Source organism: Pipistrellus hanaki, assembly GCF_964339955.1.
Source record: "Pipistrellus hanaki genome assembly, chromosome: 3".
Taxonomy (NCBI): Eukaryota; Metazoa; Chordata; class Mammalia; order Chiroptera; family Vespertilionidae; genus Pipistrellus; species Pipistrellus hanaki.
In genome coordinates this window covers 149,454,968-149,576,863 of record NC_140505.1, presented here as the reverse complement: position 1 = coordinate 149,576,863, position 121,896 = coordinate 149,454,968, and the positions used below count along the sequence as shown (strand labels likewise).

The following is a 121,896-nucleotide window of genomic DNA, read 5'->3' as shown; positions in this document are numbered from 1 at the left end:
CCAACCAATTAGCTGGAAGGGAGGGATGAAAAGGAATAACCTCTCTTCAAATAATAAATCTACAAAGTCCTCTGCCACAAAAAAGCAGGTCCTTGTAGTTTTGGTCTCTTCCCATGAGATAATCACCACCTTGCTAAAAATGGGACCTCCCTCCCCCCAACCTCCCCACATACACCATCCCCAAGCCGGGGAAAAAACATCCACCCAAACAGTTTCTACTTGTTTTTACCATATATTCCAGGGGTCTATATGGGGTTTTTGTTTGTTTTTACATTTATACAGTTTACATTGCTTGACCCATAAATAACACTTGGAAGATTAATAGGGCCATAGTTTTAAAGACTATTTACATAGCCCCACCATGCATACAGAGCCTTTTTAATATTGGGGGTGGGGGGGGGGGGAAGAGGGAAAATAAAAAAAAATGGAGCTCTCCATCACTAGGCAATATAAATTTGACCATCTAAACTTATAAACCCTGACTAAAATACAAGCAATCGTTTCATCCATAAATGCTGTTTCTGGTTCCCTAAGAAATCTAGCACTGCAGTGTAACAAACGTCTTGCAATTCAGGGATATAAAAATATCAGCTTTAAAATCTGAACTGTACATTATGTACATTAATATTTGCACCGTTAAATTAGGAATACACTTAAGTCTATGAAATACTACATTATAAATAGCAAAGTTTTTTTTTTGTTTCGTTTTGTTTTTCAATCTGTAGCTGGAGCTAATACAATGATACAAAGTTTACCTGGCTAAAGAGGACGGCAAGGGGACGAGGCGGCCCCGTGCGAGGGGGCGCACAGTGTTGGCTGGGTCAGTGTGACTCCGTGCGGGCCGCACAGTAAGACAGACCGATCAGGCCCTGGGCCAACCTGGCGTGGACAACGACAAACACTATTGCTTCACGAAGGCGGCTGGCGTTCTCCGTCATCTAAAATCGGTACCCCCCCCCCCCCTCCAATCACCTCACCCTCATGACAGTTTTCTAGAAGATTCTCTCGCAGACTGCAGACCAAAGCAGCAATACAACAGACACCCTAATGCACCTGACTGGCACCATCCGAGGGAGGGTCACTGGGAGCCATCACACCTTCTGAGTGTTAACCGGACACTGTAAACAGCAGTGGGGGGGGGGGGGGGGCGCTCGTGTACATGGGCAAAGCACTTTCAACTATGTTAGCAACTTTTCCTACGAAAGAAAGAGGATCTGAGTCAAGAGGGTTCATGGCTAAGCTGAGACGGGGCCTCCACGGCTACACCGGGTTAAGAAATAATACAGTTTTTGCCCTTGTGTCCCTTTTTCTTCTTGGACTTGGTCATGCCCGGGCCAAACTGCGGCGCGGGGAGGACGGACGTGGGGCTGGACAGGCCGTCCGTGTAGTAGGCGTACCGCTGTGGCCGGGGCTGCGGGATGGGCTGTCCGAGGAAGTAGCCTTCTTCCTCCGAGTCGGAGGAGGAGGAGGAGGAGGAAGAGGAGCACCAGGAGTCGTCGTCCTCCCCATAGAGCCCCAGGAAGCGGGGCACCTGCGGGCTCTGCAGCGCGTAGTCGGAGGTGGCGTGGGTGTAGCGGCCGCAGAGGTCTGCGCCCTGCAGGAACGCCTGGATCTCCCGGGCGCTCTTGTTCTGCAGGAACTTCTCGTAGCTGTCCGGGGTGTACAGCCGCAGCCGGTCCTTGGGAGGGTGCTTCCGCTCGGCCACGAGGTTCAGGGCGTTGTCGGAGCGGGACTTCCTGCTCCGCCGGCGGCGGTGGTGGTGGTGGGGCCTGGAGCCCCGCGGCTGCTCCTCGAAGTGGTACACCCGCCTGCGCGTCCGCTCGCTCATCGGGGGCTGCCGGACCTCCAGGTTGTCGTAGCTCCCGTTGTCGATGACGTCGTCCGAGAACTTGACCTGCTGCGGCCGCGACTGGGACTTGGACCGCCGGAGCACGGGCAGGTGGACGGGCTTCTCCTCGGGCATGATCTTCTCTGGGCACAGCTCCGAGCTGAGACTCTTCAAGGACTCGGCGCTCCGGTGCAGCATGGAGGAGTTCAGGGTCCCCATGTTGCTCATCTTCTCGCAGTCTTCCGCCTCCATCTCCTCAAAGTTCTGCAGGGAATATAAGGACGGCCTCGGTTTGCTTTCTCCGTCCACCGAAGCCCCTATGAGAAAAGCCAAGACGAGATGTGAGTCTCGGTGACCCTGACCAAATGACAATTAGGACAAACAGCTGAAAGGAAGCATTTCAAAGAAAATTCTCCATTTCAATAGTGGATGACCACCCACGAAGTCAACACAACATGCATATGAAGAGAGGAGGTATGAATTTTGTTACTGACCCAAGGGGCACAGCCCTTCTTAGAAGTTCAGTTGTTTTGGAGCCTACAGGACATGGCATGAACAGTAACAATGTAAAAGCTCTTCATAAAAAAAATCTCATGATTAGCCCCAGCTCGTTTGGCTCAGTGGATAGAGTGTCAGCCTGCGGACTGAAGGGTCCCAGGTTCTGTTCCGGTCAAGGGCATATGCCAGGGCTGTAGGATTGGTCCCCACTGTGGGGCATGCAGTCACTGATCAATGATTCTTCTCATCATTGATGTTTCTGTCTTTCTCTCCCTCTCCCTTCCTCTCTGAAATCAATACAAATTTATGTTTAAAAAATCTCATCATTACTTTATTCACATGACATGGTAGAATTCTGCCTCTCAATCCATCAGAGCCAGATTGCTTCACCTGAGCATCCCCATCGGTCCCTCCTTGGCATCCACATGGCCACCGTATCGTCGTCCTCATACACCTACACCCAGTTTCCTCATTGCATACCGGGACTGTGGTCAGCAAGCCACAGCCCAAGGGCCACACCCGGTCCACAGCCTATGTGTGGATAGAGTTTCACTGGAACGCAGCCACACCTACTCATTTACGTATTATCTACGGTTGCTTTCCACAGTGGCAGTGCTGAGCATGTGCAACAGAGCCTGGGTGGCCCAGAAGTTCTATCTCAGAAGAAGTCTGCCAGCCCCTAACCTAGACAGCCATCTAGTCGTCTTCCCCTTCAACCCAGGAAATAACATGCCACCTCCAGATTAGTCTTACTTTGGAACTTTCCCCAAAGCTGATACTTGTTCTCCCTTTTTTAAGAGGGCCCAGGCAAGGGAAGGTAAATGAATACCCAGCAGACAGAAGTGACAATAAGGACTGGTGTCTCGAGGTACTATGTAACTTCCTACTTTCTAAAGGGAGCCCAATTCAGTCTGTTTTGTGTACCAAATGATTTCTATTTTTTTGATAAGTGCTAAACTCCTAATATAGGACCTAAAATACAGGAGGTGCTAGCCCTGGCCAGTGTGGCTCAGTTGATTGGAATGTTGTCTGTGCACCAAAAGGTTGTCGGTTCAATTCCCAGTCAGGGCACGTGCCCAGGTATGGGGTGTGCGGCTGGCAGCTGGTCAGTGTGAGGACATTGGTGTTTTTCTTTCTCTCCCTCTCCCTTCCTCTTTCTAAAAATTAATTTAAAGATTTTAAAATATTTTAAAAACAGCCAAAACCGGTTTGGCTCAGTGGATAGAGCGTCAGCCTGAGGACTAAAAGGTCCCGGGTTCGATTCTGGTCAAGGGCATGTACCTTGGTTGCGGGCACATCCCCAGTGGGGGGTGTGCAAGAGGCAGCTGGTCAATGTTTCTCTCTCATCGACGTTTCTAACTCTCTATCCCTCTCAATTCCTCTCTGTGTAAAATCAATAAAAATATATATATTTTTAAAAAATATTTTAAAAACAGGAGATGCTTCATAATTTAGTCTCATCCACGCTCAACTCCCCTTTGACAAGTCCAACAGAAACCTGGGGGAGGGGGGTCGCTGGCTCATCCCTCTTTGCCGCTGCAGCAGCTGGCATAGGCTAAAGCCTTTCCTGTCCACATTACGGAAACGTCACCTTTAGGAAAAGACTGGATGATATTTGTTTGGCTGTCACTAGCCAGGTAACATTTTTGCACCCAAAGACAATTATTGCAAATATGAGCTACAGGAGGGAATCTGGGTTCCAAGCTTGATCTTGCCTTGAAAAACCTCTGTGAAGTTAGGCATTTAGCCTCTGGTAATTCAAGTTCTTCATTTGGAAAATGCAATAATATCCACTCTATACAGCTCAAGGTCATTTTAAAGATACAGTATGGATGACTGATATGAATGTGCTTTGAAACAATGAAGTGAAATTATTTTATTTTATGGGTAAAAAAAACTATTCAGCTATTTTTGAGCTCTGTGTTGCCACAGGGCAATGCAGGGAAATTAAAAAAAAAATGTTATGAGCTTATAAAGTGGCAGACTGATTTTAATAACTTGAATTTTATACAGTACGATCCAAAGAGTATAGTATCTTTCAGAGACAAATACACAGACTCCATCGCTGAAATAAGTCAGGTTCTTCCTCTTTAAAATAAGTGTAATGAGCCTGGCTGGTGTGGGTCAGTGGTTGAGCGTTGACCTATGAACCAGGTCACTATTCAATTCCCAGCCAGAGCACATGCCTGGGTTGCGGGCTCAATCCCCAGTGGGGACATGCAGTAGGTAGCTGATCAATGATTCTCTCTCATCACTGATGTTTCTGTTTCTCTCTCCCTCTCCCAAATCAATAAGATATATATATATATATATATATATATATATATATATATATATATATATATAATTATATGTATAAAGAATATATATGAATATGTGTGTGTGTACATATATGCACACACATTTGCATGTTTGTTTTGCTAGACAGCATTTGGCACTGGATGAGACGCCTTCCTTCCCTTGGTCTCCAGTTTTAATTAACCTCCTGGTACAGGACGGTCCATTTCCAGAACAGACTTATTAGTGACTCTTTTTCCAAACACCGCCTAATCCCTGCATTACGTACCTGTGATGTTAGACAAAGCCAAAGAATCCATAGAGTCCCGGACGCTCTGCTCCGGTTTCAAGTCCGACAGGCACTCCAGGGAATCCTCGTACCACTGCGCCTGCTCGTGGCTGTAGCCCGAGGCCCCGTGGTCCAGGTCCAGCTCCTGGAGCCGCCGGCTGCTGGCCGGGCCCGGGTGGCTGCCGTACGCCGAATCTCCCAGGCCATCTTGTGACTGCGCCCAGTACATATCAGATTGGTATTTTTTACTCGCCAGGCTCTGGCTATTTTGCTTTAACTCGGTCTTATTTTTAACCATGTTATCAGATATCCAGTGCTCGCTGGCTCGGATGTCCATCTCGCCGGGCTGCTGCTGAAAGAGGCTTTTATCACCAAACTTGAGGAGGAGCTGCGTCATATAATCTTCATGCTCGGCCCACTCTTCGGGGTCTTCTGGGGTGTCGCGCTCGACTCTGCCTTTCCAGAAGTCTTCGTTGGCGAAACCTGCCCCCTGCCTGGAGAGGCTCAGGTCGTCCAGCTTCCGAGAGAGGGTGTCATCGGCGCTGCCCGAGAGGCCGGGAAACTTGTAGTTGAGAGCCGGGGACAGGAGCAGGGACTGGCGGCACTGGTCCGCCGACCGGCTGCTCTTGCCCATCCGAACGCTTCTCCTGGAGTCTCTGGACCGCGCGGACTGGAACGCAGAGTCGGAGGAGTCGGAGGCGTGGATGTCCTCCCCGAGGCTGCACGTCTTTGAGCAATAGATCTGGCCCTGTTTGGGGAGGAAGGGGCACCCCAGCAGGGAGGCCTTGCACTGGGCGCAGGAGAAGCAGGCTTCGGTCGCGTGCCAGTGCTGCCCGTCGTAGGTCATCTGGGCGTGGTCCACGCCTGTTGTGGAAAAGGACAGAACAACAGGCTACAGATCAACCTTGAAACAGAGGCAGGAGGAAGGGACGGGAAGAGGGGTGATGGGAAGGTTCTTGATAGGGCTGCGGGTCACACCAAGTCCGTATCTGCGGATATGCTTGCCTACTGCTAAAATTTGTTTGCAACCCCCAAATCAATACTTGCAGTTTTCAAGGTCATTTGCGGCCATGTGCAGAGGGGGAGGGGAAATTTGAGTTGACCACCATATATGCTCCCAGGTGCGGACAAACAAGGTGACCCTCTGCCTTTTGTTTCTGCTCTTGTGCTTTCAACAAGTGGCATATTCGTGGTCTACTTATACCATGTTTCCTTTAGATTTCTGTACTTTTTGGTGCTTTTGCTACTTAAGTGGCCCTCACGCATAGTGCTAAGATGCTGTCCAGTGATCCTAAGTACAAGAAGGCTGTGATCTTCCTTACGGAAAAAAATACGTGTGTTCGATAAGCGACATCCAGTCACATGGTACAGCGTTGCTGGCTGCAACTTCAGTGTTAACCAGCCAACAATAGATGTGACCGGGGGCGGGCAGGAACCTTTCCCTGTATCTCCCCTAGGAGCAATGCTCGGGATCCCATCGCTCAGGCGACGCTGTAGAATGCAAATCCCTCAAATGAGTGTCGGTTCTATAGTCACTGGCCAAAACTCATAAAACTGAAACACTTAAGATCTGTCCATTTCCTGTATGAAAATTACACCTCAATTAAGAAAAAAAATAGACTGTGGACAATCATAAAGGCTGATGGGAGCGAGGCCGAGCAGCCAGGCCGGGCTGGGACTCACCGATGTGCTCGCCGCAGGTTTCACAGTACTCCGCGTACAGGGACTCGAAGCAGCCACAGCAGAACGGGCGGCCGTCCTTCATGATGTACCGCTGCCCGCCCAGCACCGTCTCACACTCCAGGCAGCAGAAGTGCTTCATGTGCCAGTGGCGACCCTCCGCTTCCGTGCATTCGTCAGCAAAAATGATCTTTAAGAGGAATAGGGAAGCAGAGGGTGACAGAAAATCACTGTGAGCTCTTTCCAAGGCCAAGTCGCTTAGATGGCTAACCTTGTTTCTTAACAGCCTCAAGCTTCACTCTGACTTGCTTTAGCTCTAAAACAAGAGCAGTTATTGAAAACATGAAAAAAGAGCAACTAAGTGCTTGTTTAAACTTTATAAATGTCCAACCCCTGTGCTGTACACCTGAAACCAATATAATGGTGAATGTCAACCATAATTGAAAAATAGATTTCTTCACTGGAGATAATTAATTTGGTCATTATTTTGCTCCCCAATTGCATTTTATTGGCATAATCTGGCAAAGAAGACATTTGCATTGAAATAATTCAGTGGTCTGTGTTTTAATAGAAAACTCGTAAAAATGTCTGTGGAGTCAACATTCACAGCAATCCAGACGCTGGGCTGTGTGAGCCACACTTGAACAGCTGCTGCTTCGCTTGACCTGGTGGCCATTGGCAGACTGAAGACTCCGTTCTTTGCATTTTTGGTTTCAAAAACATTTTCAAATATCACATTATTAAAAAAAAAAACTTAAAAAAAACCCAAATAAATGTATAAAGAAAAAAATGAACATTCACTGTCACTGAGCGAAGGAAACTCAGGAAAAATAAAAAAATTATATATATACATATATATGTAAATATAATATATATTTGTGCACATATATATGCATATATATATATTTGTATATATAATATACATAATGAGGTACCCTGGATTGGGTCTTAGAATAGAAAAGACACATTAGTAGCAAAACTAGAAATCTAAAGTGTGCAGTTTAGTTAACGGTATAACAGCAACATTAACTTCTCAGTTTCAATGCACATGACTCTGGAAGACACTAACAACCGGGAAAGCTGGGAGAAGGGTGTGAGGACCTCTAACGCCTCCAACCCCTCTGTCCATCTAAAATGACTGTAAAAAGCTTAAGGAAAAAAATCCCTTTCACACCACCATCCCTTCCCACATGCCCCACCGGGAGCCACTGTTAACGGAGTGCGTGTCCTGCCGTACCGAGTCTGGGTGTGTACAAACGCGTGTACAGTCTCGGTGTGGTCCCCCTTTCCCTAACAGGCATAAGGTCCTCTGCTCTGCTCTCCCCATCCATCGGGAGCCTTCCAGCTCTGGATGCACAGACGCCCGGGGCCGCTCTTTGTTTTGCTTAGCGGTGAGCAGTGGAACAGGGGCTGGCTGGGCGCTTATTTTCCCCGGCGTGAAGGGATGAGCCGTTTTACCTCGTCACATGCCGAGCACCGTGGTTTGAGCAGTTCGGCGTGGTGCCGGCCGCAGTGAATTTTTCCGTCCTGATAAAAATAGATGAGGTCCACCAGCAGCTCGTTGCACGTGAAGCAGACAAAACAGGACGGGTGCCAGCACACGCCGGGGCCCGCCCGCGAGGCGAACACGGCGATCTCGCCGCCGTTGATCTTCAGCCCGCACTGAAAACACAAAGGACCATCCTTCTGGGTGACGGGACTCTCGGCCTCTCCACGTGCCACCGAGTCCCCAATCTGCCAGGAAAGCTTTTTATTTATTATTTATTTATTTATTTATTAATATATTTTATTGATTTTTTACAGAGAGGAAGGGAGAGAGATAGAGAGCTAGAAATGTCGATGAGAGAGAAACATCGACCAGCTGCCTCTTGCACACCCCCCACCGGGGACGTGCCCGTAACCAACGTACATGCCCTTGACCGGAATCGAACCCAGGACCCTTCAGTCCGCAGACCGAAGCTCTACCACTGAGCCAAACCGGTTTCGGCTGGCAGGAAAGCTTTTTTTCTCCCCTCCTACGAGTGACGAATAGCTTCTTAAGGCTGGATGAGGTGCAATTCTCAGCAGAAAGGAGCAGGCCTCCGACAGACAGACTTCCCCCGAGACTAAGGTGACCAGACGTCCCGCTTTTGGCGGGACATTCCTGATTTAACAATTTGTCCCGCGTCCCGCGGCGTTTTTAAAAAAGTCCCGATTTTTGGAAAAAAATCGGGACTTTTTTAAAAACGCCGTGGGACAAATTGTTAAAAATCAGGGCTGTCCTGCCAAACCTTACCCGAAACCGTTCCTAAGAAGGGTTTCGTCCCACTCCCATGAAGGGTGGTTTCCCTGAGCCAGCCTCCTGCTGGATGCGTTTCTGGCGCTGAGAATGGCCGGTGAGGATCTGAACGTCCTCACTCTCTCTGCCTTTTGTGAGCCCTCGGTGTACGGTGTACGTACCCCAGCACCTCCCAACCTGCCGGGACCCTGGGGGAGCAGGAGGTCACCGATGTCTGCCCAAGGGCTGGCTGACTTTCCTGGCAGACTCAGCGGTGTAGCCGGTTATAAACATGAGTCCCCATTTGGTGAAGAGCTAGGCTGCCTCTCTTGGGCTTAGTTTCTGGAGGCCTCGGGGGCCCACACGGGTGCTGGCCCTGCCGCCCTCCCGCCCCAGCTCGCTCCATCCACATCGCCACCACCTCGGGCCACTCGTTCCGGAGAGGGCTACCTGCTCGCACACGGCGTGCATCACGGCTCTGGACAGCAGCTTGATGGTGCCTCTTCCCAGCGCCTCCTTCTTCCGCTGGGCGCTGAACACCTGCAGCTCCTTCTTCTCCTCCTCGCTCAGAGACTGGCAGTACCGCACCTGCGCGGGGGGAACACAGAAGCACCGCCCTGAGCACGGCCCCCTCACCAGCTCCGTCTCCAAAAACGCACTCAGAGGGCCTGCCCCGTGCCGCTCCGGTTTAGCAATGACACCAGCCCTCTCATTGACTCAAAACCTTACGGCCTCTAGCAAGAGGGAAAAGCAATGTAAAAGAACACTCTTTTTAAAAAAAAAAAAAAAAAAAAAAATTATGAAATGTTTAATTTCAACTCCTGTCAGCGGAGACTCTAAAACAAATGTAACGTATTAACCTTTCTACAAAAGGTTTCAATTTAATTGCCACTTTTGCTCTACATTCTGCAGGCACTCAGGTCAGTTCGGGCCGAACGACACCAGGAGGCGACACCAGGAGGCGCTGGGCCTGGAGGAAGGGGTGGGGTGGCGCAGGCACCTGCAGCCCCTGGTCCCTGGTGGGTGGCCACAAACACTGTAAACACCAACCTGTGTTTACTGCTCTGACACCTTTTCTCTCCCAAAGAATGGAGAGCGGCCACACTTTAACTGAAGAGAGGCAAGAGCTGGGAGGAGCCGGGGTTTATGAGGGGCATCGCCATGCTTGGCGTTTATTTTCTTAGCCTTCTTCCTGTTGTCTTACCTCATTGTCATGCGGTGGCAACTGGTACAAAAGCTGTTTAATTCGATGCTTCTCCCCAGGGCTGTTCACATACGGAACCTTTTCCTCGGGTAAGCAAGCGAAATAGAGCTGGATCTGAGGGGGAGAGGGAGAGAGAGACACGGAGAAAGTGAGCGTCTTTGCTTGCTCCATCTTAAAAAGTTGCTTGTCGCCGAAACCGGTTTGGCTCAGTGGTAGAGCGACGGTCTGTGGACTGAAAGGTCCCAGGTTCGATTCCGGTCAAGGGCATGTACATTGGTTGCGGGCACATCCCCGGTGGGGGGTGTGCAGGAGGCAGCTGGTCGATGTTTCTCTCTCATCGACATTTCTAGCTCTCTATCTCTCTCCCTTCCTCTCTGTAAAATAAAATATTATTAAAAAAAAAAAAAGTTGCTTGTCTGGCAAGGCCAGGGCTTGACCTCTGGTGCTAATGAGAAGGCCAGCTGAGCCAACTCGCAGCCAGCTGCTAACTCCTCTTCAGGAATGCAATTTGCAGTGACAATTAGGGCTGTCATAAATTACATGCCATAAAATATGCACCTTCAATGCCTCCATTCCCTAGCCGGGTCTCCCCAGGGTCAGGGAAGAGTCCTGGGTGAATGCTACAAATGGCCACACAGGCTGCGGGACACTGCCTCAAACCCTGCCAGCACGCAAACACGGTGAATGTGATCTCTGAGTTTTACGTGCTACAAAGACAAAAAGCTGTTTTGTTACCCTCTGTAAACTCTCCCTTATCAGGTTCTCACCAAGCGTCGGCTTTATTTGCTTCCATGGGTGTTATTTTCTAAATACCGGAGTCCGTTTCCCCAAAGACACTGGAGGGGAGCCATGCTGAGCTAAACTAGGTTCATTCGGAAAGGCGAACTCACTGTTTTTCCTGTTATATTTAAAGGAGCATCCCCTCATGAGTACCACAGTGCTGAGAAGGAAGAAGAGGGATTCAAGAAAGAAAGACGATTGGGGAGTTGGGGGCCTGCTGCTTCAATGCCTTGGTATCTCATAAAACCTACCCACCCTCAGCTTCTAAAAGGGGGTCTTAAAAAAAATATCTATCTATCTATCTATCTATCTATACTTCTTTATTGACTTCAGAGAGGAAGGGAGAGGGAGAGAGATAGAAACATCCATGATGAGAGAGAATCATTAATCGGCTGCCTCCTCTGCAAGTCCCTTCAGTCCTCAGGAAGACACTCTATCCACTGAGCCAAATCCGCTAGGGCAGGGGTTCTTTATTAATAAGCAGTTTATCAAAATATCGCTTTCCTATCTAGTGCACCGGCACTCCGGCTTCTCCCCACTATATCAGTGACAGCAGCGTTTGCAGTTATAAAAACACTGAGCACCCCTGTGTGCCAAGCATGATGCAAGGCCCGTGAAGAATGAGAAGCCCCTATTCTCAGGCGAGTTCCCACCATACAGGAAGCAACCGTAACTCAAGCAACTGCACACCTTTTATTTCAAACTATACCTCAGCCCTTAGGATGATATTTATCACCTGCAATGTTTAACAAGTTCATTATAAGGGCATTGGGAACATAAAAATAGACATCCAGAATGTTCTCAGCTTCCTTAAAATAACAATCCAAACAAAGCCCCAATTAGCTCTTCAATATTAGTGTTCCATCCCCACCGAGCGGTGACAGATTCTTTTATGTGCAAGGTTATCAAAGGTCAACGCAATGCCACTTCAGATGGTTTCTCCCAGCTCTGCGTTTCCTCTCTTCCAGAGCAAAAGCTCTGCTGAGAGCTGGCGTGGAAACCTGCCTCTTTTATTACCTTTTTGTTGCTACTAGAGTTTTTCCAAAGGTTAAATTCCTCTCATTCTCTGTGAAGGGGACTCATTAGAAGCCCACATAACAAACGCATGAGCAGTGCTCTGGATTCCGGTCATCAGAGCATCTTCCTAGGGCTTGTGGACCCAAGAGCCCAAGAGGAACAGAAGACTCTCATTGAGAAACGAAGCATGACCTTGAAAAGCAAAACTGTAACACCAAAGAGGAGAGAGGGCCGAGGAGGGTAGCGTGTCCGTGTGGCAGTGATGTTTTATAAATCGTTAAACATTCTTTAAAAGTCTTAACTCATTGAAAAGCACAACGCGGGACGACCGGTTCCCACCTGCTCGGGCCGCAGCCCGGGGGGCACCCAGGCGTACTCCTCCAGCGCACAGCCCGAGTCATCGTCCGATGTGGAGCTCCGCTGGCACCCGAAGGCGAGCTTGCTCATCTTGGGCTCCATCTCCAAAGGCATAGCAACGTCCGGAGGCTGGTGTTCTCAGTCCCAGGACATCAAACAGTGGCTGCTGTGGACAACAGGAGAAAAAGCAAACTGAAAACCTGCAGGCGTGGCTCTTATGGGATGCCTGTTTACACACATAGCTGGGCCCTCCGAAAACACCCCATTTACTGGTTCACCGCCCCCAGAGCCCCCAGGCCCACGGACACCTAAAATCAGGCTCCATAATGCAGACAGAGCCCCCTTTCCGGCTCAGCGTTTCAGAAGACGCCACCAAAATTAGTTTGGTCCCCGTGGCCCTTCGAAGGTGCTTCTCCACACAGCTGTTCATTGGAAAGGCTCAAGAACATCGCCTTGCCTGACACATCAGATTACACTTCCCACCAATGAAATCCCTGTGAAGTGCCATGAGTTGAAAAAAGTGTGGGGACTGTGCCTCTTCCCACCTTGCCCACACTGTGCCGTGAAAAGTGGCCCCAGACCCCCCTCCGCTCCCCACATGTCCTCACGGGCTCTCCCCACCCAGGCATTGCTGCCTGCGGCGTGGGTCCGCGGGGCCAAACGGCGTAGGTTTCAGGTGTCTCATAAAGTTCTGGGAGACACTACACTTAGTTTACTCATTGGGTAGAAACAGCACCATTAAATCCTTATATAGCATGTTAAATCTGCAAGCCCTTACTATCTATGGGTTGAAGTTAGCCAGACAATCATTCATGAGTTCCTTCGACAAAAAAATAACTGAATCCAAGCGCGAGGTTAAAATAAAGCCCAGCGTGCTGGCTGTTCGTGTTGAGCTGCCTTATTAGCAGGCGTCCACTGAAACGTTACGCAGCACCTACTATGTGCGACATGCTGTCAGCCTGTCCTTGGGCAAAGGAAGTCCCCTCAGAGGAAGGGCTGTAAAGGTGTCTCCGTAACAGTCCCTGCCCTACAACCCAGGAAACTCGATCATCACCAGGTATATTCCTTATACGTTTCCTCTGATTTTTAAAAATCATCCCTCAAGGAACTTTGTCATCACCATTATGTTCCTTATAAGTTTTCTTTTTCTGATTTATAAAAACCATCCCTCATCCCAAGGCCCCAAGAAGAAACAAAGATATAAGATTTTCAGAATCAGATGAAGCTTTTTATAACTCCCCCTTTCTTTCTACCAAAAAAATTGTAGATAATTAGCCCAATTTAGAGAAAACAAGGCTCCAGGAAGTTAAGTGACTTGCCCAAGGTCACACAACTAAAATAAGAGCCACGGTCTACAGTCTAGACTAGGGGTGTCGAACTCAATCAGAGAAGGGGCCAAAATCTAAAATCCAGCCTAAATCGCGGGCCGAATGGTTTACTGAACAGTCATAAACTGACAATGTCATAAACTGACAGCGGAGTGCAGTGATGACAGCGCGGTGCGGGCCACATTGCAAGGCCTGGCGGGCTGGATTTGGCCCGCGGGCCTTGTGTTTGACATATGTGGTCTAGACTATGGGCCTGCCACATCAGACTTCTAAAAATCATTCTGCCTTAAAAAAAAAAAAAATCCCTTGTTTGCTTAAACCGGTAGGAAAAACCTCAACACTTCCAGACTGAAACTAAGTCATTTATCAGTGATTATCTCAACGCCACTCTTCATACGTATCCTGTCAGAAAAGGTGACTCACTAAAACCTATGGTTACGAAAACGTATGGTTTTTCTTCTATACATCAAAGGACACAAATGGAAGGCCAAACACCCAACGGCTGTGTTCCATCCCAACAGCTGGAGCGCAGCCACACAGTAGATATTATTCCAACTAATAAATTTAACTCTCCCTCACCCTGAACAAAAAGTAAAGATGACCTCACTTCCTACACCACCGCTGGGAGGTTACGGCCTCTTAAACAAGTCATCATTTCACCCAGGTGCAACTCATTCACGTCTTGACTTAGGAAGGCTTTCTAACACGGGGCGTTGCACTTACTCCTCAATAAAAAGGACTGTGTTAATGACAGAACATTTCTTGGATTTAGTCTTTTGCTTTCATCTAAACACACACACACACACACACACACACACACACACCACACTAACAAACAAAAGCTCCCGTATGTCCAAAACATGAGGTTAAGGATTGAATTAGTAACTCAAACACCTCCCCAGGAGAAGGGGTGCTTGCAATGCAATGTCACCTGAATCATGAACTATACCTATTTGTCCCTTGACACATCTGGCCAAGGAGGGAGACACGAAGGCACCTACTCTGCACAAACTTACAAAGAACATAAATATTACATAGAACCTAAAAAATTAAGTGTCCCGATCTTATAAGACAAGACAAAACAACACAAGTGAAGATAAACCATGGGTTTTCTAAGGTAACACAAAGGTGCGGATTGCCAAGGATCCGAGTTCCTTTGAAGGCTGTATTCCTTGATTAGCCTTTTGTGGAAAAGGTACAGTGAGTGGACTATCCTAATCAAGGGACATCAACTTCGGCACCGACGGCCACAACCCCCCTCCTCCTCCCCTCACCGGGATGCGCAGTCACATCTCAGGCCTCCAGCTCGCACACACCCTCCAGCCTTTCCACAACCCACACTGAGCACTTCGTTCCTCGACTGCCTGGAGGAACCAACGGAAGGGACCTGAGTGACAGTCACTGTATCACAGGCACGGCTTTTGGTTTCACCTGTTGGCGCTCCGACAGCTAACATAGTTCTCTGGGCCTCGCCTGTTAGTGTTATGGCATTTAATCCCCATATCAAGCAACCCAATCAGGGTGTATCTTGTTAACTGAGGAGGAGGCGGCCTCAGAGTGATTTGACACAGGTCAACCGTCCCAGGTCAGTAAGGCAATCGGCAGCACCCTTAGAACCAGGCCTGTGGTCTCAGAGCCCTCAGCCCCTCTCCGCCTCCCCAAGGTGGGACTGTGGCCCCAGCTCCCTTTCCTTTGGTGAGCCAGCTGTGAGACCTCACTGCAGGCACGCAAAAGGACATAACTGGGTGGGAGACCTTCCCCTTTGCCTGGAGAAGGACTTCGAGAAGATAGTTGAAAGGATTATAAAAATTCAATAGCCTCATGAATTGATTCTTTGGAGAAAGCCTCTTTCTTTTTCCTTTGTGTCAGCAGATAATTACACAAAATAACAAGTCATTATATTTATTAGAAAGTTCTCAGAGCTGATGAAAAAATAAACATTAGGAAAATAAAAGGCCCATCTGGTGTGTCTGAGTGGTTGAGCATCGCCCTATGAACCAGGAAGTCACAGTTCAATTCCCAGTCAGAGCACATGCCTACGCTGCAGGAGCGTGTAGGAGGCAGCCGATCAATGATTCTCTCTCGTCATTGATTTTCCTCTCTCTCCTTCTCTCTTCCTCTCTGAAATCAATAAAAATATTTTTTAAAATATATTTTATTGATTTTTTACAGAGAGGAAGAGAGGGGGATAGAGAGTTAGAAACATCAATGAAAGAGAATCATCGATCAGCTGCCTCTTGCACACTCCCCACTGGGGATGTGCCCGCAACCAAGGTACATGCCCTTGACCGGAATCAAACCTGGGACCTTTCATCCCGCAGACCGTTGCTCAATCCACTGAGCCAAACTGGTTTCAGCAATAAAAATATTTTTAAAAAATAAAAAAAATGAAAGTTATACAGCATGACTTCTAACTACCAGGTGTGGTAAGAGTTGCCCAGACTCAATAACTGCTGACATTTTGCTCCATTTGCTTTATCTTCCTCTTCCTGCTCCTCTTTCTCACACACACAACACACCATTTCAAAGTGTGTATTTTTCATATTCTCTTACCAAACCATAGTTCAATTAAACATAGCTGTTTAGAAAATGTCCCTTTAAAAAAACAATGTGCAAGGCATCATGTTCGATGCTGGAGATCAATAGAATAAAAAGCCCAAGTAGTTCAAACCATCAGTATTCTGTGATTATGGGGAGGCAGGTTTATTATCCTGGTCTTGAAATGCTGTACTGAGCTGACTGAACTCAATCACACATGAATGACGACGATGCAGTCAGCCATTCTGTACTAGGTCTGACCCTGTTAAGGGAAAGAATCAGTAGAGGCCCCACTTCACCACCACCTCTTTATAACTCTGGGTGTAAATAAGTCTTGTGATGCAGAGAGAAGTGAACGTTTTCAGGGTTGGGTTTGTTCATGTCCCAGAGTCTGACCACTAAGGAAATGTGAGAGGAAGCAACACCTTTAAGAATGAACACCACCGTCAAAGATGGCACTGACGTCAGGCACAAGGAACAGGAAATTGAATTAAATTCCAGCAGGTTATGATATTTGCAGATTCTATTTTGTAGAGAAGACTAAAAGCCAACTACAGGAGTCAAGGAGAGAAATGGCGACAAACAGAAGAGCAAGACATAGACACGGGTGGGGAGGGAGAAGTCCGAGGTTGTGTAGAGAGAGATAAGAAAGACAAGGGTTATTTGGTTGCTATGTTATCTTCATGCCAGACAACACAAAATGGAACCATACCCCTCCTTTGTCCTTTTTCTCCCTTCCCCCTTCGGAATCCTTCAGTAGCGAGTTCTTTCCATTTAAAAAGACCCAAAGACAAACAGCTCTCAGATGCATGACTTCTCCGTCATCATAATTGTCATCAACATGTGACCCAAGGGAAGAGCAATCCTCAGGGGAATGGAATCTGGTGCTTCAGCATTCAGGGGACTCAGCCCTGAAGTCGTCATGCCTTTCACAAGCCACCACTCATCTAGGGGGCCTGGTTCTTAAAAATGGCATCTATTTTCCAAGGATATGAAAGTTTTAAAGAAGAAAAAGTTGTATGAATATAAAGAATTAAAGTTACTATTGATGGGCACCAACTGGCATTGCTACTTTCCCTGTGACTACATAGATTTCCTTGATGCTAACCAGCGACATCTGGAATAAGAACATGTTAACAGAATTAAAAAGGACTGAATGTTGACATGTGAACATGTGAGTTTCATCAATTTTTTTTTTTTTTTTTTAAGTTTGGGAAGGCTCTAGCTTCCTGTAGAGCAAACAATGTTGCCCAACTATTGACCACCTTTCCCAGCTCCCTTGGACTCAGATCCTAACCCAACCCTACATAAAATTTCCAACAGGATACACACATGTATACACACATGTACACAAGTGCATGCATGTGTACACACAAGCGAGTGTGCACGTGCACACACAGCATGTATAATGGTCTACAGAGCATGGCAGGGTCTTTCCAGTGGTGTTAGGGAGAGTGATAATTGTAAGGACCCAGTGTATTAGGGTGCTTGGCCGTGAGGTAGCGCTTGTTACCCAAATTAGAGTACAGCTTCATTCACCCAACACGGTGATGTAATGAGAGGTTTCTCATGAAATTTACTGCTAGATGCCTTCACTCCATTTACTCCCTCATCCTTATCTTTAAAGGCCGTTATTGAATGGTTCTGGGGAAAATCAGAAAGAAGGCAACTGACATTCCATTAAATGTCAGCCAGAACTGAAAAAAAGTATCCATCGCACCGAGAATGCTTCCACATTCCATGACACATTCTCTTGCTTTCTTTAATGATGGTGATATGGGTAATTCTATGTGATTTAGTCTTTGGCTGATCGTCTTTCCACTACTGAGTACAAAAATCAACAGTAGAAAAACACTGGCCTCAGGATTCGAGACACAGGAATTCTAACCCAGCCGTCCCAGCTGGGGGTGACCTGAGAACCTGGTTCCTCACCTGGAATACAGGGCCGGTTCCAGGGCTCCTCACAATGCAGAGCTGGTGTCCGCAGTGCGTGGCCCTCTGGCTAAGATGGTGGACATGTTTCTATACGTCTTTTCTCTCCCTGTTCTCATGACACCTGGATTCCTTCTACTTGAGTTTCTTCTTAAGTAAGTAACCTTTTCCCATGGCCCGCAACCAACAACCTCCAATCTTTTTAAATTTGTTGCTTTCAATACGCTGTAAATTAGGCAACTATTCCTTTGAAAAAAAAATTGTCTAAAATCATATAGAATAATTGTGTTGTGGACAAGGGCTTAGGCATTCCTCCCATAAACGCAGTAAACACTGGTTAAGTAAGATAACATACACTACATGAAGGTGCTATTCGAATTAAAAAGTAGCTTTATTATTTAGCAATGCTATTTTGGTATTTACAGACCATTTATTTTCTAATGAGCTATATGCTGCATCCAGAGTTATTATTTTGATTGACCTTGACATATATATTTAAACCTTTATTTCCCCCTCTCCCCCCTGAAGCTTAATAAGTCAGCACAGTATATGAAGGTCCAGAGGCAGTAAATAGTTGACAGTTTCAAGGGAATACAGATTCTTCCAAAGAAGCAACAATGGGTGGCAGTGGTAGCACTGACCGAACTTTCAAGTATTACATGTCAAGCAGAAGACTTGGCACTTAACCCTGTAGGCCAGTGGTCAGCAAACTCTTTAGTCAACAGAGCAGCAAGCCTTGGCTTGCAAGCTGAGCCGCAGTTTGCGGACCACTGCTCTAGGCAATGGGAGAGGACAGAAAGGTTATGAGTAGGAGGTCCACTCCTGGTTTTAAGGAAAATGAATAGGATAGAGATGGTCAGGAAAGAGAAAGGGAACCTGGGAGGGACCTATTAGCCCGTTATCACCAAGAGAGCCTAATCATGTTGGCTTGGTTTGGAAAGAAGGTAAAAGGAAGATAGAAACTGGGTCCAAGACAGTTTTGAGTCTTACCTGACTGAAACATCTGTCGTGTACCAATATGGAAACTACATAGGAGAGTGAGGGTCTGAGCGAGTTGGGGACAATGAATTCCATCAGACCCATACTGAGGGGATAACTGTACATCAGTTCTGGTATGGTTCCCATAACATCATTCATCATTCTCTTGGGCCAAATAAAATCAAAAGCACGTGAACAGATAACAAAATAATTTTCAGTGGCCGCCAATGTAAATGAGGTCTAAGGTCGTACCCCTAATTACAAATACTTTCCCCAATGTGATCCCACTCTAGTTCCCATGTGAAGACCACCCTGGTACGGTAAGGTCTTATGAATAAGTATTTCTCACGTGAACATGCGCAGGGGAGTTAGAAATCCTTTGATCACCAAAGGCCAGAACAGATACTGACTTGTCAAGTCAGCGGGCTCTCGTCCACGAGGTGTCTCCCGCTGCTAAGTGCCACCCAGTGGGCCACAAACTACTTAACAACTTCTTTGTTAAACTGCTTGTTAACAAGAAGGTGCAGGTCACACAGACCCAAATCAAGTGACTCTGCTGCTAGGCTAACCACGCAGGTGCATTCAATGTAACTCCAGGCTAATTTGGTAGCAGTGACACTTGTAACACTTCCCTTCTTCTCAGCACACAAAACATAACCCTTATGGATGCACACATCTCCTTGTTTATGATGTCCTTAACTTAAAATAAGAAATAAAAATAAAAGAGCCTGGGACCTATAAAAGGCATAGGCTAGCAAAATGACTACAATGATGTCTTTAAAGTTTTCACACCCAAAAAGTACTCATTCAATGCCTGTGGTCTCCTAAAGACCAAAGTCGCTGCTCAGAGCATAACCCAAATTTACTTGCTCTGATGTGAACTGTCAAGATAACCTGGATAAAAAGTAAATTTATTTTGCCTACAAAAACTTAAAAGCAAAAACATAACGCAGGTACCTGAAGATACCGCTTGTGAAACATCCCTCCGCTAACACTACTTTGTACCAGCCATGAGTGGCAGGAGGCCATGTGTCCTTTGGCATTTTCTGTATTTTCCAGCTAAACGTCCATCCAACGTGTACATTTTCCCCACAACAACGGAGCGGCCTGTCACGCCCGCCCCATCCAATTGCCAAGAAGCTATCCGCTTTTCCAAGAGGAAGTGTGGGCCCCGCAGGGTTTCCAAGCATCCTCATGTCATGCACAAATACATTCCACGACAGTAAGACAGATCGCCTAACAAAAGGAGGAAACGCGATGACAAAGCGCGGTCCCCGGCCAGGGCGGGCGGCGCTCTGGGGGTCAGGTTATTTGGCTGCAAACCGGCCCATCAGGACAAACCCAAAGCGAACGCGGCGAGAGGCACGGCTCCAATGGACCCATTATGTTTTCCGTCACGGGGGCAAGAGAGGGGGGAGGCGAAATTGGGGGGGACACGCAGGTCTTTTCTTAAAATTGTGGTTCCAGTCAGCCTCCTATTGATTTTCTCAATTTCTATTTTCAACCGCGCGGCCCAAGGAAACGGCAGCCAGACCTGCCTCCAATGTACACAGAGCCTCGGGTTTCACCCTGTCACCTGTTGGCTTCTGAACAACACTCCTCTTTGTGAGGCGCACAGCGCTCGTTGGAAACAAGTTTCCAGAGAAAACACTTCAAGAAAAGTGTTTGAGAAGTCACAAGACTCGAGTTGTAAAAACAAATTCCACGCATAGCCTGGTGCGCGCTGACATAGATTAATGTGGAAACCCGAGCTTTCGAGAAAGGGGGTCAGAGGGGCGCCGGGCCGGGGGGAAAGGATGCCACCCTCCTCCGGGGGAAACTCAGCGGCGGCTGCGGAGGACCCACCGGGTCTGCCCGCCCCACACCCCGCACCCGAAGGGACCCTTAGAGCGGGCATCAGCGCCCCCTGCGCCCCGCCAGCCCTGCCCTCCGCGCGGCGGCGGCGGCTCCGGCCGCCAGGGGGCGCCCCGGGCCGCGGGTCGCAGCGAGCCCCGGGCTCCCTCCAGGTCTCCGCCGCCTCCCGCACCCCGAGGCCGAGCTCCGGACCCAGCGGATGGGATTCGGGGAGCCTTCCCTCCCGGGCGCCGACGCGACCCCCCACCCGGAAGGGTGCCCAGCCCGATCCCGGGGCTGGAGTCGCCTTCGCACCCCCTTACCCGTCTCCAGAAGAAAGCCTCGCGCCGCCTCCCGGCGCAGGTCACCTCCAAGGAGGAGACTCGCCCCGCGACTGAACCGAGGCACCGAGTGGCCCGGGGCCCCCCCAACTTCGGAGGAGAAGCCCCCCACTCCCCGTGGGCGCGCACCCCTGCAGCCCGCGGCGGTCAGTCCCCGCCGCCCGGTGCCATCCAGCCCCGGACCCAGACAGCGGCTCCCCCTGGGGCCGCAGGCAGCGGGGCCAGGCGCGGCCTGCAGCCCCTCGGGGTTCCCCCCCCCCCACCGCACCCCTGGCTCGGGGGTCCCCGAGCACCCCGGCGTGCACTCGCCGCCCACCCGCCCTGCGACCGGCCCAGGCTGGTGCCTCGCGAAGGCAAACAGGGCAGGGTGCCCTCCCGGTCACCCTCGCCCACCCATTTCCGGAGCAGACCCCCCTAGCAGGGAGGGAGCAGCGAGCGCGGGGCCCCCGTTAACCCACGGCGGGCCGCGCCCCCCGACAGGGCGCCGCGCTCGGCCCCGCCCGGCGGGCCGGGGGGTCGCCCCCTCCCCGCCCCCGCCCGGCCGTGACGCACCTCCCCGGCCTGTCCCCGGAGCCCACTTCGGTGCAACGCGGCGATCTCACCCCTGCAGTCCCCAACCAACCGTGGGGGGTTCGGGGGAGGGGTCGGCAAAAGGTCCTCCTGCTCCTCGGGGACCCTCTGTCCCCGCCGGCGCCGCTGCCTCCGCTCCCCGCGTTACAGTCGCCTGGTCCAGGCCACCGCATCCCCCAAGTCCCCGCTCCGCGTCTCCCCAGGATCCTCCGCCGCGGAGAGAAAAAACCCCGACTCCGCTCCGCTCCGGGGGCCCGCCGGGGACCGATCTTCCCAAGTAACCGGAGCCGCAGGAAAAAAAGTAACCGTTTCGCTTCCTGCCGGTCCCACCCCCGGCGGGGCGCAGCGCAGCGCAGCGCGCGGTGCCAGGCTGACCGGGCTCCCCGCGCCGGCCCGCGGGAGGCGCCTGCCCGGCCCGCTCTCCGCCGCCGCCCTCTTTCCAGGAACTGTCACCGCTGACCGTGCCCCTGGCAGGTCTCCACGAGGTCCTGCGAGCACGGTGTTCCTCGAAAAGCTCCCCACCCACTTGGCCAGCCTCGCGGCCCCGGCACCCACCTCGGTGCGCCCGCTCCATCGCCGCCAGCCTCACTGAGCGGAGCCGCGGGGAGGCGAGCGCCCCGAGACGCTTATGTAAACCGCCCCGCCCGCAGGTGCACGCGGACCTCAGCGCCGGGAGACTATGCAAAGGCGCCTCTTAAAGCAATCATCTCCGCTCTGCCCATAACAATGATGTCAGCAAATGGCAAGGAGGACTCAGTTCTCCCTGGGAAGGGCTCATTAACATATGAATCCCCCCCCCCCCCCCCCCCCCCCCGTAGGACTTTTCTTGCATTTCCAAGTGATTCTTACTGCTTAGCGCAGGAGATTTATTTTTATCAGTAAATAACAACAGAGGAAAAAGAGCCGGCGGTCACGGGATGCATTTCATCAAGGACACGACTTTTATAAGTAGGCTAAGTGAATATCGTTATTCGAACACCAGAACCTGCCTGCCCCACACTTTGAGGCTCACCTTGTATCGGAGCTATTTCTAGGTACACCGAGAGAAAGGGAAGCTTGGCATCAGGTGCCCACAGAAAGAGCCAAGAGAAGCAAAATCAGAACCTCCCAGCCAGCCCAGAAAGCAATGAGAAGTATTTGCAGCAGAGGTCTGCATCTCTTCTCAACAACAGATTTTAATTTCTGCAATCGCCTCCTTATCACTTGGTGATAAGAGGAAAGGGAGAGAAGAGGAGGCAATATTTAATAGCTCTGCCATTTCACAAAAGGCTAGCAAATGAAAGCAAATTAAAACGGTCAAATTCCTTCGGTATCCTACTTATTATTATTATTATTATTATTATTATTATTATTATTTTGTTACTAGGTAAAAGAAAAGAACCTTGTGCCATCAGGATCCCTTGGGAGTCGTTTGCAACATATATGTTTCTACAGTACACAACTGAACAATAGCTCATTGTAACTGTGATTTAAAATACACAAACAAGTTGCCATAAATAGAGCAGGCAAGTAAATAACTCTGGCCAGTTTCTGTTATCTCTGCTGGAGAAGGTGCTTTTTGTTTTGTTACTTTTTTTTTTTTTTTTTTAAGTGGCAGAGATAGAAAAAAAAAGAAAGAAAAAGAACGTGGTGGCTCTGCTGGTAGGCTAGCTTGGAAACACTGTTTGAAACAACGGGATTTGAAATTCAAATGGACTCTCTGTTGGGCAGTATACATTCTAGTTTAGAAGAAGGTTCCCAAACAGCTCTAAGATAGAGCTCCTCCAGCCTGCAGATAGTGTGGGGATTGGTGGGAGGGCCGGGAGAGGACTTCAAAGGTCCTCTGAGGAGCTGTGAAACTAACCATGAATACCTAGGTTAGATCTCCTTTTTCCTGCTTCACTTTGTTTGGGCCTCCTCCCGGAAGTCACCAATTGGCAGTATCTATTGGACAAATGTGCCATCAGTTATTGATTTAAAACACTCTAAACTATCAGGTCATTATGATAAAGGGAGGATCAGCACGCCAATGCGTTAAGCCAGGTGGATCCTTTCCTGAAACAGCTTTTAAAGGAGTGATACACAGTAGCCAAGGCTACAGAACCTTCCCAACTACAAACCATAGCAACACTTCTCAGTATTAAATGCCAGCCATTGAGAGTGTGCTTCCGCTAACACAATTACTTACACATACTGTTCGTTGCATTTTCAGCAGGTACTGTCAGCTTTATTGCTCTTGTAACTTTTTTTTTTTTGACGATGAAGCAGTTTGGAGACAGTTAAAAAGCTTCCAGCTAATGTTCAATCTGAACACAACAGCCCATGCAGTCTGGTCTGAAAGGCATTGTTTTTGTCAAGGGTGAATTTACAGGATGAGAGCAAGGACCCCCACCGGCACCTTTTTGTTTCAGCCAGGTGGGATTATTCATTGCTTGCAAATCACACTTGTAGGGGGGCTGGGAAAGGAAGCCCAGAAATTCACAAGACTTGGTTCCCTCACCCCATCCTGGTCTCTACTCTCACGTCCTCAGAGAGGCCTTCTCCCACCACCCTCAATCCCAAATGTCACCCCTCCTCCCTCTTGTTGCTATTTATCTTCATAGAACTTAGCTTTGCTTCAGGTCTAAGTGTTCATGTTTGCTGTCTCTCTCCTCTGCTAAAAGGTGGGGATTTTGGAGATTCACTCCTGTATTCTCAGCACCAAAAATCATGCCAGGTACATAGCAGGACAAGCTCAATTAACAGGCATTCAGTGAATGAACGACTGTGGACATTCTACTCAGGCCCCCACAGCTATACCATACCCGTACAGATAACTCCATCTAATCTAAACCCAGATTGAACTGCAACGTCCTATGGGAGGAGACGGTGAAAGAAAAACAGAGAAATGCCAAGGGCGTCTGTTTGTCAAATGCCAGCCAGCTTTACTGGGTCTGGAAGAAAGAGATAAAGTATGAAATGTAAAGTACAACATATACTGGTGCTATTCCTTGGTTCTCCTGTGATTTGTACATAGTCCCCTTGAGGTCTGCTCCATGCCTTTTTTTTTTCTTTCTTTCTTTTTTTTTTTTTTTTTTTTCATGTGTAAAACAGACCTGCTTTCTAGTTTTAAGAGTCAGAGTTGTTCTTGGTCTCAGACATTTGGGAGGATTTGGAAGTAATTGCCAGCAATCTAGGAAGTGTCTATTTAAGTGATTGGATGCCATTAAGTTTCTTAATACGGAAGAGAGGTCAAGGACTCTCACAGTCATCGAATGACATCTCCCTGAGTCCCAGGGCCAGTCGGCATATATAATGGTAAGTAGGGTGCCAGCTTGAGTCTTCAGTGAAGGCGTGGTCTAGGACAGCAGTTTGGTTGTTCTGACCTTGAGTTGTTCTTCCTACATAGAGATAGGTATGTAGACTAAGAACTGCAAATACACATGTTTGTAGACTGTAATTTCTAATAGAAATGGCTTTAAAAATTTTATTTAAATCCCAAAATCATACAATTTTAGAGTTGCCAACAGCCTACCTGGTACATCTTGTCCAGATAAAGAGATGAGGTCCAGAGAATTGTCATAATTCTCCATGCTTGTTACCAAGGTTGGCACCACTGACAGTTTCTATGAAATGCTTTTCTTTCTTGTTAGTTTTAAACGTATCTGTTGTACCTCAGACTGGGCCCTATACCCTGCCGGCCACTGAACATTTGTGAATTCTAGTTACCAGTCTCTGAGCCCGCAGCTCCCTTAGGAAGGGCCCCAAGGCAGGTATCGGCTCTTCCCCAAGCGAACCCGGCATGATGGTGTTTTATAATAGGTTGCAGTTTCTCTAGGTCTCCAATTATTTTCTTTCCCCTTTGATTATATTTAAAGCAATGTGATTAGAGAGTACTGGTTCTTTAACATTTTCTACACCCAAATCCCTCTTTAGACTTACTACTCCAATCCTCCCGGCCAACGTCCCCTCCCCCCTCGCCAACCTCTTCTGGAGTGAGAGAATCCTCCCAGTAATGTACCCTGATGCACTGGGTTTGGAGCTAGGAGATGTAAATGTCTATTTTCTGTCCATTACTAGCTCTGTGACCCTGGGATAAATCACTTCGCTAAGGTATTAGGGTTGTTTTTTAGTTTGTTTTTCCTTTCTAAAAATGAAATGGGCTAGGTCAATGGCTATGACTTCTGAGGAGGAAACGCAATCCATATCTCAACTAAAATAGAAATCTTAATATAGAATCAGCTGGAAGTGAAACTGCTCTGCTGAAGCTCTGCAGACTTCCCCCACAACTCCCATCCTCTCGCCCTCCATTCTCCCAAGGTGACCTTCAGGCTCTTCCATCTGGAACTAGATGCTGCCAGAGGCTCCACCAGGTCTAATATTTTCGGAGTCTTTTAAAACTCAATAGCTGGTATGACACTGATTATCAGATAGGTGTTCAACGGCTGTGCTGTGTTGAGTCTACAGCCCACGCTGGGTGGGAGAAGATGGGATCAGGTCCTTTGGTTTGACTCTTGTTCAGGGTTATAACTTTTAGCATCAACTGACAGCCATCTTTGCCCACCTCACTGCTCTGTCCCAAGTGCTTTGACCCCTTCCCCATCCTGGAAATGTTTGTTATTTTTCATAGACAAATCATTAAAACAGCGTTCAAGCATCTTGACCTTGAGTTCTTCAACTTTTTCAACTCCTGTAGAGATCTGTGGCTTAGCATAAACTTAAGACTACACTGCTGAAAAACTGCCAAAACATTAAGAAATGAAAAATAATTATTCCAATAAACATTGGGAGACCGATACATGAAAAGATATCCAAGATATATTAAGATGCAAAATATATAATATGATCACATTGTTATAACTAATAATATATAAGCTAGTATACATGCAGAAAAACTATTTAGAGGTATATAAATAGTAGACTAGTAATACAGATTCTAGGGGAAGGCAGATTTTAGGAAACTATTACTTTTGAATTTATATCTGTAAAATAAATGTATTTTCATATTTTCACACCATTTATAATCTTTTTATTTTTATAATGACCATATAAGACTTTTGTAAACAGTTTAAAAAACAATAAAGAAAATAGACTATAATCTATACGAATAAAAGGGTAATATGCTAATTAGACCAGACATCTTTCGGATGTCCTTCCAAACAAAGCCATGGTGGTAGGGGCTGAGGCAGAGGAAGATAGGGGCGATCAGGCTGGAAGGAGATGGTAGTTAGGGACATTAGGCTAGCAAGCAGAGGCAGTTAGGGGAATCAGGAAGGCAGGCAGGAACAGTTAGGAGCCAGTGGTCCCAGATTGCAAGAGAGCAGTTGGATATCCCCCGAGGGGTCCCAGATTGGAGAGGGTTCAGGCTGGGCTGAGGGACACCCCCTGCCCCCACACGAATTTTATGCACTGGTCCTCTATTATTAATATAAGAAAGAAAAGTTTGAAGCAGAAAGTGACATTCTTGACTTAAGCATTGGTGGATATAAGAAAATAGTAGTTCTGTTCCCTGCTATCTTCCTCCCAGGTTCAAACCAGAAGAGAGAAATCTGCTGCATTTATTTACAATACTTGAGAAGGGGATATCACCGGTCCCATAGTTCCCTGGAGCCAGACATACTGGAGCAGGAGCTGCTCCAACTGATGCCTCGTATGCCCATCCATTGATTCACTAACAGATTCTTTGGTTGAGTCCAAAAGTATTTGTTGGAGGACAGCACTCTTAGACCTAGACGCTCCCCTTAGCGAAGGATTACCTATTCTAAATTTCAATTTCTATTTATATCTTGTTTTATTCCAAAAAGAAAGCATAGGAAAATATACAAGATGAGTGGAAAAAATAAATGATTCTATTTTCCTAAATACATAACAATGATGCACTGTGATTATACTACAGTTGCAGTGTGGCTAAAATTCGAATATAGAAATAATGGGAAATGCTGATCAATTGATTCTGGTTAGAAGATGAGCATCAAGGAAGTGTGAAGGGGAGATGACATTTAAACTGGAAGCTTTATTGATTAGAAGTGGATGGTGAGGGAAATTAAGGGAGTTGGGATAGGGAACAGGGCTGAATCCAGGCTGAGCCCATCAAAGCTTGATGTCTAACAGTGAGCCCATGGTAATGTGGTGTGAGGACTGTGAGGGAAGGGGGGTAGGGCGGTGGGGGCTGGAGACAGGAACAAAAGAAAGCAGTGCCAGGCCGAGAATGGCTGCACAAGCCTCTAAGCTGTTCTAGGGGCTGTGGAAAGCCACAGAAGCTTGAGCAAAGAGTGACATGATTGTATCTATGCCCCAATTAGAGGGAGGGTAGAGAGAACGGTGCAGGGCAACCAATGGGAAAAGCCCGGATGCTGCCTCAGTAGGCAAGGGTAGGAGAGACAGCACAGTGTGTCTGAGGGTGAATACACCGAACTGTGGAAGCCCAGAGTGGATGGCGGGGGTGGAGGGTGGGGGGTGGAGGGTGAAGTGGGGAGGGGGCCAGCAGATGGGGTGACGACATTCCTCAATGAGTCAGCATTCCCATAGTTTCCTTGAAAGACAACCAACAGTTCAGCCCTGATGTGAGCTCTCACTTGAAACTGAAAATATTTTTCACTGTCCACGGGAGACAAACTCAAGGTAACCTGAAGGATTTTCATTTTTAAGCTCCACGTTGATCTTCCTGTTGATATTTAAAACATAGTTTCGGAGTGTGGGAAGGCAGGGGAGAGTGGATGGGTGGAAGGTAATCAAAGAACTTATGTGCATATATGCATAACCCATGGACACAGACAATTAAGGTGGTGAAGGCCTGGGGTAGGCTGCAGGGGGCCAATGGGGGTGTGTGGAGGCGGGAGGGGACATATGCAATACTTTCAACAATAAAGATTTAAAAATAAATAAATAAACAAAACATGTTTTTGTTTTGTTTTGTTTTTTTTTGTTTTTTTTTTATGTCCTGTTGTGTTAAAGAGCCCATTAAAAAAAAAAAAAACGTGGTTTTCAGGTTGGAAGATAATCTATGTGAAAGGACTACCCAAGAGAGCAACATGACATTGGAAAGTTATTGTGTTCTGTGGGAATCTACAATCTAGCAGTTAGTGTTTATGCAAACCATTAAGTAATAAATATTGCTCTGTCTTAAAATGTAATATTATACAATATTCATTGCTTTATTTCATGAACTATGTGCTCAAAGCTATTTTGCTCACTTGTGTATTTACTCATGCTCCTTAAACTTCGCACCATATAAGCTGGTTGATTCTCCAGGAAGGAGAATCTGGGCTGACAAAGGCACGCCAGCTCTTAACAGGGCCACGGTGCGCTGTGACTACTCATGGTGTTCTCAGAGAGGTGTCAGCAAAGAACGATTCCAGGCGCCCAAAGCCTCTTGCCCAAAAGAAAAAGGTCAGCACGGCTTTCCATAACATTTCTTTATCTTATCTAAGATCCCAAGTCCCTTTCTGCAACCGTGGGAATGGGAAGGAGGTGATTTTGTAGTGGAGACTGGTTTACAAGCTTTAATTAGATTGGGTCAGGGCCAGGATTTGGAATTCAAATTGTTCTGTCCCTCTTGAGCCACATAGTTCTAGATGAGTAACAGTTGTTTGGTCTAAGTCTTCACATTGCCTTTCTCCTCTTTGCTTACAGAGTTCGTCTCTTCAACAGGGCACTGAGTTATAGAGGGGCTGAGGGGAGGGATGACATCTGTTTTGTTTTGTGATCCATCCCCATGTGGAGACACACAGGCCTGGTACAGAGTGGATTCTCAGGAAATGTTGAATGGTGAAGATGGTTTTGTTCCCATTGATCTTCCACAGAACTTGTCTCAGACATCACACAAACGAAGCACTCCTATTTATATCTTAGTTATCGTCCATTGACTGTTTTTTCTTCATTTTCATTTGGATTTTTTACAAAGTGAGTCAATTAATTTGAGGTTCAATTTTCCAGTATTACTGTTAAATCTCATCAAATTTATCATTTAGGTCATTTGTTCTTTTTTGGCTGATAAGATCTGCTATGAACTCAAATTAATTGGCTAACTTGAACTCTCTTTAGAAAGCTCACATTTCAAAATCATGTTCTCCATGCACCTCCAAATCAATATCCCTCTCCCTCCTCTATTGCTGGTCTGTTGATGGTACCACCCACTCAGCCAGAACTGATTATCACAGAAGTTTTCTTCCCTTTGGGTGCCCTCCTTCTCATGTGCCCTCATTCAGTTACTTTTCAGATCTTTGCACCCTTTAGCTTTTCTTTGTTGGCTTTGTACCCCTCCTCTCTACCCCAATGACTGCAGCAGCCGATCCTCCCCACCCTAGCATGCAGCCTAACTCATCTCCTCAGGTCTTCTCATCCCTACATTTTTTTCTCCTTCACTTGATAACCACAAACCTGGCTATACCATTCTCCTACTTTAAAATCCCTTCTTCCCCGTTTCCCCAGCACCACCTTGGGGTAAAATTAAGGCTCTCTGCAGGGAAGACCCTCCATGTCAGGCCCCCACTGATCTCTCCAGCACCAGCCACGTCACTTGCCACACTTCACTTTGGCTCTGGAACTGGTGGTTTCCAACCAGACCCTACTGTTTCATGACCACTGTGCCTTAGTCTGCTGCTTCATTACGTGCAGGTGATGGGTCCAGGAAATGTCTCAGGAAGCCCTATGAGACCAAAGGCTTCTACTCTGCACATCCACTGCTTCAGGACCCTCCACTCGTCCCAAGACTCCCATCTTACTCAGGTCGGTCCCTCCACCCAAATGACAGCTTATTTTCTTTTCCAACCAGAAATTCTATTCACTGGAGTGAGTGGGGGTCTCTTCCTATGAGCACACAGCTTTGGGATAACCCAGGGGCTCAGCCTTTACACTCAGCAGCCACACCAAGAAGGATGGGCTACAGCTCTCTATTTTGGTTAACATGAGCGTGGAGAAGAGATACACCTTTAAGAAATAGGCCTTCTTGTGTTTCCCGCTCCTTCAAAGAGCTTACGCAAATGCTTCCGTTCTCCTGCCACGTCCATCCCAATTAGTGTAGTATCCAGATATTCCGTGATGTGGGATGGTTGGGTTGACATAGCCAACAATATGATACCCTCTCTCTTGAGTGGTCAGTTCATCATTTTGAATATGTTCACCTTGAGTCCAGACTGGATGCTTCTTGAGACCAGTAACTGCCCCCTTCTGTTAATCCCAGTACTGAACACAATAAAGATGACCTGAAGAAGGAGACTTTGGCTAAATGTGGTTAATCGTGGTAAGGTGCAAAAGCCAGGACTACAGGAGTGGACTCTTCTCCAGTCAGTTACATTAGTGCCACACCCTGGAGTGGCATGGGCTGTAACAGTTCCCTGTGCAAAACTGTCTGATCCAACATCCATGCACACTGCAGCAATCCCACCCTGTAAGACACAACCAAATCCGTAACAGCCTGCTGTGGACCACACTGAAGAATAATTTTCAAGACAAGCATAAAGGTAGAGTGATGGCGATGTATTACGTCAACCTTAGAGTGTGTGGGATAGTGAAATTGGAAGTTAGGTTAGAGACAAAACACACTCTCTAGGCAAAGGAGGTATAGAAAGAGACGAAAACACGTGTTTCCAAAGGAAAACCTGGGTGTGCTTTCTCTGGAAATGGTCATGGCGAAGAAGCTCTTTGTCAGGGACAAAAGGGGTCTCAGTGGATCTGGAGAACATCCTCAGCATCCTGTAGGGGGGAAAAGCACTGCCTTAGGGCATTCTACTGAGTACCTGGTACAGGGCCTTCCTTTCAAGGCCTATGCAGTGACTTAGGACAGTGGTGGAATGAGTATAGAATGAGGAGTCAAGTACGTATTAGAATTGTGTGTCTTTCTGGACGTGTCGCTTCACTGACTTTGGTGCTGTATTAAGAACACAATAATGCCAAATGAACCTCTTTTGTTATTATACAAACTTATGAATTACTTGTATGCTAGGCATTGTGCTAAATCCTGTACATATTTTTTTAATCTTTATAACATAAGGTAGATCTTACATGAGAACAGTAAGGTAAGTCACTCAACCATTTAATTGTGAGCTAATTAGTGTAAGAGCCCAGATTCAAAACCTGGTCTGACATCAGAGCCTACAATCATAAACAACTGTCATCTGCTTTTAAAGCAGAGCCTCTTACAAGTAGCAAAACAAAATGCTTTGCTTTTCCCAACTTGTCCCTCAGCAACATCAGCTGAGAGTAGAGAGAATAACTCTAGAAGCTTTAAATACTGTACTATTTTAGGTGGAAATGAAGCCTCCTTTAGGGGAGCTTAAGGACAGTATTTTGTTCTCTAAAGAGTTGTGCGGCCCCCATTGCCAGCCCTGGGAACCCTCAGACAAATGAAACCCTGAACTTCAAAGTAGTTCACTGGGCCATTTTAATTTCTATAGCTACAAAACCATCTCATTGTCCAAATACAACAAAACCAGCCTGTATTTGAGGATCACTTATGTAGAATAGTTGCTCTATTGCCTGTTAAGTCATTACCCGTATCAGAGCGTACTAAGCTCCTACTCAGATATGGGAATGGGTGTCACTCTCCAATGGGCTCAGCAGCCCAACCATCACCTCTTCAACTCAAAGGCAGTCTATGCTGAGCGAAGGACAGATCATGAGAATGGTTCAGTTCATAGTTTGTGGGCAACCCATTCTACCGAACACATCTCACATGACATCCTGAAGGCAAAAGGCACTGAAGTAATGCAGCCATTAATAAACTTGTCAGACAAAATGGATTACAGCTCAACTCCCAGAACCATAATACGTTATTATTATTTTTTACTAACGTCCTTCAGTTGAGTTGCAGCAAATGAAAAAAAGAAGGTCATAGAATTAATCATCTGTCTGGCAGCATTTCTGAGCAATTCTTATGGCCAGTATGTCCCCTTACAAAATTTTCTTGCAGATGAGCTCAAATAATTAGGATTCAGATAATGTCAGATTGGCTTGTGAAGACAATCTCCTTCCTACTGAAGGGCAAACATTTTTAGTTAACACAAACCCTGGTTCCAATGTAAGACCTAACTGCATTGCTGCTTACATAACAGACCAACTTATATTTCCACTAGCAACCATTTCTGAATATTTTAGCTTCTCTTTCAGTTAATTTTAACAAGCTTTCAGGAATCTCTGAAATGCTTTCTCTACCTTTTGGAAAAGTATGTTTCAGATGGGGGAGTAATTTAGCAAAGACTGCAAGTATCGTTAGAAAATTGTCTTCAAATGGAGCCACTACGCAGGAGATAAGAGGGTGAATTCCTACACAAGCAACACTCATAACCATCTATCTCCTTCTCTTTCCAAGAAGCTTTAAAATGACTTTCTCAAACATGCAGGTGTCTAAACCCTAACAGTACCTTTCGTGAGGTGCAATTTTCTTTTCCAGAATTAATCCCCCCCCCCCAAAAAAAAAAATGGCTGGTCATTCTGTTTCTTATGCCTAATTAAAAGAATTCTTAGGGAAAATAAATATGATGACCACATACATAAATATTTGGGATCCTTGAAAGCCTATGGGAGAAGCATGTAGGCCTTATTATGCAGGTATAATGTAGTAACCTTTTATAATAAGATTATAAGGAGAAAAAGAATCCAGGATGGCCATTGGTGTACTACCTAGCCTGCAGGTTTTCTGAGCACTGTGAGGAAAATATTCACTGCCACCATCATCGGTGACACTACGAGGAGAAATTAGGAGGAAATGGGCTGAGGTCCCTGCCACATGACTCCTAAAAGCCTACCTACAGATATGGCGGCTTGATCCTCACCGGGTATATTCCTGATGGCAAATTTTGTTTGGAGTAGAGGAGAACCAACAGTCAGTTTACAGGATGGCCTGAGAATGAATGAACATTTACAGTTTTGCTTTGTTCCAGAAGGTTTTATGTTTTAGATGTTATTAAAGGAGATAAGTAGGGACTACTTAACCAAGGTACTTAATGATTTTTTAAAAAAATATTTGCTTTTCTGCTCCTTTCTCCTTCCAACTGTCAAGGACCCATATTTTACACTGGAATGTATTTTTTAGGGCAGATAGGGAAAAGGGGCCATGTTTCAGATGTCTCTTTTCTCCATTTCTTTCCTTTGCCGTAAGGCTTTATTTATGGAGCGCTCAGTCTTAGGTTTCCATAACCTCCTAATGCAAAACAGGCTAAGAAGAGCAATGAATGTAACAAACCACATGTTGCTTTGCTTTAAAAAAAAAAATTTTTTTTTTTTTTAGGAGGAAAGATCCAGCTTACAAGAAGAGTATGCAAACTTAGCAGTTCACTGAAATTAAAGATGTTCTAAGGATCTCTTAACCCTAGTCATGGCCATCTTGTAATATTTTTAAATATGAACTGAAACATATGATTATGATAAACTCTCATTTTACTTAAAAGCCAAGAGAAGATGTTAAGACCATGGATAACAGTTTACAAAAATTCATTTTGACTTATGAGGAAATCTGCATATTTTCACCTAGGCTAAAGATAAGAGACACATTAAAAAAAAAAATGAAGGGTTTCATTGTGAAATCAATACTAGTGCGTTCTCAACCCAGGATTAACAATCTATATGTAGGCTTCCAGAGACTTGCATAAATTACTCAAACATTTATGGCTCAATTCAGCTGTCAAAGGGAAGAGCCCGCAGACAACACTTCACACCTGTTACTGATGTAGGAGAGGCCTGAGCTGAGTGACTCCCACCTGGGGTGAGCATGTCCAGACTTCCCTCACACTCCTTTCACACAGGGGATAGATTCTTCAGAGGGCCGGGTAGTAAAGAAATTAAGACACACTAAAATCCCTGGAATTTTCCCAAAATAGACTATCACCATACCAATCTTGCAAAACCATCACGAGAAATGTCCTATTTCAACATAACACAAACACACACACATACACACACAGAGAAAACAATTAAGAGCCACTGGCTTCAATATCGGTTCTAAGAAAGTACTATACTGCCAACAGTAAATAAAAAATAACAGAAATGATGCAAGCTGACTTTCCTGCTGGGTCTTATGGTCGTAGGAAATGGAAATGGGGGCCATAGTGACTCCATTTTGCTTATTTATCTCTCGTCCAAATTCAACACACACCAGAATATTCCCAGCTGCTGGGGTCATTCTCTGCTCTAGGAACCTCTGATTTATCCCTGAACCTTCTTCATCCCCTAAGGTGAGTTCAAATGGGAGGTTTCTACAACCTCCACAAATCACCTCCCTTTGGTCCTGCCATCATCCATCTGCATATACTAGTAATGGGGGGGAGGGGGGGGAGGGCTGGTTATTTAATTATGTGACAAACGTGATTCCTGGCAAAAAGAGGCGTTAGACAAACATCTATTTTAACTTTTGAGTCTGTGGTAAAAACAAAAACCCACTTCCTTCAGGAATTCTACATAATCATCACACCGCAGTATCCATTCTGCTGGTGGTTTATTAAAACAGGAAATGAGATGGGAAGAAAAGTGGGGTCCTAGGCAAAGGGTACATCCTAAGATAGGAGGGCACTTAACAAGCAGGGGATGGTAAGAGCTGATGTCTGCACGCACACAGCGCCAAGCCAGCTCGAGGGGCGGCTCCTGGACAGGCGTTCTGGGAGCCGTGCCAGGAAAGGAAACTTCTTGCTCAGGGAAATGCGGTGGGCAGAGAACAGGAACACCGCTTAGTTATAATTCAAGTGTCTTTAGGAAGATTCTGGCAGGGAACACAAGGGCACCTGCCTCCCGAAAAAAAGCAGCACACTCAGTGGGCAGAGAATCTGAATGGAATGAGAGTCACTCAGGAACGGATTCCACAGATGGGTTGCTTCTCTCTTCGGGTGGCATCCACGAGTGACAGGGGTGTTAGGGAGCGATTTTGATGAAACTACTGAATGAAGTCTGCATTAGGACTCCATGGCTGTCAGCAACAGAAAGCAAACCAATTCAAGGAGGAAAGGGGTAGGGGTGGGGGTCATTTACTGTAAGGATCGAGAGGTGTCTCGGGCCACACAGAGCAGGAATGTAGCTGAGCTTCAGAAAATGGCTTTGGTTCAGAAAAGGCAGCCGGCAGAAGTCTAGGCCGTATTCTCTTAGACTAGGTCTCCTTCTTTCTGCTTCACACTCGATGCTTCCCTCCTCGTGGCTCCTCTGACTGTGAGGTTTAAAAAATGGCCACCTTCCAGTTTGGTGGTTAGAACACAACAGGTCTGTGAGGGACTTAACCATGTTCCCATGAAGATAGCGGGATTTGGACTTGGGCACGTGTGTGTTTTGTGGGCTGCAGGCCAATAATTCCCAGTGAAGGTGGAATCCTTTTGTCTTGCATAAATACTCCAAAAATGTCTATTGAGTAAATTTTAACTATTCTGTTTGTAGAATAGGGCAAGAGTTTTTGCTAGTAGATTTGGAAGGGAATAGGTTTTCTACATTAATGGTGATCAAAAGCAAGTACTGCTGAGCTGAGTGGCAATCACCTGGAAAGCCTTAAGCTATACAGATGCCTGGATCACATCCCTGTTGATTTTGATTCAGTTACGACCCAAACACGCGCACTTTCTACTGTCACCTGAGGTGACTGCAATTGGTAACTAACTGTGTTTGGAACCACTGGTCTAGAGACACCATTCACTTAAGTACCTAGTTTTCCTAAGACAATGGTAAGCTTGTGGGATGGAAAAGTGGAGATGCTTTAAGTTTTTACAGTGCAGTTAAGTCAATGCAAAACTCTGCCTGCACACTGCAGTCTTCAGTATTGCTCATGAAGCAGTCACGCTGATGAGGGGATTTCAGATCTCTTTTATGAAAAGTTCTGAGGGACTACATTTCATTTAAGGGATTTACCCCTAACCGCCCCCCCCCCCCCCCCCGCCCCGCTTTGCAAAGATGATTTTCTCAAGTGAAAGCTAATTTCCTTTTTACTCTGTCAGGTGAAACTATTCTTTTGGTGTGGCTTGTGGTGCTGGTTTCAATCCATAAAACCTTTAGAAACTATGAAGAATGGACAAAAACAAAACAAAACACAAAAAAACACGAAATGAGAAATTTAGAAATTAAAGCCAATTCACATCTAAAATTTAAACCCATTATTGTGGGGGTATGCAATGCGTGGTTTTAATTATGCATGATAGATCCCCTTCCCCCAATTGATGGACAGAGTATGATGTAAACTGCACCTACAGCCTGGACATTCCTGAGCACCTAACCAGGCACCTTATATGGACTGTACATTGAACCACCAATCAGCACCTGCCAAATACCCCAAGCCCCCGATTCCTAAGTCCCTACACGTGCCTAATCATGTGCCTTATATGAAACCACCAATCAGCAAGTGCCGAGTACCCTAAGTCCCATCCCTTCCCTTTCCTCCCCTCAAAAGGCGTGTTCACCCCTGCACATGTGCTCTCTTGCTTTGTGAGGCAGCCAGGCAGGGTCCTTCTCCTCTAATAAAGCCTGTGTCCTGGTCTTCGGCCCTCTGTCTCATCTTTCAATGCACAGTTCCTGCGATTTCACTGTGTCCCCTGTGCACATTCATGACGCTTTTGAGGCAAGTGCTGCTCCCGCTGTTGAAACTTGCTGCCGGGCAGCTGCCGTCTCCTGAGTTCTACACGTTCATGAGCATCCCGGCACATGGACACATTGCAGGCAGATCACATGTCATGGGGGATGGGGGGAGACAGGGGTTATTTACGGAAAATACATAAGCAGACCAAGTTGTGTAGGCAAAGCAGGAAAACAATAAATCGCACGGTCCTTACAGACATAAGCTGGGAAGGTGTTTGAGCCCTTTTGAACCAAACAGACTCTAATTCACTGGGAGAGTCATGTCTTGGCAGAGGACAGGAAGGTTTCCCCTATCCCACAACTTATTTGCCACCAAACGATAGCCGACAATCATTTCACAACTGTGTCTCTTGCTCTCCTCTGCTACAGTATCTCCCCCCCCCCCCCCCCCCTCCGCAGCACCAGTCCTATAGCTTTTCTCATGCTCAGACTTCTGATTTGATTAATGGAAGGGAGAATTTTTCTTGAGCTATGATCACAGTGGTGTGAGGAAGAACTAACCTCTCATCCCTCACACCCATCAGTGAAGGCTGCATCTGAGCAGGCAGCAGAGCCTACAAGACGTTGATGCACATTTCCCAAGCCAGCACATCTGTGTTGCTTTAATGCAGAGAAACAGAAGACCAGTCTGGTGGCTGGTCATGTGAGCGATGATACATGAACTTATCACTGAGCTGAATCACATGGTGACAGTATTAATTTTTCCTCATTAGCCAGAGAACAAGGTAAGTACATGTCTGCGGGGGAAAAACAGGATACGATGAGGACTCCTGCTCCCGTGTGATTTTTATCAGGATGTGAAATGCAATTATGTTCATCTCATTTGAATTAATCCATCAATTAGTCACTTTTGGGTTTTATAAAAGTTAACTGTATAAGCAAACTAAAGTGAAAAAAAAAGTATTTTAAATATGTTTTTATTGATTGTCAGCGAGAGGAAGGGAGAAGGGGAGAGACAGAAACATCAATGATGAGAAATGATTAGAGAAACATGGATTGGCTGCCTCCTGCATGCCCCCTACTGGGGATCAAGCCTGCACCCGAGTCATGTGCCCTGACCAGGAATCGAACCTCCTGGTTCATGGGTCGATGCTCAACCACTGAGCAAGATGTATATAATGATGACTGAGTACAACACTTTTGCATTTTAAAAAAATCATGAAAAAAGATAGTAATCCTTCTTTTGAAAGTAGAAATGAGAAGTATGGAGAATGTGGCTTTGAGGAGGAGGAAACTGGAAAAGGATGGGATGGGGTGTTGGCCCTAGACTAAGTATTTTTATAAAGGATCCTCATATTCTATTGCTTTAGGGCACTATGAACTTTATTACATGGTAATAATCTTAGCACAACATACTTTCCTGTTAGAATATTATGTGCCATTACCTTAAACTTTCTTGGCTTAAAATTGAAGTATGCCTGAACATTATGTGTAATGTAATTCCCACAAATGAGCTACTGTTTGGGAAAAGAAAAAAAAAAAAAAAAAACAAGGCAAATGGTAATAAATCTGAAAAGCCCTACTGCAATGTTCAGGATAACCTTTATTGGTCTGGGCTCAACAGTTGTAGACATAGATATACACCACATACCAAATTAAGAGAGTTAAAATTCATTACCGGAACTCATTGAGAAAGAACTGTCGCATAAACAGCTTTATTCTTTAGAGCTTTATTTATTATTGAGGGCTATTCTAAATAGCTTAATTCTTTTTAAAAATAATTCTTTTTTGTTGAAAGTAGTACATATATCCCCTTCCTCTCCCCATTGACCACCTCCAGCCCGCCCGTGCCCCTGCCCCAGGTTCTCACCGCCATGTTGTCTGTATCCATGGGCCATGCATGTATGGAAACAAGGTCCTTGGTTGATTACCTCCCATCTGCCCACCCTCCCTCACCCCCGCCTCCCTCTGAGATTCTGTACTCTGTTCCATGCTTCTGTGTCTCTGGATCCACTCTGTTCATCAGTTTGTTTTGTTACTTAGATTCCACATTTGAGTGAGATCATGTGACACTTGTCTTTCTCTGACTGACTTATTTCACTTAGCATGATATCTACACGGAGGGACCTGGATCTGGAGACCTGGCTTTACTCTTTATGTGTTTGTTTAAAGGAAAAACAACAGGGAGAGAAATCTGCTTTAGGTCCAACACGTGGGAAGTATCTCAAAATTGCCCAGCTTCAAAACACAGATGGGCAGAAAGCATCGAGGAGAAGGAAAGATGCAGTAGTGGAGTGGGGTGCCCTCGGGGTCCTCGGGGGCTGCAGTGCTCCACAGTATTGGATGGAGGGGGAGGGCGGGCCCCTTGCTGTGATTCTGCTTCTGCTTAGGAGGATCTTGACCCATCTGGGCCTCAGCTTTTAATCTCCAAAACGGTAGGTGATCTGCAAGGTCCTTGGCTGTGAAATCCTACAACTCGCTCATTGCTTCAGTCTAGAAAACCTAGAAACAGGGGTCAGCTGTATGCATAGGGGCCACTTCAAACAAAAGGCTATTTTAGAACTTATTGCTACACCCCAGCGTGGTGGAGAATAAACAATTGCATTTATTCCCCGGGAGAGCAGCAGCCGGCGGGGGCGGGGCCCTGCCTGACTGGGAGGCCCACAGGAGCACCGGGCCTGGAAGTCTGAGCAGCCACAGGAGCCTTTTGTGCCGCCTGGAGGTTTAGACAGGGTAGAATCGCAAATGGAAGTTCCCAGGCGTGCGCCTTCAAACTCCTCCCTCCCCTCCCCCCTATCTGCAGCTCCTCGGTCTGAAGTGGAAAATTCTATTTTGGGAAACCATCTAGGGATGCACCGAGGCTAACGTGAAGAAAAAAGTTGGAAAGGAAACTCAGACATAAAACATGGAAACTCTCAAAGCACTGTTGAAAAAGGAAAAACAACTCTTCCTTTAAAGTAAAGTCCAGAGAAAACTTCACCTGCCACTTCCTACCACGGTCTGTTCACCCTGAATTGCCTCTCGGATGCCTTGGGCTAGAAGCCCCGGGAAGGTGGAGAACAGGACTGCCTTGCTCAGAGCGGCATCTGAGAACTGCCCAATGCCTGCCCCGAAGTAACCACAGACACAAGGTTGTTGAGTGACTAAATGGCTGACTGATGAAGGCAGTTAATATTATGAGAATACCCACGATGCAGAACACTAGAGATATTGAAGTGTCAATTAAAAAATGACTACCATTTCTTCTACATGTCTACATTCTGTCCGACCAGTGACCTTTCCTAAGAAATGACTCATACCATTTGGTCTGAAAGATAATCAAGGTCATTTTTTTTTCCCAGTCAGAAAGTGTAACATTTCTTGAGAAAGTCTTAGTGGTCCGTTAGTATTTTATTCCTGGTGTAATGAATTTCATCTCAGCAGTAAATAAATGATTCTCCCAGATCAGTGGTCGGCAAACTCATTAGTCAACAGAGCCAAATATCAACAGTACGTTGGAAATTTATTTTGACAGCCAAAAACCGACTTCTGCACATGGGCCACGAAGTTTCAATCGCACTGTACGGTGTGTCCGCACGCGGTATTTTGTGGAAGAGCCACACTCAAGGGGCCAAAGAGCCGCCGCATGTGGCTCTCGAGCTGCAGTTTCTCGACCACGGCCCCAATGAATGCTATTTTCCCTCAAATCTTTATTGAGGTGGGCAAGTGGACCGTTTTTATCTTTGTAAAGAAGGAGCCCGCAGCCCACATCTGTGTTAATACAGAAGAACTTAAACACACACACACACACACACACACACACACACACACACACAATACCTTTATTTACATGCCTAGCAAGAACACTAACCTAGGACAGCAACCTGCTGGGATACCAACCTGCTCTGTTAAGAGCTCTAATGAAAAGTTGTGTGATAAGAATGCCAAGGCTTGCTTACCTTGAAAGATTCTTCCTAGTTCAAAGGGTCAGTTTCACACCAGGGTCCCTAGTCTTATCAGCAGGCTCTTCAGAGCCTTGCCTTGGAAAACAAAGGGTTCTCCCCACTGGCATGACAATGGTACAATCAGCAGACACTTCAAAAGAAGCAGGCACGCCCTGAGGGTGCCCCCCTACCCCTCCTCACTGCAATACTGCCATACTGCGATGTTCACACACATGCCTTCCAACAGCTCAGCCCACAAGTAAGGCCAGGCAGGGTAGTCAAGGGCACTGCACCCGCGGAGTAGACAAAGACTCTCAGTCTTTACCAATAAACACGTGTTCTCAAGACAGCGTCTCATTATTCCAGTAGGGTGAGGAAGCTGACAGGGAATGGAGGCTGAGCTTCGGGGCTGCATCCTCAGCCCATAATGAGAGTGAGAGAGCGAGAGAGCGAGAGAGAGGCATATCTGCACATAACCCAGAATAATCTGCAGGTGTCCTCGTGGATTTTGCAGATGTGGATAAAAATAAGAATAAAGGACTCTCCTGGCTTGCAGGATGCTAAGAGGAAGCCTACCGGTCTGATTTCCCTGGGAGGCCTGCCCCGTGGGGAGAGTTCTCATCTGTTGGCCTTTTTGTTTAACGTCCCTGAAAATCAAAAACAAATACTGGCTTTCCCAAATCAGGCTCCACAGGAGAAGGGGTATAGAAACCCAATATCTATGGAAGCGACTGAACAGCTTGCCTTTGAGGCTCCCCAGCCTTTCCTTGGAGATATGTATGAGAGACACGTAAAAATAACACGATTTCAAAGAAACCCAGGCACCCGGGCACTGGGAGCAGGAGGCCAAATGAAGAACAGCTTGATCTCACTCAGATCAGAGGTTAAGTTGTAAGGTTGTCTTTCTTTTCCAAAGCCTGCGCTTTGTACATTCCAGGGTATCAAGGGTGTTTTAAAAACAAGCAAACAGCCTCTCATTATCACAGGGAGCCCTTTGTACTTTGCAAAGCGCTCGGTGGCCTTGCTCAGGACCAGCAGGCCTGGGAGGCCTGGGAAGCCAGCATCTGCATCTGATTCTCCTTTATACCACCCCTCTGCCCACTCTGCGGCTGCGCTATTGAAGCAACCTTGTTGGTTTTTTCCGGGTTCCTGTGTCTGCTTCAACCCCAATGATGTGCTTGAATGCCCGGCAGGATGGTCTTACTACTAGACCAAATAAACAGTTCAAAGTTCCCAGAGAGTGGGACAGATTGGTTTGGTCAAGAAATAATCTGAACGAGCATTTTTAGTGTGCCTACTGTGTGTCCACCCTCTTTAAAATCGCACCCCCTACCCTCCCTCTGCACACACGCCTCATCTCTTGCTGCCGAGTTGTTTATCTTCATAGAGCCCACCCCCATGTGACAGACTGCTAAGCATTGTACACAACCATCTGTTCGGTCTCTGTCTCTGTCTTTACCCCCTACCCTGCTGGAATGTAAGCTTCATGAAGGCAAGGATTTCTGTTGGCCTGTTCACTGGCGAAGCTCTAGAACCTGGTGCATACTAATCCGCACTCAATATTTGTCTTGTAAGTGGATATAAGAAACTACGCTGGACAAGAGGGTGCAAAGATGAGTAAGAGCTGCTCTCTGCCTCGAGGTCACTATCCACTCCATATTTATAGACCGTCAATGCTTTCTTCATGTTTTTCCCCTTCCTCAAAGCTTTAGTGTGTCTCTTTTAAAGAATTATTATACAATAAAACATGGATACCATCCCATTGTATATTAGGAAGCTATTCAATAATGTACACATAGCAGCCCCAAGACTATAACCATTCCAAAATACATTTGTTGCTTTTTAAAATCCTTTGAGGCGTCATCATTGCAGTAAAATAGTCCAGCAGTTGTACAGTATACAAATATATCCCCAAATCATGAAACATTAATGGCCTAATAAAAGCAATTAGTTTCAGGTTGCAGCTAACTGAAACTATGTCTTCTATTCTGGGATTTCAGAACCTTTTATTTTCTGCATTTCCTATTTTCCTCTGCATGTGCCGGGGAAGCTATGAAATCCTCATGGTTCTTCAGGAGAAAGATCATCATCTGTTTATCTGAGTCTCTTTTCAGTGGTCCCATAAGGAATAGTTACACAAATACAGCTTAATCGTTGTTACAAAAGAATGATTCCACTAACACATGCAACCCAGCAGAAACACCTTGGGGAACTCAAGGGCTGATGAGTTAAAATGAAATCGGAACCATTTATTTTATGCGTCAAAGGACTTGTCAGGTTGAAAGATACACATTCCCAAACCAAACTAAGAACAAAGTATCTGCCTATTCCATTTTCTAAATGTCTTTGTAAAATCTAATTTCATTGAAATGACACAAGCACATGGTTTAAAAAGCAAACAATTTTCAAAGACTTGTTTTGAAAAATAACAGTCCCTGATCCTCCCCTTTTCTGCTTCCCAAAGGCAACCAAGTTCATCTCTTTTTACTGTTTTTTTTTTTTTTTTTTTTTTTTTTTTTTTACCTTTTATCTCTTCTCTGTACACCACAGAGATGTTACTACTTGGATTTCATTTTTCTTTTTTTTAAAAAAAATATTTTTATTAATTTTTTACAGAAAGGAAGGGAGAGGGATAGTTAGAAACATCAATGAGAGAGAAACATCGATCAGCTGCCTCCTGCACACTCCCTACTCAATATGAGCCCACAACCAAGGTACATGCCCTTGACTGGAATTGAACCTTAAGTCCGAGGGCCTAACCAAACCGGTTAGGGCTCACTTTCCTTTTTAACCTATTCTCTATTGGCTTCTACACTCACTCAGTCCCATGCACTCTATTCTGGAAGTTAAACTTGCTAAAACATTGCATACCTGATATCACCCAATACAATGCCTTCATCCCACCAGGAAGACACTGGCTTTAGTGTTCAAGTTATCTAAATTCATAGCATCAGACATATTTGAGAACAGATATGTTGATAACACTATGATTGCCTGCCTGCTGACAAGGATGATTTTTCATACCCTGGAAAATTTCTCATTTTTTCAACTGAAGTGTCTTTCCCTAAGAAGTACAAACAATAAACATACAACATGTTGAAATCCGTATGTTGTGGATTTACTTTTTAACAAAGCAATGGTTATTTAAGTTCTGACACTAACAACAGCTGCCAATGTTATTTGAAAGTGTTAAAAATAGTTCAGTGGTCCTTCATGTTTCCATATTTGTCCTTGCATCTGTCTTCCAATTTTAAAACTACAACACTATTGAATTCAAGTATTTTAAAGTTGTAAGATAAATTTTAATCCCATTTTTATTTAAAACTGAACTGTATTCAATATTAGTGTCCAACTAAATAATCTTGAAATGTATTTAGGGGTATCTATCTACTGATTGAGGCAGGAGTAATATTTCTCATAGAACTAGCAATACCATCCCTCCAGCCTTCTGAAGCACTGTAAATCGTACTTAGTTACAATAATCTTGGAGCCTTGGCTCATATGGCAGCTTTGCCACTTCCTAGCTGTACCGCCTCCCTGTGCCTCTATATCCTAATCTCTGAAACGGGGGCAACAATAGTGCCTACATCATAATGTGGATGTGGCAGTAAAAGTGATAATTCATCTAAGGCACCATGTCTGCTATGAAATGCACTGTGGCTTCATAACTAATAATCCTCCACTTTATTTGGGAGAATCAGACCGGAATTGTTAAAAGGAGGGTTCCATTATTTCTCACTAACCTCCATAACCCTCAGTTAGTAACCATTATTATCTTTAATGTTGAAAAATATCTCCAACATGACAAATTCTTAGATAGCATTAGTTAGGGAATCAAAAGGTTGCTTCCACTGTGTAGTTAACAGGCATTTTTTGTTGTTGAATTTTTAGCATTAGCGTTAGACTTTTACCACATAGAAGCGCTACTCCAGGCTTTTGTGGCCAATGTACCAAATCATCTGCACCCCTCCTCTGGGTGAAGATTGGCCAGTGGTGGTGATGGTAACAGAACAGCATCCCTTCCCTTGGTGACATGGCCCGCTCTTGTGGTCAGTCCACACCCGGGTGAACATTCCCACGGGACTGCTCCGCATAATTCCAGACCAGAGGTAGGCAGGTGAGGAAGCTCCTCGAGAAAGAGTGACCGAAAAGATGGCTTGGCGTTGGGTAGCTTGAAAATAAAGCAGAACCCTGATTGAACGTTGAGTGTTTGAATCCAATGTTTACTTTAGTTAGCAATTGAAATAACTTTAAAGGAAGACCTATGTGTTTTAGCAACAGAGGCACACACTTGAGAGAAATTCAGAAATACCGATCTAAATCAGAATTTCTCAGTCTTCCTCTCCCATTCAGTAGCAGCAGCCCAGTATGGTATATTTCACCCACAACACTCCTTCCCGGGGTTCTGGAGTTCTCATACATCACACCCTCCCTGCAAACCACTGCTTTTAGGGTAACCACACGTCTCTTCTGCTCTGGGAAATCATTCTTTGTGCCTCCTTTTGAGATAAAAATACTGAGAACATCCTCTTTCATCCTCTCAAGTGTCCCGCTTTGGATGATAAGTGATAAGGGCACTTCATATCGAAAAGTCACCATGTCTGCGGTGAACCTGGAGTTACAGAAGTAAGAGAGGAATAGGGGATCTCCACAGGGGGACAGATGAGGACCCCTACTCACACTGGCAACCTAACCCCTTGCAATGCTTTGCCAACATAACCTAAAATGTAGAGAAGAGGTAGAACAGTGTGCGTGAGAAGAATATTGATAGTGGACTCTGCAGTAGGACAGATCTGAATTCCAATGCTGACCCTTCTATCAACTAACTTCATGATGTGGGGAAAGTCATTTCGTTCCCTCTTAGCCTGGTGTTCCTCTGCTACCCAACAGAAATTTAAAATTCCCTTCACCAAGTTGTGTTGAGAATTTAAAGAGATGATGTATGAAAAGTGCTCAGCACCCTGGGGAGAAACTGTGAAGAAGACAATGACAAATGGTCCTTTCTACTGTTATAATCGATTGAGTCTTCAATTTATGTGTTATCTGCGTTAACCTAACAGTACACTCTAAAGTCAAAAGTTTTTTTTTTTTTTTAAATTTAAATAAAGTTCTGTAATTTAGGCAGAAGATCAAACTGTTGGTTGAATTTGGTTGATTAACAACACAGTGGGGTATTATAAACCTAAATGTAACCTTTAAAGAAATTTCAATATATGCTCTCTCTGAATCAGATAAAATGTCAAGATGTGGTAGTGTGTACTTAAATCTAACGAGGGAAGAATAAATGAGTTAAAAATGTACCTTATCATCTATCTGGACAATTTATATTGTAGTAACATAAATATGGACTCATTGAAAGTTAAAAAAATGTGGCAAAAATCCTTTAAAAAATCATTTTGAGGAACACTATTTCTTTACTAATTAAGGAGTTCATGGATGAAGGGAAATACCTTTAAAATTAAAATGTAATTCAGCCCTGGCCAACTTGGCTCAGTGGATAGAGCATCGGCCTGCAGACTCAAGGGTCCCAGGTTCGATTCCGGTCAAGGGCATGTACCTTGGTTGCAGGCACATCCCCAGTAGGGGGTGTGTAGGAGGCAGCTGATCGATGTTTCTCTCTCATCGATGTTTCTAACTCTCTATCCCTCTCTCATATATTTTTTAAAAATGTAATTCAATTTCAAAATGGTTATGACAGAATATAGTTAAAAGTGCTAACAGTATAAACGAACTCACCAGCTAAAAGTCAAAAGCAACAGTTTTCTTGCAATCTGTCCCATTTCTCCCAGCACTGAGAATGTCTCCTATAGAAACCATCCATACATATATAAGTCAAATGACCAGAACAATGGAACGACTGGAACGACCAGTCGCTATGACACCAACTGGCCCGATTGGAGCCCCAATCGCCTCCCCCATTGGGGGTGGGGCCAGCTGGCCAACCTCCCTCGGCCCCTCCCTCCGCCTATCGGCCCCATGAATTTGTGCACCGGGCCTTTACTATCTATAAAATCCAACGATGAAGAGTGAGACACTTACCTTCAGAACAACCTAATTTGGTTTTAGTTGCCTAACTATTTCAAGTGAAACCAGGGGTTTGGAGAAACGCCATTGTATACTTTGCTTCTACAACTAGAATAATGTGGGATTAAATGACTACAGAGTCCATTGCAACAGAACCAGATCAAAGCATGGCATGTTTTACTGATTTTTTTTTTTCTTAGCTAACTAATTCAGGCTGCATCTTGGCCCTGATATTTACAAGTTTAGTACTGCAAATCTGGTTTCTAAATTATGTCACAGCACAGTCCACAGAATTAGCACCTCATGTGCCAAGAGAAAAAGTATAGTTATCTGAAAATGTGTGATGTTTTAATAAATGTAACATGTGGTCAAAAATATACCCTAAAAATTGGAAATGAGAGCCATGTACACGTGGCAGGATTTGAGCCTTGGTTGTATTCATGCTCCTCTCCTTGGCACCCCATGTTTCCTTGGCAACCCATGTAGCATTTTGCCACAGGAAACCCACTGCACCAAGTGAGTTTTATTACTTTGGTGGCTGGACAACGTTTTGTGTTTTTCCATTACCAAGTAAAATCTTTGTTTAAAAGAAGAAATTGGGAAGGTTATTTTAAAGTTAATATGTTACATAAACTTGATTTTGAGGGATCCAAGAACTCTCAGTGAGCTGTGTGGAGGAAGCATGTTTTATGGTACTCCATCCATTTTATCCTTAACCACTTAAATATAAAGCCTACCTGTGTCCCAAGCAGTCCGTGTTAGTTGAATGGTGTTTCTAAGAGTAGTTTGGTATGTTTTTTTGAAGTTCCCTTTAAACCTAGGATAGGTATCTAAAGGTTAATTAGGCTGCCCATCTTCTTTATTTCCCTCTAGCCCAATTTATATGGAGGCACAACTCTTGAATTTTGAACAAGACAAGTACAAAAGTGGGTCTTTTCACAGCTCCTTTACAAAGAGGATCACCTGGTAAGTATTTCAACAAACTACTTTTCACACTAGTTCCCAATCTTATTTGAAACAATAGCTTGGGAACTGGTAGAAGCAATGAATTTTCACATGCATGTCTTTCACATACTCGGTGTTACAGATGGCTGAAGGGATGCCCAGCTATAAATACGAGCCTTCTGGGTGCACTGAGGGTAAAAATCTGGAGTCACATTATGTAGTACAGGTGGAAATACATCGATAGACACAGTCAAAACAGGTGATCTGGATAAACCTGAGAATTTTATCTATGTGAAAACTTACCCCGTAAGATCCAACCACAAAGTTCAGGATAAAGATCTTTGATGACAAACAGTATTCTGAAGCAATTTTTTTTATTACGGTAACTAGGCATTTTGTAAATAACTTTTATCTTCAAAGTATCAAACACAGTACCCATTCCAAGGTAAACAGTAAGAGTTCAGGAACAACTGTGTTGAATTAATTTGACCCTAAGCATTATTTCCTCCGAAATATATTTTAACATTTTAATTGAATTGACCATAGCTTCATTGAGCCAATCAAAGGCACTTCCTATCTTTAAGCTAATTTTATTTTCATTAAAATAGCCTATGCAACACAGGTAATTTGAAACAGCAAGTACCTCCACAAAACAGCAGCTCTACAAAATTTTTTGTAAAGAACATCTGATGATTATGAAAAATCAAGGCTATTCAGAAGCACTGCGTGTTATAGAAAAACAAAGAATTGGAAAGTATAAGCACCTGAATTTTAGCTATGTAACCTTGATTGTTTTTCATAATTTTTCTACTAATCCAACAGTATTTGAAGTTTTCCTGAAATAATAAAAGGAGAGTCAAAATTTATCTATTGAGTAAAAATTGTTGGTAATAACCATTGTTTACATTTGCACATTCAGCTTAAATTTCTTCTACATGAGATATGATCATTTCTGGAACAGATGTTTGTTTGGAAGATAGCGAGTCAGGCATTATGGTGAAGAACATGGGTCTGCCCCTGGCCAGTGTTACTAAGTGGTTAGTGTGTTGGCCTGTGCACCAAAGGGTCAACAGGTCCAAATCCTGGTCGAAGGCACATACCTGAGTAGCAAGTTCAATCCCGGCCCTCGTTGGGGTACATGAGGGAGGCAACCAGTCATGTATCTTTTTCACTTCAATGTTTGTTTCTCTCTCTCACCCCCTGTATGCCCTTTCCACTTTCTCTAAAAATCAATGGAAAAAATATCCTTGGTGAGGATTTAATTAGCTCACTTGGCAACTTTGCCACTCACTAATGGTGCCACCTCACTGTTGCCTCCATGTCCTGTTCTCTAAAACAGGGGCAATAGTAGAACTTACACCATAACGTTGTTGATGTGAGCAAAGAAAATAATACATACAGAGCACCAAACCCACCATGTGTAAGTGCTTACAGATGTTAAATGTCTTTATGATCAATGGATCAAAGTCCATCACAAAGGACAAGGAGGGGACAACTGCCTCTTCCCAAGAAGATAATGTAGAGCATTTGAGCTGTCTTCTGTTTAAAGTAGAATGTTGGAAACATGTATCAAAGTGCTCTAGCATTTTAAAATACCAGTTTATGTGGTGCAAAGCTAACATAGTTGTGTCTTTTGAAAAAAAATTTTTTTAAATTGATTTTTTAGAGAGGAAGAGAGAGGGAGAGAAACATTGATTGATTGCCTCCAGTATGCACCCCAACCGAAAAGGGCAAAACTATGGAGACAGTAAAAGATCAGTGGTTGTTGGGGTGGGGGTGAGGAGGGATAAATATAGCACAAAAGATTTTTACGGTAGTGAAACTATTCTGCAGGACACAATGATGGATATATGTCATTATACATTTGTCTAAACTCATAGAATGTACAACCTCAAGAGTGACCCCTAATGTAAACTATGGACTTTGGGTGATTATGATGTGTCAATGCAGGCTCATCAATTGTAACCAATGTGCCACTTTGGTGGGGGATGTGGATGGTGGGGAAGACTATACATGTGTGGAGACAGGAAGTCTGTGGGAAATTTCTGGACAGTACCTTTCTCTCAATTTTGCTGTGAACCTGAAACTGCTCTAAAAGAAAATCCATTTCATGTGTGAAGGAAATCAAGAAATAATCATCACGCTCCTAATATGTATATGTAAGCTACCCAGTGAGGCTGTGAAGGAGCTGTGCTATTTACATTTTTAAAAGGACCGCACAGCTTTTCCATCATCATAGTTAGGAAATACTCCTGGTTACTTCCCAAATAAATCTTCATCTAGATGACTCTTTGCCTCTAAAACGCATCTACTAAGGAGAGGCTCTTTTGAAATAGCTTCTCTTCCCCTACTCTTGTGTGTGTGTGTGTGTGTGTTAATCCTCACCTGAGGATATTTTTCCATTGCTTTTCAGAGAGAGTGGATAGGAGGGGGAAAAGGGGGAAGAGAGAGAGAAAAACATTGATGTGAGAGACACATCCACTGGTTTCCTTCCCTATGCACCCTGACTGCATCCCAACAGATGCAGGGAGTGAACCTGCAACCCAGGTAATGGGCCCTTCACTGGGAATCAAACCCAAAACTCTTTGGTTCACAAGCTGATGCTCTAACCATTGAGCAAGCTGGCAAGGGGTCTTCTCTTTTTTTAATGAATAGATGTCTCAGATTTAGACTTCATTCTCTGTGGTATTACACATGCAAACACAAATTACACTCAAATGAATTTTGGCAGATATATTTTTTCTAATTTAGGAAAAATACCTAATCCTTCAAGACTAGATGTTTTACTTTGATTTTATTTGTAATCAAAATATTTCTCTGGAAGCATTGTCTGTAGCCTGAATTACTCAATTAAACATGTTCCTATTGAATTTTTATGTCAACACTGCATGATAATCCTGCACATGGCAAAGATTTAATATGTAATTTAAATGTCCCATCAATTTTTCCCATCCTCTTTAAAAAAAAAAAAATTATTGCTAAGAGTATTGCAGTTATCCCTCTCCACCACCCCATTCCATTAATTATATTCAGAAGTTAAAATAAATATAAATGAATGACCTCTAAAATTTTTTCATACTTCTAAAAGGCAAAATGGCAGCATACCTGGGAGATATAAATTAAACCAGAATAAGATTAAGAAAAAAGTGTTTCTACTTTGCTACTTGTTTATATGAAATAAAATATTGTTCTTTTTTTCTTTTCTTTTTTTTTAAATGCTACCAATTAGATAAAGATGTGATTCTTACAGAACTCAGGCCATCCCAGATCCATTGCTACTCTAAAATGGAAAATTATCCCATGCTTAGCACGACATACTGCACTCTCATGCACATGATCTGAAAGGCAGACCATGAAGGTATTCATTAAATTAATGGAAAAACTCGTTTGCAATCAGATGGCAAAAGATGGGAAAAGTTTACCACAAATAAAAAACAAAGGAGGTTCATAAATATTTCTTTTTAAAATGATTACCTACTATGAAGGGAAAATAAAACAAAGGAACTATAAATAAGAATCCCAATTGTAGATGGTAGAGTCTCATATGACATTATCTTTTCTTTTGCAGTTTTGAGAACTATTCTGTAAAAATCAGTCCACTTTTCTCCCCTCACTCATCAGGAGAAAAATCCAGCTTGGAGTCTTCGGCCTTATGGGGGTAGGGTTGATTTTTCAAATTCTTTAGATACAAAGTTAGGAAAAGGGAAGAATTTGCCAAGTTGGATTAAATTATGGATTTTTATTTATTCTTCTTCCATTGGTAGCTGATGTAATTCCTTATTTTAAATAAAACAGTGACAGAAAAGCAGACACACTTCATTTTATACATTAGAAATGCCACAAATCATTCTCCTTACATTACATTCAAGTCACTATTTAGCCCAATAAATCCTCAATAATACTAGATTGCCTAGTCAAACATAAGCTCTATTTCTTGAATCAAATTTCTTTGATACTACCCAAGGAATATGACAGAGAGTTCAGCAACTCCTAAAGCTTCCAGACATTTCCCCTAAGAATCCCCAAGACATTAGAGGAAGTACAAAATGCAAAAATCCTATGTAAGAAAGGAAGGTTTTACACTGGCCATGTGATGCAAAAAATTCAGTGTCTTTTATCCAATTAAGATTACAAGAAAAGTACAACCCTGTTCACTGAATACATGCCTTTTGCTAAATATCCTAAGGCTTTGCTTTTATTGCATAACAATAGTGTTAGGTTATACCTTTATACAAGTAATTGAAAAAATAACTGGAACTCTGATCAATGATCTTTTAAACTTATAACCCCCAACTCCTGCCCATCACGCAGTATTACAAAGAGAAATCAGAAAGGTTTAAAAATTTATGTATTGTTAATCTTTCCCATTTCATGCATACCCCCAATCAACAACCTAAAGTATATGTGTTTTAATTCAGGAGGAAGAATAATGCTGAGTTCTAAACCATAATGCTTTTCATATGAAACATGAGCATTCGGAGCAGGCTTTTCAAATGCAACTCAGTCAGATCTAATTTTACTTTATTTGAATACAGTTGATATGGTGGTTTTGATTCAATGTAAAATGAGCAATTGCTAACTATGGGAAGCATGTCTTTCTCCACCAGGAGAACATAACTGAATAAAGAGAAGAAAAACCATTACTTTCCATTTCTTTATTTATAACATTAATAAATAAAGATTTATTTAAAATTTTCCATTCTCCCAGCAATTCTACTTCTAGCAGTAAATCCTAAAGAAACAATCAGAGATGTGTGAAAAGATTTATGTACAGTGTTCAGAGAGTAGTTTTTAATACTGAAAAGTAAGAAGCATCTTGAAGATTTAACAAGATGGAGTTGGTTAAGAATTGGTTTTATATTCATGTAATCAATTACACAGCTACAAACTATTGCTACAGAAGCAGCACTGTCCAACACAAATAGAATGTGACATTTCTAATTTTACATTTTCCAGTAGGCACATTAAAAAAAGTAAAAGAAAGAGTGAAATTAATTTTATTAACATATTTTATTTAACCCAATGTACTTGAAATACTTCAACACTTAGTTAACATAAAAATTAATAATGAGATTATTTTACTATTTTTGCATTGCCTTTTGAATTGGTGTGTTTTCTGTATTTATAGCACATCTCAGTTCCAACTGGCCACCATCCTAGTGCTTAACAGCCCATGTTGCCAGGGGTTACAGTACTGAACAGAGCAGCTACAGACAATGTTTAGACTTAGAAAATCATTAATATTATATTAAAATTTTAAAAGGTTATATGACATGTACAGGAGGGTTCTAATTGTATGCTTTAAAAATTCATGAGCAGGAGAAAGCAAGCATAGAAGGTACAAGTTTCCAGAGTTACTCCAGGGTTACAGTCTTTCTGTATTGTACAAATGTTTCACAATAAACATGTGTTATATTGAAGTTAATAAACAACTATGCTAGTATTCTCATGCATTTATTAAATTTATCATGACATTAGACATTCAGCTAATAATTTGATCGTTGAGAAGTGGCTGTAGTGTCCTTGTTCTGTATTCCATACTAGTGAATACACATTTCATTGTCCATAAAGAGTAATTCACCACTAAGAACAAGACATATTTTCAGCCTGAGCCTCAAACACTGGCCCCTTAAATGCGGTGTGTGTAATTACAGTATAACAACTGCAAGTAAATTATTTCATTGCCTGTTAAATAACTGTTTTTTTAAGTCTAGACAACAATTATAAATAGCCATTATTTATAAAGTTTCCATACAAAGTTCTCGGGGAACTGTATAATAAATAGGCAATGTGACTCTAACGCCTCCTTGTACCGCCACACCACACACACAAAAGAGAGAAAACACATAAAATTGGTGCCCTAGCTGGTTTGGCTCAGTGATGGCCGAAACTGGTTTGGCTCAGTGGATAGAGCGTTGGCCTGCGGACTGAAAGGTCCCGGGTTCGATTCCGGTCAAGGGCATGTACCTTGGTTGCGAGCACATCCCCAGTAGGGGGTGTGCAAGAGGCAGCTAATCGATGTTTCTCTCTCATCGATGTTTCTAACTCTCTATCCCTCTCTCTTCCTCTCTGTAAAAAAACAACAATTATATATTTTAAAAAAATGGCAAAGATGCTAACTATAGACAAAAATCCACTTTGGAAAAGTGAGACTAAGCGGAAATGAATGTGTAGGCATCGCATCCACTCCACGTGGCAGACATCTTCCTCTGCTGACCCCTTTCACTGGGTTGCACCCACACAACTGTCCACCCCCGAAAAGGCTTTTAGGGCAAAACTAACCCACTTCTCCTCTTCAGCCTCCTCTCTCAATATTCCCTCAGCAGTAGCTCCGCCATGTCTAGCTACTTATGGCATTCCTCCTTGTGTCCTCAACAAAGGTCCTGTGACGGACAACTGAGGTAGATCCAGAAAACATGGGACTTTACTGAGATTTTACCAACTGCATCAAGTAGGAGCTTACTGTTAGTAGAACTATCCTAAACCACAAAAACACAAAGATAATCACAGCTGATTGGAAGGATAATAAAGGAAAAAAATAAGGTGCCAGGAAAGAAAATCACAAAAGACGTGGGGAGGAGGGATGGCCAGAGAAGGCCTCTTCTTTGACCATGGAAAAACCCATGATGATGAGAACTGATGGATGAGAGGCAGGAAGAGGGAACAAGTGCCTTCCTGCAGAGGCACATGCACTAACCCAGGATGGATGGGGGGTCAGGTGAATTCATGAGTCCTTTGCTAATTACTATGGAAAGGGAGTTGTATACTACTAAGTTGTATACTACTAAGTGTTGTATTCACTTTTGATAAGCCAGGCGCATGCTAAGGGTTTTACGTGTAATAGTAGACTAATGCTTTTTCAGCAGCCCTTTGAGGTAGGTATTATTAGCGAGCTGAGAAGTGAGTAACTAGCCTAAGGTGACCTGGCCTGTGAAGGGCAGAGCAGGAACTGCTGATACCAGAATTGGAAGAATTCTTGCCCTCTTGGGTGCACTGTACTTCTCCTTCCAAGTTTTGCACCCTCTCCCCAACCCCTATGTCCATTGCCTGAGGAGTTGTGAGGAAAGGAACCGTTTTTTTTGAAAAGAGGATACTGTAAAAACAAAACAAAACAACAACCAAAGAAACAGATTTACGTTTCTAGAAGGTAACCTAACTTAAAGACCAAATTCGTTCATATATGAACCATGGAAGAAGGACAAAGAAATCCACATCGCATGCTGTAGTAGGAATCGAAGGGTTTTGTCTTCCTGACATGTAGTTGATCTCTCCTCCTGACCAGTGACAATGCAGGAGTGGGCAAAAGTAGGTTAATAAGAATAAATCATACAATAATTAACAAATACATAATAATGCAAAAATAAATTCTGTCCTGTGTGCTCACAACTATAAACTTACTTTTGCCCACCCTGTATTTGCCTAGATTAATTCTATATCCGGCTCCCTTCTCAGTGAGGTTGGACATGAACAGCCCTCCCATACTCGGGATCCAGTGCCCCAGAACTGACCATGAGCTTCTGGGTTCTGGTTTCCTACATTCTTATGTGCCCCAGTCTTCAGGATTGGAAACTTTTCTTTGGTTCCTGCTTCATGGCTCAGCTCCCACAGTTTCTCTAATGTGAGTCCCTGAATATCCATGCAGAAGGCCCTGGGCCCTGAGTTCCTGAACCCTGCTCACCTGGCTGAGATGCCGCCAGTTCCTTTGGGACACCTGATGCTGAGGTTTCCTGACCTGCCCCTGAGATGACCACACATCACTGTCTTCTTCTGCCTCTTCTCTCTTCCCTTGCCCAACCTTTCATATCTCAGGCCTACTCCTTGTTTCGGATGCGCCTGTGTAGGTTTTTCTCCCTATTTACTTTGAGGATTCATTCAGTATCATACCCAAATCATGGGAAATTGAATCCATCTTTAGTGGTAAGTACACGCATTATTAACAACTAGAGGCCCAGTGCATGGATTCGTGCATTGGTGGGGGGCATGGCCTGCAAGGGCCCGCTGTGGGAGCACTGTTCATCCTGGTCAGCTGAGTGGCTGGGATCCACCCTCTGAGTGGCTGCACAGTGTGGGGGCACATGGGTAGTGAGTTTTCCTACCTATAAGTGCATTACATTTGGTGCTAACTGCTGCAGTGTTCAACATAGACATTTTTTCCCCTCTTTAAAGACATCAGATCTTTAACCCAGTCAGGTGAGTGGTGCTCCCACCGTGGGAGCACAATGACCAGCAGGGGGAAGCTCCTGCATTGAGCATCTGCCCCCTGGTGGTCAGTGCGTCATAGCAACTGGTCAATTGGCTGTTTTTGTTATTCTGCTGCTGCTCAGTCTCTGGGCTTTTATTTTACAGGATGATATTAAATTAACTGTTTAGCAAAAACAATATGTAATCTACTTACAAGGTTGTTTGGTTCTTCTCAGTTCTTATATTTATGAAATTTCAACATAAAGACTGTATTTCAGTGTGGTTAAATGAAAACATCCCGCTCTATACAAATATGCCTACTGAATTACTTCAGTTTCACTTTAACTGGGCACCGAAGTGGGACTATTCTTGAACAAATCTACCAAGGAACAAAAAAACAAAGCAGAATAAAACACACCCAGTGACAGAGACCAAATCAAATGAACTTGAATACCAACTGTTTGGTTAGTTGAGTATTCATTTAACCTTCACATTGATCCATTTATGCAACAGATATTCAGGCAGTGTTCACTGTGTACCGGACAGTGATCTAGGCCTTGGGGAGACAGCGAGGAACAAGACATGTTCTGAATATTTTATATGTGCCAATTATCAAACTATGCTCTTCTCCTTTGTGGAACAACCACTTAGTAAATCTATCTTTTTTTCTTCCTGCCTTGGTGACTCTGCCCTGAATATACTCTGAAAATGGCATGTCAAGACTCAGTTGTTCAAAGAAGCATTCTTTCAATAGAATAGTCTTATAGCAGTAATACTAAAATATAACTAAAAGATAACTTAATTCAATCCAGCATTTACCGATGACAAAAGGGAGGCACACAGAGGTAAAAAACACTTCCCCAAGATGGTCCATACATTAGTGTCTGTGCTGAAACAATATTCATTCTCTTGATTCTTGATCCAGTGCCCTTTATTTTCCTGCAATGTCCAATATGGTAACCAATAGCCCCATGTGGTTACTTAAATTTAGATTCAGAATTAGAAATTCAGTTCCTCAACAGCACTACCCACATTTCAAGTGCCCAATAGCCACATCAGCTACCCACATTTCAAGTGCCCAATAGCCACATCAGCTAGCAGCAATCACATGAGACAGCAAATAAAATAGACTATTTCCTCCACTGCAGAAAGTTCTGTTGGGCAGTGCTCTGGGGTCTAAAACACACTGCTTGCATTATTCTAGCTCAGTGTTTCTCAAGCTTTAATATGCGTAGTATTCATTGGGGAACATCCTGAAATGCTGATTCGGATACAGTTGGTCAGAGATGGGGTCTGAGAGTCTACAATCCTAATAAGCTCCCAGCAATAAAACTGAGGATCACACTTGGAATATCAAGATTTTAGCTCAATATTGCAGTTAATACTGAAAGGTGTAGGGCCCTAATAGTTAAAGTATATAATTTTTGTCTTCCCAATTAGATATGAAGTTGCTTAAGATAGAACCACTTCTTATTAATTTTACTCATCACATCCTTCAACATGGACTGCACAGTGTGGGGGCACATGGGTAGTGAGTTTTCCTACCTATAAGTGCATTACATTTGGTGCTAACTGCTGCAGTTTTATACATAAACATCCCCCCCCCACCCTTAAAGACATCAGATCTTTAACCCAACCATGTATTGCCTTTGATTTCCCAAAAGTGAGACATTGGTAGATGCACTATCAACTTCATGAAACCACATGGAAATGAATTCTACTTAATGGCTTTAAAAGGAATTGTAAATTCCACTAGAGCATATATACTTCAAATAATTTAATAAATAAATGAGGAAAGGATGTTTATTTGACAGCTGAAGGGATGCTAAGCAGTCTCCTGAAAGTACAAACAAATAGAATATTCAAACTCTATCTTAAAATGCCAACCTTTTCTAACGGGACAGCTAACAGTTATGGTATGAGCAGACACCTCATTTCTTCTCATATCTTTCTGTAAGCAGTCCATTTTTCTAGAAATTTCAGTGATTACTATTCTTAATCAGTTATTAAACCTTGCAGTTAAAACAAAAAGGTCAGTAATTTTTCTGTTTAAAAGAACAGAAAATACTTATGTATTAAGTTTCTAAAGAAATAAGAGCCCATTGTGCCTTCCTAAATGTATCCCATGGAAAAAAAGTTTTATTAATGCACAAGACTGAAAGAAATGTTAAGTATGCTAGAGTTCTGGTTTTGATTTTGGACTTCAGAGGAAGTTAAAGAAGTGGTGGAACAAAGCCCCTTAATTTTAATCTAATGTCCTGGAGAAGAATACTTGATATCTCTTCCAGTTGGCATTCTAGCGGGTGGGAGAAGATACAACATAATATCGTTCCACCTAGTCAAGTCAATCAGGAATTATACTGTGTGTACAGCACGATCCTCCCTGGTTTTGTTTAAGATCCTGTTGGACACATTAAAAGATAGGGGAGTTTCAAGAGTTTAACCAATAGTTTTATTTATGCTACATAACCTAAGCCAATAAAAGCTGGCGCTAAGATTCCTCAAACTCCCACTTCACTTTGGGGAGGGTAACTAAATGACAGCATTTTCTCCCACAGGAGGAGAGGAAACTGCTGGGACAGGAAGATGGCAGCAGTGTAGTGACTGAGGGCTTGAGTCTGGAGCTACCGCCAGCCTACAAATTCTCCACTTAGTCTCTTCATCGCGTTGGCCTTAGGAAAATTAGCTCTCCTTTAAGACTCAGTTTCTTCATCTGTAAAATGGGAGTGAGAGTAAGGTTGTTCAGAGCACTAAATGCACTCACAATATGATGCTTACCACAATAAACAAGGACTTAGCACACGGTAAGCTTTGAATGAATGGTGAAAGGAATTTATCATAGCTCAGTGGCTGTGAAGTATTTTCTCCTCCCCAACCTTTTACTCTGTATTTAGAAATCTCCCCTTAAGATACAGAAGATATACACTGAGTGGCCAGATTATTATGATCTCTGAACGTGTATATCCTATATAATAAAAGGCTAATATGCACATTGTCTCCTCAACCAGGAGTTCGACCAGCGGGCAGGCCGGCCAACCAGCCCATGTCCCCTCCCCCTGGCCAGGCTGGCTGGACCCCACCCATGCACGAATTCACGCACTGGGCCTCATATACTCATTCTCTCTCTCTCTCTCTCTCTCTCTCTCTCTCTCTTTCTCTCTCTCTCTCTCTCTCTCTCTCTCTCTCTCTCTCTGAGTGGCCATATTATTATGCGTTCATAGATCATAATAACCTGGCCACTCAGTGTATATTTAAGAGAGAAATAAAAGAGGTATTTAGGCATTTGTTTTTTAAAAGCAAGCATGTTATTGGCTCACCTGGAACTGCTCTATAAACCCCATTCACAGATAAAATAATTCAAAGACAATGAGGTACAAATTCAAGAAACACATTACTATCCAGGTACAGTCAGTTACGTGAGAGATCCTCTTCTGAAAGAAAGCGTTAAGTCACCGAGGTGCTGAAGTGAGGTCCAGACAGCTTAGAACAAAGCAGGAATTGGCAACTAAATGTATAATTCATATTGTATAGAGAAAATGTTTACTTATTTAGGTTAAAAAGAGGATGGTTTTTGTCCTTAATTATCTAGTTTGGTTGTTGCTCACACCAGAATGCTGCCAATTCCTCTCCTCTCTTACTGAGCGCAAAACCAACTGAGGTAGAGCCAGAACCGTTTTCCTGGTCAGGGACAAGAGACAGAGGTTCCAGCAGCCACGGTGAAGGCCACTCAAACTCCCACCGCCAGCCGAAGGGCTGGTGCATCAGAACCATCGGGTGAGAAGGGGTCACATGGGCACGTTCCCTGCATCAGGCTGACCTGCCTCAGAAGGGAGAGTGGTGGATATGTTCACATTTAAGATGCTAGTCAGCAACAGAGAGTCAATACTCCCTTCCTCAGGGTGTGGGAGTCTGGAACAAGGAAGAGGAACAGGCCGGAGACTCCACACTCATACAGCACTTCCCCATTTACAAAGTCAGCCTAGAACTCACTTGGACACAATCCTCATGCGGTTGGTAGAGCTGCTTTATCTTAGCAAGAAAATGGAGCTCTGAGAGGAAGCTGGGAAATAGCAGCAACCTGGTAAGTGTCAGAGCTGGAGGCTACACCCATGGCATTCGGTGGGCAGAGTATGGCGCATAGGGAAGCCTTAAGAATTGGGCTGTGCCTGTGCTAGATTTCACCGAGATATGGCTCTGTGGCCTTTTGGTTTTATTTTTCTATGCTGCCAAAGCAAGTAAGGTTATAAAACTGGGCTTTATAGTTTTTTTTTTTTTTATATATATAATATCAAAAATTTAATTTATAGTCAAAATTCCCATTTGTGTAAAAGATGTTCTAATGCAGCTTTTCTTCTTTTCCTAATGAGGATCCAAACAAGGTTGTATGTTGCATTTGGTCACTAGCTCTCTTTAGTCTAGAATATTGTTCCTTTTTTTTTTTTTAAATGGCATTGACTTTTTGAAGAGTCAGGACAGTTGCCTTGTATTGGGCCCACATTCTGGACTTGGTTGTTTCTTTATATTGTCTCAGCATATGCTGGTAGGCCCTCCATTTCCTGTAATCTGTGTAAGGCTTGAATGGAGTCAGGTTAAACATTCTTGGAAAGATTTCATTGGTGATGTGTTCTTCATTCATATTGCTTCACATCAAGAAATGCCAGGTTGTCCAACTACTACTGAATTTAGGATGATCACTTGATTAAGCAGATTTCTCCATTATAAGCCATTATTTTATTCTTTACTAATGGTTAGTGCATGTTATATTTTTGGTACTGAGTTGATATCCTATTCCTCAATAATTTTTTGATTTTTTTGTGGCTAATTTTCATGCCATGTTTGTAATCTACCATGTTTCACCAGTTAAAATCCTCCTGAAGCATTCATTATTGGGACTGGGAATCTGGTGAGGCAGAATCTCCCCACTCCCATGCCCCAGTTCACGGATCTAACTCCAGGTCCAGGGCTTTTCCCACCGCGAGGCACGTAAAGTAGGTGCACCTTGCCCTCTGCAGGGCAGGAGAGCTCCATCAGATAAGGACAGGGTCAATTTCTACCCAGAACTCTAAGAACCACCATCTGATAAAATTAATTATGTCTAAAATTTTATTTTATCAAAATAATATCCATGCAAATGTGTTTTTTTTTTTTTAAAGAGAAAAACTCTGCTAAAAGACTTGCAACAGAAACAATTTTGGCCGCTAAAGCCAAACACTTTTAACTCCTGGAGTTATTTCTTCTGATACTTATCTCCATATTGCTAAATTTGTAGAACTATTATACTTTATTTTAAAAGTTTAGTCTCATCCCTGACTTCCTGTTATAGTAGATGAGGATCAGCTGCTCTTCCTATGTTTTGGCACGGAGGAGACATGGGTAGGAACTCCGAGGGCTAGCCACTGAATTCCGAGAGCACTTAGCACACAGCAGGCCTCAGAAATACTTGTTAAATGTCACTGGATGGATGACAATAAAGCAAAGGCTGCATTCTGCAGTTCTCATAGCAAGCACGCACTGAGCAGGACGTAGGAGAAATATCTAATCTCTCAGAGTCACATGAATTCAATTGCTTATTTGTAACCTGTTTTTCTGTGTTCTTGAAAAATATTAAAATTCAACACGTTAAAATTTAATATTACTTTTTAGAAGGACTATCATGAAACTAATTTGAATGACTCAGTAAAAAAAAATATCTCTGCAGCTCAGTTTTTTTTTCTCTCAAGTACATTTTCAACCAGCTGCAGAGAAAAAAAAAATTTAGATGTAAGAACGTAATCTTTTCTAAACAATGATGAACAAAGATGCCTGAAAATATATGGAGACCTTCCTTGGAGTCATGTAGGCTTGGAATTCAGCTCTTTGCGTTGTAGAATTTCAAAGTTTGATGCCAAGCCAAAAAAAAAAGTATAAATTATGAATACTCTGAGAGGACTCCCACCTCATTAATATGTCTCAAAACACACTGCTTAAGGGTAAAGTTAATTAAATCACAGTACACATAAATTTGAAATGGGCTGGTAATCAATCACAGACAAAATTATGTTATATAGAGACAAACTGGGAGTAGTGGACATTAATAAAAGCTAAATGAAAACAGATTCATATAATGGAAGGAACTTTTCACCTGCCTTGCTGCTGACTCTATACTCTCCAGCTCTCAGGAATGCATGAGGCAAACTGATGAAAGAATTAAACATTCTCCCTCACTGGGAACTCTTTAACAGGCGAATCTTCCATTCAGTCCTCAGGAATGTCTCAAGCTGGCTTCAATGAGGAGCAACTTTTCCAACAAGGCAATAAAACCGCTTACACTGACTGGATGAATTACATCGTTTTGTGAATTTTCCAAGAACTCTATTTCTTTGTTTGCTGCTGGTGGTGGTTGGTCTCTGGGCCTTTCACTTTCCTTGCATTTCAACTATTTTGCAAGAAGGGAAAAGAAGGAGAGACGTTCAAACCAGCCATGTTGATTACTTATTTTATTGATTTTTTTACAGAGAGGAAGAGAGAGGGATAGAGAGTTAGAAACATCGATGAGAGAGAATCATCAATCAGCTGCCTCTTGCACACCCCCTACTGGGGATGTGCCCGCAACCAAGGTACATGCCCTTGACTGGAATTGAACCTGGGACCCTTCAGTCCGCAGGCCGAAGCTCTATTCACTGAGCCATACCGGTTTCGGCTAGATTACTTATTAATAGCTCTGACAAAACATACCCAAGTTGTTGTGTTTTTTTTTTTGTAATTAGCTGAGGTTCCCAGTATTCATCCATTCTCACAAGTAGGAGCAATCTAGAGCACATCTGAAGTTACCTTCTACAGCTGGAATAATTTCTAACCAGATAATGTTATTTCCCGTATATATTTATCTTTTATTACACGGAATCTGAGAATGGAATGGGCTTTAGAAATGAGCTACTTCAGACCTCCACCTGAGGCAGCTTCCTAGAAGTGCTAGGAAGAGGAAGTGGTTGACCTAAAGAGCAAGAGTGGGGAGACAGATGACATCATCTGTGAACCAGGCTAACAACAGGTATCCAGAAGGTCCTCGGGCAGGTGGTGTCATGTAATGAATGCACGAGAGCAGCCAGTAGCACAAGGCAATAGATAAAACCCCAGGACTTGGAGGTGGAGCTCAACCCAGTGGGGCACATGTCCCAGCTTTGCTGTTCCACAGCCATGCGTCTCTGGACAGATTACTAATCTCCTCTAAGGTTCAGTTTTCCCATCGGTCAAATGGAGAAAACAGCACACCTAATTCATGATGTTACTTTCAAAGACAGAATGGGATATCATCCGTGATGCTCAAATAATATGAGTTATTATTATTAAAGGTCAGGTAGTGCATAAACACACTTTCAAGGTTCTCAGATGAATAATATTATGTACTTAATAAAAATAAAGGCAGCTATGTCTATAACTGACAAGTTTAATGTATGAGAGGAAAATCAAGGTTAAACACTCACAGTATATGTAATAGAAAACACACACACACACACACACACACACACACATCCTATATTTTTAAATTCCCCTAATATATTGACACCAAAATATTTACCACGTGTTTCCTAAACATAGGCATAATACTGAAGACAAAGACAGTGTCTCCGATGAGGAGAGTTTGATCTAGGATTATAAGGCATCCATGCCACCAGAATAATTAACTTTATGATGCAGCATGAGCTAAGTGGCAAATAAGGGATGCAAACTAGTAAGATCCAAACAGCAAAGGCTGGCTCACTTCAAGGAGGTGTGGAGGTGAAATTTGACCTGGGCCTTAATGGTCAGTATTCAGAGAGGAGGTGAGGAAGAAAGGAAGACAGAGGTCATTATTTTGGATTAAAAAAAATGTGCTGTCCTATCAACTCCACCTCCGATTTATACTAATGATAAAGATGCAAACCTGAGGCTCAGAGGTTCTATGATTTAGAATAAGAAGAAGAGAGAGGACTTGTGTGGTTCTAGGTCGTAGAAAAAGGCAGCCTCTCCCCATAGGAAGCTAGAATACAAGCAGTAAGAATGACATTAGTTGACAGCCTGCACCCACCCCAGCGTTCCTCCTGTCCCCATGTTCTTAGGCGTGTGTGGCATCAAGCGGTACTGCTGAAGCATGGTCAGGGGTCAGGACATACACCCAACAAGCTACAGCAGAATCCACCCCAAAGGGGATCTGTATGAATACAAGTTAAAAGTTTAAGAGGCACGGGAAGTGGAGGTTAAACTATCTGTTGTTAAGCTTATCTGCACATAGTGTCATGAGTCAGATGCAGAGTGCTCATGGCAGGGCCTATTGTGACTCAAAGCCATATGTCTCCTTCCTGCTCTGGAACCACGGAACACCCTCTCCCTGCACCCCCACTGCACCTGGCATCTCCGCTTGGATGACTCAAAGGCAGCCTTTACTTTCTCCTTCCACGTTCCCTATCTCATAGGACATGCTTGCTTCCTCCCAGCTGCTGCCTAAGCCAGAAACCCAAGTCACCATGGACTTCTCTCTCTTCCGTGGATTTTGCAATAGATTGTTCACTTATCTCCCTAGTCTGGTCTCACATCCTCTAACCTAAACATTCTCCGGAGTGCGGCCACAAAGAGTATCGAGTACCGGATACAATCTTAACTCCTCTCTAGCAAGGCACACAAGGGCATCATTATCTGGCCCCAGCCGGCCAGTCTGTCCTGAGCTTCCAACATTCTTCCCTTGGAACTTGCACTCTGACAACATCTAATTATCCGAGAGGCCCCTGAACCTACCCTGCTGTGGGGCCTCTCTGCCTGGTACACTCTCTTCTTTCCCACCATGCTGACAACTTGGGAAACTTCTGTTCATCCTCTAGCCTCAGCTCAAGTTCTATCTCCATGCTGACTCTTTAAAAAAAAATTTTTTTTTAAATTGATTTTACAGAGGAAGGGAGAGGGAGAGAGAGATAGAAACATCAATGGTGAAAGAGAATCATTGATGGGCTGTCTCCTGCATTCCCTCTACTGGGGATGGAGCTGGCAACCCGGGCATGTGCCCTGGCCAGAAATGGAACTGTGATCTCCTGGGTCATAGGTCGATGCTCAACCACTGAGCCGCACTGGCTAGGCATCACCAGTCTATCTTTTCTTTGGAAATGCCAATGAAATAGTCTCACACGTGTTGTATAATAGGGCAAAAAGGCAAAGCAGCCTTTTGTGTAAAAGAAATAACCAGTATGGCATCACCTGATGTACAGAGTATTTGAACTCTTTCAGCTGAAATTCAAATTTCTCTAGGATACTTTTAACCCCTTTTGCACTACCAACATAACAGAAAATAGAGACAAAAACCACAACAATTGAGAAGTAGTAGAGCAACAGGTATTTGGTAGGAACTTAGCTTTGAGGACTCTTAAAATTACTTTCAAAGTTCCCATATAAAGTGGGAAATATGAAATTGTCAAAAGGGTTCCTCTTCTTTGCATCTCTAGGAAAAAAGGGAAACACAGATTCATGTCTGAAGCCATAGGCCTGAACTCTAAAATCCTCAAGTTTTGAGTATTTGGTTAATTGCAATCATTTACTTGCCTTGGGAATTAATAGAAACCATCTGCTTAATGATAAAGCTGAGCTCTGCAATTATTTGAGGAAATATGTGCCGCAGTCAGCATAAAAGATCTTATTGAGGAAGCCTGCTAGACATATGTATTTCTTTTATAATTAAAGCCAATCGCATTCATTAATTTTAAAATGCTGTTGCGATCAGCTGCCTCTATTTTTTATTTATTTATCAGCACCACCCCTCTTAATGTACACCTATGCAACCTTCAATTTTAAACTCACAGTAGGTTAAATAACTATAATTGTACAGATGGTTGTGATCACACATCAGAATGTGAAGGGGATCATGAGAAAAAAAAATAAAATAAAGATGGGGAAATAAATGTCTACCGGAACCACATATCCGCCTTCTGGGTCTCATACCTGCGTGTAGGAGGGTTATTTTCCAGGCCTAGCAAACAGGAAGACGGCTGGGATCGCTCCAAACAAAACTCCTTTGAACTGACCATCTCTCAGAGCTCCTGGCGATTCTGACTGCGGGTCTGCTAGCAGATGTGAAGGGCCCCAGAAAAACAGGAGGCTTTTGTTACACAGCAGCCTACAAATGGGAAGCGTTTATGTCTCCTCCGAGTGGCAGTCAGTATGGATCCACCTGTAAGGGGTGAGGGTGCCATCTCCGTATGGTGGCCAATCCATAAAGGAGGCGGGGAGCTGAGGCGGGAGAGGCATGGGCCTTAGGCCAGTAGCTCGGAGCGGGTTGCTTCCCTCTGTGTGTGGCCTAACGGAGGAGGAGATGTTTATTTGAAGATCCTCCCTCCCAAACAGAAGCCAGTGGACTGTCCGCATCTGGACGGGTCCAGTGTAGCAACCCAATTCATTTCGCAGACAGAGACCATGCAGTTCTGAATCAGCAGAAGGAAGGGCTTTGAATTTTTAAAACCAGTTGGCAAGAAGCAGCTGAGGCACACCACCCTAGCCCACCAAAAGCCCACTCTGGTTTCTGTACTGTTTACCTGGTGAGTCCCATGGTCCTTAGCCTACAGAATGGCATGGGGGGCAGGGGTTAAAAAGATGGGTTTTCTAAAACACGACAGATACTGACTGAAGTCTCTATGAGCCATTCACTATTCATATACATTCAAGGAAGTTACCTAATGTCATTATATCTTATTTCTACTTCTGTAAAGTGGAGAAAATAATAATGTCTGCCATTCAGGGCTGTGAAAATCAAATAAAACGACAAATGATAAACTCTTAATCCAGAGCCTGGAATAGAGAAAGTGCCCCACAGATGTGAGGTATATTTATTCTTTTTATTCTTATTATCATTATGGCCAACTGCTCCATAAGAACTACCAGTAACATCTCAGGAACCATCAATTCCTGATGGGCCCACTGCCGGGGCCTCCCTGACAGGAAGTAGGCATCCTCTCTCTTCTTTTAAAAGGGAATGAAGGGAGGAAGCTAAGAATTGAGCTTAGGCAGTTGTGAACAGTAATTACAGGCGAGAGTTCTATCAGAATTGCACATAAAGACCCATTTTAAAGTAAATGCAACAGATTTTCTGGCAAACAGGGAAGTGGCGTCTTAGAATAGGAATATTTATATGTCACCCTCCATTTCTTTCTTTTTTTTCAAAACCTTTTCCCCAAACAAACATGTCCATTGCATTATGTTACTGAAAAGTTCTAGAACCAGAGGGACTTGGATGTCCTCCAGCTCCACCATTTCCCACACATGTCAGCCTGGGCAAGTGCCTTCACCTCTCTCAGCTCGTTTCCTCGTCTGTACAGTACAGATAATATCAGACAATCGGAATGTGATGGAATGAAAGATACCATAGCACGGCCGTTCAGAGAGTGGACTGTACAATTAGACCATTTGGGTTTAAGCCTGGCTCTGCCCCTTACCTCAGGTGACCTGGGCAAATCACTGAACATCTGCCTCAGTTTCCTTCTTTGAAAAACGTGGATAATTAAATACCTATCAAGTTGTGGCAGACATTAAGTAAGCTAATGCTATAATAGGGCCTTAGAACTGAATTAATTTTGCTTGGTATTACGAGTATTAAGAAAAAAATTCATGTAAGGCTTGTATGTAGTAAGTGTTCATTATACAGTACCCATCATTCTTATTGTAAAAGAAATTAGAAAATACCACTGAGCAAAAAAGGAAAATAACTCATAAATTTTAAATGTAAACTTTTAGAATTAAATAAAACACTATAAAAATAATCACAATGGTAGCTGGAGAAAGACACTATTTCCAAGAAAACTTTAAAAATGTATTTCCCTAATGCTCCTTTAAAAAAAAAAAAAAAAAAAAAGTATGGAAGCTGAAACTGTTTTGGCTCATTGGATAGAGCGTCGGCCTGCAGACTGAAGGGTTCCAGGTTCAATTCGGGTGAAGGGCATGTACTTTGGTTGCAGGCACATCCCCAATAGGGAGTGTGCAGGAGGTAGCTGATCGATGATTCTCTCTCATCGATGTTTCTAACTCTCTATCCCTCTCTCTTCTTCTCTGTAAAAAACCAATAAAATATATTTAAAAAATAAAGTATGGAATAGGATGTTGATGTGTTCCAAAGGTGGGCATGATTTCTCTATTTACCTTTTAGACTTGTTAGTAGTTCACTAGTTATTCAATGGAGGAACCAGAAATACTTAAATGAGATGGTCCAATTAAAAGTATCACTTCGGGTATAGTTAAAAAAAAAATCTTTAAACTCTTTTAGAATGCATACTTTCTGTCAGAACACAGTGAAAAATGGAATGAACTTAGCCCAATATTTTTTTTTTGGGGGGGGAGGGATTAAATAGTATTATTGTGTTCAAAAATATGTGGAAAACAATCATCTTTATGTGGGAGTATAAAATCTGTGTAGCTATGTTTCTTTTCTTTTCTTATCCCACTTCTAAAATTTAAAGTCTTTCACAACATATATTTACCTAAGTACTACGTACATATAATTAATTTTTTTAAATAAGGAAACACAAAAATAATTAATGTTTGTCAAGCTTCAGATGAAATCTTTCTCATTATGGTGTAACACAATTTTGAAATATAACAAACAGACATTTTTAAGTTTTAATACATTCTAGATACTTTACCAATAAAAAACACAGGTTACTTACTACAGAACAGCTTGTAAAAGCATCCCTCTGGAGGCCTTCTAGAATGACTATTATTTCTATATACATTTTCTTTATATGCTGCTTGGTTACGCAGAATTAGCAATAACCTTCCTTCTGCTCCCCTTGCACATAAACCTCCCATTATACTGAAGGACCAGGGAGTAAGAAGAATTACACCTTTCAGTATTTAATCACCAAATTTGATTTTCTTTACAAATAGCCTGGAGGCAGGTTCTGAAATATTATGTATCTCCTAATTCCACTTTGAAGGTGAGCAAACATTTGCCAGCCCACTCAGTCCCTGAGTACAATCCACATCCTTTTCTGTGATGCAGACATAAAAAGCCCTATTGATTATGTTCAAGTGGCCACTTACAAGGGAGCCTTTGGTGACTGCTGTTGAATTCACTGAATGAGGTTCTCTGGCCTTGGCAGAGGCAAAAAAACACTGCAGACAGTCTTCACTGCCCCTTACCCCAGCTTAACAGGTTCCAATGGCTTCCCAAACTGGGAGACCTGGTAATTCCTACCTGCCCAGGTGCATTAGTCTCACTATAGGCCTGTCCTTGCTCTTTGGAATAACCACCAACACCACAGCCGCGTCAGGAACAACTAATGCCCACACAGGGCCTACGCATAGTATATAAATATATATAAAGCAATTAATGTAATCCTCACCCCAACCCTTTAAAGGAGAGACTGTGATTACCTCCGCTTTACAGGAGAAGTGAGATGACCTGCCTGAGGTCATCCAGCGAGTGAGGGTTGGAGCCAGGATTCAAACACACGCAGTCTGGCTCCAGGTCTGCGCTTTTGCACCTTGACCCTTATTCAGAGTTAGGGTCTGACACAAAGTCAAGCCTCCATAAATCTTTATTAGATGACTGAACAAATGAGTTCGACAATTAGTCAAGAAGTCTATACAGTCCATCGTGACTTCTGAATGTTCTACAATAAAGAACTGCATGATGGGCTTCAAAGAGGGACTGAAATGGATAACGCAGAAATTTGTTCCAACACATCTTTCGGAGCATCTACGACGGGCCAGGAGATACTGCTCTGCCTTCAAACCAGTGCTGGACACAGACCGAACACAGGCCACTCATTTCTCCTGAAGTGGTGACCGCTGGGTGTTACTCCGTGACGGGAGCCTGGCCCTCGCGGCACCACGCAGAGCCTGGAAGAGGGTTCAAGACAGTGGTTGGGTGCTTTTTAAATAAAGTCCGTAAAGCATTCTGCTTTGACGTCGTGTGGATGGGCCTGGGAACTGTGCCTGGACTGAGGAGTAGCTCCGTCAGTCTTCGTGAAGTGGATGAAGGAATAAGTGAACTGTAACTGGTCACATTGTTTGTCTGAGAAAATGCACTTCAAATTCTAAGTAACTTGCAAACTCAAGTAGTTTGGGTCTCTCTGTCTACCAGAAGAAGAGATGAGCAAGCCCTAGTTTGCACTCCCCCCACACGCTTCCCTTAAAAGTGAGGGCAGCCCGGCCAGCATGCTCAGTGGTTGAGCACCAACTGATGGACCAGGAGGCACATGCCCGGGGTTGTGGGCTCAATCCCCAATGGGGGCATCAGGAGGAAGCCGATCAATGATTCTCTCTCCTCGTTGCTGTTTCTATTTCTCTCTCCCTCTCTGAAGTCAATAAACATATACTTAATAAATAAATAAAAGTGTGTGTGTGTGGGGGGGCCAAATCAATAATCAAAATAGCAAACAGAAAATAAACCTTTAGATTTCATATCACCTATTCACATGCCACCTTTCTCCCTTTTTGCAAATGCTCTATTTTTAAAGATGTCCATGTCGGGGTGGTTAAAAGTTGCTTTGGTGGTTGGAAGGGCTGGCCCCATTCTTATGTCATCAGTCACGTACAATTCGTGGAACATCCCAGTTAGTACCGTTCTGAGGTTTCTGCGGGAATCGTCTCATTTTTATAGAACTGGCAAATCCAAATTCTAAGTTTCATGACTGTTTTAAGTCACCATGCAAACTTTTCCTTTATCTATAAAGAAGGCTTCTCAAAGACACACGTAGTCCTAACTGGTTTGGCTTGGTGGATAGAGTGTCGGCCTGCGGACTGAAAGGTCCCAGGTTCGATTCTGGTCAAGGGCATGTACCTTAGTTGTGGGCAAATCTCCAGTAGGGAGTGTGCAGGAGACAGCTGATCGATGTTTCTCTCTCATCGATGTTTCTAACTCTCTATCCCTCTCCCTTCCTCTCTGTAAAAAATATATAAAATATATTAAAAGGAAAAAAAAAAGACACACGGAGATCTTCATCCCAAAATCATCACAATTTTTTTCAATCAAAAAGGGAACAGCTTTGACATTCTAAAATGAGAAACTGTTGCTTTCAGAGTTTGATTAGACTATTAGCAGGCTGGCATCATTAAAGTGGGCTTTCAGAGACATGCTTCCCGCGCTTAGTAATTGGCGTATTGTAGTGATGACAGCCTCCAAGCTGGGCTTCCCGGGAAGACGGTGTCTTTCTACAGATGGCATGAAGACGTGTCACACACGCTGCCCACCAGACCTGAGCTCCAACGTTGGACCTTACAAATGCTACCTCCTCATAACAACATGATGCTCTTTTGTGTATATGAAATGTCCTACTTCCGCCTCGGATCAGTGCATACCGATTCTTAGGTAAGCAATGTCAAAGATAGTCTACGAAATAGTTATGCCACCTTCCCTCAAAAGGAACACACAAAAGAGCACTTCATACTTCTCTTTGTCCATTATTGCCATTAAGGGTAAAAAAAAAAAAAAAAAAAAAAAAAGGAGGGAGGGAACAACCAATAATTTGTTAATGGTTTAGTAGAGAAAAATGCCAGGTTAATTAAAACAACAACAACAAAAAAGTTGTACAATGTTTCCTAAGATTTACTGCCATTTTATTGAAGGGCAAACTTTCTTTAAAATTCCAGATGTGCCATTGCCTTAGGAGAATTCCGAGGCTGTTGTGGAAAATGCAGGGAGGGTCTCCAACAGGAGGCTGCTTGTTTGGGTCCCCGGCGGGCGGCGCCCTGGGCTTCACCCAGCAGATGCCAGCCAGGAGTGGGCGCTGGACCCAAGCTCTGGCACTGAGCGCCGCTGGGTCTCTGAGCTACAAAGAAACGCTCTGTTGTTAAAGTCTTCTTACCGAGGGTAATAAAGTGCTATTGCTTGGCTTTTATGACCTTATTTTCTTTTAAAGAACTTCATTTTCCCTTGGAGGAGCCAGAGCTGATATATGCCGCTGATCCGGCATGAGCCGCAGCCAAGGGAGCTATACGGAGCAGGCAGAAGCCACTGTTGGAAACGTTAGTCTGTTGAATTAGCTATTTTCTTGGTCAAATAGCTAGCTGACAGGCAAGACATTAAAAACAAAACCTGCCATGGAACTGTGTGTACTGAATGGCGTGATGGATGGTATATATTTTTCATCTGTGATGTCTGTCCTAGCTTTTTAAGGATAATTATTTTTTAAATATATTTTTTTAATTTTTCAATTACAGTTGGCATACAATATTCTATTAGTTTTAGGTGTACGACACAGTGATTAGACATTTGCATGTAAATTAAGAAGTGGTCACCATGGTTAAGTCGAGGAGTCATGTGATACTACACAGTTATTACAATGTTATTGACTGTGCTCCCTAGAGGAGTCCTAGCTTTTAGGCTGCACTGCAGAAGGCACACTTCTGTAGAAAATTAAGCAAATGGGAGCAGTAAGCATTTTGGAAAAAAAAAAAAAAAAGCATTTCTATAATACTTCCAAAAGGAAAATCAAAGGACAGTGAGTTCAGGCCTCTGTGAAGTGCTAAATAAGCATCAAAACTTGTACAAAGAAATTTTTCTCCTATGACACTGCCATCATCCCCCATGCCAAACTGTTAGAAAATACTGTCGACCTGTATAATCCATATGAGCTGTCAGACAGCTCATATTCAGAAGTTATTGTGATGGTAAGACTCTTCAATGCACCTTCCCAATGAAAACGTCCACGTAAAACCGACATGAGACTTTTGTCTGAAAGGAAAAATCCAGCTGCCTCTTCCCTTAGGTGTAAGGAACTGGCCTGTCTTTGGCTCCGGTATGGATTCTGCCTGGTTTGATGGACCAAAATTAAAGGTCTTTACCAAGTTCCCACCGCAGCGAAGCTGTATTCCAGGTGTGAAGCCTGGAGCCTGTGCTGAAGGATTGTCTACAACCTACAAACAATAGGCAAATAAAACAATTCTATCCATGCTTCCTAAACCCTACTCCACAAAATGAATGTGCTGAACCACAGTTCTACGCACACCGGACAAGAAACAAGCAGGGACCAGTTCTTTAAACGTAAGTGGAGAGTTCAATTTGTAGATAGCACAGATAAAATGGAAAATCTTTCAGCGTATAGTTATTCAAACTCAGTGTTCAAACTTAGTTAAACCATTTCTCTTGTCTGAAACTATTTGTTGGATAGTATGGAAATAATGTCAGAGAGAGAGAGAGAGAGAGACAGAGAGAGAGAGAGAGAGAGAGAGAGAGAGAGAGAGAGATGAGAACGAGTGCATGTGATCAAATTTTCCATTAAACACAAGCATTGATTATTTTTTAAAAATATATTTTATTGATTTTTTACAGAGAGGAAGAGAGAGGGATAGAGAGTTAGAAACATCGATGAGAGAGAATCATCGATCAGCTGCCTCTTGCACACCCCCCACTGTGCCCGCAACCAAATTAAACCAAGGTACATGCCCTTGACCGGAATCAAACCTGGGACCTTTCAGTCCGCAGGCCGACGCTCTATCCACTGAGCCAAACCGGTCCCGGCAAGCATTGATTATTTCTATGTTGTCTTCCAGACTAGACAGTTGTCTAGTCACGCTTATGCTTTGCCATGGCTTAAGCCCATATCCCTGGCTCTGGACAGTCATCCCACATGTGGCCACCACTGTTCACAAGGAAGGTAAGGCAAGACTGGATGTGCAGCTGATTCTGGGAAGGAATAAATCCCTATATCTTGGCAGGTCAAAAGCACCATCTTCATGCAAATAACACATGCACTATTACCGCTAACCAGTAATAATGCTGCTGACTCATGTTATTAATATAAAAAATATTAATGCAGTCCTAGCCCCCCAAAGAACAAAACTGTCTTGCAGGATTTGTGGTGCCTGAAATGCTATAAATCTCAGAAGACAGGTTATATCCTTCCCGCTTCCCCGAGGCATCTGTCACATTGCCAGACAAGATTAGAACGAGATAAGCCTCAGAAATGGTCTGAAGATATTAGGAAGATCATGTTAGGGAAGTGGCTCAGGGGTTATACTTTATCAAACCAACATCCTTCAAATACCGACCACTAATAACAAACTGTCATCTGGTAGAGCAAGATGGTGGGTACTGAGCCAACAATGGGACTATATATTTAGTAACACCCTTTATTCTGTTTTTGCTTTTGTGTGTGTTAGTGAGGAAAAGATCCAGTGGGGGTAAAAATAACACAATAGGAAAGTCTCAAGCAGACAAAGGCATTTTTCATTAAGAAAGTGCTTTTGAACCACTCCCATTACTTCTCTGGCCTTCTTTCTTCTACTAAGCTTCCTGTCACTCCACCCAAATTTTTCTCCTGAATACTATTTTTTTTCTCCCCTACACCACTGAACTTAGTGGATTTTGTGCTATTCAGTCATAGAATAGCTTCCTGATGGCATCTATCTTCTGTGGGTATGTACTTTCAAATAAGTTATTTACAGTAGAAGGTTAACTCCATTCTGTCAAAGAATTCATGAACTGGTTTGGTTTCAATTTAAAGGTCATATTTTTTTAGAAGCCCTAAATAAGATGCTTATTACCAAGACTTTATCAGAGTGTAAAATGAAATTTATCTTATTTTCCATTTTAGATGTCCATTGTGAATGCTTATGTACAGGAACTATGAAAACTCATCTCTAAGAATGGCCAAGGTCTATGACTAATTCAAAACCACAGGCTGAGACTTTGTCACAGTCATTGAACCACCATCTTATGGCTGCTCCAAGATCAACAGGTGAAAATGTAATGTCTCACCCATTTTCAAATCATCTGAAAGGCAAAGATATCTTATCTCATTTATTGTGTTAGAAAATTGAAGTATACTTGCTAACATGGTACTATTACAAAGGGAAAGATTAGGAGGAGAAAACCCCACTGGAATGTGTAAAAGGCAGTGAAATTCAATTTGAGGATGTAAAAGATATTAACAACCGTTTTAAAGAGGCAGACTCAAGTTGTGCTATTTACATATTATAAGTGAGGAAGTTAAGAAAAGTTGCTAATGCACTTGAAATGTTTTTGAAATCAGCTGAATAAAGTACTAATAAGGACAGCAAATTCTGAAATAAAGTAACCCTGGAGGATATCTTAAAAATAAATAAGAAATTAAAAAATTAGAACTAGGAATGGAAGAAATGAGAAATGCATAAATGTAAGGAAAAACAAAGATCTGGTAACAGATAGAACCAAAGCAAGACAAAAGACCTGCAGGCAGATGCGCAAAGGTAACATTTAAATATCCAGAATGTGGAGAAGAGATGTAAACATTCTCCTAGGAAGACTGGCTTCAATTCCCTACACCATAGGAGGAAATGAGAAACAATAAATTACATACATGATATAGAGGTGGAAGAAACTTTACTGCGAAGACAGTTGATAGGGATTACTGCCCAGAAACATTAGATCACCAACAAAGACATAGCCTGCATTCCAATTTTAGCAGACTTTATTAAAATTTCTAAGTTGCTTTTTGGGACAATTTCATGGCTCTGGAAGATAAAGCGCTAAGTTATTATCACAAAAAGAAACTTGCCTGTGGTAAGTTAAGTTCAAGCCGGATGAGTAAGAATACAGACTGCTCTTTTCTTAAATTACACAAATACTGGAGTTTTTAAAAGGCATAAATATATATATATATATGTATATATATATATATTTGTTTCATTTCTTTGCAAGATTTAATTACAAACAAAAATCCTGATCAATTGTTTGAAAAATAAATAGAATGTAGATTGGGAGAACATATAATTTATCATGCAGAACAGGATACGCATAGAGTGCAATTAATAATTACGTTGACACATGGGCATAAACCAGGATGTAGTCACCACAAATAAGGAGCAATTCTAAAGTGAAATAAATATCAAGAAAATTGAATTCATCACACCACCCTTCCCCCCACTATGAAACATGTCCCTTCCAAAATGCCATTGAAATCTTTCCTAAGGTCATATTTTCAAATCTACGATGAATACAAACATTTCCCAAACTGTACTGAAGTATTTAAAGAAATGTCCTTGAAAGGCTTATCTGTAAGAGGATTTAATTCCTGCCCCCACGCCCCCAATTGCAGAATCGTTTGGATTCTAAAGTCCTAGTGGAATGTAATCAAAGCAAAAGGATCCATTTACTGTAATGGATCCAGCTATAGAGCTCACTGGGTAATAAAGAACAATAATTCAATTACTGCTAAAAGGATTAGCCTGCATTAAATTTGCATTTATTTAAATACATTGTATTTGGGGTAAGAACATTAGCACTAACAAACACAAAGCAAACAAGGAATCCTAAGAAGAGTTAACACAGATACCCACATGTTTAAAAATATTATTCATAAATATCCAAGTCAGTACCATCCAGAACAAATACGAATATTAATATCTTAACTGGTGCTCCCACATTCATTGAAACCTGAGTTGCCATTGGTATCAGCACACCTCTGAGATGCCAGGACTGGGGGTCATATCTGAGGATGGCCATCAGCTCTGAGTTTTAAAACGGGGATCCTTCACACTTTAGTTGGCCAGGCAAGTTGGAGAGAGGGGGGACAGCACTGGGTAGAAGGGAAGGTCTGCGATCATCTTAAGAACCAAGAGACTTCAGGAAGTACTGTCAAGAAGGGGAGCAGGGGCCTGGGAGCAACTGACCATCTCAAAACTGCCCCTCCCATCCTCAAAGTGCTTCTTTTTCAAAGGCCATAAAGACTACGCTGAGCTGGCATTAAAGAAGGCAGTGTGGAATTTATGATGGGTCCTTGAGGGCACAGGGACAAGGAAGAGGTAAACAAAAAGGAAGCCTTTGTTATGAGTTCACTCCCCCCTGAAACCAAAGCAGCAGGTCCCTCCCAGTGGCGGAGCTTGGCCAGGACTGCGGCTTTACCCATTTGTTGGGTGCATTTGTTTACAGCTGCTTTCCCCCCTCAATGCTTTTCGCCCGTAGCCAGCTTCCCTATCTTCTTTTTCTTTCTTTGTTTGTTTGTTTGTTTAAACCAGAGGCTGGTGAGGAGAGGGTGCTGGAGAGGATTCTGCTAAAGGAACTGAGGGATGAACTACAACTACCTTCTGGGAAGCTTTTCCCCAAGTCTCTTGCCTTTTAAAGTCTGATTCTGTGGCTAAGATAGTCACCTGCAAGGAGCCGGAAGAGCACAGGGAATGGCGTAGGGGAGGGGGAAGAAGGTGGCTCTGCCCTGGAAAGAGACAATTTAAGCAAGCGATGTGGGACTCTCTCCTCTGGCCTGGGTTGCTGACGGTAACAGGCAAGGGAGGGTCTAGAGGAAGATGCGTGAAGGGGTGAGAGAGCCAGGCTATGGAGGGCTCCTGGGGGAAGCACAAACTGAACAGAGGAATGGCAGTCAGCTTTTCATTTCAGACAGAGCACTCTGACGGGGGCAAGACTGCTGACCAGAACCCTGAATGGCGGGGTCAGGGAACTGAGATTGCCCTAGAGAAATTCGGTAATGGGTTCCATTAAAAGTTGACTATGCTGGAGATGGATCACAGAGGCCTGTTTCCTCCAGAGAAAAGAGGATGACCGGTCCCAGAAATGTCTAGGAAGTGAATTCGATGGGACTTCTGGTTGAATGAATGTGAAAAAGAAAAGAGGAGTTGAGGATAATGCCCACGAGTCCAGTTTGGATACCTCGGTGATTTTTGAAGCTGCCAACCCGGAAGGAGAGATGCAGAAGGTGGAGAAGGTTTGAGGACAGTTCATGGCAAACGGAGCGCTGGAGGGGGAGGTGACTGTGTGACCGGTGTCTCGGCGTGGGTACCCTAAGAACTGATCTAAACAAACTGGGACAGAGTACACTGGCCTTGTTCAGAAGACCTGAGTTCTAATGGTGTTACCATTTAGTAACTGTGGCCCACAGTGATTCTCCCAACCACTGAGAAAGAACCTGCTTCTTCATTTATAAAATGAGACAATCGACCCATCGTTTGTTACCAGGATGAAACTAGAATGTGTTTGTAAAAACAATCTTCAACTCTGAAGCTTTAATTAAGTTTAAGGACCCCTATCCCCACTCCATTGCTCTCTTTCTCTCTACTCATCAAACGTTGTGTGCTGTTTTCAGCTGGGGACCAGAGATACAGAAACGAACAGTGACTCTCACAGGAGATGATACACTCATCAAGATCTGGTGTACCAAATGTTGCTCTTCATTTGAGAAACATTTATTTATTCAGCCAGTAAAACAATGGAAAGCCCATGTTACATGCTTGATTTTTAAGAATAGAAACAAACATGAGCTCACAGTTCTCCTCAAGGACCTCAAAGTTCAGGGTGCAGAAGAGAAAATAGAAAGAGATTAATTAGATCATGTCTTAAACAGTGTAATGGAGGTAATGAGGCTGAATGAATTGGGTGAATTTGCATGCTATTCTCCTTGCCAAAGGGTTAGCTAATATCTTTATGCTTCCACTTCCTGTATATGAGGGGCAAAGACATTATTATTACTATTTTAAATAATTACATGCAATGGAACTATCTGGTCATGTGGAGGAATCAATATAATTTAATGTCTAGCAGATTTAAACTTACTAAAATTCTTCTCTAAAGCCTTTTTAATAAAATATATAAAGATTGCCAATCCAAAATGATCTACTGTATACAAAAAATATTCCCAATGGACACAAGTGATGAACAAATATACTGTATATGGCATATACATCCTATGTCAGACATTCTATTAAGGGCAGAATACATTCTGTTTTTAAAAAAAAATTTTTTTTTATTGTTGAAAGTATTATAGATGTCCTCCTTTCTCCCCCGCTAACCCCCTCTTCCCGACACCTGTTCCATCCCTCTCCCCACCCCAGGCCTTCACCATACTATTGTCTGTGCCCATATATATAAAAGCCTAATATGAAAAATATCCTCTCAAGAGTTCAACCAGGAGACTGGGAGTTTGATCACTCACTATGACGTGTGCTGACCATCAGAGATCCTACCTATTAATGAATTTCATGCACTGGGCCTGTAGTATGAATATAAATTCTTTGGTCAATCTCTTCCCACCACCCATCCCCGGATACACTCTTTATGTGTATAATCACTAATGGCTACCAAAGTCTGCACTGACCCCTCCTGAATGGAACTGTATGAGTTTTCTTTATAAAAGTTACTAGGATACAATCTGCTCTAGAAATTTTCAATTTTGCCAGATTGTTTCTGAGTATTTCCCAAATGGAATTAAACTTTTTGGTATATTGTTGTTGTTAATTAAAAAGAATACTTCAATTGTTTTTAATCACACTTTTCTCCTTCTTATAAAAAACATTAATTCCAAATGACATCAAGGTCCAAGACAGAAGGTAGGTAAGAAGTATAAGGGTTATTTATCATCTTTAGCTGAGTCACGCATTCATCGTTAAACACACACACACACACACACACACGAAACAGACACACACACACACACACACACACACACACAAAACAGCACAAAGAGAAACTGATTATAACCCGACAAAACTTCACCTCCAACCTTAAAACCCATTATTTATAATTTGTGATTTGCTCATCTTTGGTGTTTAGTAAATGTTCATTGTGAATGGAATCTGATCCAAAAAGCACCCACCTGCAGATGAAACAAGAAAATAAACAAATTGAACATGTAAATCATCATTGAGAATTTGTTAATATGTGTAATATCTGTTTTCACTATACTTTGGAACATGAGAAGCACTTTCTGCATTATTTTAAATGACAAAAATCCCACAGTGAAAATAATAACACATAACACGAGGAAAAAAGGAAATGACAATATTTTCAAGAAGCTCATCTTAGATTAGGAAGACAATTTAACTCTATTGTGTGCATTTAAAAAATCTATTGTACTGAAGAAAAAAATGTAGTTTTTGGTAGAAAAATAATAAGCAGAAAGTAAAAATCCATAATCTCAACTCCCAGTGACCCACACAGACACACCAACACTAGCACAGGCATGTACTCTATTCCCCAGAGAGATCACAGCCTACTTACTATTTTATAATCTACCTCTTCTATTCAAATATATCCCAAATAGCTTTCCATACAATGTACCTCTGTATCTTTATTCTTAACAGCTGCATAATTTTTCACCATCATTTTTTTCTAGCTTTTAAAGTCTAAGAAAAACTTTTGACATCTTAAATGTAACGTTAAAACATGCATTGCAATAACTTCATAAATAAATTAGTTCAGTGATGGGCCTTCAAAGCATACAAGCCATGGTTCTTAATTAAAACAAACTTCTATAATGTGACAAGCTTCACAGTGCCCTGGGAGGTGCAATTTTTATGAAGTAGGGTTCAACTCCTAAGTTCCTCTGGAACAAATTTAGGTAATACATGTGTATGAAGAGAGAAAAGGTCATTTCAAGTTTGTTTAAGACTGCCATCTAGTGCCTGTTGGATTTGGGCGGCTTTCTGTGAGCAAGTCCATTGAAGTCTATGCTGGATCTAACTTTCTGGACTGGGTAACTCAGATTTTAGATAGCAGTAACTGGTTTTTTTTTTTTTTCTTTTTTTTCTTCTTCTTGTATTTCATTCTCATGGCACCAGCTGTGCTGATTAAGGAAACTGACTGTCTTGTTCAGCAATCTTAGAGAAAAAGTGAGACAGAGACTCGAGGAAAAGTAAAAAGCAGTCATTTATCATCCTTGGCTGACCTGTGCAATTAAACACGACCCTCCGAGCAAGACAAATTAACTCCTTCATGGTGATGTCATCCCTGGGACAGATGGATCGATGATGGAACTACAGCACTCCACCAAGGTTCGTGTTTAAGATGGCACTGGGCATTCTGCTCTGGATGGTCATCGGCTGAACAGTAGATTCTGACAGACATCGGAGTCCTGCAGAGGACACCCGCTGCAGACTAGACAGTCACTGGGTGACCCAAGGCATTCCTTTGTGAGTCAATGTGAAATCAATGTCCCAGCGTGACATTGGGTGGCACTGAGTTAATGGACAAGCAAGCCAGCGCAGGAGGGAGACCTCAGCCTATGAGCTCATGAGCCAGTTCAAACGGGAATAGTTCCAAGACACCTGGGTGGTTGTGTCCACCTACCTGAATTACCCTGAAGTTCCAACTGGATCCTGTTCCCTTCCATGAGTCATAAATTATGTAAGTTTTACTATGCACTGTTAAACAATTGTCATATTCCACGCCTGAGTGGCTGCCTTTCAAATAGGGTATGATGTGATTTTGTGATAAAAATCACAGGAGTCCTAAAGTATGAAAGAAGCTATGTTGGTTTGAGATAAAATTCCATCTGGCAGTTCAAGTGATCAAGACATTTATTTGATTTCAATAGCTCCCAGAATTATGATTAGGCAACTCCAAGTGGCACACATATTTCTTCTTTCTATAAAACTCTGAGTTTATTCATATGAAAAATGAAAGATTTAAAAAGTTCTTTCGTACTTATTTCTGTGGATTTCCAAGTCCAAAAGTGCATTTAAACAAGTAAAAAAAAATCATATTTAGTACGTTCTTGGAAATTATTATATAAACTTTAACGCATGTAGTTAAAGAAGAAAATATTTTGCTTTAGTTTAAAGCAACTATTTTGTACGCTTGGGAGATTATTTTTCACATTTACATAGTAATGTCAGCAATAACTCAGTTAATTTAATATGCAATAGTTTGTGTGAATTTAGCCTTAACCTCAAAGGTTCTCTTAGCAAATAGGAAACCCTTTAATTTCCTAGGTTTTATCATGCAAATCCCCTCAAATGGCCTGCTAAATTCCACCTTCATCAGGTCACTGAGAAATGCAGAGTGAAATGTAGCCCAAAGGAACTGTGAAAAGGAGGTAAAAATAATGAATGGGTAATTTTGTGCACGTGTTAATATTTAAAAAAAAACAAACAAATATTTTGGGCTTTTCCATATTACAGATTCATATGAGTTTCAGGCTCATAAAAAAAAAAAAAGCTGTGAGAGGGATTTTATGAAGAAGTACCCTAAGAATAAAATTACAAGGCTATTCCTTGCTCCATGAGAATTCAAAAGAGAAGCTAATAGAGAAAAGAAAATATCCCAGTAGGTTATATTATATAGTTCATTAAAAGCAAAATCCCTGAAACTGGCCTCGGATAGGATGAAACTACCCAGCACAAATCCAGCCTGTATCTAAAGCCAGCAGTGGGAAGCAGCATCCTAAGCCTTTTTTGTTTTGTTTGTTAATCCTCACCAAAGGATACTTTTTCTATTGATTTTTAGGGTAGAAGGGAGGGAGGGGGAGAGACAGAGAGAGAAACCTCTATATGAGAGAGAAACCTGGGCAGGTTTCCAACCTGGAATCCAGGTACGTGCCCTTGACCAAGAATAGAATCGGCCACTCTTTGGTGCGCAGGTTGATCTAACTACTGATCAACACAGGCCAGGGCTCCAGGCCTAGTGTGTGAAAACAAGCAGGGATTCTGATGGCAGGTGATCTTCAGGTACTGATGATGACACGCAGCCTCCTGAACATCAGAGAGCCCATTTGCTAAATAAGGCCAATCACTGTTTCCCCCCATTGCAGATGTACCTGTCTGAGTACATCTCCAGCCAGCCTCAAGATAGTCCAGCCCTGAAGGCTGGAGATCATGGGTCCTCTATCTTTGGGTCTCCCTTTCTATTTCCTTCCGTCCACCGCCCCCTTTCTTGTAATAGAAATATGTCTACATTCTATTTCTTCAATAAAGATGTTGAATGAATAAACGAATGCATGAATGAATGAGATAAATTTTAAGTGTCAACAATTTGGGTAGATTTCACATTACAATTGACCTTCAAAGATATATAAACATGTACACATGTTAAAAATGATCATCTAAATATCAGATGACTCCCATTTAAAAATGGAAATATTGCTTATGGGCTTTTGTTCCTTCAAAAATGTTTACAATACAGGGTGGAGCAAAAGGAGGTTTACAATTGTGAGTATGTGAAACACAGAGTTAATTCTGGTATTACTATTTATTAATTACTGTATTATTTTCCAGATGAACAACTGTAAACCTACTTTCCCCAACTCTATATATCACTACTACTTGCTTTTCTGATTTTAAAGTAACATACTTATAACAAAAATTTTGGAAAAATTGAAGAAGAAACAAAGAGTAAAATCATACCATTCCTAATTTATCCACCACGAAATAAACCACTCCTAACATTTTTGCAAATAGAAAAAACAAACAAACAAACAAACATACATAGGGAGTTAACAGCACATCAAACCCAAAGCACCAGGGTTCCCACAGGGGCAGAAGAAGGTCTTCATTTTCTTGTATATTTAAAGAAACATGTTTCACCAGCTAATCCAGGAGTCCCTGTTTCACCCTGAACAAACTTACTGGCTTCTGACCGCCAATCAGATTGTGCTGGGTCACACTGAGAACTTCAATGGCCGAAGAAGTAACACTCCATCGGCGAGCTGGTTTGAAAAGTGAGAGTGATATCCAAGGACTGCTTTATTTATTTTTATTATTTTTATTTTTTTAATATATTTTATTGATTTTGTACAGAGAGGAAGGGAGAGAGATAGAGAGTTAGAAATATCGATGAGAGAGAGTCATCGATCAGCTGCCTCTTGCACACCCCCTACTGGGGATATGCCCGCAACCAAGGTACATGCCCTTGATCGGAATCAAACCCGGGACCCTTCTGTCCCCAAGCCGACGCTCTATCCACTGAGCCAAACCGGTTTCAGCCAAGGACTGCTTTAAAATACTGGAGCAGCCTGGTCAGTGTGGCTCTGTGTTGAGTGTCAACCTCTAAAACGGGAGGGATTCATCCCCAGTGGAGGATATGCAGTAAAAGCAGCTGATCAATGATTCTCTCTCATCATTGATATTTCTCTCTCCCTCTCCCTTTCCTCTCTGAACTCAACTTAAAAAAATTTAAAATACTGGAGCAAAATAACCCAATAATTTTAATGGGTGTTGTCATCAAGCCAGGGCCACTAAAACATGGTGCATGCCAAGTGGAAGAAGAAGCCGGTGTGAGACATCTGCCCAGGGGCTGCTTTCAAACCACACGCAGAAGCTCCCGTCTGTTTTTCCTTTTATGGGGATGGACTCTCCTTGGCCAGCCTGCAATCCTGATTACACCTTCAGTTCTCCTTACTCACAGGAGTTCAGCTGACTGTTACAAATAGGTGACTTAACACACGTGGCTCCCAAAGATTGGGAGACTAAAATAGTTTCCCCTAAGAAGCAAGAAAGGCAGCAATCCGTTGACATTTTTATGTGCAGCGATGGATGCATGACCATGGAGATTCTCTCTCCGCCTCTGGATAGAGTTCTCCTATTTGTGATTTTCAAACTGAGTCCAGAGAACCGGGACCCGCACGAGGGTGGGGTGACAGCCAGGAACTCTGAGGTGTCAGGTACACACAGGATACCCAGTTAAATTTGCATTCCAGATAGACAACTCATCTTTTTTTTTAGGGACTTATAATATTTGGAACACACGCATACTAAAAATATTATTTATCTGGAATTCAAGTTTGGCATTTCATATGTTTTTTTTTTAATTATTATTATTTAGATGCATTAGACTGCCCTATTACGAGCCCCCTTTCTGCCTCCCAGCAAGAACAGTCCCGCTTCCCGTGCTGAGGCTGAGAAAAGCGGGTAGGTATTCAAAAGGAGTTTGAAACCCACGTTGCTGGAAGAATTCGAGCAGAGCTCTGAGCTCGACTGTCTGTGGGCTTCCCGTTAATGAAGCAGAGTGCATCTGGTGGTTGTGAAAATTAATCAAAGCTCGTAAAGCCCTTTGAAACTGGCATGTTCAGCCACATATGCTGCAAAATATTTATCACACGCCAGACTGCCTGAAAGCGTCCTGATGGCTCAATGAACAATTAGATGGCAGGAATTTCAAAATATGCTAAATCACAATTTTAATATCACCACACTGAAGCACCACATATTGAACCACAGGGGGATCCTTCCAACTTAAAAGAATTGATTATAGCTTTGAAAAAACAAACATACATGATTTGCTTTTAAAAGTACAGTATCTTAAAATTATATTGTTATGGCTTTTATTCCCCCAGCGGAATCATAGTTTTAAAAATAGGAGTTCAAGAGATAACAATCAGGAAATGAAGATAATGTTCATCCCTATTGTCTGCTATTTCTGTTTGGTAAGGTTTTTTGTTTTGTTTTTTTTTTAAGATTAAAAAAAAAGTTTTCATGAAAACAAAACTGACACAATAAAACACATATGGACGCCACTTGGTGACATTCACGCTTCTTTTTTTCCATTAGCTTTCATGGAAAGCTCGTACAGTACTAAAGCAAATGTCATAAAAGTATAACACTCATTCTATAATGTTGTCTAAACACTCGAGGCTAAAGCTCAAACCTGGCAGTGAAACCGAAGAGTAAATAAATTTAGACTGTAGCACCATAACAATGAAGAGACACACATGCAAATGCCTGGCAGGCTGGCCAGGTAGAGGCAACGCTGACGGGGAAGGTAGAGTACTTATTCAGAAGTTTAACGTCAGCCACATGAAAAAGAATCACAGGTATGCTTTCTGATTGGAGCTGAAGTTTTATAAAGGTGGCAATAAGTCCGTGTTGTAAAAGCATAACTAATCTTTGAGCCAAATATCACCTTGCTATTCAGTGAGTATCATGCTTGTCTCATGTTTCCTGCTTTTGCCCACAGTCTTCTACCTATCTAGACGGGGTCATTCTCCAATGGAATGGGTTGGCCAACTCCTATTCAAACGCTAATACCCAGCCCAACCATCTCCTTCTCTTGGCAGCCTTCCTCAGTAATCCACACTGTAATCTCTCTTAAGGACACTCTTATTATCTAGTACATTTCTCTATTCCTGCCTCTACCACCATATTCTGCTTAACTGCCTTCCTTCCCTGCAAAGGCTCTTTGGAGACAGGAACCTCTTTTATTTCACGGTTGTATTCCCAGAGCCTACCACAGGGCCTGGCGAACCACAGGGGCTCCGTAAAGGTGTGTCCCAATGACAATGATATCCCCAAACGGAAATAAAACCAGTCACGTTTAACTTGAAACGGTTAACGTCCACTTCTTGGTAAGTGCAATTTCTCCTTCGCTTTCAGGAAGAGGAAAAAGATGGCAGAGACTATGAAAGAGAGCTGCCTTCCCTTTGAAGTGGATAAATAAATGGTCAGCAATGGAGGCAAGGTTCTGTGTATCCACGGAATCAGCTACAACAACAGAAACCACCGCGAACCTTTCCCACCACATCTCCGCAGGAGTGGGCCCACTGGACCCTGCAGGGCTGGCCTCCGGACCCAGGGCCGCGGGCGGCTTCGCTTCTGTTCCAGCCGGGCTGTGCTCTAGCCGATGGTGAGAAGGCCCACAAAGGTGTCATTAAGGGAAGGGATGTCTTCCTGCAGCACTTTCACACACTCATTACCATCTGATAGCGTTTGATCTTTGAGTCACGGTTAAAGTGACCCAGATTCAAACTGGTGATTATCAATGTCACATTTATACGGTCCTTCCCATTGCAGCAGCACGTCAGTCACTTGGGAACCTGCCGGGGGATGCGCCATGGCTCCCTGCCGTGTTCATGGGAACGACTCACAAACGCCACCCTCGAGGATATCATACAGATGCTGTAACAGGGGTCCTCAAACTTTTTAAAGTGGGGGCCAGATCACGGTCCCTCAGAGAGCTGGAGGGCCGGACTATATGAACTACTAATTCCTACTGTAACACCTCGGCTGCGCTCACTGCCCAAAAAACCTGGTGGGCAGGATCAGACTCCCCTGGGGGCTGCATGTGGCCCGCGGGCCGTAGTTTGAAGACCCCTGCCAGTGTAATACTTCAAGGTGGGCTGCTTGTGACTTCAGGTGGAGCCAATTAGAATGTGAATAAGATCCAAGGTCCTGAGAATTTGCTAAGAAGTTAGTGATTTAATGAATCACAGTGCTGCAAAAATGGAATACCCAGACCCGTAGGTATGGTGACATATTGCCAACATGTAGTATTTAAGATTAATAGAGAAAGAGTTTCGCTATTTATTGTATAGTTACACCATCTTTTATTTGGAGAGTGGAGGAGATAAGGATATTATTACAGTTTAAAAAATAGTAGGGCTGAAACCGGTTTGGCTCAGTGGATAGAGCGTCGGCCTGCGGACTGAAAGGTCCCAGGTTCGATTCCAGTCAAGGACATGTACCTTGGTTGCGGGCACACCTCCCAGTAGGAGGTGTGCAAGAGGCAGCTGATCAATGTTTCTAACTCTCTGCCCCTCTCTCTTCCTCTCTGTAAGAAACCAATAAAATACACAAAAAATATTAGGAATATAGCTAAATGAATATTGAGTTATTTTTCTTTTACAACAAACTCTCTCTAAAGCTCCCATTAATTCCAATTTGGTCAATGTACACACACATATTTATACAAAGTTACAGTCACTGATGATCATATGAGTAAGTGAACATGCCACTTTGAGTTCCACTTTTAAAAATTTCCACATTTCCTATGTGGAAACACGGAACTCACATTTATACGTTTTAGTCTGAACATAAGATGCTATTGTTGTAAATACCGTATTTTTCGGACCATAAGACGCACTTTTTTCCCCCCAGAAGTGGGGGGAAAAAGTCCCTGCGTCTTATGGTCCAAATATAGCCTACACATATACTGTAAAAAAAAAGTTTTTTTACTTGCCCGGCTCTGTGTCGTCTCTGTGTGCTTGCCCGGCTCTAAAATGGTTCTAAATGCTGCTGTTTACTTTACAGGGTTGATTACATGTGTTTATGACTGTGATGTTGGGTTTTAATGCACATAAAATATTTTAGGACACTATTTGTTTCAGAATCTTTTTTTCTTCATTTCCCTTCTCTAAAAACTGGTGCGTCTTATGGTCCGGTGCGTCTTATGGTCCGAAAAATACGCTATATCAGATTAATTATTTGCTCTTAATATTACTGTACTTTTTAGCTCCTCATATTAAACACTAATGTACCCTATTAAGACAGAGTTTTGGTAAGGGAAAGTGCATATTCTCTTAATTCTTTAAAGCACAGCTATTGTTGAATTTTGAATTATCCACACTGAATCATGAATAAAGAGGCCATTTTTAAAGGTTGCATCTGGGTAATAGGAATAATTTTGAGTAGATAGTTAAATAATTCTCGTCAGACACTTAGATAGTGATAATTAATAAAAAATACTATCAGCTCCAATGAATTATATATCCCCCTGAAGTTATAGTTTCCAAATCCAGTACAGTATTTTAGAATTAGGACATTTTGAGCCAAAAATTCACCAAGTCTCTCACTCTGTAACTGAGAAAACTGAGTCCAAGAGCAGGTAAGAAGTACAGAAAATTCAGTGACTTATCCAAGATCACATGCAAGGTAGTTAGTTGGAGAGGCTGAGAGCATTTAATTTAGAACACACATACACAGTAATATTCACAAAACAATAAAGCATCTTTATATAACTTTATATCACTTACTAGTGTTTGCTTATTTCTTTTTTTCCCCCTTTTTAAAAAAATATATTTTATTGATTTTTTACAGAGAGGAAGAGAGAGGGATAGAGAGTTAGAAACATCGATGAGAGAGAAACATTGATCAGTTGCCTCTTGTACACCCCCTACTGGGGATGTGCCTGCAACCAACGTACATTCCCCAGACTGGAATCGAACCTGGGACCTTTCAGTCCGCAGGCCGAAGTTCTATCCACTGAGCCAAAAACGGTTTTGGCGAGTGTTTGCTTATTTCTTAAATGTTAAGTGTTTGTGTATGGGGGGTGGGGTCCTCAACCCAGCCTGCACCCTCTCCATTCTGGGACCCCTCAACCCAGCCTGCACCCTCTCCATTCTGGGACCCCTCTGTGGTAGGCTCTGGGAATACACTTATTTCTTAAGTGTTTGCTTATTTCAAATATGTTTTTATTGATTTTAGAGGAGAGAAAGGGAGAGAGAGGGAGAAAGAGAGAAACATTGATTGGCTGCCTCCTGTACCCCCTTATTGGGGGGGATCCAGCCCACAACCCAGGAATGTGACTGACTGAGAATCAAACCAGCAACCTTTTGGTACCTTAGACTAGGGGTGTCGAACTCAATCAGAGAAGGGGCCAAAATCTAAAATCCAGCCTAAATCGCGGGCCGAATGGTTTACTGAACAGTCATAAACTGACAATGTCATAAACTGACAGCGGAGTGCAGTGATGACAGCGCGGTGCGGGCCACATTGCAAGGCCTGGCCGGCCGGATTTGGCCCACGGGCCTTGTGTTTGACACATGTGCCTTAGACGATGCTCAACCAACTGAGCTATACCTCTTTCTTTCTTTTTCTTTCTATAAACAGAACGGCAAATGTTAACTTGTTTAGAAACTACCAAACTAAAGCTCCTTGGGAAGCTGTGGCTTGAACTGACAGGCAATTTCTTCATCAGTAAATCAGAGATAACCTTGGTTAGACCTCCACACAAAATGCAGTGGAGGCAAAGGAGAGGCATCTGAAAGTGCTCTGTGTCCTTCAGACAGTCTTATTTTTAGTAAAGAACCCCGGAGTTAGAACATGATAATTTCTGGACAATAAGTTGGCTTAGCTCTTTAACAGGAAAGCTGACTCACTGCCAATTTAACTATGGAAACTGAAACACTAAAATAATAATTTCAAGTAACTAGGTTTCCTAACAAGCTAGCTGAAATCACTTAGAGGATTAGCTTTTCACCTCTGGAATTTAAGTCAGATTTCTTTTTAAAAATTTTATTTATTGATTTGAGAGAAAGAGGAAGGGAGAGACAGATATATCAATTTGCTATTCCCCTTATTTATGCATTCATTGATTTGTGTATGTGCCCTGACAGAGGATCAAATCCACAACCTTGGTGTATTGGGACAAAGCTCTAACTGACTGAGCTACTCAGCCAGGGACTTTAAGTCAGGATTTCTTGAGTGAAAGTAACAACTGTTTGAACATACAGAGCAACATCACAAGACTGTCTGATGATATTGACTCTATTTTCTTTTTTTTTAAGTTTACTAATTAGTGTGGGTACATTAGGAAAAGGACAATCACATAGCTTTCCTGTTGCAAATATTCAATCTTACTTCTATTAATATGGCATCAGTTGGCTATATGATTGCATTTCATTGATCACTCTGTGGTGGAAAGAAGGGACAGGGGTATTTATTTTTATCAGTCTCTTTCCTTATATTCTAGCATGTTTCTCTGGCTTTATGCAGCTCTGATACTTTAGATGCAAATACACACACACACACACACACACACACACATTTATTCCCCATCTCCACAAAACAACAACAACAAAAATCTCTATTATGAAAATTTTTGCTTAGGTCAAAACATAATACTGGTTTCTGTCTTTATACTATTACATGTCTTTATTTTACATATAACATTAAAATGATCCATAAATGCTTACTATTTAAAATGAGAGTGGCCATTTGCTAACTTTATAGTTCTGTCATAAGAATCTATACTAATAAAAGGAATATATGCTAATTAGACCAGACATTCCAGGCATCCTTCCGGAAAAAGCCACAGTGGCGGGGGCCGAGGCCGAGGCAGTTAGGGGCAACCAGGCGGCAGGGAAAGGCAGTTAGGGGTGACCAGGCCGGGCAGGGAGGGCAGTTAGGGCAACCAGGCAGGCAGGTAGGCGAGTTGTTAGGAGCCAGTAGTCCTAGATTATGAGAGGGATGTCTGACTGCTGTATTACAAGAGGGATGTCTGACTGCTGGTGGGATTGGGCCTAAACCAGCAGTCAGACATCCCCTGAGGGGTCCCAGAATGGAGAGGGTGCAGGCTGGGTTGAGGACCCCATCCCCCATACACAAATTTCATGCACGGGGCCTTTAGTGAGAATATAAGTTTCAAACTCTCTAACCTGCTTAGCACTACATATTATTAGATTGAGGAGGAAATGCTCCAATTAGAAGCATAGCTAGCTAGCTTCCTATATATCTATTAGAGGCCCAGTGCATGAAATTCATGCATGGGGAGGGTCCCCAGGCCTGGCCAGTGATCAGGGCCGATTGGGGCCTTCACACTGCCTGACAGAATCTTCCTTCTGGCTGCTGACCGGGCTTCCCTTCCCCAGCTGCTGGCTGCTGGCTGGGGCCTTCCTTTGTTCTGCGCCACCTCCTGGTGGTCAATCAGTGCACATCATAATAGGTGATAGAACTCCGGGTTGAACTCCTGAGAGACACTGCATATTAGCCTTTTATATATATATATATATATATATATATATATATATATATATATATATATATATATAATAGTAATTGATTCTACAGATATGTATTAAGCCATCTACTATGTATCAGGCATATTTTAAGAATGGGGATAAAGCAGTAGACAAGATGGAATAAAGACTTTTTCATGGAATAGACAACTATTTAAGTAAATACCTGTCAGATAATAAGTGCTTTGGAGAAGCAGGTTAAAGGGTTTCAGGAGAGCTGGATGGTATCTGAGGAAAGGCAAGGGTGCTATTTTATGTAGGGTGCTCAGGAAGGCCTATCTAACATCAGGTGACTTTTGAAGAGAGAACCAAAAGGATGCAGTGAGCCAAGAGCCCATCTGGAAAGACCTACAGGTGTCCTTTTGTATTAGCTTGAAGTCTAGCACAAATAGGGAGATTTGCTGTAAATTTCAGGGAAGTGAAATGTACAAATAATAAAGCTTTATACAAGACTTGAATCAACTCTCAGTTTATCTCCAATGACCCTTAAACCCTGTACATACAACTTAATCTTTTCTCCTAACTGAAGTCCCTCACAGTATCTCTTCACATAATCAAAAGAGAGAGCTTTCCAGTTACTTGTGCAAACAACCTAGATAATTCAGGTAGACATTTCCACTCTGAGGCCCTGATTATTTGATTTGGCAATCAGCATAAAGTGCCGAAGCTAGCTGACTTTGCTTCTGGTCATGCCTACACAGTGAAGAAGCTCAAAGGAAACTGGGCAGTTACCCAGATTTTGGAATGGTGGGTTTTTAAAGTTCTTAAAACAAAACACCCTCCCCTCTAAGAATGGCATATGCAACAACATATTCACATGAACTACATAAAGTATCAAATTTCTGCTTTCTTTTGTACTCTGTAGCTCACAACCAGAAGCAGTACTGACTGGTTTAAATTCTTTTTATTTTGTCTATTCATGCTCTATAGCAGGGGTGGGGAATGTCCGGCCTGCGGGTCATAGAAGGCCCATGAAATCATTTGGTCTGGCCCTGCCAAGGCACTGGGGGTGAGTTAATTAAATGTTTGACCAAATACAGCAGGCTGATTTTTAAGTTGATAATTTTGCATGGCCCTCCAATGATGTTATAAATATCCAAATGACCCTGGCAGAAAAAAGCCTCTACCTGTAGAGGCCCTGGTATCTACTGCTCTACCACTCTATTAGTGGTAAATAATGGATAATGATAGGAAATAATCCAAAATTTCAAAGACTGAAGAAGAAAAAGAAAGGACACACTATGGACAATAAACCTTTTTAATCAATTTCCACAAAACTATGCAACAGAATTCTCCAATGCTTAATAATAAAACTTTCAGATACATCATAGTTATTATTAGAAAAACTGAGTATGCTTATCATATTTTATTGAAATTCTGAATTATCTTATCTATTGTAGAACAAAAATACATATACATTGTGGAAGTGATCTTCTAGAGGGTATGGATATGAAGAGTTTTAAAGCATTTTATATGGTATGAAAGATATGTTGAATTATGACTATAGAAGGATCAAAATAAATGCTGGCTATAAAAAATAATTTATAATTAACTAGTTTAAGATTGTATCACTAATCCAAACAAATGGAAATTGGTATTTCTGTTGTTGAAAAGGACAAAGGGCCTAATCTCTCTCTCTCACACACACCCACACACAGACACACACACACACACACACACACACACACACACACACTACCAAAGAAACACTCATTAATACAGTGTGGGGCAAAAGTAGGCTTATAGTTGTGAGTAGACAAAACAGTTTATTCTTATATTATTTATTAACTAGAGGCCCGATGCATGCAGTGTATGCAAATTAACCACCATCTTTGCTGGGTTAATTTGCATACCCACTCTTGATTGGCTGGTCAGTGTTGTGACGGTATGGTCAATTAGCATGTTACTCTTTTATTAGGTAGACTAGAGGCCCAGTACACAAAATTCGTGCATGGGGGTGTGTGTCCCTCAGCCCAACCTGCACCCTTTCTAATCTGGGATCCCTCGAGGGATGTCCGACTGCCCAGTTAGGTCTGATCCAGGTAGAATTGGGCCTAAACCAGCAGTCGGACATCCCTCTCACAATCCAGGACTGCTGGCTTCCAACTGCTCGCCAGCCTGCTTTCCTCATTGCTCTTAACTGCTTCTGCCTGCCAGCCTGATCACCCCCTGACCACTTCCCTATCAGCCTGATTGATGCCTAACTGCTCCCCTACCAACCTATTTGCCCCTAATTGCCCTCTCCTGCAGGCCTGATCACCCCTAACTGTCTTCCCCTGCAGGCCTGGTTCCCCCCAAACTGCTCTCCCGTGCAGGCCTGATTGATACCTAACTGCTCCCCTACCAGCCTATTTGCCCCTAACTGCCTTCTCCTGCAGGCCTGGTCCCCCCAACTGCTCTCCCATGCAGGCCTGGGTCCCCCTCCCAACTGCCCTTCCCTGCAGACCTGGTAGCACCCAACTTCCCTCCTCTGCTGGCCTGGTCACCCCTAACTGCCCTCCCATGTAGGCTTGATTGCCTCCAACTGCCCTCCCTTGCAGGCCTAGTTCCTCCTAACTGCCCTCCCCTGCTTGCCTGATTGCCCACAACTGCCCTCCCTTGCAGGCCTGGTCCCTCCCAACTGCCCTCTCCTGCTGGCCATCTTGTGGTGGCCACCTTGTGTCCACATGGGGGAAGCCATCTTTGACCACATGGGAGTAGCCATCTTGTGTGTTTGAGTGATGGTCAATTTGCATATTACTCTTTTATTAGATAGGATAGAGGCCTGGTACACAGGTGGGGACCAGTTGGTTTGCCTTGAAGAGTGTCCCAGATCAGGGTGGAGGTTCCCTTGGGGCATGGGGCGGCTTGGGTGCGGGACCTGTGGTGGCTTGCAGGCCAGCCACACACCCCGGCGACCCAAGCAGAAGCCCTGGTATCCAGAATTTATTTATTTTCTACAACTGACACTTTGTAACTTTGAGTGGAGGTCTAGGCCAGCCAGCATGTGCAGAAAGCTTGGCTTCCTCCATTGCTGGGGGCAACTCAAGCCTCCTGCTCTCTCCAGCTCCATGGCTGCTGCCATTTTTGTTGGGATTTATTTATCTTCTATAATTGAAACTTTGTAGCATGGAGTGGAGGTCTAGGCCGGCCAGGGTGTGCAGAAAGCTTGGCTTCTTCCATTACTGGGGAAACCCAAGCCTCCTACTCGCTCCATAGCTGCAGCCATCTTGGTTGGGTTGATTTGCATACTCGCTCCTGATTGGCATGGCTTATGGGTGTAGCAGAGTGATGGTTAATTTGCATATTACTTTTATTGATACGATTATTGTATTATTTTTCCATCCAAACAACTGTAAACCTACTTTTGTCCCACCCTGTAAAGAGCTATTTAATTTGTTTTTATCTTTTTAATTTAAAATTAAATACTTAAAAATAAGACTTAAAATTGTTTTTATCTTTTTAATTTAAAATTTGTTTTTATCTTTTTAATTTAAAATTAAATACTTAAAAATAAGACTTAAAATTGTAATAAAGTTGTACATTTGTCAGATAAGCTTTGAAACCTTTGTGGTGATATGGTTGGGACTATTTCTTTTCATAATGTATTTTGTTTGTTTGTTTATTTATTTATTTATTTTAGAGAGAGAAAGATAAAGGAAGAAGAAAAAATCAACATCAATCAGCTGCCTCCTGCTGGGGATCCAGCCCATGATTTGGGTATGGGCCCTGACTGGGAATCCATTTGGTGACATCTTGGTTGGTGCATCATGGGTTGATGCTCAGCCACTATGCCACACTGGCTGGGAGGGACTATTTTTTTTAAATGGACACACAAATGACAACAGAAAATTGGACATTCATTCATTAAATAAATGCAGGAGCCCAATAGGTAAGGAAACAAGGGTAAATTATGTTTTTTTAATAGAATAAACTAATTTTCGATAGTATGCTAATTATACTTTCAATAATATGCTTGATATCTTTTTTGGGGGGGAAGGAGGTGTTCAACCTCTAACTATCAGCTATCTTTTCAGGTGAAGAACCTTCAAATTTAAAGCAATTGTTAATCTGAAAAAATAAACACAAAAAACAAAACAAAACAAAACAAAAAAACACCAATCAAAACACTATTGAGTATCCCAAAAAATCCAGAAACATAAGAAAAATAATGTATTTATAATGTTGCTTTCCAGATGAACAATTATACCCATTGTTTTAAATTTAGAGGCACTTTACCTGAAAGATATCTGGAGGTTGACAAACAACAACAACCATATTGAGCATATTATTTAAAAACGTAACTAATTTTACATTTTCAAAAACTTTCCTGTAGATGTTAAATGTCTGCTAAATGCCAGGCATTGTGTCAGGTGGAGGTACCCAAAGGGGAACAAACATGGCTCTTCCCTCACATTAATTACCGTAGACTCACAGGAGCAGAACAAAGATCTTCCTGGAACTGGGTTAAAATGATAACTATAAGATTTTAGCAGCATTAGGAATGAACACAGCTGTTAGGAATGAGTGAATGAATAAATGAATGAATGAACAAAAGAGAAAGAAAGGTAAGAGAAAGGAAGGAAGGAAGGAAGGAAGGAAGGAAGGAAGGAAGGAAGGAAGGAAGGAAGGAAGGAAGGAAGGAGGGAAAGATGGAAGGAAGGAGAGTGTTGAGTCTATAGGATTAGAAATATAACATTTTAGGACTGGAACACACTCTTTGGGATTATCTAATCAGTAGCTCCTTGGTCCATCAAATTACCTGAGAAGCTCTTTCAAGTTAAATTATACAAGACTCCACCCCAAACCTACTGCCTTAAACATCTTCGTATATTTGCATTCTGAATAAGCTCTATAGGTGTTTACAACCCAAACATGTGGTTAAAATGCACTGATCTAGCCTAATTCCCTCACTTTATACATGAGGAAACTGAGGCCCAGAGAAGCTGAGAGGCTGACCAGAAATCACATAGCATAGCTATTGTACTACAGTCCAAGTTTTCTGATTTTTAGAAAAAGACTATATTATCTTTTTCATAGAATAAACTAATTTTCAATAGTATGTTAATTATACTTTCAAGTAATATGCTTGGAATGTAGAAAACTTGGACTTTCAGAAAAACGGTCTTTTTTTTGTTTGTTTGTATTTTTATACCACATCACTACTGTCTATTCTTGAAAGTCTGCTCAAAGAAGAAACAGGATGAATGGACAAGTACTTGGCCAAAAGTTACTGAACCAAAGTTAAAAAGCCAGTGTCTACAGGCAACGCAAGCATATACATACAAAAAAAAAAAAAAAAAAGACCCATCATACACCATGGCAACCTGGTTGCTTCCTGCCAAACCAGCCAAATCAAACTAGTTTAAAACACTCCCACACAAATATCGTTATTCCTATCAATGTCTCATTTCAGCCCTGCAATGAATAATAATTTTGGTTTCTGTGGGTAAGGAGGGGGAAAGCAGAGCGTGATATATTTTTTTTTCTTTCTGGTTTATTTCTTTAAACTCAGAAGGTTAAAAAAAATCCCATTTCCAATACCTCAGTATGCGGAACGCCTGGCCTGCCTTTAACATGTTTGGCAGTATTTGAGGACATGTTTTTGGCCATTAGCCTGCCAAGCTATTTAAACTTATAGAAGGCCCACGAAGGGAACTTACTAGTGTATGATTAAGTTAGTTAAACACAAACATCTTCTCTGTATATTTTATTTCCTCCCTCCACATTCACAAGAACATGAAAGGCTGACGCATTACAGAACTAGGTGAGGGGGGGCCAGTTATTTATCACTTCGGCTCCTTTCTCAAGGCTTGTGTAAATAAGAACGAAGGCCACTCAATGAAATTATTCATATGATCCTTGCAATGAACAAAGCTAAGCATCAGAAAGCCGTTCAAAATTCCTCTGGAGCATATGTATTTCCTTACAAGAAACATCTGTGATTCTCTAATGCACTTCAGAGCTAACTTTATCTCTTGCTAAAAATTATGTAATATGCATATACTTCAAGCACTGAACATACTTATTAATTACATAGTCACAGAAGAATTTAAAAGGCTGTCTCTTTTGACACACATTATAACAAGTATTTCAACATGAGGGCACTACGCAGTCTTCTTGCATAAAATCCAGCCATGCCCTACATTGTTTGGAAGACATGTTTTAAAACAAAGCGAATGCCACTCTGTCTAGCCCTTTTTCAGATCCTAACTAAGGAACCTAGATTATTCAAGTATGTAAGTAACAGTCGGAGATATCCGTTACAGTTAACAAGAGTTTCTTCAGGAGATTACCATATTATTTGCTTATCAGTGGGATAAGCAAAAAAAAAAAAAAAAAAAAAAAAAAAAAAGGATACATGCCTTTGGTGAAATTATAACATGGTTTTAAGTCAGTTTACTATTATTAGACTGACAGAATGGTGTGTGTGTGTGTGTGTGAGAGAGAGAGAGAGAGAGAGAGAGAGAGAGAGAGAGAGAGAGACAGTGAGCATAGGTGTGTATCCAGAAGACAGCATTTTAATGAGGGCAGAAGAGCTGGCCAATACAGAAAAGGGTTTTAATAGACATTCTATTTCAACCATAGTTACTGTATGTAGGTTTTGTCACTATAGCAATGGGCCTGTGTGGGGCGGGTGTCTGGCAGGCTGGGGTGCTCAGCTGGTAAAGCAGCACAAACCTCATTTTACCTTGAGTTGAGCACATTTCCTCTCAGAAGGTCTACTTAATTGGAAGACAGTTTCCAAGGAGAAAGGAAAGGTCTCAGTGGCGGCTGGTGGGCACTGCTGCACAGAACTCTGCTACACCAAGGCTGGCCTCACACCTTCTCCTGGGTCTGATCAGAGGCCCGCACTGCGGTCCATTAGCGGTCACTCTTTGGATCTAGTCAGGAACCTAACCTCCAGGGTCTCAGTGATCCCTGTAGCCCCGGTCAATCTCAGCTGTCTCTACAGGGGCTACATGAAACATGGCATTTACAAATTTGGATTATACAGCACTATTTATTACACGATGGAGGAGTTCCAGAAATGCCAGAAGAGATCTTGGCATTTATGCAAGTCAACTACTGTTCAACCCAAAGAAGCACTATATTCCATTGGATGTTTTTGCCAGGATTGAAAGAGCCTGTGTGAAAACATCTTAATTAGGACCATCTTAGCACCTTGCTATTGGATAGCCTCTAGCTCTAGGTGTTACATTTCAGATGGGCCAACAGACCAGCCTGGAAACAGAACCCCCTCCAGTCCTATAACCAAGCCCTCCGCATCCTGAGAGTGTATATTTTCTTATTTGCAGATTTAATAAGTCAAGTATATCTGGTAGCTATTAAAAGACTTTAACCACTGCCGTTTTAAAAGGTCTCAGTGTTCAGAGATGTGAAGCCCCACAGAGGGAGCAAATCTAGAGGGTTTGGTCCCCACCCCCATCTCCCATTCTAAGAATATTCTTTATATATATATATATATATATATATATATATATATATATATATATATATATATATATACTTATTATTGATTTTCCACAGAGAGGAAGGGAGAGGGATAGACAGCTAGAAACATCGACCAGCTGCCTCCTGCACACCCCCTACTGGGGATGTGCCTGCAACCAATGCACATGCCCTTGACCGGAATCAAACCTGGGACCCTTCAGTCTGCAGACTGACGCTCTACCCACTGAGCCAAACTGGTTTCGGCCTAAGAATATTCTTATTGTCCTTATTCTCCCCCTTTCGATGCGTTTTTCACACATGTTCATGGGCTCACAAAAAGAAAATAACAGAACAGAGGAATTTGAAGGAAAGATAGTGTACCCAACAATTTCCAGTGATCTAACAAGAATGATTATGACAGATTCCTAAAAAAGAAGGGGGAAACGCTTGAAAATATTAGCTACTGATAATACGCTGTCAGAGAGCCTTTTCTCCTTTGGGGAAATCCAAACTGCTGTACAATGTCCCTTTCAGGTTTCCCTGAACAGTTCAGTTCGGCCGGCTGGAAGCAAAGGCCCACCCTAGAGACCCAGGGCCAAAGTTGTATCACATTCAGTGTGTCTCCTTGATATCAGACTTTTTTTTTTTTTAAGGTAACACAAATGGGGGTGTGTGTGAAGGTGGTTCTAAAAAACGTCACAGGAAACCCAATAGCCTTTATTTAAATTAAAAGCAATCACACAGCCTGATTCTTGGAACATACTTCGAAATGCTTTTTGGCACGCAGCTGCTACATGCCGCCAATATTGTGTGTAATTGGAAACATTTCAAACAGAATTGTTACCGAAGTCAAAGACCATAATTGCGAGCTGTGGGATCTGAGCCTCAGATAAAAGAAGGGCAGCTGAGGGAGAGCACGCTGCACGGAGGAGTCTCCTTACGGGTCTGCATCTGACTGCAATATTTCCACCGTGTTATTGACAAACCTCTCTTTCCAGAGACCCGAAGACAAAAGAAGGAAACAGAGAGGGGCATACACAGAGCAAAAGCTGGCGGGGGCTGTAAATCAGGAATCGGGACAAATTCTCAGAAAGGAGATCATGACTTCAGCACCAGAGCAACTGAAATAACACACTCATTTTTTTTTTCTCTCCTGAAGTGTAATCCACTAGAAATGAAAAGCATCTCTCCCAAGAGTTCACCCCCCATCTACCCAGAGAGAAAAATGGAACTTCAGCTTAATCGGTCAGTTGTGTTTTAGGGTCACCTAGGACCAAACTGAGGGAGGAGGGGGGTGGGGAGGGAGTTAAGTAAAGGTAAATGACAGCTGCTTGCTAGTTTACAGCTCCAAGTTTTAAAAGGTGGACATTTGCTTCTGCCTTGCTGACGTTTCTTATTTTTGTTTTAAATTTAAAATCTCCCTTCATAGGGAAATGAACCCCAAAGGGTCTAATCAGTTCAGGCTGGGCAATCACTCTTGTTCCTATAGAGAGGCCCCTTTAAAAGTGACCGAAACGCACTGAGAGTTTAGTTTAAACATGTGCACAAAACAAGAGAGTTATTGCATTCTCGTGGAGAGGTTTGATCCCCCTTAGTAACTGGAAAGCGTTGGGGCCAGTAGACCACTGGCTTGGGAACGGTTCTTGGAAAAACCGTGTCATTCTGGCACGCGGGAAAGGGATCTGATTATTCTGCTGCGCCTCCGCGCCAGAAGTGTCATGACATCAGCGGGGCTCCAACTTGCAAGGCATGCCTCTTCCCCCCATCCCTCCTTCAGCAGAGAGGGCCGTGGGGGAAAGGAGGTGAAGGTGGGTCCCCGCGCAGCCAGGCCAGGCCTTTCCCACTGCTCCACCCACACACACAGGCAGGTCATGTCCTTTCCTCCAGGATGGCGCGGTGCTCAGGAAGGTGTGAGTGCTGGTTCCCGGGGAGCTGAGGCGCTGCACTTGATGTGTGTCCAGCGGTGGAGAAGCCCAGAAGCAGGGAGGGCTGGCATTTCCCTGATGCCACCTCGGTCCCTGGCACTCTGTCTGGGAGCGCCCGCTGGCTCTCCGTGCCGCCTGGGTTTTCCAGGAACGGCACCAATGTACCACTTGGCACCCGGATTGTTGTATCTTCCTCTCCCAACTCGTTAGCTCACACCACCCTTCTGAAGATATTAGTGGGAAATAAGGCACTGTTTTATTCTGTGACCACAAGAAAAAGCAGCAATGGTTCTTTAAACCACCAACTAACCAACTTACCAACCAACCAACCAACCAAAAAACATAGCCCATTCGCGTTCCTAACTCCTCTTGATTGTGGAATCATTGCACTTGGGTTTAAGCTCATGGAATAGTCTCACACAACTATGAAATGATATTATTTTATACAAAATGAAGGGGAAACAAGAGGGAGCTGTTTTTCTAAGAGGAAGGCCCCTATTCTGACCAAGTGACATCTTGAACATTTCTATCCTCAATGAAAATCACTTAGATTTTTAAAATTACTTTTCTTCTGTAAAAGGAAACAATGACTCTTTATAAATGACTTTAAGGAGGAAATTAACTGCAGTAACCAGAATACCAATGATAACCTTTCCTCCAAATAATTTCCCATAATGTTGGACAACCCAAACTATAGGTATAGGTCACAAAAAGAGCTACTTAATTACTGGGAATGTTATTTATTTTTTTTAGTTCTTGTTCCATCTCCTGAGTATTATGAAGAGTCACTCATAATACTCAACTCTGTGCTTTGTTATTATTGTCGTTATAGAAGATTTTAGAGAAGGTATCTTACAATGCCACTCTTTAAAACTTAGATTTAAGCTTACTTTTTAAAATCCTTAATTTAAAAAACTTCAAATTTTAACCTTTTATCTTTACTGAGTTATCAAAAGGAGAGGATATTATGAATAACCAGACTTTTACCCACATCTGACTCTTAATAGTTTAGCTATTAACCCTCTAAGAATTTTTTTTCTCCCCAGTTGATATTAGATTTTATTTGGGTGACCCAAGCTGACTCATTACAGCCTCCTTTATTATAAAAACAAATGGTGGTTCCATGGATCTTGATTATAAAAACATGATTTATCATGTTTTAAAGTTTCATTGGTTTTGCTGGTAGAACTGATTACATTTGCCACTTTAGTAAAATATATCACTTTTCTTTTAAAAACCTAGGAACCAACAGCCTCACAGAGTGATAAGTTACCAATTGGTACCAAATTAAGGAAGGAAAACCATTGGCTCACATCAACATGGCTACCTCTATGTACCATCCAATTTTTCCTCCCCCCCCCCCCCTCCGTCCTCCCTCCCTCCCTTCCTCCTTTCCTCCATGCCTTCCCTCTCTCCCTGTCTCCCTGGGCTTATTCACAAGAATGAGTCACTACTGTTAGCCATGATGTATTAAAGCAGAGATTTTTTTTCAAGTTCATCATCAAGTGTGCTTAACTCTTAGCTGTGGGAAATGTGCATTTATTTTCTAGCACCTTTTAGTTTTAATATGTAGAGCACATGCATTGTTAACCTTTAAATCCTTTGTATAAACATTTCTGGAAGAGCTTGTAAAATATCTCCTTCTGTGTTTCCTGACTCACCAGTTGATGGCATTTAAAAACCCTCTGGTACCAGCAGGTGCTGTATTTTGCTTTCTCTGGGCTCCAGCTGGGCTACAATGACAGATTTCTTGTCCCAGGCCCAGTCCAGCCACCTAAGCTAGGACCACGCTGGAGGCCAACTGAACCGGACCCCACCAGACAGCAAGATAAATGGCTGCTGTTTAAGTTTAAAATCCCCTGGTGGGAGTAAATATTGTTCCAGAGAAAAAGGCTTGACAAATATTGCATCATCCTTCCAGAGCTGTCTTGATTAAAGCAGAAATCTTGGGATTAAGTTGGGTGCTTAATTCAAAATGTATCTATCTTGCTGTCACCGGAATTCTTTTTTTTTTTTTTTTTTTTTTTTTTTCTTTCCCCTTTCCTAGAGTCTGCAAACAGGCATATTGTTGGGGATGGTCAAACAAGGCTGAGCCGCCTCCCAAGGGGCTGGCGTCCACTCCGGATAATAGAAGGCGGCTGAGCACTGACACTTCCCGGAGGATAATGGAGGCAGCGGAGGCTTAGTGGGAAAAGGCCAGTTGTCACCTAAGTGACAGGCAACAGCTGAGCTCACACATCTGGAGCCGATCAGGGCAAACAGGCAGCCAACCCCACACCCGGCTACACCTTGGGCCGGCTGATGGGGCAGAGGGAAGTTCCTTTCACTCCCCAAAGTGCATTAAAACGTATCTGATGCTGAAGCCCATCAATTACATAACATCAACTGCAGACAGCCTTCCGAGGTACTGATTAACATGAGTAGGTAGACCAAACTGTCCGGCATGCACAGAGAGACAATTTCATTAAAGTATAATTTGTCCTTCATAAAGTTCATCCTAAAAGCCCCACATATATCCATGTGGGTACACAGGCTTTTTTACGGCCCTGACGCCTCGGAACTCCTCCGGAGAGGGGAGGTGTCCTCTGGATGCAGGTTCCCATGGCGTGTTCTTCCTTCACCTCGTCCATGGCTGCGGGCCGGCCTCCCCGCCGCTCTCTCACATCAGCAAAAGCAAACGTGCTTGGCTGGTGGCCCTGCATCCTCCCTGGGCACACTGGAACTCCGTGCGGTGCCAGCCGACCCCACCCCCACCCCATCCCCGCACCCCCTCCCCCCTGCACCCCCACCTCGCTCTCCAGCCTCCAGAAGACAATCTGTGGACAATTTCCCCCGGGTCCCAAAATAACACGGCGCTGCCGCTCGCTCGTTCTTCTCAGAGGGCAATGAAAATTTAACAGCTCTCTGCTGCATCCTGAGTCCCGGTCCTGCTAATCATTAACATGCCCAGTTTTCTTTAACTTTTTCTGCCTGGAGCGAGGGAGACGCTCCCCCTTCTCTCTCACGTACGTGCTGCGTCCAGAGAAGCCTCCTCGCCGGGCGGGAGCGGAGGCACCCCTGCCAAAAAGCGGTCGGTCCCCCTTCCCCCCCCCCCCCCAACCCCCTAACCCTCAACCCCGAGCCTCCAGAGGGAACGGGCACCCTCCCTCCCTCCCGACGCCGGTAGGTGACAGGCGATCCTCAGCGGCAGGCACCGGCCAGCGCACCCTGGCCTCCCTGCGCCAGCAGCGCCCCAGCTCCGGGGCCGCGGCTCGGGCTTCCAGGCAGGAGCGGATGGAGAGGATGCAGAACCTCTCCGCAGCCCGCTCGGTGCTGCAGCCCCGGAGCTGCTCTCCCATCGACACAGCCCCCCACAACCCAACTGTGACCTTCTCCCCGATGTTCGGCCACACAGACCCAGGCTCGGGGTCACAGACCCCCGCAGTGACACCCAGGGTGCCCGGCCTTCCGCCTACAGGGCTCGCTCCCCACGCTGCGCCCGCGACCCCATCTGCAGAGCCCACCGGAGCGGGGCTGCGACTCACCCCGCGCGGAGGACGGGGAGCTCGGCGGGACGGTCCTCCTCGGCGCCGCGCTCAGGCTGCGGGGCTCGGGCTGCGGGGCTCGGGCTGCGGGGCTGCGGTCCTCGGCGTCAGGGGTGGGCGAGGGCGGGCGGCGCGCGGACCATCCAGAGCCCGGGCCGTCGCCGTGCCGGCCGCGGCGCCCCTCGGGGACACGGGCGCGGGGGGCGCGGGCGGGCGGGTCCGGGGCGCGCTGTCTGTCGGGCGGCGGGGCCGCTGGAGTGCGCGGCGCAGGCTGCCGGCGGCGAGTGCTCCCGGCTCAGCCCCGCGCCCGCGCCGCCGCGCCCCGCCCTCCCCCGGCCGCCCGCCCGGCCCGGCGCGCGCGAAAACGCGGAGCGCGGACACCGCCCGGGATCCGGGCCCTCGGCGCGCCCCCCGCGCAGCCGGGTTCGGCCCACAGGCGAGGTGGTCTCCCGGCTCCTGGAGGCGAGGCAGGCGGCGAGCGTGGCCCGCGGGGCAGGACTGGCTCTGCGCTCAGCGGCTGCACTGAGCAGGGGGCGGGCGATCCGCTAGAAGTTCACCCGGGCTGTGCCCGGGTGCCCAAGGGCAGTGGCTTCGTCTCCTCGGCCCCGCCCCCGATTTATGCCCCCCCCCCCACTCCCCCATGGATTGAAAGACGTGAAGGGAGAAAAAGGACACACTCCAGTGTCCTCCGATCAAACGGGTTGGGGGTTGCCTATTGGGGTTTCTTTTCCATTAGTTGTGTGTGTGTGTGTGTGTGTGTGTGTGTGTGTGTGTGTGTGTGTGTTGGGGGGGGGGGGGTAGGTAGTTAATTAAACTAGATTCCTTCCTGTGCGCCTGGACTCATCGGAGACCCATCCTCTATCTGTGGAATTCCACAGGCTGCTTCGGAGCAAAAAGCTGAAGATTCTTCAGCCTCTAGTCCGTTTCCTTCCCGTCCTCGATGGCCCTGTTGTTCATCTCCACGAAAGCCCCCAAGTGTGAGGAGTGAGTGCGCTCCGAAACCTCAGCTACCCCAACGACAGACAGGGGCCAGGCCCAAGTCAGCACGGTGCACTGCAAGTGGTGGTCAAACTATTAATTGACTACGATCATCATTTTTCATTGGCCAAGCTACTCTCCGTGTTTTCAGTCTGCCCAATTCCCAGAGCTGGGCTCTCTCAAGCACACTCGCCCAGAATCAACTAGAACTCAGCCTGTTTCAAAGTTTTGCCTTGACATTGAGGCCACCTTAGAACCTCTTAGTCTTTGCAGTGGTGTCTCACTCTGTGTAGGTACTATTCTCCCCTCTTTACCCATTCCTCTGTCTCTCCCCGCCCCCACCCCCACCCCCTTTCCCCTCTCAGGTTGCAGACCACAGGGCAGCTACTAACCCCAACTTGGCAGTGTCTCTGCAAAGCTTCTTGACCTCTCCACCGTTTACACCCTCTAGGGTACTGTTTTATCTTCCAGGAAGATGAGGATGGGTGTAATGTACTGTATGTGGGCGCAGGGTAATGGGGAAAGTGTTGTTGATTCATTCAATTTTTTAATTCCTCTAAGGAAAATCAAAACTGCTGACTTCAGATTTTTCCCCCTCTTCAAATCTTGATTTTCATTGGGAGTGAAACAAGGGAATTCCCAACAAAAATTGAGCAGAAGCAGAAGAAGCGGTAAGGAAATGACTTCGAAAGGCAAAAGGAGGAGCAGAGGGTACAAAACCAGGGAAATGATTGGCCTCTGACTCAGATCTCTCCTGCACTGTAGAAACTTTCTCCCCTCCAGATACTCGATCTGCATTCCTTATCTGTGAGCACAGATAACTCAGGAAACAAAGCTGCTGCTTTCTGAAATAACCCCACCCGCTCAGTGTGTGTTTGTGACTGATGGGAAGCAGGGCAAAGCAACCTAGGCTGTCTTGCTCTTCAGCATTTTATTGGAGTTTGCATTTCAAGTTGTGTCTACCTTGCCAGACTTAACAGATGCTTCCGTTAAGCTATACATTTTTAGCTTTTATCTAAACTCCAGAACTGCCCCTGACTGACAAAATTATTCATACCACCCGTGGAAGTAGTGAACAGCAGTATTTTCAAGGGGGAAAATGTCCACTCTCCTTCTGAGCATCTTTGGGTGCCTATATGTTTTTCTCAATCAGGACTTTCAAATGAAAGCAGTTTCCCAACCAACTGCATGGCAGTGGACTGGAATCAGTGGAGAATGGAGTGGAAGATGGCACCATTCAATCCCTACAGCCACATCCTCATGAGAAAGCCCTCTTCTGTGGGCCAGTAGGCATTAGTGGCAGGAGGAGTTGGGTATGGAGAAGCTCATGAGGAGGATATATTCTTGCATTTGGGTCTCTCTATTAATGGTGGAAAGTGCTACTTTCTTGTGATAAGACTGGTATCAGAGGCAATCGCTCTGTGGTGACTTTCACAAGGGTTGTGTTTATTGAGTTTCTGCTATACATGGAGCAAACATGTCAGGCATTCTGGGTCTAAGGCATATACAAGGCTTATCGTTTCTTTGAACAAGTGTACTGGGGGGCAGCATCTTACCTTTTCAATGCAAATGTGGCCCTTGGTCTTCAACCAGGACCCTCGTAAAATTATGTTGGATCGTGCATGATGATTTGCAACCAGAGAAATCTGAATCAAATCTCAGTCCCACTGCTTATCCAGTTAGCCTAGAACAATCTAGCTAACCTCTAGGAGATGTTTAATTTCTTCCTTTGTGAGTGAACTGTTTCAGAGAACTGTGGGGAGGATTGAATGCTAGGTGTGCAGAAAGAACTTGGTAGGTGGAAAGTTTATATAATGCCAATTTATAAGACATCTTCTCACAACCATCCCTCTCTGTACTCGCCTCCATGCAAAAGCCTACAAGTTAGAAAGAATAACTTAAAAATTTAATTTGAAAAAACTTTCTTCATTGTAGACTTCTGAGTTTTTCATATTAATGGTATTTTCTTTACCTTTACAAACCAACATAGTACCATAACTTTTATAAATAAACTAGAGGCCTGGTACAAGGGGGTAGGGGGGAAGGGTGTCCCTCAGCCCAGTCTTCACCATTTCCAATCTGGGATCCCTTGGAAGTTGTCCGACTGCCAGCTTAGGCCTGATCCTGGTGGGCAGTCAGACGTTCTTCTCACAATCCGGGACTGCTTACTCACAACCATTCACCTGCCTGCCTGCCTGCCTGATCGCCCCTAACTGCTTCTGCCTGCCAGCCTGATCACCGCCTAACCACTCTCCTGCCAGCCTGATCAAAGCATAACTGCTCCCCTGCCAGCCCGATCACCCCCAACTGCCTTCCCCTGCAGGCCCGGTTGCCCCCAACTGCCCTCCCCTGCTGGCCATCTTGTGGTAGCCATCTTATGACCACATGGGGGTGGCCATCTTGTTCAAGGGTGTGAGGTCAATTTGCATATTACATCTTTATTATATAGTATTGATTCACTTAGGTAATGTCTACTTTTCTTTTAAAGCTTTTATAACAAACTAGAGGCCCAGTGTAAAAAATTCATGCATGAGTAGGATCCCTAGGCCTGGCTAGTGACCAGGGTCAGTCTGTGGGGTGACCCGTGGAGCAGCTGGGGAGGGGGAGGCCCGCTGGCACCTCCCTTGGCTGGTCTGGGCCATGAGAGCTGGGGGCAGCTCCTGCGTTGAGCATCTGCTCCCTGGTGGTCAGTGCATGTCATAGCGACTGGTCGTTCCGCCTTTTGGTTGATTTGCATATTAGGCTTTTATTATATATATGATGTAATATATATATATATTGTCCTAATCTCTTGAAATATTCTCATCTAGTATCTCAGAATTTAACCTTATTCAGAGATAGGCCCTTTAGAGAGGTAATCAGGTTACAAATCTTTTTTTTTTTTTAATATATTTTATTAATTTTTTACAGAGAGGAAGGGAGAGAGATAGAGAGCCAGAAACGCTGATGAGAGAGAAACATCGACCAGCCGCCTCCTGCACACCCCCTACCAGGGATGTGCCCGCAACCAATGTACATGCCCTTGACCGGAATCAAACCTGGGACCTTTCAGTCCGCAGACCGATGCTCTACCACTGAGTCAAACCAGTTTCGGCCGGGTTACAAATCTTAATCCGGCCTGACTTGGAATCATTATAAAAGGAAGAGATTTGGCCCTACAGGTTTGGCTCAGTGGATAGAGTGTTGACCTGCGGGGTGATTCTGGTCAAGGGCACGTACCTCAATTGCAGGCCTAATCCCTGGACCTGGTTGGGGTGCATGCAATGTGTCTCTCTTTCATCGATGTTCTCTCTCACTGTCTCTCTCCCTCCCTTTCACTCTCTCTAAAAATCAATGGAAAAATATCCTTTGGAGAGGATTAACAAACAACAACAAACAAGCAAAGAAAAAAAAAAAAAAAAAAAAGAAGACATTTGGAAATAGATAGGCAACATCATGTGAAGAAGACAATAGAGATCAGGGTGATGTGTCCATGAGCCAAGGAACCATCAGAAGGTAGGCGAGCTATGTGGAACAGACTCTTCAGTATAGTCCTCCATAAGAACCATCCCTGCTGACACCTTCACCTCAGACTTCTAACCTCCAGAACTGTGAGACAATACATTTCTGTTTAAGGCATTCAGTATGTGGTTTGTTATTGCAACCCCAGCAAATGAATCTACACCCAACCAAATCATGCTATGAATGCCTCTTGGCTACTGAAGAGTACTTTCACATGAAGGTGAAGAGTCTACAGCAGTTTAGGCCACAAGATTGGGACTTAAAAAAGCAGGAACCTGATGGTGTGGCAGCCTTGTTTGAGTCCCAGGTCTGTTGGATTCCTGGGCTTTGCTTTGTCCCAGTTTCCTTATTTTGCTCACATCTGGGACTCCTTTCCCAACGTGCAGACTCAGCCCCACTCAGTGTTTCCAGGGTGAATCAGTCTTGACCTTGTTATGACCTGCTTAGTCTTAGCTGTAAGGCATGTTCCCTTACTGGAAATCCCACACAGGCTTTCCAGGGCTCTCTGGCTCTGACGCACCCTCCTCGGATTGGCCTAAAAGGTGCCTCATTTGCATTCTGCCTATCTCTCATTTATTATTTCCCCACCCTTGTTTGCTCTAACCATATAAATTATTTATAGTTATTCAAAAGCATCAACCTCCTCTATCCCTGGGTGCTTTGAACATACCTAGAATGTTACCCACTGATAACTGCCCTGTTAACCAGAGCCCACGTACCCTTTATCATTCAAATGAAGCATCGCCCCCTTGATAGTCCATGGACGTGCTTACTTGTTGTTTTGTCTGACCAGCATCTGTTTCTTCTTCTTTGCAATGCCCCAGATTTCCTTTGGGGGAACCACCTTCCCCCACTGTCAGCAGTTTCCTTGGAGACGCATCCCTGGTCTGCCGTTAAGGATCATGTGACCCGATCCTGGGAAATTAGAGCTCTGGATCCCACTGATGAAAAGATTAGTTTTGGGGGTGGGCATATGATCCAGGTCTGGGCCCGGGGTTTTGTAGGAACTTTTGGAAATCCTGCAACAGTAAATTCAAGTAATATTTATTGAGCACTTACGTGTCTCTTTGCTGGAAATTCAACAGCAAACCAAAGTCTCTACCCTTTTGGGTTTTCTCTGAGACCCTGGACCAAAGCCTACCTAAAAACAAGCTAGCGCTGAACTTTTCAGATTTAAAATAATATTTTGTTGCTGTTGTTGTCTTTTAAGCCCATTGGGGGTTTCAGTGACTCCAGATTAAAGGGACTGGTAACCCCTTCCCCATTTAGATACGATGTTTTTCTGTTTGACTTTGTACTCCTTTATCACTTCATATGTTATTTGATTGATTATGCCTAAACTTATTCCAAAAAAAAGATTTAAATCCGCAAAAAATTGTGCAACAAGAACATATAGCAAGCTAACCTGAAATTGTAATTTGAAAGTAAGTATGTAATGGAAAACAGAGATGAGACAAATTCATCACATTCATCCCATAAAAGAGTGGGCCTCAATTTAGCTTTCCTGTTTCTAGCAGCCAATATAGCGAGGGTTACATAATTCTCACACAATTGGAAATGTGTCTAAGCTAAAAACAATCCTATTTGGAGAAGTACAACTGTTGGCTACATTGAAGAGCAGGAAGAAGCCTGCAGAAGGCTCCAGAAAAATGATGAGCAACATCCTCAACAACAGCTTTACATAGCACACAACAGTGTGTTTCTCAGAGCACCTCTCCGTTCACTTTTCAGAAAGTTCATTTTTCAGAACGAGAAATTTGATTCCTTTCAAGTGTGTGACAATCACGATAAAGTGAATAGTCCAGAGTGCGCTGGCAGTGCATAGCAGACGCAAGCCCATAGTTGGAGGGGACAGAGGTAGAGTTAGGCCAGGAAGGTTTCCTGAATGAAGAAGCACATAAAAGATGAGCTAACCTAGGGAAAGATGTATGCATATTCGATGTGAGAAGATGGTAAGTTCGGTTTAGGATGAAACAAAAAAATCACCTCCAAAATGGACTAAAAAAATAGCCAAAGAGATAGATAAAAAAGGAACTAGGGAGAAAGTGGTGTGGAAGAATTCAAAAGATGAAGGTATTTCCAGGATATGGTAACACCTAACCCAGTGGTCGGCAAACTATCTCGCGAGCCCGTTTGCCGCTCTGTTGACTAATGAGTTTGCCAATCACTGACCTAGACTCTTCGATTCTAATAATTACAGTCTGTTGTTCCTTGTGATTAAGCCCTATCCCAGTGGTCAGCAAACTCATTAGTCAACAGAGCCGCAGTTTGCTGACCGCTGACCTAACCCCTTCTGTGAAATTTTAGGCTGTCTAGAGCAAATGTGTTTGTGGAGGCCTCAGAGTTCCACCGAACCCCTAAAATCAGAGGTCTGATGGAGGCCCTCAGAGGGCCTGATGGGGACCTCCGGAGGGCTCCGTAAAGTGGACCGGCTGATCTGAAAGACCTTCAGCCAGTCCTCCGTCAGTAACGCGCATCAGGCTTCTGGGAGGTTGGCCAGCAGTGATTTTGAAATCATAATTTCTGGCTAATATGCAACCACTCCATGTTGCTCACGAAAAAAGGAATTACTACCTATTTTAACAAGTCAACTGAGCCAAACTGGTTGCTTCTTGTGAAAACAGCCTGCCTAGGATATATGAGAGAATTGAAGGCCATCACAGAGGTGAGTGGAGAAAGGAGACTGGGTCAGGGTCCATCCCTTGACCACAGCAATCTTTGTGTTAATTGATTTGCTGGCTCTTCGCTAGACTGCTCTTTGGGGGCAGAGTGCTGCCTCATTCAGAATCACAGCTCCAGTGCCTTGCGCAGGGACTGCGACAGGGTAGATGCTGACAGAAAAAGAATGATAACTGGGGCTTCAAAGGAGGGCTGCCAGGGAGAAGGGAGGGAGGCGGGGGAGGGCTGGCCAGCACATCTAGAAGGTGATCCGGCCAGGGCTAGTGTGGTCCAGGAGTGAAGAGCTCAGGGCAGACATCTGGGCAGTAGAGACACCTGGAGATGGGGGGCAGCGGGTTGGGTGAAGCAGCGGTTAGGGTGCAGGGGCAGGGTCTTCGCCTCAGGAAGAGGGAGTGTCAGGTTGTCAAACATTTAACCAAAGTTGCTGAGGTTCAAGTGTGGACCAGAGTTCCAGTGGCCACATGAAGAAGCAGGGTGAAATCCAATGGCGTTGGTACGCGATGGGGGCACAGCTGCTGTGTGTGGGAGCCCCATGGAGATCCCAAATTTGGGGAACAAGATTAATTAAATCCAGACCTCCGTCGCCAAATGAAGGGGCTGGGCGGGAGGATGGATTGGTGTTCGGTTTATTTTGGTTCTCTGATTCTGGCTTCCTCATTTCTACTCTAATCCAGATACTATCTATTTCACATCACATCTGTGTGTGAGTCAGAGAAAAAAGAGAGAAAGAAGTGGGGGAGTGTCCTGTTTGCTCACAGCTATTAACCCTATGGGCTTCATCTCAGATCTTCTCTGTGCAGTGAGGAGGCAGCCAAGACCAACGTACTCACGCTGACAGCTGAAGAGCGTGGCATGATGGCTTTTAATGCCTTTTCTGGAAATACCCTGGCTTACATGGGGCTTTATTGTCTCTCCTTTATCCCCCGCCCCCATCTCAAGGAACTTTGGGACGCGCCGTTGAATCATTGAAGGAAGCCTGAAACCAACCCTCTGTCTCTCAAACTCTAGATCTTAGATTTTGCTACACTTTGTCTCCTTTTTAGGAAAAGTGGCAATACCTGCCTCAGGATGCTGCTTCCGCTCCGGCCTGTGGCTGGAAGATCTGCCATAGATAGTGCACGGTGTTCCATAAATACCTCCCGGTGTGACCTGCCGGTCTGAGTGCGCTCCTCCCCTCACTGTGCTCCGGCTGGCGCAGAGGTTCCCAGATGTCCGAGCTCAAACAATTCCATAATTACCAGTCCTACTCCCACCCCATGACCCAACTGCCACCCCGAGCCCGGGATTTGTGGGGCATTAAAATAAAACGAAGCGCAAGCAAGCATACGAAACAGCATTACACGCTCACTAGTGTGGTTATGGGCTGTGAGGACAAGGAAGGAACAGCTTTCACAGGGAGATTGCCAGGCTCATAGGCCGTTCTCTTCTGGAGTTTAAGACGGGAGGGGGGACACAGTGACATGGGGGCTAGGTGCCACTTCAGGAGAAAGAAAGAAAAAAAAAAAGAAAGAAAGAAAGAAAGAAAAAGGAAACTTGATTTTGCTCCCCAACTGAAAATCCAGAGGGGCAGTCACATGGGAGGAAGGGGTGGGAGCAGCTTGGGGCAGCATTCCCGATCCTCTGGGAGCAGGCTGTAATGTTCTGGAGACTGAGAGCCATGGATGGGCCTAGAAATTAGCCTTTGCTGTGAGTGCATTGACCACGTGACCAGGGCATACTCTCCTCTGCATCACTGTCCCAAAGCATTAGCAAAACAATATGTCACTCATGATGTGGTCGGGCAGAATGAATCAAGGCAATTAGTTTGCTCACTCCATCCGGTTAAAAGCTAAGTGGGAGACTGACACAATCCTCAGATGGTTATATTTTAATTTTCAGGGTTAGTTACCTGTCAGGGAATTCCTCTTTTCATTCTGCTTTCTACATGATGAAATAATGAAGGGGAAGGAGCCTTACAGACAAACAGAGGAATTAGGGTGCCATGCACATCAGCGCACTTCATCCTCTTTATAGAGTTTCAGAGTTACAGCCCACTCTTGTGAAAAAGTGCTATTTCAGCCACCAAAGCAGAATAATTCAATAGGAGAAAAAGGAAAAAAAAAAAAAATCCACCCTCCTCGCAGATAAGGAGCTGAGAATGGACTCAGAGAACCAGGGGGACATTTCCTCCAAATGCACCGTGAGATCTCAAGATGGTGAGGTCCAGCGCGTGCTTCTGTGAGGCACAATCCGGCCAGGTGTGTGAAAACTCCTCTGGCCTGGAGTTGGAGTTGCCGGTAAGCAGCTCTTAGCTCTCACACTCCCTCGTAAAATGGGTGAGAGGAGGCAGGCTGTCCTGTGCTTTCAGGAACTGAGAGAAATGAGAACCGTGTAAAGACCTCTCCTCTCCATGGGCTTGGTAACCAGCGCTTAGCAAGTTCTCACTGTTACTGTTAGTGACATTATTATTATTATTTTAAATATATATTTTTATTGATTTTTTTTTTACAGAGAGGAAGGGAGAGGGATGTGCCTGCAACTAATGTACATGCCCATCACCGAATCCAACCCGGGACTCTCCAGTCTGCAGGCCGACGCTCTATCCATTGAGCCAAACCGGCTTTGGCATGACATTATTTTTATTACAGTCTTGAGGGTTAGTTAATACTGGAGGATTGCGTTTTCTTTTCTTCTCACTTTTTAAATGTGATGCTGAAATGGGTTTAAAATGTGTAACAGAAAGCCATAGATCATTCACCGGTTTAGGAACACCATAAAGATGTATTATTGTCAGTGCTCCCGTGGTTCATTCCCTCCTGGCTCTGTGATGAGTGAGGTCTGCTAACATGTCAAAGTTCTACTCCCGCCGCCCCCCCCCCCCCCCCCCCCCCGCCAGCTGGCACTCTGTACGTCTGCTCTGATAATATTTGACTTACTTTGTGTGTTTGAACACTCTGATTGGATGGCCGGCCCTTTGACAGGAAGGGTCATTTCTGAGGCTTTTTTACGCCCCTCACTTATACTTGGTACTGAGCCTGCACATCATCTGAATGCAATAAATATTGATTGGCCATCTCTTACATCGATTAAGTGTGTGATCCCCGGTCCTCAATGCGCTCCAACACGAGATCACAGTTTTCAGATCAAGAAGAGCTGTGGGAGGCCATTAGTGTAAACATCTCATTTTGTAGGGGAGGCAATGAGAAGAAAGCGGAAAAAAATGTGCTCACATCACATGGCCCAGTGGGGATTAGACTTCAGCTGTCAGACTACTTTTTTTTCTTTTGTTCCTTCCCAGTTGGAGGAACTGGTGTCATTAAGTAAAGTTCAGGAGACTAGGGACCGGGTGGTACAATGAACGGGTGGCCTACATCACGCCGGGGCTGCTCGCTCACTCTGGTGTGTAATAACTATTATGCAGGCGCGGCGCCAGGCGTTCTGCATGCCACTCAGGGCTGAAGGCTAGCAGGAGTGCTGCTCTGCCTTTATACAGGGCAGAGCAGACGCTCCACTGAGCACTAGCTCCCAGGCATGAGCCTAGATAGAAAGGAGCGAAGGAGGCGGTAAAGAGTGTTGCCTGCTCTCTTTCTTACCCAGGGCCCACGATGCACTGGTTTCTGTAAAAGGTTTTTTAAGCAGCTTTTTCTGGGCCACTAGCCTCAGGGCAAACATATTTTACTTAGACCACAATCCAAAGGGGGACATGCAGGAAGGCTTCTTTCTTCTCTTTTCTTTCTTTTAAAAACATTTTTATTGGTTTTTTAGAGAGAGAGCAAGGGAGGGAGGGAGGAGAGAGAGAGAGAGAGAGAGAGAGAGAGAGAGAGAGAGAGAGAAGCATCAATGTGAGAAACGTTGATTGGTTGTCCTATACTAGGGATCGAGCGTGTGCCCTTAACAGGAATCGGACTGGCAACCTTTCAATGCATAGGATGACACCCAACCAACTGAGCCACACCAGCCAGGGCAGGAAGGCTGCGCCGCCCCGTCCCCCTCCCCCCCCCCCCCCCCCCCCCCGCATCCCAAATGACGGCCTCCCTGCTGAGAATACCAACGGATCACCTATGTTATGCTGAGCACAATGCAAAAAGGGGGAGAGAATTATGAAAAAGAGTCGGCCTGCTCTAGAATTCGCAGTTTTATTAGGGAGACAAATGTCACAAATATTCACCCAGCAATGAGATCAATGCTGAAGGAGGCTCCTCCAAAGTGCTCGAGGGAAACTTAAGGAAGGAACCGCCAATGATATCTGTGCGGCCAGGGAGAGTTTTGCAGGAAGTGACATTGAGTCTCTAAGAAGAAACGTGGAGGGAGGAGTGGATTTGGGGAAAGAGAGATGCATGGGCAGACACATGAAAACACAAGAGAAAATGGCATGCTCAGGAACCCAGAAGCAGTTAGGTTTGGTGGGAAGTAGGAGCAGAAGGCCGAGACTGGACAGAGGAAATCTGAAGGATCCTGGATGCTGTGCTAAGTGGTGTATATTTTAGCTTTTGCTGATGGGGAGGAAGGAATCAGCAGAGCAGAAACTGACAACAATAATATTCTTTTCCTCAAAGTAACACCAGTTGCTGTATATAAATGCACTGCTAAAGAATAAGATACATATATTTGGGCTCATGTCATCTATAATAATAAAAGCATAATATGCAAATTGACCATCTGGAGGACCATGCTATGACATGCACTGGCACCAGGCCAGCCAAGGCAGGTTTGATTGGTGTGTGGTGGTGGTGATGGTGATGGTGGGGGGTCCACCATTGCCCCATGATAACCCAGCAGAGTGAGGCCCAGGCCACTGATCAGTGGGGCAATCAATCGGGGAGCTCTGTGAAACCGAGGAACGGTGTGTGTGTGTGTGTGTGTGTATGTGTGTGTGGTGGCAGATGCAGGCAGTGCCAGCCCAAAGTGGGTGCAGGCGGGGTGGGGGGGTGGGGGTGGCGCAAGTAGCTGGGTCTGCAAAGGCCTACCCTTACATGGATTTTATGCATCGGACCTCTAGTTTTTCTATAAAAGTAAATATTGGCTCTTGGAGATAACTTTTGCAATTATTGAGTTATTCCAAGTGGTATGCAATAGTCCTTTTATAAAGTGTTGATTTAAAATGCACTGTCAATGTTAATGGAAAGGGCCATGGACTGGGAGTTATGGAGACCTGGGTCTGGGTCCAGCAGGAACCCTCCCTGGCCTGCCTCCCTCATTCATCAGGGCACGAGAACAGGAGCTCCCCAGGGGTCTTTCAGCACTAGGATTGGAGAGTGTGACTTGGTGTGTGTATGTGGTGTGTGTTGGTATTTGTGTATTCATACCTAGTCTGATTTCTTGAAGAATCTGAGGCAACTGATAATAAAAGGCACTGATTCAATAAGAGTCAAAACCCTAAACCTAGGTTAGAAGACAAAAGTCAAAAAGTTTGGAGTGGAGAGGGATGCCATCAAGTTGCTAACTTTTCATTCTGCCAAGTAAGGGTCTTATACAAATAAAGCAAAGCAAAGCAACCTCGGGATTCTCACCAAAGCCAGGGCGGGGAATAATAGCAGAATAAAGAATAGCCTTCTAAGTTGCCATGAGCCATCTTACTTAAATTTTATACATTTTTAAGATAGGTAATACATGCATAAGTTTAAAAATTCAAAAGGTAAAAAAATGCATACGTAAAGAGTCTCCCTCTCAGCCTTTCTCCTGGGACCCAGTGTTCCCACCAAGCACTAACTTTTTAGCTGCCAAAATAAGGTAGGAAATCTGACAATTTGCAAAGCCTTCAAGGATCAAGGTGTTTTTTGTGTCCCCCCCACCCCCCCAAAGAAAATCTTTTTTGGGGAAATGGGAAGAGGGATTGATTGTCTTGTTTTGTTTTGAAGGAAGAGAAATCACAAGTTCTTAAATTTGTCAAAAGGATACCCACACAAATATTCTGAGTAAAATAATGGGGAATAAACGCAGTAAAAATCTCTGGGCAAATTAGAGGATTTTCTCATTTCTGAGCTCTTTGTTGGTTAAGAATTTAAAGAAAAACTCAGCTGCATCCCTCCCAATTCTGTCCCATTAAAATAGCAGAGTATTTTGAAGGAAGAGACGACCCCAAACTCAGTTATTTCCTCCCTACAGAAGTCTTAGTTTCATTCCCGAATCATGTTTCATTTTGAGTGGGAATGCAACCTGATTGGATTCTAACCCTAACCCCCCCACCCTAATGGAGCCTTATATAATTGAATGGGGAAATCTTTAGGAAAAAGTTATTTAGTCCTGACAGTGCCTCTGACCAGGGAGCTGAGTTTGGTTGGACATAATTACTACTTAGCTGTTCTTCTAGGTAGTAATTGGTCAACAGGTTCAACCGCTTGCTTCGGGAGGCCACTCCCGGGGTGTAAATAGGGTGCCTTGTAATCAGCAGAAAAAGGATCCTTATCTTTTGCTGGCCAAAGTGGGCACCTTGGATTTGAAGCTGGTACCAACTAGGCTAGGCACAAGTGAAAATCAGAGGCTAGTTACAGTTGACTCCTGCATGTGCCACTTGAAAATGATGCTTTGGCTGTCAGAGAGCAAATCCACTGACTCTGGTTCTGAGACTAGTGGAAAATAAAGGCTGTACAGGAGAATGAAAAGTCTTGGATCAATGCACATCATACAATCTGGCCATAAATCATTGCCCGTAGAATGAAGGACTGACACCAGATCAATGATTGCCAGAAAATTAAATTTTTCATTAAGTGAAACAGAAAGCCATGCTTGAGCTGTTAAACCTAAAACCAGCCCGCTTTTCGGGTGTGGTGTGTGTGGGGGGTGGGGGTGGGGGCGCTAATAGACTATGAGGTCCGGGCCTGTAGTGTGTTGAGGAGAAAGATGTGGACATAGGATTCTGAGGGAATGGGATGAGGTAAACAGGGTACACTTATTTTTGTTTTGAATAGTCTTTGGGTCTATCTAGTTAATGGAGGTACAAATGTCTTCAAAGCTCAGGGCCTGTTACTACAGTAAAGGTTGAAGAATCTTCGGGACTGATCTTCCTTAGGGTCCTTCCAAGCAGATAGGTTTTAGGGCAAGTTCTTAATTTGCAAAAACAAGAGCCCTTGTCCCAAAGCTGCAGCTGCAGAGCCGGCATTGACAGATCTGTAATTCACAGTTCCTCCCATTGCAGTCCTGCTGGGAGCAACAAAACCCCAGTCACCCTGTCCAGTCAGAGGGACAGGCCTCCCACCGAGGTCTGCAGGAGCCTCCTCCATCCTCTCCCCCCCCCCACTTCCTTCCCTCCTCCCCCAGACATGTAACCTATTGTAGCTTTCTCAGAAGTACACTAAAATTATTCTTGAGAATCTGCCTGTCTTTTCTTGGCTCCCTAGCAGTTTCTTCCCAGACACAAGGCAGGAAAAAAAGGGCGGGGTTCTAACCAGAAAGCTCAGCTTCCAGGTTTCACGGACTTCTAGCTCCTAGTGGCCCTGGCTCTGGAGCCCACCTTGGCCTCAACTCGTCCTTCTGCCAAATAGTTAATGACCTGGAAAGAAACAAGCAGCCACTCACCGCCGTCCACAGACTAAAAAAGCTCCGAAGGGCATCTTTTGTAAAGCAAAGCAGCTTCGTTTGTGATAGCGAAGTGCTTCCTCTAACTTATCTGTTTTAGAGGTTAGTGCGCTCTACGGCTCTCTACCCAAAAGTATCACCTGTGGCTGCCGTCAGAATGCTGATGAGATTTCCAGCTCAATTCAGATACAGCGAAGTCTGATTTCCTTACCATCTCAAGCCGACCCATTTTATAAGAAGAAGGAAATTATAGGTAAAGGGTTTGGAATTGAGGAGAAAGTAGGTAAGGGGTTTGGAGGTCAATGAAAAAGGTTAAATCAGATAAAAGCTGTGGTCGGTTCTGAGTATCCCTTCATCTGCTGACGGGTGGGTGACTCTTTATCTGCATCTGGAAGGGGTTCCAGGGGGAGGGTGGGACAGGCATTCTCTCTCCAGAGCACAATGGCTCAGATACCATCTTGGCAGCTTGCAGTCCTGAGGCAGCTTGAGGTGTCCTGAAGTCAGAGCAGGTCCAGTCATAAATTCCAGTCCCTGGAACAATAGCTTTCTACATGCATCCATCACCAAGCCCATTAACTATATCTAAAGCTGAACATTTTGAACTTCTTGAGTTCCCATTCATTTCCTCACCTGTAAAATGGGATCTTAATGGCGCTAGTGTCCTAGGGTTTGTGGTATTAATGACTTAATATAGAAACATGTATCTGAAGGTACATGAAAATACTATTGTTGTATTTTCCTCCTTGAGTTCCATCAATGGCCTACTTAGGTGGATATGATTATGGCCACATTGCAGCGGAGGAAGAAGATGTCCAGAATTAAGAGTTAATTTGCCCAAAGTGGCCAAATCCAGATTCTGGGTGTCAAGCTCCAAGATGCATTCTTTCCTGTTTATACTACAATTATTAATTCATCCATGTAAAAACCCAAGCAAAACATGCAGCTCTGGAAATAGAAATTTTCAGGCTCACTTATATCTCTGCCGAAGCATTGCTGCCCCAGACAGAAGCGGCTGGTCTATCATTTCACTCTGCATTTCCCTCCTGGAACTTGTCACAACTTTTACTGTCTCTTAAACTTATATTCCTATTTATTGTCTGTCTTTCCCACTAGAATTCATGTTTTCTGAAGGAGGGTTTTATCTTTTCAATGACTTAGCACCAAGTCTGGCACCTAGAAGACTTTTGAGAATAAATAAATCATGCCATTCAGTAATAGCCAAAATTACCAGATTGTTACCCAATTATCTCCTTTTGCACGTGCAATAAAGATTATTTATATGCATCAAATTATGTGGGTAATTGCCAGTTTTTCTTTTCTTTTCTTTTCTTTTCTTTTTTTTTATACTAAAGCATTCTTGATTTTTAGATTAAAAAATCAACTGGGCAATAAATATATCCATAAATCTTTAAAAAAAATATATTTTATTGATTTTTTTTACAGAGAGGAAGGGAGAGAGATAGAGAGCTAGAAACGTCGATGAGAGAGAAACATCGACCAGCTGCCTCCTGCACACCCCCTACCGGGGATGTGCCCGCAACCAACGTACATGGCCCTGACCGGAATCGAACCTGGGACCTTTCAGTCCGCAGACTGACGCTCTACCACTGAGCCAAACCGGTTTCGCCTATATCCATAAATCTTAAGCTTCACAGGTATATATAACTTGTGATTGTCCATGGTGAATATAAAAACATCCTAGGAACAACCTTATTTCTTAAAACCCAGGACTCTACTTGCTAGGACCAGCTGTGGATTCAGATATAATCACCTGGACTGAGTTGGCTGACTGATCCATCTGAAAAAAAGAGTAATTCCATAGGAAAGAATGAGTGAAATCATGCTTCAGTCCCTTTGTTGTGATGAATTTGCTGTGCAGCCTTTTCTTTCTCTAGCTCCTAAAGAATTCCCATTTATCCTCCAAGTCTTCATTTGAAAATCTATTCTGTCTAAAGCCTTCTCTTATTTCTCTTCATGATGGGAAGGAATTCAGCTCTCCTTTCCTTGTGCTTCCATGACACCTTGTACCTAATCTGATATGGCTCCGAAGACGTTGTACCTCAGTTGTTTTTGTACATCTGTGTTCTTATTTGGACTGAGATTCTTTTTCTTTCTTTCTTTCTTTTTTTAAAAAAATATATTTTATTGATTTTTTACTGAGAGGAAGGGAGAGGGATAGATAGCTAGAAACATCGATGAGAGAGAAACATTGACCAGCTGCCTCCTGCCCAGCCCCCCACTGGGGATGTGCAAGCAACCAATGTACATACCCTTGACCGGAATCGAACCCGGGACCTTCCAGTCCACAGACCGACGCTCTATCCACTGAGCCAAACTGGTTTTGGCTGGACTGAGATTCTTCAGTGCAGTGATCATGGCCTTGTATTCCCATTGCCTAGTACGTTACATAGCATATTGTAGTTTCTCCTCCTCCCCTCCTCCTCCTCCTCTTTCTCCTCCTCTTCCTCCTCCTTTTCTTTCTTTTCCTACTCCCACTCCACTTCCTCCTCCTCCTTCTTCATGAACTATGGTGTGAATATGTGAATACTTAGATTTTTGTTAAGTGAGCAACAAACAAGGAGCCAAAAGAGATTGCTATTCCCCCCTTTCCCTCCAGTTTTATTGAGTTATAATTGACATATAATAGCATTGTGTAATTTGAAGGTGTGCAATGTGCTGATTTGGTACATTTTTATGCTGCAAAATGATCACCACCATCCAAGGGAGATGTTTAAGTAAGGGAGTAGCAGGGTCCAATGTATGGTTTAGGAGCATATGTTGAATGTACTCAACCGTACCCCAGTCCTGGCATTTAGGCTCCTTAGCATGTGCTCAATTGTTCAGACTTACTCTTTCTATATCATACATCTCATTTGAAAACATTTTAGTTCATTTTTTGGTGCTTCTGTAACCCAGCCCTTCTCTCTGAAGATTGTAATGTATCTGCCTTTTTTTTTTTTTTCTACTAGGTTTTCTTATGTTGATGCTTTATCTTAATATTTGGTACTTTCATGATCAGAAAATGT

At 43.7% G+C, this 121,896-nt stretch overlaps 1 protein-coding gene across 6 annotated transcripts; it reads right to left on the bottom strand.

Annotated features, from left to right (window-relative positions):
- Positions 1–209: 209 nt before the first annotated feature.
- Positions 210–104,649, bottom strand: PRICKLE1 (prickle planar cell polarity protein 1). Of its 6 annotated transcripts, none has more exons than XM_084876644.1 (8): positions 104,219–104,649; positions 12,170–12,350; positions 10,034–10,147; positions 9,280–9,417; positions 8,031–8,234; positions 6,576–6,762; positions 4,893–5,756; positions 210–2,145 (listed from the first exon to the last, which is right to left on the bottom strand). In XM_084876644.1, the coding sequence occupies exons 2-8, from the start codon at positions 12,299–12,301 to the stop codon at positions 1,271–1,273; spliced, it is 2,514 nt and encodes an 837-aa protein (XP_084732770.1). In that variant the 5' UTR covers positions 12,302–12,350; positions 104,219–104,649; the 3' UTR covers positions 210–1,270. The 6 variants fall into 6 exon arrangements, with proteins under 6 accessions (XP_084732770.1, XP_084732767.1, XP_084732768.1 ...); XM_084876641.1 differs by having other exon boundaries at positions 12,170–12,353; positions 104,219–104,648; XM_084876642.1 differs by lacking the exon at positions 104,219–104,649 and adding an exon at positions 22,263–22,387 and having other exon boundaries at positions 12,170–12,353.
- Between the last annotated feature and the right edge of the window lie 17,247 nt (positions 104,650–121,896).

Coding starts and splice junctions, on each gene's coding strand:
- PRICKLE1 (XM_084876644.1), bottom strand. CDS start 12,301: ATGCCTTTGGAGATGGAGCCCAAGATGAGCAAGCTCGCCTTCGGGTGC. Junction 10,148..12,169: donor CCGGGCTGCGGCCCGAGCAG/GTGGGAACCGGT, acceptor TCTCCCCCTCAG/ATCCAGCTCTATTTCGCTTG. Junction 5,757..6,575: donor AACCTGCGGCGAGCACATCG/GTGAGTCCCAGC, acceptor TTTCCACAACAG/GCGTGGACCACGCCCAGATG.